Source organism: Apodemus sylvaticus, chromosome 8, assembly GCF_947179515.1.
Source record: "Apodemus sylvaticus chromosome 8, mApoSyl1.1, whole genome shotgun sequence".
In the NCBI taxonomy this organism is placed as follows: Eukaryota; Metazoa; Chordata; class Mammalia; order Rodentia; family Muridae; genus Apodemus; species Apodemus sylvaticus.
In genome coordinates this window covers 82305828-82450006 of record NC_067479.1, presented here as the reverse complement: position 1 = coordinate 82450006, position 144179 = coordinate 82305828, and the positions used below count along the sequence as shown (strand labels likewise).

The following is a 144179-nucleotide window of genomic DNA, read 5'->3' as shown; positions in this document are numbered from 1 at the left end:
TGTTTTGAGGCTGAAGATCTCCGTGCCGATGAGCCCCAGGTTTCCTGTCTAGACCTGCCCTTGGCGCTCTGGAATTATGGACCCGTGTCAAATGTTCCAGAGCACTGCACTCAGGGTGAGACTCTGGACTTCTTCACCAACGTCTGTATCATCCATATCATCAAGTGGTACCCTACACTCACTTGTGTAACTTAAAGCTGACGAGGCAAGCTTGGTCTTCTACTTTCATTTTCTGACCTCCTACAGTGACTCCTTTAACACTGAGTTCTGCTAGTCAGTGTCTGGAATAGATTCCCAGGTGAGCCTCCATATTCCATCCCCACCATCCTTTCATGGTTTAAGCTGTGGTCATATTATAGAGATTATGCACTCAGTGGCCTCCTGTGTGCTTTGGCCAATGTCCCTCCAGTTCACTTTCTTCCAGGTACCCAGAGCAATCCTCCCAGTCTGTAACTCTCACAGTGACCGCCGGCTGCCATGCGTCAAGTGAGAGCCATAGTTGAAAAGGCCTCACATGATCTGGCCTGAACTGACCTCCTGACCTCTGGCTCTCTGGGTCACATCACACAAGCTTCCTTGCCTTTCGGTCTTACCGCACCGTCCCTTTGCCTGCAGGCTTTCCCGGATCCTCTGTGGCTCCGTGTGAGTCAGCTCCGGAAGGCTCTACAGCAGCACACTCCCTAGAAGCCGCACGTCCTTCCTGTGTGCTCACCTTCTATTTCCCCACCTGCTTCTGTTGTCCTGGAAGATTCCACACTTATCATACCTTTGTTTGTCTGTCACTCGTCTCCACCACACTTCAGTCACCTCTCCTGGCTCCATCCCACAGGCAGCATTCTTCTTAGCCACGCCCCAACTGAGTCCAACTGAGTCCAGCGCCAGGCATATGGCTAATGCTCAATAAATATTTACTGCATGAATAAAAGATGGAAAGAGGGTAAGTAAAAGAACCCCAGCTGTATGCCTTGCCTTGGGTCTATGCTTCCAAGAAACTTAAACTCTCTTAGAGGGCCATTAGAACCAAGAACATAAACATCACAGATAAATATTGATGTGTTGCTCCAGCCACATGAATATTCAATAGTGTGCTGCTTCTGATGGTTGCACTGTAAACAAGTTGTGTACCCAGATACTGCCTTAATTTCCTCATCGGTACCATCCTGTAACCCCCCGCCACACACACACACACACACACACACACACACATTGACCTTCAGCAGTCAACCTTGGCCAGTCCACTTAGCCTAAATGCTTCTCCTCGAATGACTTCTGTGCCTTGCTGAGCGGAAGCCTTCAGGGAGTAGCCCTCTTGCCTTGCTCTGCCATTCCCCTTTCAAGCCCCTTAGCAGGATCACAATGCAAACGCATCCATATCTTTATTGGAAGCTAGTGTGCCTGCAGCTGTATCGCAGTCCCTCCTGGGCTCTATTCATAAACGCTGGGCTGTTTTTCAGGGACTTCAGAGTCCCTTCCGAACCTGGAGATTCCCTCACAGCGTTTACTACGCTCAGATCTTCCCTCTTGGGCTGGGCGGAGGACAGCTCAGAATGCCCCGCCCTTTCCCATTTCCTTGCAGCTGTTTTCTCCTTCCCAGTCAAACTTCCCAGAGACATTTCCGAGTCTGTCTATACCCTCACAGCTCCATCTCCTTACCACCATCTTAGCGCTATCAAATCAGCTTCTTCCATACCCCATAGACATAGTTAATGGGGAGTCATGAATTGCCCAAAAGCCACTACAATTGGCATTTTTAAAAAAGGAGTAAGGAAGGAAGGAAGGAAGGAAAGAAGGAAGGATGCCTTTTATCACAGGCACAGGGGGTATCGCAGAAAATAGCTTAGCACTAAAGCAAGTTGTAAAGTAGCATTACAGAGGCCAGACACAGGTACTTACTTCCCCTCTGAGGAAATAGGAAACTAGTCTGAGGTGGTGAAGCAATGTTTCTGGCACGCCCTTGTCTCACCTGACCAAACCAGAGTGGAGCTGCTGGAACTGGTGCCATGCAACCAACCTTGAAACTGACCAGCTTTCTGGAAATAGGATACTCACAGCAGTAACCACTGATTGACGTAAGCTGGCAGGAAAATTCCCCGTGAGTTAACTCCATAGAAGCAACTCTGAGACTGGGATGTTTCCCCTTGGCAGAACACCCTGGGTTCAACCCTCTGCGATGATGATGATGAGTTATTGAAGTATATGACATTAAAAGTTTTTGAAGGGGTTCTAGAAAAAAGGTTAAATTTTTGTGTGACTATTCTTGGTTGTCAACTTGGTTGCATGTAGAATGAACTACAATCCAGAAATGGAGGACACACCTGTGAGAATTCCCCCCCCCCTCAGTTTTAGGTGGGTGAATCCACCTTTAGTCCTCACCTTCTAGATAGGAAGACACATATCTTTGATCCAGATCTTGAATCAGGAAGATAAACCTTCAACCTGGGCCACTCCTTCTGCTAGAAACCCATGAGGACATAGAAGAAGGGGGCTTCTGCTCTCTGCTCGCTGCCCTCGCCTTGCTGCCTCGCCCACTCCTTCACTGGCATTCGACCCTACTTTTTTGGGGGGGATTCCAGTGTGTACTGAAGACCACTTGAGACATCCAGCCTTTTGGACTGAGGAGCTGCTGGATTCTTGGTCTTTTCATTCCTACCTACCCATTGTTTGAGTACTTGGACCACAGCCTATAAATGCTTCTAATAAATCCCCTTTCTATATGTATAGAAAAGGAGATTCATTCTATAAGTTCTGCTACTCTAGAAAGCACTGATTAATATAATCTTTAAGGAATTATTTTCTAATAGTGTTGCATTTCTTTAACAGGCTTCTAATGAGTAGGAGTCATGGAAGTAATCAGCTAAGAGAAGGAAAGGACTGTGTTACACATGTGCACCTTAATGCGCTCTTGTCTCCTTGGAAAGGGTGTGTAGCCTTCAGCAGGTAACGGAAACATAGAACATTCTCCCTGCATCTATTGACACTCAGTTGCCATTATTTCAAACAGTCCTGCTGACAACACAGCACACACGGGGGCTGCAAGTTCTGATCCTTCACAGTTTAGACACGTCATGAACAACCAACAATTTAAATGATGTAAGGTTGATGAATCCTGTGCTACACTCTCCCCCACTGCCCCTGAGTCCAACCTTGGCCAGGCTGACTTGGCCTCACTGCTCTCCCAGCATGCTTGCATGCACACAGTGAAAATTGCCAGTGTCAGTGCCAACCTCATGGTGGCTTTCCCCAGAGGGTGGCAAAGGGAACTTTCAACCCTCATTTTCCTGGATCTTTCTGGTACCTTTGGTACAGAGAGCCATTTTTCCCCCTCACAGCAGTCTGCTGGCTCCAGCATCACTGTGTGCTTTGGTACAGAGAGCCATTGTTTTTTTCCCCTCACAGCAGTCTGTTGGCTCCAGCATTACTGTGTGCCCGGCTTCTCTCCTTCCTTCTCAGACCCTTTTCCTCATTGTGATAGACTTGCTGGAGTCCTCAAGACACTGTCTGAAGATTTCCTTTGATTGTCACTCAAAGGTTGCTTTCTAGCTACCATCCCATGGTACCAAACCCGAGCTCTGTGTTAACCACCCTCCAAAGTAACCCAGCAGGTGACTGAACACTCAGTTCCCTACTGGAGTCTTGATGTCTCACATGAGTGTCAGACTCAACACACATACCACTCAGCCCTGGATCAGAGGCCCAGCCACACACACACACAAACACACACACACACACACACACACACACACACACGCGTGCACGCTCGCGAAGCTGTCCTTGATACAATCTTTACCTCTTGATACAATCTATATACCTCTTGATACAATCTATATACCTCTTGATACAATCTATACCTCTTGATACAATCTATACCTCTTGATACAATCTATATACCTCTTGATACAATCTATACCTCTTGATACAATCTATACCTCTTGATACAATCTATATACCTCTTGATACAATCTATACACCTCTTGATACAATCTATACCTCTTGATACAATCTATACCTCTTGATGCAATCTATACCTCTTGATACAATCTATATACCTCTTGATACAATCTATACCTCTTGATACAATCTATACCTCTTGATACAATCTATATAACTCTTGATACAATCTATACCTCTTGATACAATCTATACCTCTTGATACAATCTATATACCTCTTGATACAATCTATATACCTCTTGATACAATCTATACCTCTTGATACAATCTATACATCTTGATACAATCTATATACCTCTTGATGCAATCTATACCTCTTGATACAATCTATATACCTCTTGATACAATCTATACCTCTTGATACAATCTATACCTCTTGATACAAGCTATATACCTCTTGATACAATCTATATACCTCTTGATACAATCTATACCTCTTGATACAATCTATACCTCTTGATTCAATCTATATCTCTTGATGAAATCTATACCTCTTGATACAATCTATATACCTCTTGATACAATCTATACCTCTTGATACAATCTATATACCTCTTGATACAATCTATACCTCTTGCTACAATCTATACCTCTTGATACAATCTATATACCTCTTGATACAATCTATACCTCTTGATACAATCTATACCTCTTGCTACAATCTATACCTCTTGATACAATCTATATACCTCTTGATACAATCTATACCTCTTGATACAATCTATACCTCTTGATACAATCTATATACCTCTTGATACAATCTATATACCTCTTGATACAATCTATACCTCTTGATACAATCTATACCTCTTGATACAATCTATATACCTCTTGATACAATCTATACCTCTTGATACAATCTATATACCTCTTGATACAATCTATATACCTCTTGATACAATCTATATACCTCTTGATACAATCTATACCTCTTGATACAATCTATATACCTCTTGATACAATCTATGCCTCTTGATACAATCTGTACCTCTTGATATAATCTATATACCTCTTGATACAATCTATATACCTCTTGATACAATCTATACACCTCTTGATACAATCTATACCTCTGGATACAATCTATATAACTCTTGATACAATCTATATATCTCTTGATACAATCTATACCTCTTGATACAATCTATACCTCTTGATATAATCTATACCTCTTGATACAATCTATACCACTTGATACAATCTATATACCTCTTGATACAATCTATACCTCTTGATACAATCTATACCTCTTGATACAATCTATACCTCTTGATACAATCTATATAACTCTTGATACAATCTATATATCTCTTGATACAATCTATACCTCTTGATACAATCTATACCTCTTGATATAATCTATACCTCTTGATACAATCTATACCACTTGATACAATCTATATACCTCTTGATACAATCTATACCTCTTGATACAATCTATATACCTCTTGATGCAATCTATACCTCTTGATGCAATCTATACCTCTTGATAAAATCTATATACCTCTTGATACAATCTATATACCTCTTGATACAATCTATACCTCTTGATACAATCTATACCTCTTGATACAATCTATATACCCCTGGATACAATCTATATACCTCTTGATACAATCTATACCTCTTGATACAATCTATATAACTCTTGATACAATCTATACCTCTTGATACAATCTATACCTCTTGATACAATCTATATACCCCTTGATACAATCTATATACCTCTTGATACAATCTATACCTCTTGATACAATCTATATGCCTCTTGATACAATCTATATACCTCTTGATACAATCTATATACCTCTTAATACAATCTATATACCTCTTGATACAATCTATACACCTCTAGATACAATCTATATACCTCTTGATACAATCTATACACCTCTTGATACAATCTATATACCTCTTGATACAATCTATATACCTCTTGATACAATCTATACCACTTGATACAATCTATAGACGTCTTGATACAATCTATAGACCTCTTGATACAATCTATATACCTCTTGATATAATCTATATACCTCTTGATACAATCTATAGACCTCTTGATACAATCTATATACCTCTTGATACAATCTATATACCTCTTGATACATTCTACACCTCTTGATACAGTCTATATACCTCTTGATACAATCTATACCTCTTGATACAATCTATATACCTCTTGATACAATCTATATACCTCTTGATACAATCTATATACCTCTTGATACAATCTATATACCTCGTGATACAATCTATATACCTCTTGATACAATCTATATACCTCGTGATACAATCTATACCTCTTGATACAATCTATATACCTCGTGATACAATCTATACCTCTTGATACAATCTATACTTCTTGATAGAATCTATATATCTCTTGATACAATCTATATACCTCTTGATACAATCTACACCTCTTGATACAATCTATATACCTCTTGATACAATGTATACCTCTTGATACAATCTATATACCTCTTGATACAATCTATATACCTCGAGATACAATCTATACCTCTTGATACAATCTATATACCTCGTGATACAATCTATACCTCTTGATACAATCTATACCTCTTGATACAATCTATACCTCTTGAAACCATCTATATACCTCTTGATACAATCTATACCTCTTGAAACAATCTATATCCCTCTTGATACAATCTATACCTCTTGATACAATCTATATCTCTTGATACAATCTATATACCTCTTGATACAATCTATATACCTCTTGATACAATCTATACATCTTGATACAATCTATATACCTCTTGATACAATCTATATACCTCTTGATACAATCTATACCTCTTGATACAATCTATATACCTCTTGATACAATCTATATGCCTCTTGATACAATCTATATACCTCTTGATACAATCTATATACCTCTTTATACAATCTATATACCTCTTGATACAATCTATACACCTCTTGATACAATCTATATACCTCTTGATACAATCTATACACCTCTTGATACAATCTATATACCTCTTGATACAATCTATATACCTCTTGATACAATCTATATACCTCTTGATACAATCTATATACCTCTTGATACAATCTATATACCTCTTGATACAATCTATACCACTTGATACAATCTATACCTCTTGATACAATCTATAGACGTCTTGATACAATCTATAGACCTCTTGATACAATCTATATACCTCTTGATACAATCTATACCTCTTGATATAATCTATACCTCTTGGTACAATCTATACCTCTTGATATAATCTATACCTCTTGATACAATTTATACCACTTGATACAATCTATATACCTCTTGATACAATCTATATACCTCTTGATACAATCTATAGACCTCTTGATACAATCTATAGACCTCTTGATACAATCTATATACCTCTTGATACATTCTACACCTCTTGATACAGTCTATATACCTCTTGATACAATCTATACCTCTTGATACAATCTATATACCTCTTGATACAATCTATATACCTCGTGATACAATCTATATACCTCTTGATACAATCTATATACCTCGTGATACAATCTATACCTCTTGATACAATCTATATACCTCGTGATACAATCTATACCTCTTGATACAATCTATACCTCTTGATAGAATCTATATATCTCTTGATACAATCTATATACCTCTTGATACAATCTACACCTCTTGATACAGTCTATATACCTCTTGATACAATGTATACCTCTTGATACAATCTATTTACCTCTTGATACAATCTATACCTCTTGATACAATCTATACCTCTTGAAACAATCTATATACCTCTTGATACAATCTATACCTCTTGATACAATCTATACCTCTTGATACAATCTATATACCTCTTGATACAATCTATATACCTCTTGATACAATCTATACCTCTTGATACAATCTATACCTCTTGATACAATCTATATACCTCTTGAAACCATCTATATACCTCTTGATACAATCTATACCTCTTGATTCAATCTATACCTCTTGATACAATCTATATACCTCTTGATACAATCTATACCTCTTGATACAATCTATACCTCTTGATTCAATCTATACCTCTTGATGCAATCTATAAATCTTGATACAATCTATATACCTCTTGATACAATCTATACCTCTTGATACAATCTATATACCTCTTGATACAATCTATATACCTCTTGATACAATCTATATACCTCTTGATACAATCTATATACCACTTGATACAATCTATATACCTCTTGATACAATCTATATACCTCTTGATACAATCTATACCTCTTGATACAATCTATATACCTCTTGATACAATCTATATACCTCTTGATACAATCTATACCTCTTGATACAATCTATACCTCTTGATACAATCTATATATCTCTTGATACAATCTATACCTCTTGATACAATCTATACCTCTTGATGCAATCTATACATCTTGATACAATCTATAGACCTCTTGATACAATCTATACCTCTTGATTCAATCTATACCTCTTGATACAATCTATAGACCTCTTGATACAATCTATACCTCTTGATACAATCTATACCTCTTGATACAATCTATACCTCTTGATATAATCTATACCTCTTGATACAATCTATATACCTCTTGATACAATCTATACCTCTTGATACAATCTATATACCTCTCGATACAATCTATATACCTCTTGATACAATCTACACCTCTTGATACAGTCTATATACCTCTTGATACAATCTATACCTCTTGATACAATCTATATACCTCTTGATACAATCTATATACCTCGTGATACAATCTATACCTCTTGATACAATCTATACCTCTTGATACAATCTATACCTCTTGAAACCATCTATATACCTCTTGATACAATCTATACCTCTTGATACAATCTATACCTCTTGATACAATCTATATACCTCTTGATACAATCTATACCTCTTGATACAATCTATACCTCTTGATACAATCTATACCTCTTGATTCAATCTATACCTCTTGATACAATCTATATACCTCTTGATACAATCTATATACCTCTTGATACAATCTATACCTCTTGATACAATCTATACCTCTTGATTCAATCTATACCTCTTGATGCAATCTATAAATCTTGATACAATCTATATACCTCTTGATACAATCTATACCTCTTGATACAATCTATAAATCTTGATACAATCTATATACCTCCTGATACAATCTATACCTCTTGATACAATCTATACCTCTTGATACAATCTATACCTCTTGATATAATCTATACCTCTTGATACAATCTATATACCTCTTGATACAATCTATACACCTCTTGATACAATCTATATACCTCTTGATACAATCTATACACCTCTTGATACAATCTATATACCTCTTGATACAATCTATATACCTCTTGATACAATCTATATACCTCTTGATACAATCTATACCACTTGATACAATCTATACCTCTTGATACAATCTATACCTCTTGATACAATCTATATATCTCTTGATACAATCTATACCTCTTGATACAATCTATACCTCTTGATACAATCTATACCTCTTGATGCAATCTATACCTCTTGATACAATCTATAGACCTCTTGATACAATCTATATATCTCTTGATACAATCTATAGACCTTTTGATACAATCTATATACCTCTTGATACAATCTATACCTCTTGATATAATCTATACCTCTTGATACAATCTATACCTCTTGATTCAATCTATACCTCTTGATGCAATCTATAAATCTTGATACAATCTATATACCTCTTGATACAATCTATACCTCTTTGATACAATCTATATACCTCTTGATACAATCTATATACCTCTTGATACAATCTATACCTCTTGATATAATCTATACCTCTTGATACAATCTATATACCTCTTGATACAATCTATATACCTCTTGATACAATCTATACTTCTTGATACAATCTATATACCTCTTGATACAATCTATACCTCTTGATACAATCTATATACCTCTACATACAATCTATACCTCTTGATACAATCTATACACCTCTTGATACAATCTATACCTCTTGATACAATCTATACCTCTTGATACAATCTATATACCTCTTGATACAATCTATATACCTCTTGATACAATCTATACCTCTTGATATAATCTATACCTCTTGATACAATCTATACCTCTTGATACAATCTATATACCTCTTGATACAATCTATATACCTCTTGATACAATCTATACACCTCTTGATGCAATCTATACCTCTTGATACAATCTATACCTCTTGATACAATCTATATACCTCTTGATACAATCTATACCTCTTGATACACTCTATACCTCTTGATTCAATCTATACCTCTTGATGCAATCTATACCTCTTGATACAATCTATATACCTCTTGATACAATCTATACCTCTTGATACAATCTATACCTCTTGATTCAATCTATACCTCTTGATGCAATCTATAAATCTTGATGCAATCTATAAATCTTGATACAATCTATATACCTCTTGATACAATCTATACCTCTTGATACAATCTATATACCTCCTGATACAATCTATACCTCTTGATACAATCTATACCTCTTGATACAATCTATATACCTCTTGATACAATCTATATACCTCTTGATACAATCTATACCTCTTGATACAATCTATATACCTCTTGATACAATCTATACACCTCTTGATGCAATCTATACCTCTTGATACAATCTATACCTCTTGATACAATCTATATACCTCTTGATACAATCTATATACCTCTTGATACAATCTATACCTCTTGATACAATCTATACCTCTTGATTCAATCTATACCTCTTGATGCAATCTATAAATCTTGATGCAATCTATAAATCTTGATACAATCTATATACCTCTTGATACAATCTATACCTCTTGATACAATCTATATACCTCTTGATACAATCTATACCTCTTGATATAATCTATACCTCTTGATACAATCTATATACCTCTTCATACAATCTATACACCTCTTCATACAATCTATACCTCTTGATACAATCTATACCTCTTGATACAATCTATATACCTCTTGATACAATCTATACCTCTTGATACAATCTATATACCTCTTGATACAATCTATACCTCTTGATACAATCTATATTCCTCTTGATACAATCTATACCTCTTGATACAATCTAAACCTCTTGATACAATCTATATACCTCTTGATACAATCTATACCCCTTGATTCAATCTATACCTCTTGATGCAATCTATAAATCTTGATACAATCTATATACCTCTTGATACAATCTATACCTCTTGATACAATCTATACCTCTTGCCTCCTTTACTCCACTTCTAAAGACTACTCATTTCTTCTTTTTCTCCTACACTTTTGCCAACTCTGTCCCTCCATCTTCCTCTCTACCACCCATCTCATTTACCACGGCAGCCTGATGGAGTCCCCACACATGCCCTTGTGCTTCCTAATGCTCTCAACACTGTAGCCCAATAAACAGAGGAACAACGAACTCAGTCTCTTGGGAGAAAGATCAGAATTTTAGCATGACCCCTGGGCCCAGAGTGTCCCAAATCTACCAGCTACGTCTCAGCTTCCGCCCACCTTCAAACATTGTCTGGTTTCTCTAATCAGTTTCCTCCTGCAGGGTCCCTGAGGGTTTTCACTGTCTAACATCACTTTTCCTTCTGCTCCACTCTCTGTTTAACCATCCTCCTTCAGATTTATTCATTTTATTTTACATGTGAGTGCTCTGACTTTACCTATGGATGTGCACCATGTATGTTCCTGGTGCCTACGGGAGTCAGAAGAACTCTCCAGTGCCCTGGGAGTTACAGGTGGTTATGAGCTGCCATGTGGGTGCTGGGCACCACGTGGTCCCAGGTCCTCTGGAAGAGCAACATGTTGCGCTTTAACTGCTAAGCCATCTCCCCAACCCCATGGAATTATCTTTAACGGCATCTCCTCTCCAACCCAAACATTTGCCTTTTTAATCTAGCTACAGAAAAGTTTCAAATAAGGACTTAGGTTGAAGAAGCAGGAGAATTGCCACAAGTTCAAGGCCAGCCTGTCCACAGAGTGATTTCCAGGCTTACCAGGCCTACATAGAAAGGTCCTGCCTTTTAAAAACAAAGTCTCCTTTTTCTAAAATGTGTGTGTGTGTGTGTGTGTGTGTGTGTGTGTGTGTGTGTGAGAAAGAGAGAGAGAAAGAAAGTGTGTGTGTGTATGTGTGTGTGTATGTGTGTGTGTGTGTGTGTGTGTGAGAGAGAGAGAGAGAGAGTGTGTGTGTGTGTGTATGTGTATGTGTGTGTGTGTGTGTGTGTGTGTGCGCGCGCGCATGCGCGCGCGTTTCCCTGGATAAATGTGGGATCCAGAAGAGGAAGTTGAATTTCTTGAAACCAGAGTCATAGGTGGTTGTGAGGTACCATGAACACAGCCCAAAGCTCACTCAGTCCCTCATAACTGGGCTTTTCAGGAGCTCTGAATGGCAACTTTGGAGATCCTGCTGTGTGGGTTTTGCTTCTTGGCAAAAATCTTTACAATGAATAATAGAAAACCCGATAGGTCTCCAGTCTGTCTCCCCCAAACCAGAGCAGGATCATTTCCTACATTAGGCCCAGCTAATGTTTTATCTGATTTAATTTTTAATATTTTGGATGGTGACTCTCACGAGTTTGCCGAGGAGGCCATTTCATAATTCAATATTTCTCTCCCAGATAGGGAGTGTTTCCAGTAATCAATCCAAATGTTTAAATTTATTCTGTTCTCTTGGAGATGAAGTGCTTCCTCTCTGTGAAAGGTAAAAATTTCCAAATATGGAATTAGTATACAACAGCTCCCCAAGGAGCAGCCTGTTTCCTTAGTTTGCAAAAAGAAATTAATATCCTTAACCTATGGTTTTCCTTGCTTTTCTGCAAGCCTATACTTTTCTTCTAGTCTCTTATTATCTTCATAAAGTTGTTTCTTACGTAAAAAAAAAAAAAAAGATGGCTACGAACCATCTGTTTAGCAGGTAATGGTATTTGCCCCCCAATCTCTCCTCTAATAATGATGATGATGGCGAAGACAATGATGATGATGAAGACAACAACAACAACAACAATTATAATAGAAAATGAAAAAGGGAAAGTCACAGAACAAGTTGGGACAGGCAAATGTGAAAGAATCAAAGTAGCCTGAACATCTGGATGGTAAGAGGGAGGGGAAGGTGCACAGTGGCTGTGCTCATTCAAGAGCCCCATGAGGTTGCTGATGGAACAGGGCATTCATTGCCAGTGCCCACAGTTGACCTGGGGCAATAGACTGTCAGAAACCCAGGTGATGCCCGTGCAGGGGAGACAAGATGGTGTCAAGGGCAGAGAAGGTCTGTGATCCCTGTGTGGCTGAAGTGATAGAAATCAGCGGCAGATTAGAGGATCTGCACAAGGCAAGTATGTCATCTGGTGCCTGACTACTGTCTGTAACTCCAGCTCTGGGAGCTCTGGCGCCCTCTTCTGGCCTCCAAGGGCAATGGCACACATATAGCATACACTCAGAGATACACACACATACACATAAATAAAAAAAAATAAATCTTTAAAAAATGTGGAAATGGAACAAGACCCCCAGAGCTTTCAGCTAGGATAGCTGGGTAAGTGGGAAGACCCATTAGTGGTATCCGGACCTACATTAGGTTTTGAGAAAAAATTGACTTCGAGTCAGTTTTGTTATGCTGAGTCTGGGCTGGTGACTTAGAACACCCAGTTCTCCCTGGGTTAAGATGGCTTTGAGAAGATGGCTCACAAACCCCGAACGCTAAGCCAGCCTGATTTTCTGAGTTCTAACTCAAGGTGAAACATTTTCTTTCTGCCTTTTTAGCCCTTCTTTAGATACCGGTCCAAATCCTAGGCCTGCACACCCTGAGGTGTAAGCCTAAGACTTCCTCACTTCACCTCCTGCCCTATGCAGATGCTTGTCCACCCTCACTGCCAACCTGCCAGCGCTCTTGGATCCTTAACTGATGGGCGAGGGGTCTTAGTCTCTTTCTTCTTGGTATTCACTGCCCCCCTCTTAGCAGCGTGCCTGTACTGTTTTTAGTTTTCTCTCAATTCACCATAAAATGACCCTCAAGTGTCAGGACAAAAGGAGGCATTGTCTTTGTAGCTCTAAAGTTTGAGGACATAGCAGGGCATAGTATGACTTATGAGTCATACATACAGACAGACAAATGAACATACAATTACATGATATAGACATAATAACTTGATAATGTTAACATTACATACATAAATGAAAGACGAAGATATTTTGGGATCACCTGGGCAGAAAGAACAGCTACATGGAAAAGAGCCACGGGGCTCTTCAGCAAGGTAAGGTCGGATCAGAGGATCGGAGGAAGCAGGGACATGTCTGGCCTGGCCAGGAGCGAGGTTTCAGGAGCACGTGGGCCCGCAGGTGCCACAGACAGCTGGATGCAATCCCTCTTGCTTTTTAGTCTTTTTAAAAATCCAGTTCCCAGGGGTTGCTCTACGCTCTGCTTGCTTTCTGTGTTCATACATTCCGGGTGTGTCACCAAAGCTCCTCAGACTGAGTAATTTAGTACTTGCAGGAGTAGTTTGGGAAGCTGGGAGTCTGAGGTCACTGTGCCAGCAGAACTGATGTCTGATCAGGTCCCATTGTTCACATGTGGGACAGCAATTGGGCAAGACATGTGAAGGAAGCCCTTTGGGACGCAATTCACAAGGCACCAAAAGTCATCCACTAAGATGGACTTCTTTCTTTCTTTCTTTCTTTCTTTCTTTCTTTCTTTCTTTCTTTCTTCTTTTTTTTAGATTTTTTTTTATTATTTGTTTTTTGTAGGTACATTGTTGCTGTCTTCAGACACACCAGAAGAGGACATTGGATCCCATTATAGATGGTTGTGAGCCAACAAGTGGTTGCTGGGAATTGAACTCAGGACCTCTGGAAGAGCAATCCGTGCTCTTAACTGCTGAGCCATCTCTCCACCCCCAAGATAGACTTCTTATGACCTAATTACTTCCTAAAGGCGCTTTTGACATTATCATACCGTGAATTAAATTTCAACACACAGTTCAAAACCTTATCTGAAGTGTCTGGGACCAAAAGCGTTTGATATTTTGTTTCTCTGCCTCCCTTCCTTTTCTTCCTCCCCATCTCCTCCCCCTTCTCCCTTTCTGTCTTTCTCCACCTCTGCCTTTCTTCTCTCCTCCTCTCCTCTTCCTTTAGATTTTGAGGGGTGTTTTTTGCTTACAAGCTGACTATGCCTACACACCTCCCACACCAGAATAAGATCAAGAATACTTGGTTTTGAGATGAAATTTCAAGCTTCAAAGCGTTTTATTTATTTTATATTTTTAGATTGGGGATGTAAACCAGTACGAACGAATGCCTTACAGATATTCAGGCCACAGCATTTCCAGTGCTGGAAAATAGTTTGCATTATATTGCCCGTGTTCAGTGTTCACCAGTGCCAAATTTAGGTAAAAGTCCTGGTGCTTATTTAGCGCAACCTCCTACACTGTTGGAAAGTGTCCCAGTGAGCTTTTCTGTCGCTGCGATAAAACATTAGCCAAAGCAACAGGAGAAGGAAGGTTAATTTAGTTCCCAGGTTAGTCCATCAGGCAGGAATCTGAAAGCAGCGGCTGAGGCAGGGACCACGGAAGAAGGCTGCTGGCAAGAACCCTGAGGAACTGCTCTCCACAGCTTTCTCAGCTTCCTTTCTTCCACAGCCAAGGACCGCCTGTTCCGGGGTAGCACTGCCCAAGGGGGGCGGAGCTTCCCCCATCCCCCCCCCCCCCCAAAAGAAGCCCTACAGCCTCGCCTGCAGGCTAATCTGATGTAGACATTTTCCCAATTGATGTTCCTGCTTCATAGCTGACTTCGTTTGGGTCAGGCAGATGAAACTAAATAGCACAGTGAGCTGAGGCTCTCAGGCAGAGTGCCTCTTGGTAAATTATAGGCAACAAACAGTGAGCTACACCAACCTAACTGAACGGCAATGGTGAAGGAAAATGGCTTGTGAAAGTATTGTATTTTGCGTTTAGTAATTTGCATTGCCTGTGGTGTGATTCAGCCCTGTTGTAACTAACGCCCTTATTGGTATCAATAGTGTCTAGCTTGACCAGTCTCAGAGGGCGCTAGCTGGGGATAGGCCCGATGGAAGTTTATAGAGAGGACGGTGGGCAACATGGCAGACACCCACCCTTTCTTAGTATGTCTGGGTGACACGTGCCAGGAATAGGAATAAGAATCGGTCTAGCTCTGCTGTGTCTGTTTAGCTACATTCCGTTGTTGTTCAGATAAAGTCTCACCCACCCCAGGCTGGCCTCAGATTTGCTGTGCAGCTGAAGATTTACCTTGAATTTCTGATCTTTTTTTTTAATTAATTAATTAATTTTAATTTATTTACATTTCAAGTGTTATCCCCTTACCCGGTTTCCCTCTCTCCCAGAAACCCCCTATCCTGTACCCCACCCCCCTGCTTCTATGAGGGTGTTCCTCCACCCACCCACCCACCCACTCCCGCCTCCCGCCCTCGATTTCCCTACACTGGGGCATCTATTAAACCTTCACAGAACCAAGGACCTCCCCTCCCGTTGATGCCTGACAAGGCCGTCCTCTGCTACATATGCAGCCAGAGCCATGTGTACTCCTTGGTTGGTGGCTTAGTCCCTGGGAGCTCTGGGGGTCTGGTTGGTTGATATTGTTGTTCTTATGGGGCTGCAAACCCCTTTAGCTCCTCCAGTCCTCTCTCCAACTCCTCCATTCAGGACCCCTCACTCAGACCAAGGGTTGGCTGTGAGCATCCACCTCTGTATTTGTAAGGCTCTGGCAGGGCCTCTCAGGAGACAGCTCTATGAGGCTCCTTTCTGCAAGCCTTTCTTAGCATCCACAATAGTGTCAGCGTTTGGTGGCTGTATCTGGGTTGGATCCCCAGGTGGGACAGTTTCTGATCTTCTTACTTCCATCTCCTCAGTGCTAGGATTTCTGGTGTGCACCACACCACACACAGTGCTGGGGATGGACCTGGGGAATTTATGTGTGCTAGGCACACAGTCTACTAACTGAGCAACATTTCCCGCCTAGTTTTGTTACTTTTTAGCTTAAGGTAGTTTGTTTGTTATGTAGCCCAGGCTGGCTTAGAATTTGTGCTCCCCCTGCCTCTACCTCCTGAGTGCTGGGATTGCAGGGATTAAAAGTGCCATCCATCGACACTCTCATTGTATTTACTTTCAGCTATTAAAGTGGGAATTATAAAAACAAGGGGTTCAGTCTGCTGCAGAGGCCCAGGAAGTTGGATTCATTTTGTTCACAGTGCCTGGGCAGGCAGGTGCTCAGTGACAGTCGCCATCACTATTCTATAACCAAGGGGAGATGCGGTCCTCTGAAAAGGGCCGCTGAGGCTGCCCTCCCAATCAGGACATAAACGGGCAAGCAAACCAAGAGCCTGCAAATGCATGTTGGCTCCTCCCCCATCCTCTTTGCTGGACACACCCTTGATGCCATTGAGAAGGCAGGGCTCTCACAGAGAGCCCCTTCTGCACCTGCTGGCTTTGTGGTCATCCCCACAGACCGGAGGACCACCGAAGTGCTTGATTCCTGATTTGCTTCATCAAGACACCATGTAAGGAAGTTCCAGGCTGCCTCTGAAGAAGAGAACCTGGATAAAGATGGCTTCACATTTGCCTGAAAGAAGGCTGACCTTTCCCATTCTTTGGATTGCAGGAATGCCCTAAAGCTCAGTGCAATGACTCAGCAAGCACGGGACACGGCTGCACAATCAACACCTGGTGTCTGACTTTTCTATTCTCCAAACAGATGCAGAAGTCCTCACAAAGGAAAGGGAACAATAAATAAAACATTTCCTAAAAAAAAAAAAAAATCCTTCCCCAAACTTCCATTTTGTCTTGTACTACAGTTTTAAACAAGAGGAACATATTGCAGGCAGATAATATTGGAAGGATTAAATTCTAAGAGAAATCACTGCCAACCACACATTAAGTACTTCAAGGGGTCAAGCACAGCACCCTCATTAGGGAGCACCTTTATGGGGCTGGTTCCAGATACTAACAGTACAACCCAGGGCAAAACAACTAAAATCCGTAGACTAAGTATTTTCCATGAAGAGGGAGAGAGAAAGGGGGGGGGGGAAGGAGGGAGGAGGAGAAGTAGAAGGGAGAGGGAGAAAGAATGTAGATAAAAAGTATTAGAGTAATGCTAAGTATGGAAAAGAAAAAAGGCACCGGTGTCAAGACAACCATAAAACACGGGGTGAGGGTTGTGATTCAGAAAGAACGGTGTTAAGGAAGCTTTATGAGAAGGTGTCGAGACCTGCATAAGGTAAGAAGGAGAGGCATGCAGATATCTGGGAAAGAGCATGTCAGAAAGTAAGATGGTACCTGAAAACATCCTAAGGAAAGGACACATCTGCAGAGAGGCTGAAGCCGAGAGGACATGAGTTGAGGCCAGAGGTGTGATAAGGGCCTGATGGTGACAGTTTTCTGGTTGGGAGACTCACTGTGGGAGGCTCAGTACTGGCTAGCTCTTGGTATTTGGATGAGCACTCATACTTCACACACACACACACACACACACACACACACACGAAGGAAGGGGGAAAGAAGGAGGAGGCAGGGAGGGAGGGAAGCAGAGAGAGATCTACCTGCCGAGGTCTATATGTGTCTCAGATATATCAGATACACCTTTCTCCAGAAGAGGAATTCACTAGGGCTGCAAGCCAGACAAGCACCAGCAATAGCTTATTAAACTAACCGGTGTTCAACCATTGGTCCCTGGGAGTGGCTCGCCCACGCTGCATCCTTCCGCACGGAAATGAGCAGAGCCATACATCATTGTTTTTGCTCATGGCTGTGCCCCCACAGAAGTGGTACTGGGGTACTCTTGGAAGACACTCATGGGTCGCTTGGCACAGGAAGAACCACACACGAGAATGGCTATGCCATTCAAAAATTTGACCAAATTACCATCCTAAATGTTCATCCACTTTGGAGTTTCCAAACTAATGGCTGGTGGACTGGAAAACCACATTGAGTGAGTTGGGGAACCTTCTGTAAGTCAATCAAACACATACAATATATACCATTTCCAGAAACTCAGGTAGGGTTAGAAAGGCTGAGGATCAAAAGAGCTCTTTCCTCCTCTTCTTCCCTCCCCCTCCTCTGCCTCCTCCTTTCTCTTTTTCCTCCTCCCCCTCCCTCCTTCTTTCTTTCCCCTGTCTCTTCTCTCCTCAGACCTTCTACACTGAGCATGCTTGCCTGGGCCCACCTTCAAGAGCTTGAAGTCTAGTCCTTCTGATAGCAGAGCTTCTGTGTCTTCTGGGTTCTGTCTGAGTCTGGTCCCTGTCCAGGCTGCAGAACTTCATGAAGACCTGCCCAGCTATATTAGAGTGTGTTCTTACAAAGCCTTTAGTAAGTTCCAGCCTGTTAAACTGGCCCCTTCCAGCTGGTTGGTTGGTTGGACACTCTGTCCTTTGGCAAACATAGCACATGCCATGCCCGAGAGTTCTCCTCACAAGGTAGGCACCCTGCCAACCACGCTTCCTGGGAGGGGACAGCTGGGTGGAATTTCCCCTTGGGCCAGATGGAGCACCAGCCACCCCAACAGCAGACATGCACAAGATAAACTCAGAGGATCCCATGCACCATTTTCTTGGCTGGGAGGACCTTAGTTTTGTTTTATTTTGGGGAGGGGGTGTTTTGAAACACGGTCTCATGCAGGCCAGGCTGGCCTTGAAGTTCCTGTGTGGCCCAATGTGACCTTGAACTCTGTAGTCTCCGATTTCCACCTCCCAAGGGCTGAGGTGATTGTGGATGGTTTTTTCAGTTCCACCTTCAATGCGTCCCTCTCGGAACACCCTTGGAACCCTGGTGACAAGGAGGCTTGCTGAGCACATGAGCCTTTTGCAAACTGTGCTGCATTAGCATTTAGGTAAAAGTAAAATTATTCTGGATGCTCAGAAGGACAAGCATGATTGAGCGTCTTCGGGGGACTCCAGAATGCCTTGTCCAAACGACCTTGGCCAACCCTGCAGGACTTACACCTGTGCTGCCTGCTCACTTGAAATGAACTCATATTTTGCTATATCAGCCAATATTCTTGTGGATCCACGCCCAGAAATGAACTCATAAAGTTGAATAATTTTTTTAGGCCATTGATTTATGATCCAACATGAGTTTATCCTTTAGTAAATATCAATTTATTGGTTGACTTAGAGATGAAAAAATTTTTTAAATGAAGTATCAAATCTAGAGGTTAAAAGGATTATATGTGGCCAGGTGTCTTAGTTAGGGTTTCCATTGCTGTGAAGAGCAAGTAAGCTCTTATAAAGGACCACATTTAATTGGGGCTGACTTACAGTTCAGAGGTTCAGTCCATTATCATCAAGGCAGGAATATGGCAGCATCCAGGCAGGCATGGTACAGGAGGAGCTGAGAGTCCTACATCTTCAGCTGAAGGCTGCTAGGAGAAGACTGGCTTCCAGACAGCTAGGAGGAGGGTCTTAAAGCCCACGCCCACAGTGACACACCCACTCCAACAGGGCCACCCTTTTAAGAGTGCTGCTCCCTGGGCTGAGCATATACAAACCACTACAACAGGTGAACAAAAGAGTGAGAAAAACAACAAGAAAGAAAGTGAACAGGGGAGGAAAGAGGTCTAAAACATACTAATAAAAAAAGCAAAATTCAGAAAACTATTCCATCCTTTGATAAAGAAGGAAAGATGGGAGGTGCATATTTGCAATTTGTTCACACTTCCATTAACTCATTCTAGAAATAAGTATATTTAAAAAACAGAAAACAGCGGTTCCCTGTGGAAACTGGGAAACTGGAGACAGATTTGCTGTAGGTGTTGTCATGTATGTTTTAAAACATTTTGGCTTTAACCCAAGAGAATGCACTGCCTACTTAAAAAAAAATCTAAATTTAAAAAGGTTACCTGTATCTCAGAGCCAGGGCCAAATCAGGCCCTCAAGGCACCTTTGCACTCATAATTCCCTCTGTCATCCTTCTTTAATTAGACAGACTTACTGTTATCCCCCGTTAGGTGCAGCTCAGTAGGCGTGGCTCTCCTTGACTTTACATGGGAAGGATTACAATGAGTTGAGCAAACCGATCATGGTCAGTCGGCCTGGACAGTTCTTCCCCTGAGTTCTTCGAATGACCAACTCCATCCAATCATCTCAGTGCCAGTACTGACTTCTGTAGACACTGCCCTGGACCGTTTCCTGTGAGCCTCACAGGCCAACCGTTACATTTCTCATTAACTATTCTTTATAGACTCACGGTTACTCAAGAGAACCTAAAAGGTTTTAAATGAAAACTTTAATTATTAGTTACCAATTTAAAATAAAATATAATTACATCACACCCCGCCCTCTTTTCTTTCCTCCTTCCAGCCCCTCTGGGTCCTTGCAGTCAACTTCTACACGTCCCCACCTACTCTCAAAGTGATGGCTTCTTTCCTTTGATTATTGTTGTTACACGCACACACACACATACACACACACACACACACACACACACACACACACACAAATGCCATCTACCAGGTCCATTTTTGTTGTTTGTGTATATTTGATTTTAGGACTGACCACCTGGATAATCAGTCAGTTGGGAGGCTCAGTTGTGGGAGAGGCTAACATTCTCACACTGTGTACTGATGTCTTCACTGCTGCCCCTGTGGTTAATGCAGCTCTTTCTAGAGAGGAGGTCTTACAGCAGACTTCTTGGTGCTCTGTCTCTCACAGTCTTTCTGCCCCCTCTTCCTCTATGTTCCTTGAGCCATAGGTGCAGGAGCTCAAGTACTGGAAAAGCATCTGTAGCAAAGATGGGCCATCAAAGCAGAGGCCTGTGGGATGCAGACTTGGGCAAATAGGATAGGAGCTCAGAGAATCCGTATACAACTCGCCTCTGACAGCTTGGTCGTCAGAGAACAACTGTAAGCTCTTCAGCATTTACTAAATTTATAAGATATTTTAAATGACTCTGGTGGTTTGAATAAGAATGGCCCCTACAGGCTAATATATTTAAATGTTTAATCACCAGAGAGTGACACCGTTTGACAGGATTAGAAGGATTATGAGTGTAGCCTTTATTGGAGGAGGTGATTCACTGGGGGTGGGTCTTGAGCTGGGCTCAGTTTCTGTGTCTCTGCCTGTGGATTAGGATGTGGAACTCTCAGCTACATCTCCAGCACCATATCTGGAGGCATGTCTATGGGCGTGCTCCCTGCGGCCATGCCCCCTGCCTCGATGATAATGGACTAAAGCTCTGAAACTGTGAGCCAGCCCACAACTAACTGCTTTCTTTTACAAGAGTTGCCTTGGTCATGATGCTTCTTGCCAGCAATAGAACACTGGCCAAGACAACGACTAATCTGGAAGGTGTGACTAGCCTGACTAAATTGATAATTCTGGCCTTCAATGATAAGCATCTTGGATATGCAAATAAACATTGTTGAGAGCACACTAAATAAACAAGATTATATTCTAGTGCTGGTTATGGCAGGCCAAACACTGTTCTCAGTACTTTCTACATGCTGAGTAGATCCTCACACGGTCCAGGGAGGTATGTATTGCATCTCCCTGTTACAGATGGTAACTGAGGCACAGAGACCTGGGAGAAGCATCCAAGTCCTGCTGTGAATAGGGTGTGGAGCTGAATGGAACATTCATGAAAACATGAATTTCAGCCAACACTGAATGCTATACTACGAGACATGGATTCCACAGTTTTTTGTTTTTGTTTTTTTGTTTTTTGTTTGTTTGTTTTGAATTTGTTTTTTTCTTGACCGGGTTTCTCTGTATAGCCCTGGCTGTCCTGGAACTCACTCTGTAGACCAGGCTGGCCTCAAACTCAGAAATCCGCCTGCCTCTGCCTCCCAGAGTGCTGGGATTACAGGCCGGTACCACCACCGCCCGGCTGATTCCACAGGTTTTAAAGCAGCTTATTTTAGGACCCATCTAGTCAATGCTTCGCTGCCACCGCCGGGGCAGATGTCCCACTCTGGGGGGTGGGAAAGTACAGTCTGAGACGTGGGACAAAGCTGAAGCTGGTTCGGGGGTCCCCAGACCTGTGACAAGGCTGGGGGTCGTGGGCTTCTCTGACTCTTGGACATTCAGGCACAGTTGGGAGTCGAAGAAGAGCGGAAAAATGGAGTGGGTGTGGGAGCGTGGGCTGGGAACAGCATCTAGACTGGGCGGGGCCAGGGGGAGGAGAGCTCTGGCTAGTCTCAGCAGAGACTGTTCTTAGCTTGGTGGAGGCAGCCTGGGAACACAGAGAGGCCTCCTATGAGAGAATCAAGCTGAGGTTCTGGAGGAGAACGCCTTACCCATGGTGCCCCACTACGGATCTTGATGAAAGAGACAGTCCATGGTTCTAAACTGTTTATTGAGCATTCATGGGAGAAAATGGATGCATATCTAACTGTACCCACTTCTCAGGGTGGACCGGAGATGAAATACCTTTTTAAGGGAGGAATGTCTGGGAAGAGAATTTTATTGTCTAAGTCCTCAGGGCCTCTAGGTACCTCATTAGCAAGGAGAACTCTGTTCTGGGTCTACGTGAACCACAGGCCACGTTTTCTTACGTGGGGAGTGTGATACGTGTTCCAGGAATTCGTCAGGGAGTAGGGAGTCGCCTAAATCTCCGGTGTGCGCCCACTGAGTCTTCGGGTTTCAACCTCCTCTACCTTACCAAGCTTCCTGTAATGGTTTTACCGTCTCACATCAAATTTCACATCCACATTTTAAAGGAATAACTGAACATTTTTTTTGTAAAATATTATCTATTAGTTATAGAAATGTAGCTATGAGAACTTTATTAATAATAAAAGCAAGGTATAATAATTTTTAAAAATATTTTATGTGAAAAATCCAGGACCTACTAATGGGGAGTCCGTGGTGGGTTGTGCACATTAAGGGTGGAGTGCCAATTCTGTGGGGTCCTGGAAGAGAAGAAACAGTCTTCTTTTCCTACATCACAGTTGCTTGTTTTAAATACAACCAATGGTAATGTTATATACCTGGAAGACAATGCTCTACAACCTGTAGGCAGAAGGATCCCACAAATTATCCCAGGCTGGGCAGTGAGACTGTCTCTAAACAAGCGAGTAAAAGGAGATCTCAGGTGTCCAGCAAACTACAGTCCAGAAGTCAAGGGCAGGAGAACAGTGGGCTAGCAGAGTAGGCACAACATCCCTGTGGGTACAGAGATGGACAGCAGCATTGGAATGGGGAGTGTGGAGCCTAGGGGTGGTTAGGGTCCTAGCTGAGTGTAAGGATGGGCAAAGTTTTGAAAGGCTACCAAGACTTAGGTGAAAAGGAACATGGAAGGAGACTCCAGAGAGAGGACCACAGAGTCCCTCTGCCATGTGATGTAGATGAGGAGAGAGGATTGGCAGTGCTGTCGTGGGAGAGCAGACAGAGGACTTTGAACTCAGGGATGTGGAGCTGAGCTCACGGAAGCTTGAGGGATATAGTATTAGGTTTGGGTAGTGGAGAGAGGTGAAGTTGGAGCTGCTGAGAACTTCCGGGTACCATTAGCGAAAGAAGGCCTTGACCTTACAGCTTGTGAATGCTACTGATTGTTCTAAATGCTCAGCTACCCACTGAGGCTTGGAAATAACAGTATGTGCTGTTGGTGCTCTGAGCACGAAGATAAAACAATATTGTGTCCTGGAAAACAGGCTTTCAAAGGATTCCCGGAGTGTTCGCTTGAAAAAAACAGTACAAGGGCATGGCCTAGCACCCTGGCCAGGCATGCTATAGTAGTAACCTGGGGCTGGCAGCGGTAAACTGATGCCACACCCCAGTTGCCTTGGGCAATGGCAGAGGATGGAGAGCTGGGTACAGAGTAGAGGAGGCAAGTCAGGAGGAAGATGGTGAGCAAGCCAGGACAGAAAACCACCAGACAGTGTGGTGGCTCACACCTGCAATCCCAGCACTCAGGAAACTGAGGCAGAAGGAGCATGAGTATGAGGCCCCCTTCCCTCAGGCTACATAGCAAAGCCTTGTGTCAACCAACCAGCCAACCAACCAAAGGGAAAGGTCTCTGCCCCTCACTCTTCCCCTCCTCAAACCTCAGGCAGTCCCAGAGCTGAGAGGCCCCTGCCGGTAGGTCAGTCTTCAGAGTGCAGAGACCAGAGGGTGAGCCTGGGAGGGGAAACAAAGACGTCCTGCACAAATGTTATAGTTGCGCTTCCTTGATGAATCCTTTCTTGTGTATCCTCCTGAAAGTCACTCAGGAGAAAGAGTTTACTAGGAGCCAATGAGTTAGAAACATTAACCGCTGTAACCAATTGAGCCCACAATGAATAATACCGTATGCTTTATTTCTGATTCATGCAGCAGTCCTAGGAGAGCCCTCTGTGGAGCACAGGGTGTGGGGGAGGGGTGCCTCCCTCATGGAGTCACTTGGGCATCTGGGTTGATGGGGGCTCTGTTTTGGTGGCCTTCCAGGTTACACTGGGGGTCATCTCTCGCCCACATACCTGCAAAAAGCAACAAGAAGGATGGACGATGACATAGGAGGTGTCAGTGGGCCAGGCTTTAATAATAAAAACGAGAAGTGTTTTGTTTGCAGTACTCTTGAGCTCAAATGTCTGGAGACCCCTGGTCCTCCATGCAGATATTTAGAATATTCTTCAATCATGGAGACTTAGCTGTGCTGGCCATGAAGTGAGTTGGCAAGTGTATAACGCTATTTTCAACCTTAGAGAGCTTTTCTCTCTCTTTCCTTACAATGAAAATTCTGCTTCTGGTTGCACCCTCTCTTTAGACGGCTGTCATCTTCTGTAAAGATGTGGGATAAGTCCAGTCAAGCCTTTGAAAGTGGCTAAGAGCCCAACTGGAATAGATGCTGACAGTAGTTGAAAGAAAATGACAAGGTAGGCGGAGAGACTAGACTCTCAGAGTCCAGGAGCCCCGGACAGAGATCCAAAGCCAGGCATCAGGGTCCACTGTCAGGGTCAATCCTTGCTGTGGCTTTTCCTTCTTTGTGTCTCTGCTCCCCCCTCATCAGCTCCAGATGCACATACAGTTCCTTTCCTGTGGGCCCTGTGGGCTGTCCTTGTGCCCATCAGAGTGACTCACAGAGCACACTCCCACGCAATTCTGAACCCTTCATAATAGCAGCTTTCCTGCATTATGGGCTTTTTCCAGAACCTTTAACACAGGCAGGCAAGGATCTGAATGGAAGAAAGAATGGATGATTATGTATGTAGCTTTAGCTCGAGTCTCTCAAATACTTTCCTGGAGGGTATGATAATCATTATCTTTAAATTGGCATTCATACATAAGCCTGCTTCAGATATTACGTATAGGAAAAAAACCCAAACAAACCCTTTGTTAGTGGCTTTTGTGGTTGCTGAGGCAAAATTCGTGAAAGACAAACATTCGGGAAGAAGGGCTTGTTTCAGATTGGAGTTTGAGGGGTACAGTCCGTTATGGTGGGGGAAGGCTGCCCAACCAGTAGATTGTGGTGACAACAGGAGGGTGAGGCAGCTAGTGACACTGCAGGGGCAGTTTGGGGGACTGGCTATAACTGGAGCCCAGAGGTTCAGTCCCCTTGAGCCCTTCATCCGTCACGTTAGCTCCATGTCTAAAAGGTACCGCAGTGCCGCAGCTGGGGACCAGCTGTTTAAATGCAGTGTCTGAGAGAGATTTCCCACCGAAATCACTGCAATCCCCAGATCCTGTGTTCTGGGACCATTGTCTACCCCACTTCCCTTTTAAAAAGAATGTATTAGTACCATGAATTGTAATAGTGTGCCTTCTTAGTGCTGGGACTCACACCAAGCACCTGTGCATGCTGGTCAGGTACTGTCGCTGAGGGACACCCTTAGCCTGTCTGATTTTGTTATTGTTGTTGAGATAGAGTCTCATTACGACCTGGCTGGTCTAGAACTTACTTTGTATCAGGTCGGCCTTGAATTCACAGTGACCTGCCAGTCTCTGCCTCGTGAGCGCTGGGGTTAAGGGTCTACACCACCATGCTCAATACCTGTCTTCAGGTGTTCACCCATTAAAGAAGGGGAAAAAGCAGCCCCCACAGTCCAAAGTTATTTAACAAAAATTAAACATGTAGAGAACAAAGAATTGGCTTTGAACTCAAATTTCCATTAGTAGCAACCCAACAAAACATGAAAATCTCATAAGTGTTTATCAGACTTATCAACAAATCCACGTTTTGTTTTCATCTTGTGGTTGTTGATTAGAAGATCCTGTCTGCTACTGTGGAAGCCACATCGATGTCGGCAGAGCACTAGGAACGCTACCCACTGTTTCTTCCTTAACTGTAGTTTAGGAAGGAAAGGCACAGGCTAAAGTCTCACACAGGGCCGGGAGATGGCTTGTGGATGGAGGCATTTGTCACTGAGGCTGATGACCAGACCTCACCTTGGCACTCACATCATGTAAGGAGAGAGCTGATCTCTCTGTACGGCTTAGTCTGAACTCTATGTGCACACCATGACACCTCCCTTCCTAATAAATAAAAGAATAAATAAATAAGATTAAAAACAGTCACTGGGCAGTGGTGGCGCACGCCTTTAATCCCAGCACTTGGGGGGCAGAGGCAGGCAGATTTCTTAGTCTGAGGCCAGCCTGGTCTACAGAGTGAGTTCCAGGACAGCCAGGGCTACACAGAGAAACCCTGTCTCAGAAGAAAAAAAAAAGATTAAAACAGTCTCAGGGCAACTAATTTTTGAGACCCATCCCTCTCATAGCTAAGTTAAACTGTTTGCCAAGCCAACCCCAAAATAAAAACCCTGCAGAGCACAAAAAAGATATATTTGAAAAGGCTTTTTTCCTACCTTTGTTCCTTTTCTCTTTTCCTTCTCCCCAGAGACATCAAATGATATTTTCTTGTTTTGTTTTTTGTTTTTGTTTTTTTAAAGATTTATTTATTTATTTTATGAATATGAGTACACTGTAGCTGTACAGATGGTTGTGAGCCACCATGTGGTCGCTGGGATTTGAACTCAGGACCTGTGAGCCACCATGTGGTCGCTGGGATTTGAACTCAGGACCTTCGGGAGAGCAGTCAGTGCTCTTAACCGCTGAGCCATCTTTCCAGCCCCCCTGTTATTGTTTTTAACTGAGAGCTCTAAGCATGTGGAAATAGGTTGTTGAAAAAACAGGTCTACTCATTGCTGGGCGTGGCGGCTCACACCGTTAGTACCAGCCCTTGGGAGGCAGAGGCAGACAGATCTCTGAGCTCAAGGCCAACCTGGTCTACAGAACAAGTTCCAGGGCAGCCAGAGCTACACAGAGAAACCCTGTCTTGAAAAAAAAAATCTATCGTTTTTTTTAGCTAGTTATATGACCTTACGGGGTCATGAGGAAGACTGGAGTCACTTATCCTAGGAGACATCCTTGCACGGTTAGCACCAGGCTCACCCACTGAGCTAGTGTGAGAATTCATTCAAGCTAGGAGCAGCACAGAGCCTGTCTGTCTGTCTGTCTGTCTGTCTGCCTGTCCTGCTTCCAGAGGTCAGGAGTATAAAGTCACAGAGTTGTTGAGGACACATTCTCTGGGGAGGCTGTAGAGCAGACCTCTCTTCTGCCTCTTGTGACTTCTGGTGGCCCCGGTCCTCCTGCACTATCTATACTTTGTGTGACTGTGTTTCTCTGTTGTGATGAGACACCAGCCATTGGATTTAGGGCTTGTTGCCATCCCAGTGCCAGGAAACCAGGAAAAGCTGTTCCACCCATTGCCCCCGCCTCTCTCTCATGTCCCTGGTGCCCACTTTAAATGAACCCTCTATGCTTGGCCTGAAGTACAAATCCTTTCTACCTCTCGCTAGAAGAAGCAGAACAGTAAGGACCACTTGAGACTTTTAGGAACAACTAGCAGGTGAAAAGACGAGCACACACAAAGGAACCAGCGGAAACCGCGTTGTCTCTGGCCTTCTGTCTAGCAATAGTTTAAAACACTTTAGAGTCTTTACTCCCCCCAGACTGTCGTTTTTAACTTAGAGTAACACTTTGATTTCAGTTCTATCTAAAACATCCTAAACGGCTTTGGCAATTGTGGCAAGGTCTGGGAATCAACACTTCAGGTGTTGGCCTGATGCTCATTTGCCTCTTGGAGATTCCCTGCACCCCAATCCACCCCAGCTCCAATCAGTGACCACCATGCTAAATCACTCAGAGAGGCCCAGGGCACCAGCCATCAGGGAGTCCAGGCCTCCATCTGACAGTCTACAGTGGACTGATCCTGCTGGTACCACGTGAGGTGGAAGCGAGTCCTTCTAAGCCTCTGCTGCACACGCCCCAAGCCCCATCCCTTCCTGGCACATCAACAGTAGCGTTCATGAAAGGCCTTGAGGGTGCATAACTCTTGGATTCCCAACCCAGCTATGGGGTCAGAACTTCTGACAGCCAGTTAGAGAAAGCTGGATTTACACGCTGGATATACCATAATCTTCAACCAGAAAATGTTATGGAATATTTTCACACTTTTAAGGAAAATATTATCTAAATGTTAAACTTTCTAGATGACAGTGTTGTGGCCCAAAGCATGGTGCCAACAGGTTTAACTAAAGTATAAGCAAGGCCCCCTTGTCCTCCTGCCCTGTGAGATCTTGCCTTTCTTTCTCCTTTGCAGTGTGGGGAAGGAAGATTCTTGTAAGTCTCTGTCTGTCTTCAGATGGGCTCCTCTGAGGTGGTGAAGTCCACCATTCTACACGCCCTTCCTGGGAATCTCGCCATCTGGGGAGACTCACTCATTCACATGGGGGAAGGCCAAAGACGGACAAACAGGCAGCAGCCACAGGCTGTCACTGACTGAAACCCATTCTCTCCAACATCATTAGAGAAGGCAAGCTTATCATTTCTTAAGTTATTGGGCACCTTCTTTCCTTCCTTGTGCACCCCTCCCCCATACACGGAAACGTGGAAGGCTTTTCTCCTGCTTGTAACTACGTCATAGGACAACTTACCTAGGCTCTAGAGAGTGAAGAGAGAGTTTCCCTTGCTCCATGCTAAGAATGAAAAGAAACTCAACAGCATAAAACTTAAAAAGGCCTCTATACAAACAATGCAGAAAGTAGCATGTAAAGGTTAAAAAAACTGGAAAAAATTAACATAAACACATTAAACGGTTAAATTCTCTGCCTACCATGAGCGAACTATGAGGCAAGTCTATGTGGACTGACAGGGATTTTCAAAGATGGTTTTGTGTATTTGTGTGTGTGTGTGTGTGTTTTCAGAAGGCAACACGTGTAACATTTTGGTATTTGCACAAAAACCTTACACATTGTAGGCATATTTGTGTACTCAAATAACATTTCTGTAAAAACAGATGAGAAAGAAGCTGGGAGGTACCATGTTTGCTCCTAAATCAGGGAACTAGATTCTTGGTGTGAGTAGACACGAGGCGGGTACTTATTTCTTATTTTATGGTGTTTTGACTATTTTGGGTGAATGTTATGAATGAATCCTCTGTTCACAATTGTTAGTAAAAATGGGTAATGTTTTGCCACCCAAACTCTCTCTCTCTAGGACTTCAAAGGAGGGGTGTGCTTTTAGACAGACATAGCCAGTGAATGCCCCTCTGTCATTAGAAAAGCAGAGAACTGCCCTCTCCATTCTAAAAGTGCAGCTTAAAATAGCACATTGCAGAGGTCTGGGCTCAGCCCTGACGACTGCTGGTTAGAAGCCGGCCAGGGATCATTTTCCAAAAGCCAACGTGCAATTTGCAGTCCTCTGTAATCCAGAAGTTTGTGTTTCCTGTGCAGCTATTTAAGAGCCAGAGAATGGCAGGCTGGTGGGCCGACAGCCCCTTAGAAAGCTGGCGGGAAGTTCAGAGCCGTGGGTCCCCAGACAGCTGCTTCATTGTCCCGGCTTGGTCCCCGTCGCCATGCTCCTTTCTGGGTTCAGCCTGTGAGGGTTCTGCAGCTGTGTGTGCTGACGACCCCGCCCCTTCCCCGAAGTCTAGAACAGCCCTCGCTGGCACCTCTGCAGCTGTGACTTACTGCAAATGCTGCATTCCGGGATGTTCGGTCGCGTTTTGGGTCTCCCCTGTGGCTGGAAGCACCGAGCAAATGGAGAGGGAGGAGAAACAGGGCCCGAAGCTGCCGAAACAGTTCAGGGATGAGGGAGGAACTGTTAGGAAAGCTGCAGAGTTTGTCCCGGCAGAACCCCCAGCCGTCGGGCCTTGTCGCTCCTGGTCAGCTGGTAGCAGGAGCGTGGGAGGCGAGCTGGGGAGCCTGTCCCCACCCAGTGAAGTCCCAGTCACAGACCCAGAGCCCCACCCTCATCTGGAGAGCATTTCCCCGCAGAAGCTAGTCTGGGAGGCAGAAATGTGGGCCTCCCTTATGGTTAATAGATGTGCTGTTCGCCTCCCCCACCCTTCGGCCCTGAGGAGGAAACCTAGGCCCTGGGGCAGGCGAAGCACGTGCTCTGTGGTTGAGCTCACCTCTAGCCCTGGTCAGAGCCTCTCACATACCTTCTCTTTACCTCTTACTCCCTCGCATCTCTCGACTGTCAAACGTCAATTAGCTTTTTAAATAGGGAAGTCATGGGTGCTACGTGTGCCCCGATTCTTTTCATGTTTGGTGTCTTAGGTTTCTGTTACTATGATACAAACGATAACCAAAAACAGTCAGAAGAACAGCTGTATTTGTCCTACGGTTCATCACGGAGGAAGTCTGTGCGGGAAATGAAGCAGGGACCTGGAGGCAGGAGCTGAGGCAGAACCACAGAGTGTCCTCTAGCATCATGTTCAACTACCTTTCTTTGTTATTTTCTATGTATGGGAGTTTTGCACTTACACATTTGTACCACAGAGGTGCAGTTCCCTCGGGGACCAGAAGAGGGCATAAGATCTCTGAAGGTCTGGAGTTAGAGTTAGGAGCCGCCGCCCTGTGGGTGCTGGAGAGGCCACGGGAATTCTCTAAAGAGCAAGCATGCTCCTAACCTCTGTCAGCCACTTTTCTTACATCTCTCATTCTTCCTGAACTAAAACAGCAAACATGTACACTGTTTGTCAGCTTTCTCCTGCCTTTACACAGTTCCAGAATGTGACCACGTCACTGGGCTGGCATGGTCAGGTCTTATTACCCATTGAACCATTTTGCCTACTATTTACGTATGTATGTATGTATGTATGTATGTATGTATGTATGTATGTATGTACGTATGTATGCATGCATGCATGTATGTATGTATGTATGTATTTATTTAGAGACACTATGTAGCTTAGATTGTCCTTGAATTCATCATCTTCCTGCTTCTAATTCATGGTAAATGAGTATTTTTCAAAGATGGTCTTGCTATGTAGCTTGGGCTGGCCTGACTTGATGCTGCAGCACCTTGGCTGCTGCATATTTGTAGACACGGAGCCTCACGTCCCACAGGCAATGGATGTGTTCTTTATTTCTGCAGATTCTCCTGCCTGTTTCAGGGGTTAGACTGATCTATTTCCATTGCTGCAATAAGAAGAAACAAACAAAACACCTAAGAGTAGGTAACGGAATAAGAAAAATTTTATTTAATTCAGGGTTCTAGAAGTCCAAGAGCGTGATGGCGGCATTGATTCAGAGAAGAGACGGTGCTGGGGGACACGGGGGGGGGGGGGGGAGGGAGGGGAAGAGACGGTGCTGGGGACACAGGGGGGGAGGGGAAGAGGCTGCAAGGCAAGGCAGGGCGTTGGAGTGTGTGTGTGTGTCCCTCATTCTGTCTACGGCCTAAGCACCCCTGACGGCTGATCTTGGTCATCAACTTGATCACACCTGGAATCAACTAAAACCCAAGCTACACAGCGCACTTGTGAGGGACTTTCTTGCTTTCTTGTTTCAAATAATTTGGGGTGGAAAGAACCACCCTAAAACTCTAGGTCTGGGACACACCTTCAGGTTGCAACCCACATCAAAGGACAAGGAAGGTTTTACACTTTTTTTTAAAAAACGATTTATTTTGTGTGCATTGGAGTTTTGCCTGCATGTATCTGTACCTGTGTGAGGGTGTCAGATCCCCTGGTACTGGAGTTACAGAGGGTTGTAAGCTGCCATGTGGGTGCTGGGAATCGAACCTGTGTCCTCTGAAAGAGCAGCCAGTGCTTTTAACTGTTGAACCATCTCTCTCCAGCCCCAAGGATTTGTTCTTTGTCTGCTGGCCCTCACTCTCTGGCAAATTCATTTATCCTGTGACTGAGGTATGTCTGGCATTAACACTTCTTCAGGATTCATCATAGACAGAAGATCAGCGGCCCTCTAGGAACCCTCTGGACTCCAGCACCAGATTAGGACTACTGGAACATCCAGTCTCATCAACTGAGCTACAGGACTCTTGGCCATTCTGTCAGGAGACAACCACTGTTGGACTACCTGGGCCACAGCCTGTGTCACTGTGGGCGTGGGCAATGAGACCTCCTGCCTAACCATATTGGAGCCAGTCTTATCCTAATGGCCTTCAGATGAAGATGTGGAACTCCCAGCTCCTGTACCATGCTTGACTGGACACCGCCGTGTTCCTGCCTTGATGATAATGGACTGAACCTGTGAACCTGTAAGCCAGCCCCAATTAAATGTGGTCCTTATCAGAGTTGCCTTGGTCACAGTTTCTGTTAACAGTAATAAAACCCTAACTAAGTCTATAAGTCATTCTAACACACACACACACACACACACACACACACACTCACACACTCTCTCACCCTCTCACACACACACACACACTCACACACTCTCTCACCCTCTCACACACACACACACACTCTCACTTACACACATATACACACTCACACACACTCTCTCACACACACACTCACACTCACACACACACTCTCTCACTTACACACACACACTAGTTCTGTTCAATTCCATGACAGATGGCTGTGAGCCACCATGTGTGCTCTCTAGGTCCTTTTTTTTTTTTTTTTTTTTTGGTTTTTTGGTTTTTTTGTTTTTTGGATTTGGTTTTTTGGAGACAGGGTTTCTCTATATAGTCCTGGCTATCCTGGAACTCACTCTGTAGACCAGGCTGGCCTCAAACTCAGGAATCTGCCTGCCTCTGCCTCCCAGAGTGCTGGGATTACAGGTGTGCGCCACCACCGCCCGGCTTCCAGAAGCACTTCTTAAAGGTCACCTTCAACTCTGTAGACCAAACATCCCCGTAACAACTGCTAGGAGACGAATGCCTGGGAGGAGAATGTGTTCTCAGCCCTTCACATTCTTAGTTGGGGCAGACAGTTGAACAGAAGTCAGATGAACAAGGACAAAACAACCGAGATTCAAAACCTGTGTGCCTTATATATGGGACAGACTCAGAGGAATAACTCTGGGAACCAGGCTATGATTCCAGGCTTAAATAAAACCACCTACTTTAGCAGAGTGGAGTGTGGAGAGAGCCAGCTGTGGGTGGGGCGGCATAGCAAACAAGGGTGAGATTTGTCTCATAAATTTAGTTGGTGGTTTTTCTTTTTTCCTTTTTTTAATTTTATTTTTTTTCCCTTTTTAAAGGATTTATTTATTTATGTATATAAGTGCCCTATTTGCATATATGTTTCCATCACAGGTGTCAGACTCCATTTCAGATGGCTGTGAGCCACCATGTGGGTATTGAGAATCAAACTCAGGACCTCTGCAAGAGCAACCAAGGTTCTTAACCCCGAGCCATCTCTCCAGGCTCAGTTTTTTATTTTTGTTTGAGACAGGGTTTCTCTGTATAGCCCTGGCTGTCCTGGAACTCACTCTGTAGACCAGGCTGGCCTCGAACTCAGACATCAGCTTTCCAAGTGCTGAGATTAAAGGCATGGGCCACCACCCAGCTGATTTTTCTTTTTCAAAAGGACTTGTATTAGTTCGAGCATGTGTGTGTGTGTGTGTGTGTGCATGTGTTTGCAGTATGTACATGCGATTGCAGGCACCCAAGATCCCTAGAGCTGGAGTAACAGGTGTTTGTGAGTCTCCTCCTGACTTGGGTGCTTAGAATGGAACTCGGGTCCCCTGCAAGAGCAGAATGCACTTTTAGCCTCTGATCCCTCTCTCTATCCCCATCGGTGACTTTTCTATTCATTACGTTCTAGAGATTTTGATCCAATTTTATCTTTCTGCCACGCAGAGGGGACCTCTTAACAAATGGAGATGTCCTCTAGACTCAGACGGGACGCCCTGTGAGCGGGCAAGTGCCGCTGTTTTGGGACTTACTACTGGGTCTTCTCTTACTCCAAAAATCGCCAGCTCAAAAAACCTTGGCTCCCAAAAGGCAATTTTTGGGGTCTTATATTTTGGGGTGTTATACTTTGATGTGTTAATTTTGGGGTGTTATACTTTTGGCTTCTTCTCATACGTTAATCTCTTGGCTATTTTTTTTAAAATCAGCTTTAACTGGGGTTACTTTAAGATTCCACTCCACTAGTAATTAAAGTTTTCATCATTTCTACCCTGACCCTTCCTGCTTTTAATTACCTTTCCTATTAGTTTTGTAATTAGGTTGCTTTCTCTTCATCTTCTTTCAGTTGATCACACTGTTAATTTTCAAAAGGGTATAAGAGCCTTTCTGATTTGATTGGATTTGTAGTTTGAAAAGGTCTCTGTGTAGTGTTCCAAGAAAGAAATTTCTTCTTTCCAGGGCTCTTCTGGGGGAAGTATTTGTATGCTTATGTGTCTTTGAACCTCTCAAACAATATATTGCTTTTTAAACTTGCTTTGTAATGTGCTTTCCAATTGGCTGACATGGTAGTAGATTTTCTATTTTCTAACCATTTGACTCTGGATCCTTGTTCTTGCAGAAATGTTGTCTTGGACTGGTTTGTTCCAGTTGGTGCTGAAGATGAGATATTTAGAGTTCTCGTGTTTTCTCCACCTGAGGTGGTGGCAGGACAACAGATGTCAACATGGCAGCCATCCATCTCGCCAGCCGAGCTTCCAGTCCACAGGAAGGCAGCGGATCTCTCCTGTGTGGTCTGTGAACGTGTGTGTGTGTGTGTGTGTGTGTGTGTGTGTGTGTGTGTGTGTGAGGGGAGATTGAGGCCCAACCCAAGGTCCTATGCATTCAGGCTCTAAGCTCCCTTTCTGAACCTGGAGTCATTGTTTTGCTTGACGGCAGACATCAAGCCCCACCAGCCCTTCCATATCTGACCTACCCTGTGCTGGGGTCAGAGGCATGTGTGGCACCACACCCGGCTCTCCTATGGTGCTGGGATCTGAACTTTTAACCTTGAGCCATCTTTCCAGTCAGGTTATTTCAACAGACTCAAATACAAACCTTACAAGAGTGTAGGGCAAGTTCCCCTTATCTCCATTGGGGATATCTCAAACCAAACAAACAGATGGCCAGGCTACCTAGACCCACAACTAGAGAGCCACATTCAGGATCTGAAGGGCAAGCACAGAGCTTGCCCCAAAGTAAAATGGCTCACACTTAGCTCCTGCCCCTAGGGACATCCTAATGCCAGCCCTTGCTGAGTGCTTTATATAATCTTTCAAGGTTAACCTGCGAAGGCCCAAGATATAGAAAATGTGAAATATCTGTCTTGATGGTAAATCTCCTGATACAAGGAGGCAAATCCAAAATAGTGGCCAGCTTGGTGAGTCAGACTTCTGGCACTGTTATAGATATGTAATTCTTTGAAAACAAGAAGGAAGAGGAATGAAAATCAATAACCCTTGCATTGTACACTGAACATTTATAGACAGACACAAAAGCATGACCCAAGAGCAACTCAAATCCTGTCATTTGACACTGCTGTTGTCTACAGAGCCTTTTCTGTATCTGTATATCTGTATATCTGCAGATATAATACTCTAGGGCACCCCCCACCTGCCCCCAGACTCCAGCAGCCTCCCACCCCACCCTCCATGGTTCTTCTGTTTCTGTGGGACAATCTCTCATCAACTGAAGGGGGTCAGCTGACCTCAGCTCCCCTCAGAACCCACCCCTTGTTCATCAACTGAAGGATCTGAACAGGTGTAGTTACTCAGAAGGCCTATCTGTGATTCTCTGGGACCATCCCAGCATCCTCAACCCTTCTCTCTCCTCTCTCTCACCCCATTCTTGTTTCTGAGTCCTTACCCACGCATATCTTTCAGTATGAAAACTGTGGTGTGTCTGTCAGCATACCATGGCACGAGGAAGGCGTTTTTATTCCTCTTGGAGAACAAACCTGAAAACATGTTTCTTTGCCTGAATGAGACTCACCTTGATTTAAAACCTGCCCAAGATGATGCACCCTTAAAAGATGTCCCTCTTTGCCTCTTGGGTCTCACATGCCTATGAGGTTGGATTGACACTAAGTGCAGAGCTGTGCCCATCACGGGGAGGAACAAACCTTTCTCCATCAGCAGCTGGGTACCCTCTCATGAGACAGTTGGGGGGGGCATCACATGGACCGAATGTTCTCGCCTTTGTGTTCTCACCCTCCAGCACCAGAAGTAGGTTAGTAAGGAAAAAGGAGAAAACTGATTCAGAGGGAACTCAAAAATCTGTCAATTTGCATACGATCTGACAGCCATGTGATTCCTTGCCAGGCTACAGACCTTAATCCAGCCCTCACTCCTGCTGACACAGAGAACAGTAACTCCGGCAATTTTATCTTTTTATTATTATTTTTTCGAGACACGGTTTCTCTGTGTAGCCCTGGCTGTCCTGGAACTCACACTGTAGACCAGGCTGGCCTGGAATTCAGAAATCCACCTGCCTCTGCCTCCCAGAGTGCTGGGATTACAGGCGTGCGCCACCACTGCCCAGTTTTTTTTGTTTTTTTGTTTTTTGTTTTTTTTTTTGGGTCCCGCAATTTTATTTACTTATTGAGTCAGAGTTTCATGAAGCTTGCCTCAGACTCACTTGGTAACCAAGAAAGACCCTGAGCTCCTGCTCCCTCCACCTCCTGAGTGCTGGATCACAGGCATGCACTTCTATGCACTCTGTCTGTGCAGTGCTGGTGAGCAAAACCAGGTCTCCTGTATCTAGACAAGCACGCTAATGAGTGAGGTGCACTTCTAGCTCTTGGCTTTCTTTTTGATTCCACTGGATTCAGACTTACAATTTCGATTTGCATTCACATTTAAAGGGGACCAACAGTGTACTCAATGTACTTTGGAAGTATGACAAGTCTTTCAATACCTGCCAAGGTGTCTAATTCTCACTTAGACTCTCTGGGCTTGACTGAGGATCCCTCTAGCACAGTATGCAGATGACCTGGAACTTTGGGAAACTAGAAAGGCAGAATAGGCCATTGGAGGCCGGAGAATGTCTGAGAGGCCTTACAGTATGAGCGAGGTCTGTGAGTGGGTGGAGGAAAGGGCACATTAGCATCAGTGAAGAAATGCTGTAGCCCACCCCTACCTTTAATTGTGGATTCTGAGGGGTGAATTTCCAGAGGATGCTAACAGACACCTCCTTCACCTCACTAACTACCTGCCTATATTTCTTAATATAGAATGTGTTGACAGATTCTCACACAGGCTAGCATGGAGCTCATGAGGTAGCCCAGGACGGCTGTGAATTTATGGTAATCTAGTCTTAGTCTCTCCTTTTTTAAAAGATGTATTTATTTTATATACATGAGTACACTGTAGCTATATGGTTGTGAGCCATCATGTGGTTGCTGGGAATTGAACTCAGGACCTCTGCTCCCTCAAGCCCAAAGATTTATTTATTATATGCAAGTACATTGTAGCTGTCTTCAGACCCTCCAGAAGAGGGTGTCAGATCTCATTATGGATGGTTGTGAGCCACCATGTGGTTTCTGGGATTTGAACTCAGGACCTCCACAAGAGCAGTCAGTGCTCTTAACCACTGAGCCATCTCTCCAGCCCAAGTCTTAAGTCTCTTGAGTACCGGATTAAGATGCTATCTATCCTGTGAACAGGCTCAGGGGATCCTCACCAGAGTCGGGAGGATCTTGGTACCATGTTCTTGAACCTTCAAAATTAGGAATTAGATAAAGCTATTTTCTTTATGTATCCCAGCTCAGATTATTCTGCTACAGCAGTGGAGAGTGGGCGACTCATTACCGTTGGCTAACTGACGCCGGCCGCTGTAGTGGTGGAGAGGCTAGCCCAGGCTTCTCTTCTTCTTGACATTGATTGATGAACTCAGTCTGACCAAGGGACTCATTTTATGCCCGGCTTGCAAAAACTTTGAAGACACTCATTGAAATATCACACCTTACACTATCCATGGTCCTCAGAATAAGAAAGTGGGATATAAAAATCTAGACATAAAAAAGGGTTTCAGGGGAAGTAGTTGAAGGCCTGGGTTGTCCCCACAGCTTGAGTGTGAACTTGTGTGTAGGGTCCAAAGGACCACACAAGCCCAGATGGCCTGAACCGGTAGGAAAGTAGTCAGGGGTCTCTAAAGAACCAGAAATACACTCATAATGAGAGAGACAAGATGAATTATTTTCTAACTTTTGCCTTTATTTTTATGTATATTGGTGTGCTGTCTGCATGTATGTTTGTGTACCATGTGGGTGGCTAGTGCTTGAGGAAGAGGGGAGAAGGGGTCAGACCCCCTGGGACTAGAGTTACAGATGGTTATGAGCTACCATGTGGTTCCTTAAAACTGGACCTTGGTCTTCTGGAAGAGCAGCCAGTGTTTTTAACCCATGAGCCACCTCTCTAGCCTCCCTTAAGAATCTGTTGTTAGCAGACTTTAAAATAGTTCTAACAACCGAGTCACATCTGAGAGGCTGAGCGCCCCATAGCTACCTGGTCCTTGGGCCGGTGCCTCAGCAGTCATGGCAGTCCACAGAAGCTGTCTCTCCTTGGGGAGGCTGACAATCATGGGGCTGCTCAGTCTAGAAGGCTGTCCCAAACTGCTGCCCCAAACCTGGAAGGTTCCTGGGGAGTTGGTGGTCCTTGGTCCATGATAGAAACCCAGAAGCACTGGTTCTGATACCAGCAAAGGAACCAACTCCTCAGTACGAGAAAGGCCAGTGAACAATAGACCAGCGAGCCTGCTTTGGCCATGTCCTTTTATGTGATTAGAATACAAGAAATAGAAGAAAGAATCTCAGATGCTGAAGATTCCATAGAAACCATGGACTCAACAGTTAAAGAAAATGCAAAATGCAAAAAGCTTGTAACCCAAAATATCCAGGAAATCCAGGACACAATGAGAAGACCAAACCTAAGGATTATAGGCATAGATGAGAGTGAAGATTTACAACTTAAAGGGCCAGCAAATATCTTCAATAAAATTATGGAAGAAAACTTCCCTAACCTAAAGAGAGAGATGCCCATGAATATACAAGAAGCCTACAGAACTCCAAACAGACTGGACCAGAACAGAAATACTTCCCGTCACATAATAATCAAAACACCAAATGTTCTAAACAAAGAAAGAATATTAAAGGCAGTAAGAGAAAAAGGCCAAGTAACATATAAAGGAAGACCTATCAGAATCACAGCAGACTTTTCACCTGAGACTATGAAGGCTAGAAGGTCCTGGGCAGATCTCATGCAGACTCTAAGAGAACACAAATGCCAACCAAAACTACTATATCCAGCAAAACTCTCATTCACCATAGATGGAGAAACTAAGATATTTCACGACAAAACCAAGTTTACCCAATATCTATCCACAAACCCAGCCCTAAAAAGGATAATAGGAGGACAACACCAATACAAGGAGGGAAACTTCACCCTGGAAAAAGCAAGATAGTAACCTTTCATCAAACCCAAAAGAAGTTAAGCAATCAAAATTTGAAAATAACGTCAAAAATGATAGGAAGTAACAATCACTATTCCTTAATATCTCTTAACATCAATGGACTTAATGCCCCAATAAAAAGACACAGACTAACTTGACTGGATACGTAAACAGGACCCTACATTTTGCTGCTTACAGGAAACACACCTCAGGGTCAAAGACAAACACTACCTTAGAGTAAAAGGCTGGAAGAAGACAATTTTACAAGCAAATGGTCTCAGGAAACAAGCTGGAGTAGCCATTTTAATATCAGATAAAATTGACTTTCAACCCAAAGTCATCAAAAGAGACTCTGAGGGACACTTCTTGCTGGTCAAAGGAAAAATACAACAAGAAGAACTCTCAATCCTGAACATCTATGCTCCAAATGCAAGGGCACCCTCTTTCATAAAAGAAACTTTATTAAAACTCAAAGCACACATTGCACCTAACACAATAATTGTGGGTGACTTCAACACTGCACTTTCCTCAATGGACCGATCAGGAAAACAGAAACTAAACAAGGACACAATGAAACTAATTGAAGCTTTGGACCAATTAGATTTAACAGATATATATAGAACATTCTATCCTAAAACAAAAGAATATACCTTTTTTTCAGCACCTCATGGTACCTTCTCCAAAATCGACCATATAATTGGTCACAAGACAGACCTCAACAAATATAAGAAGATCGAACTAATCCCATGCCTCCTATCTGATCACTACGGAGTAAAAGTGGTCTTCAATAGCAACAGAAACAACAGAAAACCCACATACACGTGGAAATTGAACAATACTCTACTCAATGATACCTTGGTCAAGGAAGAAATAAAGAAAGAAATTAAAGACTTTTTAGAACACAATGAAAATGAAAACACAACATACCCAAATCTATGGGACACAATGAAAGCAGTGCTAAGAGGAAAACTCATAGCCCTGAGTGCCTCCAAAAAGAAAACGGAGAGAGCATACATTACCAGCTTAATGACACACCTGAAAGCCCTAGAACAAAAAGAAGCTATTTCACCCAGGAGGAGTAGAAGGCAGGAAATCATCAAACTCAGGGCTGAAATCAATCAAGTAGAAACAAAGAGAACCATACAAAAAATCAACAAAACCAGGAGCTGGTTCTTTGAGAAAATCAACAAGATAGATAAACCCTTAGCCAGACTGACCAAAGGGCACAGAGAAAGTATCCAAATTAACAAACTTAGAAATGAAAAGGGAGATATAACAACGGAAACTGAGGAAATCCAAAAAATCATCAGATCCTACTACAAGAGCCTGTACTCAACACAACTGGAGAATCTGGAGGAAATGGACAATTTCCTTGACAGATACCAAATACCAAAATTAAATCAGGACCAACTAGACCATCTAAACAGTCCTATAAAGCCTAAAGAAATAGAAGGAGTCATAGAAAGTCTTCCAACCAAAAAAAGCACAGGACCAGATGGTTTCAGTGCAGAATTCTACCAGACCTTCAAAGAAGAGTTAACACCAATACTCTTCAAACTATTCCACAAAATAGAAACAGAAGGAACACTACCCAATTCCTTCTACGAAGCCACAATTACGCTGATACCAAAGCCACACAAAGATCCAACAAAGAAAGAGAACTTCAGACCAATTTCCCTTATGAACATCGATGCAAAAATACTCAATAAAATTCTTGCCAACCGAATCCAAGAACACATCAAAACGATCATCCACCATGACCAAGTAGGCTTTATCCCGGGAATGCAGGGTTGGTTCAATATATGGAAATCCATCAATACAATCCACTACATAAACAAACTCAAAGAACAAAACCACATGGTCATTTCATTGGATGCTGAAAAAGCATTTGACAAAATTCAGCATCCTTTCATCCTTAAAGTCTTGGAGAGAACAGGAATTCAAGGCCCATACCTAAACATAGTAAAAGCAATATACAGCAAACCGGTAGCCAGCATCAAACTAAATGGAGAGAAACTTGAAGCAATCCCACTGAAATCAGGGACCAGACAAGGCTGCCCCCTTTCTCCTTACCTTTTCAATATTGTACTTGAGGTACTAGCTCGGGCAATTCGACAACATAAGGAGGTCAAAGGGATACAAATTGGAAAGGAGGAAGTCAAACTATCATTATTTGCAGACGACATGATAGTCTACCTAAGTGACCCAAAAAACTCCACTAGAGAGCTCCTACAGCTGATAAACAACTTCAGCAAAGTGGCAGGTTATAAAATCAACTCATGCAAATCAGTGGCCTTCCTATACTCAAAGGATAAGCAGGCCGAGAAAGAAATTAGGGAAATGACCCCCTTCACAATAGCCACAAACAATATAAAGTATCTTGGGGTGACTCTTACCAAACATGTGAAAGATCTGTATGACAAGAACTTCAAGACTCTGAAGAAGGAAATGGAAGAAGACCTCAAAAAATGGGAAAACCTCCCATGCTCATGGATCGGTAGAATCAATATAGTTAAAATGGCCATTTTGCCAAAAGCAATATACAGATTCAATGCAATACCCATCAAAATCCCAACTCAATTCTTCACAGAGTTAGAAAGAGCAATTATCAAATTCATCTGGAACAACAAAAAACCCAGGATAGCTAAAACTATTCTCAGCAACAAAAGAAAATCTGGGGGAATCAGTATCCCTGACCTCAAGCAATACTGCAGAGCAATAGTGTTAAAAACTGCATGGTATTGGTACAGTGACAGGCAGGAGGATCAATGGAACAGGACTGAAGATCCAGAAATGAACCCACACACCTATGGCCACTTGATCCTCGACAAAGAGGCTGAAAACATCCAATAGAAAAAAGATAGCCTTTTTAAGAAATGGTGCTGGTTCAACTGGAGGTCAGCATGCAGAAGAATGGGAATTGATCCACCCTTGTCCCCTTGTACTAAGCTCAACTCCAAATGGATCAAGGACCTCCACATAAAGCCAGACACTCTGAAGCTAATAGAAAAGAAACTGGGGAAGACCCTTGAGGACATCGGTACAGGGAGAAAGTTTCTGAACAGAATACCAATAGTGTATGCTCTAAGAGCAAGAATTGACAAATGGGACCTCATAAGGTTACAGAGTTTCTGTAAGGCAAAGGATACCATCAAGAGGACAGATCGGCAACCAACAAATTGGGAAAAGATCTTCACCAATCCTACATCAGATAGAGGGCTAATATCCAATATATATAAAGAACTCAAGAAGTTAGACTCCAGAAAACCAAACAACCCTATTAAAAAATGGGGTACAGAGTTAAACAAAGAATTCTCACCTGAAGAACTTCGGAGGGCGGAGAAGCATCTTAAAAAATGCTCAACTTCATTAGTCATTAGGGAAATGCAAATCAAAACAACCCTCAAGATTTCACCTTACACCAGTCAGAATGGCTAAGATTAAAAATTCAGGAGACAGCAGGTGTTGGAGAGGGTGTGGAGAAAGAGGAACACTCCTCCACTGCTGGTGGGGTTGCAAATTGGTACAACCACTCTGGAAATCAGTCTGGCGGTTCCTCCGAAAACTGGGCACCTCACTTCCAGAAGATCCTGCTATACCACTCCTGGGCATATACCCAGAGGATTCCCCACCATGTAATAAGGATACATGCTCTACTATGTTCATAGCAGCCCTATTTATAATTGCCAGATGCTGGAAAGAACCCAGGTATCCCTCAACAGAAGAGTGGATGCAAAATTGTGGTATATCTACACAATGGAGTACTATTCAGCCATTAGAAACAACGAATTCATGAAATTCTTAGGCAAATGGATGGAGCTAGAGAACATCATACTAAGTGAGGTAACCCAGACTCAAAAGGTGAATCATGGTATGCACTCACTAATAAGTGGTTATTAACCTAGAAAACTGGAATACCCAAAACATAATCCACACATCAAATGAGATACAAGAAGAAAGGAGGAGCGGTCCCTGGTTCTGGAAAGACTCAGTGAAACAGTATTTGGCAAAACCAGAACGGGGAACTGGGAAGGGGTGGGAGGGAGGACAGGGGAAGAGAAGGGGGCTTACGGGACTTTCGGGGAGTGGAGGAGGCTAGAAAAGGGGAAATCATTTGAAATGTAAATAAATTATATCGAATAAAAAAAATTAAAAAAAAAAAAAAAAGAAAATGCGGTTCACTCACAGGGTGGTCCTTCCTGGTCAGGTCTTTAGGTAAGGCTTCCTGCTTGGGTGATTCTAATTTGTAGCAAGCTGACATTAAAAGCTGATAGGGAGCATGATGTTCTAGAGCACATATCTCAGAGGAAGCAGATGAAATGGAAGGCCCCGAAGCTCAGTGAGGTGCATCTTTAAGCAGACAATTCACTTCTATCTGGAGACAAGAGATAACTGATTGGCCCTCTCAAGTGTGCATTGCTGGTTCTTCGATTTAACAGGAGGTTCCAGGAAAACACCAGTATGTGTAGTACCATCAAGAGGAGGATATGCTGGCTGCTACCGAGGAGAGTCTTCAAAATTAAATGATGTGTTGGTTCAGAGAGTAAAGGTTATAAACACACTTAAGTGTTAACTCATATTAGGCATGCATCGATCTTTCCTTGGGGTGTCCCACTGGCCCGAGAAGGTGGAGAGGGCGTAAGTGTCAAGCAGGGTTTGGACAGCCATATGTTAGAGACAGCTTCAGTGAGACAGCCCAGTTTAGTGGTCTGGGGGGTAGTGTATATAAGGGCTCTCGGGATCGGGTGGAAAGCGCTGATTGGTCATAACACAGCACCTAATTATCATATGGGTGGGGGTGGGGAGAGCGAATCACACAGGAAGCTCCTTCAGGGTTTTATCCTCCAAATAAGGTCAGGCAAGTGTACTCAGAGATACTCTCCAAACAAGGCCCTGCAGAGAAAGGGTGTCCTCCATTTTGCATTGAGTTCAGAGAACTCTCTGGACATGGTAGACTGCAACCGTAGCAGCAGGGTTCTCCAGCCTTATGGGCAATGTGGCATTAGGGAAAACATATGTCAAGAAAGTGGACTGGCTACACCACTCACCGAACACAGGGAAGTCAAGCTGGTACCTGCCTAGAGCCTTTGCCCCTACGACCTAGTGCCCATGGCACTAGAAAGGTAAGCACCAACCCAACTACAAACCTTTCGATCCACAAAGGTGACCTACCTGTAAGATACCATGGAACAATAGTGGCACACAATCTTATGGAAGCAACCAGCTCTCTAACTGGACTTAAGGCCTACTCCAAAATATGGAACCCTGGGCCTGACACTGCTTAAGTGGCCCAAACCCTTAGACTGGATAGGACATGGGTCTTGGGGGAAGAGCGAATGCAACTGCTCTGCTAAAGGAACATAGCTATAAAATGACTCGTGATGACAACCTTTATACGCAGGCATCAGAGCCTCTGCAGCAGATGGGAACAGAGCCAGACCCACAGCCAGACAATGTGCAGGCTGAGATACCTTGGAACTCTCCGTCCTAAATGGGGTATCTCCATCCCTTCAGGGATCAGAGAACCCTAAGGAAGAGGAGGCAGAAAGAGAGTAAGGAGGCAGAGTGGATGGAGGGCGTTGAGGAAATGAGGCCTTCTAAACACTGTATAACCAACACACATATGAACTCACAAGACCTGCACATGTCTGCACCTGATGGGATCCTAGTGGAGGAAGTAGACACAGGCCCATCCCTAACCCAGACACGCTCTCCGACTGATAGCCACCTGTGAATGAAAAATGAGCTCTCTTCATTGGAATCTTCACTGGGGATACAAACCACTCTTAAGGGCAGACCGCATGCCCAACAGTAGACAGCTAATCCAATAAACCCAATGGCATCTTTGGAGGTTGTCTTAAAGTTTTGTCAGGGCTTATTGGGGGGGGGGGGTTGTCTATAGAACAGTTTCTCCATATAGCTTTGGCTGTCCTAGAACCTGCTCTGTAGAGCAGGCTGGCCTCAAACTGAGATCTCCCTCCATTATACCCAGCCTTCTTTTTCTTTTCACCCTTACAGTCTTTTGTGTCTATATTCTGGCTGCTGGGTTTGCATTTTTTTAGGATTCTTTTATGTGTAAACGCATCTCTGTGTCTATTGTGCTTTTTCTTTGGCTCTTTTCCTTTTGTTTTGTCCGACTCCAGTTTGTTTTCATTTTTTTTTAAAGATTTATTTATTTATTATATGTAAGTACACTGTAGCTGTTTTCAGACACCAGAAGAGGGCCTCAGATCTCTTTTCGGGTGGTTGTGAGCCACCATGTGGTTGCTTGGATTTGAACTCATGACCTTAGGAAGAGCAGTCGGTGCTCTTACCCACTGAGCCATCTCTCCAGCCCTTGTTTTCATTTTTACCTGAGAGAGGGGGGTAGAGATTCCCATGGGAAGAGGAGTTGCGGAGGATCTGAGACAAGTTTGGGGTGGAAAAACCATAACCAGAACACAGTGTGTGAAAAAAAAAATCTATTTTCCAACAAAAAAAGTGAAATGAGTTGGGTCTTGTGGGCAATCCAGTTATGAAGGAGGACAAATGAGAGGAGGGGAGGGTGGAGGGTGGAGGGAATGAATGAATAAATGAATGAATGAATTACAGGTTCCAGCCTGGGTTAGTCAGACTGTCTCAAAATGAAATAGGGGGTAAATGGGGGCGTAGCTCCACAGGGAGTGCACTCACCTAGCGTGTGTGTGTGTGTGTGTGTGTGTGTGTGTGTGTGTGTGTAAGGTCCTGGATTCAGTCCCTGGTATGTCAAACTGAAATGGCCAGAAGCAGTCCCTCTGGCTAGTACAAAGTCCTGTTTTTGTTTTGTTTTGAATTTTATTTTGTTTTCACTTTCCCTTTTGTGGTGCTGAGGATTATAGCCAGGGCTACACATATGCTAGGAATGTGTTCTTCCCCCAGCAAAGATGATAGTGTGCCCTTTGGTCAGTGTGTGCATAAAGTATGTGGAATGTGACCATGGAAATGATAGGTATTTTGCATTTGTAAGAAATCAAACTTTAAGGTAGTTAAATCTTTTTGCTCCCAGGGTCCACCAGCATCAAGAACCGGGGGATATTGTAGGGAAAGGGATCTCTTACTTTTAATGCTCCTTGGCAATGCACTGAGGACCAAGGCACTCCTGGGAAATCCAGTCCAGGGCTTGAATCCTGGCAGGATTTAGACTCCAACAAGAGCACAATTCAAGCTAATGAGTGCTGGAACAAGCAGCACCACTGTAAGGATCTGATTACTGAGCACGCATATTAATCAGATTAACTTGTTTCTTGTTTTTGCTGTTGTGGCAAGTGAACTGGGTTAAGTCATTCTCCTTTGACACATATCTCTGCAGTCTGAGGCTAGAGGAGCTGTGGGCTGTGGGCTCTCAAGGCAAGGCTGGCAAGGACTACGGAAGGAAGCTTGGCTTTCCCCTCTCCAGCATCTAGGAGGGCAATGGAACTGATCCAACAAAGAATGGAATTGCTTTGTAACATCAGGACCACCTACAAACAAGGACTGCTATGTATTCAGACAAATTAATGCATTAAACAAATTTTTGGCAGAAAGATATGTATTTCCTTGATTTTCATATTATAGTTTGTACCACTATATAAAAATTAAGAATTGTCCTCTTGATGGTGTCCTTTGCCTTACAGAAACTTTGTAATTTTATGAGGTCCCATTTGTCAATTCTTGCTCTTAGAGCATACGCTATTGGTGTTCTGTTCAGAAACTTTCTCCCAGTACCGATGTCCTCAAGGGTCTTCCCGTTTCTTTTCTATTAGCTTCAGAGTATCTGGCTTTATGTGGAGGTCCTTGATCCATTTGGATTTGAGCTTAGTACAAGGAGACAAGGATGGATCAATTCGCATTCTTCTGCATGCTGACCTCCAGTTGAACCAGCACCATTTGTTGAAAAGGCTATCTTTTTTCCATTGGATGTTTTCAGCCTCTTTGTCGAGGATCAAGTGGGTTCATTTCTGGATCTTCAGTCCTGTTCCATTGATCCTCCTGCCTGTCACTGTACCAATACCATGCAGTTTTTAACACTATTGCTGTAGTATTGCTTGAGGTCAGGGATACTGATTCCCCCAGAATTTTTTGTTGCTGAGAATAGTTTTAGCTATCCTGGGTTTTTTGTTATTCCAGATGAATTTGATAATTGCTCTTTCTAACTCTGTGAAGAATTGAGTTGGGATTTTGATGGGTATTGCATTGAATCTGTAGATTGCTTTTGGCAAAATGGCCATTTTAACTATATTGATTCTACCGATCCATGAGCATGGGAGGTTTTCCCAGTTTTTGAGGTTTTCTTCCATTTCCTTCTTCAGAGTCTTGAAGTTCTTGTCATACAGATCTTTCACATGTTTGGTAAGAGTCACCCCAAGGTACTTTATACTGTTTGTGGCTATTGTGAAGGGGGTCATTTCCCTAATTTCTTTCTCAGCCTGCTTATCCTTTGAGTATAGGAAGGCCACTGATTTGCTTGAGTTGATTTTATAACCTGCCACTTTGCTGAAGTTGTTTATCAGCTGTAGGAGTTCTCTAGTGGAGTTTTTTGGGTCACTTAGGTAGACCATCATGTCATACAGAGGACAAATCGGCAACCAACAAATTGGGAAAAGATCTTCACCAATCCTACATCAGATAGAGGGCTAATATCCAATATATATAAAGAACTCAAGAAGTTAGACTACAGAAAACCAAACAACTCTATTAAAAAATGGGGTACAGAGTTAAACAAAGAATTCTCACCTGAAGAACTTCGGATGGCAGAGAAGCATCTTAAAAAATGCTCAACTTCATTAGTCATTAGGGAAATGCAAATCAAAACAACCCTCAAGATTTCACCTTACACCAGTCAGAATGGCTAAGATTAAAAATTCAGGAGACAGCAGGTGTTGGAGAGGGTGTGGAGAAAGAGGAACACTCCTCCACTGCTGGTGGGGTTGCAAATTGGTACAACCACTCTGGAAATCAGTCTGGCGGTTCCTCCGAAAACTGGGCACCTCACTTCCAGAAGATCCTGCTATACCACTCCTGGGCATATACCCAGAGGATTCCCCACCATGTAATAAGGATACATGCTCTACTATGTTCATAGCAGCCCTATTTATAATTGCCAGATGCTGGAAAGAACCCAGGTATCCCTCAACAGAAGAGTGGATGCAAAAAATGTGGTATATCTACACAATGGAGTACTATTCAGCCATTAGAAACAATGAATTCATGAAAGAACATCATACTAAGTGAGGTAACCCAGACTCAAAAGGTGAATCATGGTATGCACTCACTAATAAGTGGATATTTACCTAGAAAACTGGAATACCCAAAACATAATCTACATATCAAACGAGGTACAAGAAGAAAGGAAGAGTGGCCCCTTGTTCTGGAAAGACTCAGTGAAGCAGTATTCAGCAAAACCAGAACGGGGAACTGGGAAGGGGTGGGTGGGAGGACAGGGGGAGAGAAGGGGGCTTACGGGACTTTCCGGGAGTGGGGGGGCTAGAAAAGGGGAAATCATTTGAAATGTAAATAAAAAATATATAGAATAAAAAAATTTTAAACAAAAAAAAAGAAAAAAAGAAAAAAAATAAGAATTAAGTTCAGAATGCCAACAAAAAATGATTAAAAAAAAATTTGTTAGACTAGGTTTGCTGCTTAGGAAAGCCAGATTATCCTTTTTTCTTCTTTTTTTCCTTTTTCTTTTTGGTCTTTTTTGATTTGTTTTGTTTGAGACAAGGTTTCTCTGTGTTGCTCTAGCTGTCCTGAAATTTATTCTGCGGACCAGGCCAGCTTTGAACTCAGAGATCTGTCTGCCTCTGCCTCCTGAACGCTGGGAGTAAAGGTGTGCGCCATCATGATGGGACAATTAAGGAAACTATTTTAAGTCTGACAGCAATGGGAGGGGGGGGCCCTTGGTCCTGTGGCGGTTTGGTGCTCTAGAGTAGGGGGATGCTGGAGTGGTGGGGCAGGAGAGGGTGGGTGAGCCCCCTCAAAGAGGCACAGGGGAGGGAGGAGGGCGATGTGGAATAGGGGTTTGTGGATGGGTAACTGGGAAGTGGGATATCATTTGAGATGTAAACAGATGAAATGATTAATGAAACTTTTAAGTTACTATTAGTAGTGTGTATGTGTGTGTATGTGTGCGTGTGTGTGGGTTCTGGGGATGAATTCAGGTTGTTGGGCTTGCATGACAAGTGCTTTTTACCTAATGAATCATTTCCCTGGATCCATCTTTATCTTTGTAATGGAGTTAGCAAACAGTAAACAGAGGGCACGAAAGTGGATTAGTAACCACCACAGCCACAGGGAAGGAGGCCTACTTTCCTCCCACCCCTTCCTTTCTTGGCGAGCTCTCACTCTGCTGCCTAACCTGATGGTATTTGTTCTTCCAGCCAGTTTGACAGGCTTAGCTCGCAGGCATGCACTATGATGCCAGGCTGAAGGATTTCGAAAAGCTGGCTATGCCTAGCTTTGTGCAAAACCCCTTTACACTTAAGTTCATAAAACGGATTGTTTTCTAGTAAATAATAATTGGCAATATTCTTAGGAGACATCCGTTATGAAGGAAATGAAATTTGCACAACCCTAGCAAAGATAATTAATCAAACCCTGATCTTACTAGTAAATTCTACTAACTTTTAAGTGGCCATATCAAAAGTTCTTGTATTCAGAAAAGCCAACAGACCTTCACCATGAAACCAGCCTAGAATAAATACTAAAATTCAACAATGGGGAAAAAAAACCACTCTCTCTTAGGTTTAGGGGTAGAGTTGTAATGTGAACAAACAATTATCAATACATTAAGAAGAAAAAAGGCACACAAATTTTATCAATGGGGATATTTTTAACTACATTAATTGAAAACCTAAAGACCAGAGTTGCAGCCCAGACACTATTGTGGGCACATGTGCGTGTGTGGGTGCTTAAGGTTGATATTAGTGTCTTCCTTTCTTGTAACTGGGTTTTCATTCAACCATACGGTTTTATTCCACAGTTGCATGTGTATGTAGAACTGCTTTAATTGGTTAACATCTAAGTTGCCAGAGGTTGCCTGTGGTTGGGCAAAGGCTGAGTGTCTTCCTCCATCACTCTCCACTTTGAGAGGGGTGGGGGTGGGGTGGGGGGTGGAGCAATGTGGGAAGCTGCTAGGAACAAGGGGAACTAAGGGGATAAGACATTGCAGCAAGATCTGCTGATGTCTACTTCTTACCTTTCCTTTGACAAGGCTAGCTTCCCACTATGTTACCTCTACAGAGGAAACCACAACCCAGGCATGACTTTCTGTGACCCCAGACCCCACCAAGGCTGTTCAGTAAAAGCCATGGCTTGACCAGCAATAGAACGATCAACGACTTGAACATAGACCTCTAAGAGATGGGGGGCGGGTAATAAGCCAGTCCATAAATGAGCTAGGCGAAGGCAGTGGAAGCCGTTAGTAAAGGCTCACAATGTTCTCTGGGAAAACAATCTCGGAAGAGCTACAGCACACAGTGATGTCTGCAGTAACAAAGTGACAACAAAAGTCACATTTCCTGACTAACACTTGGAAACTGGGCTAACTGAAGCCTCTGGAAGTTCCCTTGTGTGGAATTCCAAACACTCCCACTGTTCTTCGGCAGGCTGATGCTCAATGGTAACACAGGGCAGCCTCGGCTTCATTTGAGCCCTGAGTGCAGGGAGGGGCAGCCCACGTGCCAGCTGGACGACCTTCTCCTCTGAAATGTCTTAGCTCCTCCTCAGGGAGGCCTGGCCGATCCAGCCATCAACCTAGAATTTGCAAAATTAACTTTCTGGGGCATTTTTTTTTTACCCCCTCCCTTCTCCCCAACACATGGCATATATTCTACAAACTATGCAATCTATACATGCTCTTCTATATTTGGATTTTTCATATAAGCATGTGGCTTGGTGATTGCTCTGCTGTGTGTGGAAAGGACTTCCCCTCCTTCCATCTTTAAGTGTCATATTATAATCTGATTTAATGAAATACCATCACTTATTTAACCCCAATTAACATATATTACATTGCTTTATATTGTGGGCACCAAACAGTCTGCAAAAATTTACTTTATAGACAGGTCATTTTGCATGGGGAGAATATATGAAGGATCAGAGTGTTTCTGGGTTAAAAGACAAAGATACTTTGGTTACTTATTCTGTATAGGTGTTTTGCCTGCATGTACGTCTGTGTACCCCCTGAGCTCCTGGTGACCTCAGAAGCCACTGGATCCTGAGACTATACTTACAGATGGTAGTGAGTCACTGCATGGGTGCTGGGAATCACAGCTCGGTCCTCGGGAGGAGCAGTCAGTGCTTTCAACTCCTGAGCTCTCTCTCTAGGCTCTGGTTTGCCTTTACAAAACTAAGATTGAATTCAAACCAATCTTAATATATTCTGATTGGGATAGCATCTCACTAATAACTTAGGGAGATAATTACTGCCTAAGACCTATCAATAAAAGTTTTCAATTCTTCTCTGGACCATTTGAGTGATGTCTTCTTTGTAAGTACAATGATGCCTTATTGATTCTTCACAGCATCTTTTAGGGACTAATAGACAGGGCTCATGCTTAAAAACACACAGGAAGGCGGGCGGTGGTGATGCACGCCTGTAATCCCAGCACTCTGGGAGGCAGAGGCAGAGGCAGAGGCAGAGGCAGGCGGATTTTTGAGTTCGAGGCCAGCCTGGTCTACAGAGTGAGTTCCAGGACAGCCAGGGCTACACAGAGAAACCCTGTCTCGAAAAAAACAAATCCAAAAAAAAAAAAAAAAAAAAAAAAAACCACACAGGAAAACTGAATCCAGTTTAATGCCTGTTTGGCAACATTTCAAGGTAGATTTTATACACATTTTAGAAGTCCATCAAGGGGTTAATGCTTTTGACTGAAAAGCTAGCCCTGCAAAAGCAGAATGTGCGTATTTCATACGTGACACTCTAGCCACCACTGCACATTGACGCTCTAGCCACCACTGCACATGTGACGCTCTAGCTACCACTGCATGGTGCATTCCAGCCATGGAGCCAGCACTGAGTTCTCAGGTCAGCTGGCTTGAATGTTGCACAAAAACACCCAAGGTTTGGCTCTCTTCCCAGATATTCATTTTGGTTTTGCAGCAAGTTTGGTCATGCCTGGAAATTTGCTGACCACAGTACGTGGGTCGGTAACTTCTTGAAAAGTGACACTGGTTTCACTGGTCTTTGTGTGCCCAACGATTTTAGGATTCCACTTTTCAGACATACTGCAGTTGTGAGTTCTCTAGTAGGCTGGTATTCAGGAAGCTTTGCAAGAGGGTCCAAGGAGGAAGAGGATCTTGTTAGTTGGTTATAGAACATGAACAGGGGAAAGTTGCACACCTGGGCACACTGGAGTTCCAGCGGGAGGATCCTTAGCTGAAAAGTTATCTTTTACATCTCTGGCAAATGGCCACTCCATAAAGGCCGGCCAAAACTTGATAAACTGGGTTCCTTCCCCCATCAGCTGGTCCCACGAGGAAGAACGGAGAGCCTGCCTTAGGTGTTGAACTGTTTAGGACTCAAATATGTTTTGACACAACTGGGGGTATTTTTGGATGACAATTCCAAAACTATTGTAGTCATCATCTTGTTCCAGAACACTTTCTCGGGGACATGAGCAACCCGACTCCAGAGCTTTAGACTCTAGTCCAAGAGCTAACTGGACCTTTAAAAATGTATAGCAGCGGGGCAGACATTCCATGGTAATGTGTCTTCTGCTCTCGCATGCTTAAGAACATTCTTTAACTCCCCCTCTTCTTTCTGCAACAAAAGACCCTGTGTTCTAAACTCGAAAGTACACAAGAATGTAGACAGTGTAGTTTAGTGAATGCTTCCCTTGTTTAGTACAACCAAGAAGTAGGACAAAGGCCAAGGCAAAGCCTTGGGAGCAAGTTCTAAGTAAATTAAAGGCATATGGACTATTTAATTGTCAAGGCAGATAAGGCCACAATTTGGCTAGAAAACAGATAAAAATGAGCTGTGCCAGAGATAGTGGCTTGACCTGATGATCTCACTGATCATCAACTGTTTGTTGCAGATTGAGCATGGTGCCAAACTCATGAAGCAGACTTCCCAAGTAGAGAAGAGAGATTTCTGATCACTCGCTTTCTATTCCCTGTGATGGAGATACCACAGGCTCTAAATGTTAGGAACCTGAGCAGGAGAAGTTAATCAGAGGTGAGGCAAGGCCATCAGCAAGAAGAAACCAGTACAGTAGTTTAGGCAGAAGGTACGTGGCATCCAGAGAGCATTTTCAAATCCAGGAAATTACATAATTTTCCTTAAAGAATCCATCTCAAACAAGCCATAAAGGCGCCTTAGGTTTTTATAGGCTATGATAAACATCCATTGTAAACAAAAGAATCCTGGGAAATAAAGGGTTTACTTCATCCTACAGATATAATCTATCATGAAGGGGATTCAGGGCAGGGACTCAGCAGGGTCTTAAGTAGAGGCCATGGAGGAACACTGCTTACTGGTTTGCTCTCATGCTCAAGTTCATCTACCTTTCAATAACTCCTGGGACCACCTTCCAAGGGGTGACACTGTCTAGGCTTTCCCTTCCAAATAATCAATCAATCAATCAATCAACCAACAAAACAAATTTACCTATAGGCCAATCAGATGGCAATTTCTCAATTGAGGTTCCCTTCCAAATAATCAATCAATCAATCAACAAAAATTTACCTATAGGCCAATCAGATGGCAATTTCTCAGTTGAGGTTCCCTTTTCCCAAAGACTTTAGCAGCTGTGTCAAGTCGACAAAAGCCAACCAGGCTTTGGGGTTTAGCTTTAGAACTATTATCTTTGAAGCTGTGACTGTTCTACACTGTAAGGTCCAAATGTGTCATATGTGGACTTCATCATCTGATGCCAAGGAACACAGTAGCCAGTTTCTTGTAGAACGAAGGAAGTGGTAGTCATAGTTTGTGAACAGACAAGACTCCACTACCCTTCAATTTTCATAAACATTAAATTCAGGTTGAGAAAAGTCAGAACTGGACAATGTTAACATTGTCCAGTTCTGACTTTTCTCAACCTGAATTTTCTCAACCTAAATAAATGTTTTAAGGTTTTTGCCATTCAAGCTGATCACTGCAGAGATAAAATAGGAATTGTGGATGCTTCAACAAAATCAAAGGATCTGAGAAAAGTCATTTGCCTGTCTGATAACACTGGGGAAACGGGAAAGGAGACCCTCCTCGGACTCTCACGGCAGAGCAGAGTGGGTTTACCATGGCAGGCTGAGGACCAGAAGAACATGGTTCGACTTTCATGAAATTCTGTGGGATCAGTTAACATTTTTAAAGGCCAAGATGAAAGGAGAGGGTGTGATCATCACCAAGGGAAGTCTGAGTGGTACTCCTAGATATTCCATGCCTTCCAGAAAACAGCACTGAGGTGATGTACCAATGCTTGGTCACCCACAGTGGCATGGATCCAAGCAAGTGAGGACAGAAATGGAAAGAACAATGCACCAGCACTGAACACTAACAGGCTTTCCCCATTATTTCCTTATACAGCCGTTAGCCAAGCATGTTCCTTATATCAAACATTCCAAGTAAACTAGACAGTTCAATGTGTACAGATGCCCAGGCACAGTGTAAACTCTACGTCATGCGATGGATGGTACCAGCAACCTGTAGCCATTTGTGCCTGCAGAGGGTCCTGAACCCAGTCCTCCCTGGGCTTAGCACACTTTTTTTTTTTTTTTTTTAAATCTTACTCTAACAGAATTCTGGTCAGGTATAATCATTCTATGGGATATTTCCCAACATGCCCTGAGAACATCAGTGTGGGGAGGAAGCTGCACACTGTCATATATAAATGGAAACCCACAAGGTAAGACAATCCTAAGCATGGAGCCACCCTGCTCAAAGGCGGAGGAAGAGTTCATACCATCCAATCTAGCCTGAAGAGTCAGCAAAGCTGCTTCTCCTGGTCTCGAAAATCCCCCAGTACTTAGGTTGCGTGAATTTACTTACATTGGAAGTCTCAGGAACGACCTTGCTGATCTCAAACAGGAGACGAGAAGTTCTGAGACACAAGCCAATCATATCACATTATAGCCATGTGTACATGGGTCATCAGAAAGGAAAACTTTTTTCCTGGGTTTTTGTGTCCCCTGCCCCTTGGTATCGTGAGTCTCAGATGTGTAAGGAAGTCTGTTCAGATCTGCTCAGACTTTTTATGAAGCCCGAAGGAGTAAGAGAAATAACTCTAGACACAAGTTATGGGCAGCTCCGCTGGTCACTTTTCGCCTTAAGAGGAGTGCGTGCGTATGTATCCTCCCACCCCAAAGTCACTTTCTACCCTTAGGAATTTCCTGTTAACCTTTGATACTGGCTGTGTGGTACAAAACAGGGCAGGAGGTAGGGTAGTGACTGAGCAGGGTGGAAGCACTGCCTTGTAAGATGAAGGGTCCAGATGAGGGGCGAAACTGCAGAAGGAATGAACTGTGCTCAAGAGTCCCTAATAGGAGCTTGCTTTGTTAGCTAAGTTTGCACCTGGCTGATGTGAAATGCGCTGAATACAGCAGATTCCCCACACACCCTGCAAGGGGTTTGTTTTTGGTTTTAGATGAGGTCTCAGTGTGCAGACTTAGCCAGGAACTCTCTATGTGGACCAGGTTGGCTTTAAACACAAAATTCTACCTGTCTCTGCCTCCCTAGTACTGGGGTTAAAGGTGTGTACCATTATGCTTAGCCTGAAGAAACTTCTAAATTTGTCTCTTATTTTCTGGCATGACATATTTGCAGACCATGCTTGGGAGAACTACTGCTCTGGCTTTAAGTCTTTCCTTAAAGACCCCACTGCCTCCCCCAGCCACTCTGTATTCAGTCTCCTGTTATCCCTGTGGCCTCTTATTTTCACGACCTTTACTGCTATGTGAAACTAAAACAGGGTTGGACCAGAGGACTCTAAAATTCATAGTTTCAGGGTTGGAGAGATGACAAAGCAGTTAAGAGCGTTGGGTACTCTTACATGGTGGCTCACAACCAGCTGTAACCCCAGTTCCAGGGAAACCAGCCCCCCTTTAAGATCTCTGTTGGCACTAGTCATACATGTGATTTTGGATATGCAGGTAGAAATACTTGTAAATATAAAATAAATCTAAAAAAATTACAAAATCTACACAAACTGAAATGAGGGTTCTTTGAAAAATATTCACTGAAGACCAGGGCAGAGCACACATCTCAGGTCCCCACTACTGCAGGACTAGGGTTCCCACAGGGCTTGTGATCATCTAGCAGGCGCCAGCACCACAGAGGGAAAGAGCGACTTGAGCTTCCTGGTTCAGAGTCAGCCTGAGTGCCCAGGTCTTGTCAGAAGCCTGGGGTCTGGGTAGCAGCAGGGCAGAGGTGCAACGGGAAAATAAACAGACCACAGCATTCCACACTCCGTCTGATAGTTTCTTTTCTTTGAGACACCATTGGTGCATTATCTTTTCAGCTCTCCCTGGGCCTTTAACACCTCATACATCTTGGCCTGTTTCCATAACTAGTGTAAGATTCAAAAACATTTTAAAGACTTTTGGTCGCTTTCTCAAAATCTTAGCTGCCTTATTCATTAGAATCCACAGAAATAGTAACCGATGAGGATGACCAACTACTTACCTTTGACAGGTCTGTCAATAAAACCTATTTGGTCTGACTTCACTTCAAGGGGTTCAGCTGCTGGAACGATAGTGTCACAGGTGCTGACACTGCACTCACTCTAAGTGTGTTATGTACGTGTGCGGGCGGGTGCACACTGGGACAGTGTAGGGACAGAGGGCAGCCCACAGAAGTCGGACCTCTCCTACCATGTGGGTTCTGGGGATTGAACTCAGGCCATTGGGTTTGGCTGTCTTTAACCACAGAGCCACCTCAGTGGCCCATGGTTTCTTTCCTAGCTGTCTACTGGTGTATGCGTAGCACATCACCATACTGGCTTGCTTCAAATTCACTGTGTAGCAGAGGACAACTGAATCTCTGATGCCTCTGACCTCCCAAGGGCTGGATTACAGGTGTGTTCCGGGCTCATGTGCTGATGGGGATTAAATCCAATACACTTCATGCATGTTTGGCAAATATGCTACCAGTTGAGTTCCAAATCTACCCTACCCCCACTTACCCAGCCTTAAGCCCAGGGCTAACCTCAAGCTCTTAGCAGCCCTTTTGCCTCGGCTTCCCGTGCTGGGATTCAGGTGCACAGCACCATGCCCCATTTGCTAATGGCGTTCAGTGCTTTACGGGTAAGGGAGGGTACAGCGCAGAGAAAGAGACTGATGAGAGTGTCTGGGTCTGAGATCTTTGAAGTGAGCACAAAAGCTAACTTTCTGGTATAAAGATGAAGATTCTCAAGACTTAGAAAGGCAGTATTATTTTGTAATTATGTCCTATAATACAGTTATATTGGATTATAAGAAAAGTGCACCAAAAAGTGCAATTATTGCTGAAAAAAGTTAGGAATAAAAAGCCCCAGAAAGGCCACTTTTAAAGGAATAATAACACTTAACTCCAAATAGTCTCTTTATCCAACCTAATTGAGTTAAGGTTTGTGTGATCAGTACTCAAGAGACTCAGCAGGAACAAGGAGAGAATAGAATTTTAATAGTATCAAAATCAGGACTTTTGGGGGTCAATTTAGTACTTGCTGGAATAAAATTGCCAACTGTTACTTGGTAACTGACTTAGCTTCTACAACATCAAAATTATGCATACTCTGTATATTACTTTAGTGTATACAAGAACATCCCGTGATTACATGCAGAGATGGGGAGACAAGAGCTCTAAGACCAAAACTGCCACCGGTATTGCTGAGATCATGAGCTGAAAGCAGCTGTGCAGAGGTGCAGAACATCTGCTTCTCACTGACAGAGTAGTTTGAATGCTGCTCTTCCCAAGAGCTGACACAAACTCATGCAGTGAAATCCTACTGTTTTGCGGTGTGAGGAAAAGTAAGTGGACACACTCTTTTGGTTATGGGGCAAACTTCCTTTCAGTTGATAGTCAACAATATATTCTCAACTCCCTTTATGACAGCCATATGACACAGGGTTAATTTTCCTGAGGGTTGAACGAGACCTGCTAATAAACAGGCTACGAAGCTGACCTGAGTTGACAGGAACGTCTAAACTCAGAGATGACACTTCAGCACTGCTAAGATTCAGCCTTTAGTGCAAAGGTTTTTTTTTTTTTTTTTTTTTTTTTTTTTTTTTTTTTTTTTTTTTTTGTGAGCCACACAGCTTTGGGATTCTTAAACACTAGAAAGAAGTGCTGTCTTTGAACAAATTCAATGACAGCTGGGGAGCAGGTACCAGTGAGGACAAGGAGTGACACCCACAAAAAGCCACAGGCTCTGCCACTGACAGAGAAGACTGCAGGGGACATGTGGCTGACCAGCTCTGCTCCAGCTGACAGTGACTGCCAAAAGCTACAAAGTTCCTCCCACACAAGAAAGGCAGCACCCTGAGTGGAACTAGGGCCAGTCACCAGAGGCGAGTGCGGCTACGAAAGGATTGGCTACTGCTCCCTTGATGTGAACTCCTCCTCTGAGTGTATCTGTCAGGTAACAATGGGCTTCGTGGCTATCTTCTAACCCCTAACACCTGCAGGCTTCTCAAGGGCACTCGTGAGTGACATCACTAGTTAGCACGGGAAGGAATATGGTTTGGCTTTAAGCCACACTCTCTCCATTTGCTGTGTAATCTAAAGCAAGGCACTTGAAACACTGGTGCCTCAGTATATGAACATGTGACATGGTTACGTGTTCACTTACCTCAGGAAGTGTATATGCAGACTGATGGATGACATCACGGATGACAGCATGGTGGGAACAGCTACAGCCCGGACCCCACTTCCTGCGCCCGAGTCGCCAGGCTCTCCTCAGTACTTTAATAGTAAATGTTAGTGGCATCCCACTCCCTCACTTGTCAGCTGTTTGGCACACAGTCGTGTATGTATTTCAGGTCATCAAATTCTCTTGCCCAAAGCTGTTTCTTAATTTTCTAATACAGCTAATGCAATACATACAAATGTGGAGTCCCTGTGCTGAAAACACTTAACTTTCTCTGAAATACATGTGACATAATAAAAAAATTAAAAAAATAACTGAACTAGTGCTCTGTGAAACCATGTTTTTAATGAAAAAAGAAAAAAACAAACAAAACAAACAAAACAAAAACAAAAAACCCCCCTGAAAGTATGCCACAGGATCATCTACTCATTTACAAAGATGGAGTTTTGAGAAAAAAGGGCCTCAACATGATACAAGTGTGGCTTAAAAGAAACATTAAAAATGTTTCATATGCTGAAATAAGTAGAGATTATAAATTATAAGTACAGCAGTTCAAATATTGCTTTTTAGCATTAGTTTTTCAAAACAAGTTAAATTTAGGACATTTAAAATTTGCTATACTCTTCTTTCAAAGGAACTGTGGACACAGAAGCCTTCAGACTCAAGAAACCAGGATGCCACCTTGTAGTCTGTGCAGAGTGTACTGGATTCTGGGTGCGTCAGCGCTGTAACGCCCGCCTTTTGGTTATTCCGTTACATTTGGCTCCTCTGGAGACCTGGATTGTGATGCCTGCCTTCACACAGTTCACCGGTGCCCACCCCACTTCTACTCTGGTGATTCTCTGCTAGACTCAGAATCAAAATGACAGAAACATAAATAACTCCTTTAGAACTGAAAATGTGTTTTTTTCTCTTTTAAAAATAAAATAAAGTGCTTTTAAATTAAAATATTTCTTGCCCTTAACAAAACTGGAACCTTGAAATCTCCATATCTTGACACATTTTTTAACAGAAAAGTTTTGGGCATTCATATCCTTCAAGAGTTCAGAGTGAATCTAGGCTGGGCTTTGCCTCGGTATCATGCTCGTGTTTGTACATGAATGTTAAAAGAAAAAGAGCCACATCCAAGGATGACCAATAGGCAGTGTGCGAGGTGACGGCCGACCAATACCGGCTCTCCACAAGGCCTTCTCTGAGTTCAAAGTCGATCCTGTGTTCCAGTTCCACTGCAAAGACAAGAGATAAGTGATGGTTACCATGTGTCTGATGCGGGCGGGACCCAGTGGGGTGAAGAATCTAGCCAAGGGAAATGACTTAAGCTGTCACATTATTCTTCACTCTAAATTTATGGGACAGTAGGAAAGCCAAGGCAGTCAGGGTTCTACTCTGCAGGCCTGTCCCTTAGCTCAAGTCAGCAAAGAATAATAAGGAAAGAAAATCAAAGAAATTTGCTTGCTATCTTGGCATATTTTTGGAATTTAAAAATATAAGTCTTAGATGACTATTTCTTATCTGCCTTCCCTGAAGAACTTCCTGCATTCCCAGGGAAATGGGTAGATGTCTCCTCAGTCAAGGGGCCTACAGAATATATGAGGCTATGTTCCATAACAACCACATTTTAGGTTTTTAATTATTATTATTATTATTATTATTATTATTACCACCACACAGCCCAACAGCCCACAGCCCCCCCATAAGGCTGAATCCTTTAAAGGCACCCCTCCCCAAGTCTATATTTATTAAGTGGGCACCAGCCTGTGTCCGGGACATTGAATTACTCAAAAGAATCCACTGTGTAGCTGGAGAAGATAAACTGGGGGAAGAAGCCTTTCCAAAACCTACAGAAAGTTCTTGCAATACTGGAGAGAAATGAACAACTCAAGGCTCTCATCAAATTTCAAGGGGTAAATGTAACAGATCCTCAGAGATAACACACTTGGAAAATGATGGTATGAGGTCTGGCCAGGTGGGATGGCAGAGGCCTGGCAACCTAAGTGTGACTCCTGGAACCCATATAAAGGTTGAATGAGAGCTACCGCCACGGACTTGTCCTCTGCCTCATAGATATGGAATTTACTTGCATACACACATAGAATACATAATTTTTTAAAAAATGGCATTATGCTACTCAGGGTCTCTTTGAAATCTGTCCATGAGCCATATGATACTCCACAAGACCTATCCCATGTCACCACTGCACACTGATTAGTATCTGTTTGTTCACTGTCAGAGATGCCCAGAGTAAAAAGTGGCAGTTATACATACTAGTACTACTCTTGAAAGTCATTTTAAATAAATGTGTTGTTAATGTTAATTTCACACGGGGCTCCCTTTGTGGTAGTAGCATCTGAGAGTCTGAAATATAAACACAGAGTAGTTACCTCTGAGCTCTGCCTTGCTGGCTTGTGAAGGTATCTGTGTGTTTGCTCAGGGAAGGCATACATAAGAGGCAGAATGCCAAGGCTATAAAACACTTGGATAGAACATGACCCAGCACCTTTTACAAAGTTCTTTTAACTCTAAAGTTTTCACTTAAATAAAATAATCCATAATATGCCAGAACTTGTGCATTTAGGTAGAATGCCCTGATCCTTTCTTTTTGTATGCCATGGTCCTGCACAGGAGATTTGTAGGCACAGTCACCCACAAAGAGCAGACTATGAAGATGAGAAAACTGAATTCTCAAACATGATGCAGTAGAGTCCAGATGAAGCAGGTTACAGAAAGAGAAGAGGTAGGCATGAGTCTGAGGATTCCCTTCCCAAGGCTGCGGCATGTACTGCTCTAGTCCAGACCTCTCCAGCTGAAACGGGTTTAAAGTCAAAGAGACACTTTCTTGTTACAAGAACTATCTGGCTCCACTTTGACTTTAAGGTCCTGAAATTTGTTCTTCACAAGTTATGACTGTCCGACATGACTGCTATCATCACGGAGCTCCTCTGGGGACACTGACTGTCAGCTAGACTGGCTCCACTTGTGTTTGGGTCAGACAGCCAGCTTTCCCAGCCAACTTGCTGAGTCCCCCACCTTCCTGTGCCCCCCCCCCCCACCACTCCAATGCAGCAGCCTCACATCTTGCTGGCTCTGAGGGAAGGAAAGTGAGTGAGCACTGAGTTGAGTGAACTAATGTCCCCTGTCCCCTCTCCATGTGGCTCCCAGGCTCTCCAAGGGGGACAGACGTTCTACACAGCAGCGCCACTGTGTACTGCTGCATGCTCCTGGTCACAGCAGGCTCTGATGCACTGTACCAGCTGTCCTGCTGTTACCACACCCACACTGGCTGGGACTGCAGAGGGGATGGATTCTCCTAGTTTCTCTAGCCTTCTGGGATCATGGGGGAAGGAGAAAAAAAGCCCACCTTTTTTCTTTTTCTATGCTTCAGATACCTAAATGTAAAATCTGTTAAAAAACAAAACCAAAAGCCCTTTGCTCCCAAGCAGGAGGAAAGGTGAGAGCGCAGCTATGCCTTCAAGGGACCCAGGCGCACTCAGGCGGCACCAGCTCTGGAAGCAGTCAAGGGCTGTCCCTTGCTTGGTTTCTAGACAGCATCTCTCACAGGCTAGGCCAGCTGGCCAGAGAGGCCTAGGGATTCAGTCCCTTCCCCACTCCAATGTCATTACAGGTGTGCACTGCAGGGCCCAGCTTTTTTAAAAAGTGGGCTTTGAGGTTTGAACTCAGGCTCTCTTATAAGCACTTTACTGACTGAGCTATTTCTCTAGCTTAATATGAGTTGTTATTTTAATGGAAATGTTTGTCTATATGACTACCAGTTGGAGAGATCCTTATATGAGATAATTTCTTGAGGAATTCACCGAGATAGGTCACTATAAACTCTTGCTCTGGAGGCAAAACAGGAGCCAGCTTGTTATTGTCAACCACTGTTTAGGAACTATATCAAGTAATGTTTTTTGATAACTATCAGGTAATGTTTTTCTGATAACTGAAAAAGATGCATAAAAATGTAAAGGTGGCTAAAATAGCAAAGAAAACCCTGCACATTAACATCAAAGATAAAATTCACTGTTAATAAGAAAAACATAAAAGGAAAAATATAGAAGAAATGAGAAGTTAGTAGGAAAAGTAATTTTAAATTGTTAAGATTAGTCCTTGGTGACAGAGTCAGGATATGCTGGAAAGGAAGACTGGGAATACCTTTGAACCAGTATCACTACATTTAAAAATACCCCCCCACCCCCACCCCGTGAAGGACACTACGTGTTGTGTGGGATGAGCTGTCAGCCAGGGCAGACCCCAGCCCAGGTGCTTAGGTCAGACATCACCGGTACAGGTGATGCAGTTCTCTGTGGCAGGGAACAAACTGTATGGCTAAGTACAGACATGGAAAGAACAGTGAGCCCTCAGCCTGAGGACAATACCAAAGACAGACACACAGGCCTGATGATGCCCTCTCCTCTCTCAAGTCCCTCTTCTGTAGAAGCACTGCAGTTTTTAGCATCTGAAGTGGGCATGAACTCTACCATTGAAGATGAGCACACACAGTCTGCAGTGGTAGCAGTGAACAGCTCCCAGAGGAGCCGACCCATTTCTCACTGAGCAGATCTCTAGGGGAGCATTTTCAGGGTGCTGAGTGCCACTCCTGACATATACCATACCGAGGCTATCATCTTTACTCTGCATTACATTTTCCGGAAAAAGAAGTTGTGGGAGATAAAAGAACGATTCTTGAAGTCTGAAATCTGTGAAGAAAAACAAACAAGACGCTGTAAAGGCAAGGCTGATAGTTACCAGTGGCCTTCAGTGCTGCAGTGGCCATTGTTAAGAGCCACACTCCACATAAGCTGATTACGCCTAGCACACAGAGAGGAGCGCACCTCTAGGCTTCTGTCAGGAGCTCCTTCACGGAACATGTGAGCACAGTTCAATTCTCAAGTGTAGTGTCAGAATCGTTAGTAGCTCAGATACTCCTCAAACTTAGTGCTAATTCATGTAACCTAGAGGGCAAAACCCAAACCAAACAAAAAACAAACCCCCTCATCCCCAACCCAAATTAAAAAATCTTGGTAGGAACACAAGAAATAAAACCATAGAAATGCTTCAAGATAAGCCTTGTCTTTTCAGAAGAAATTAAGGATAGCAATGAAGATGTGTCAAGATGATGAAAATAAAGGACACCTGACAGAACTTACTCTTCAAAGAGAAACAGGATTGATCATGGATTCAGTCTGTGTCCTCCTTACCCTCAGGTAATGAGACTCAAAAACAGTGGTGGCAGAATGAAGGCTATCCAGAAGAGCTGAGGCATCAGTGTGAGGAGGGAGGAGGAGGAGGAGGAGGAGGAGGAGGAGGAAGGAGGCCCAGGCACCTGATCACAACAGCCAGATTCCACAAAGATTTAAGGAAGAGAGAGTCACGATTGCAAGACAGCAATTATGGCATAAAAGTCAAGATTACACAGAAAGACACTCTACTGAGGCAAGTCCAAGAATCAGGAATCCAGACCCCAAGAGACTGAAGACAGACTGCTGTCGGATCTGACTCTAGCAGTCCTATCTGTTTAGAGCGGACTATATGAAACAGACTCAGTTGTCTCACATGTCGAGACTACAGGTGAAATTGAACAAGAAGACCGGCACAGCACTTCCATACAAGCCTGGCACAGCACGGCTGGGGTGAGACCCAGCAGGAGTGGAGGCTGCATGCATGGCACACACTAGGGTCTGGGCCTGAGGGGACCCGTGTGATGATTCCTGTCTAGCTGAGCCCCGCACTGCGTAGGAGGAGGAAGGGTTCTCTACATCTGCAGCAGTACGCACAACGGAATGGGGTTTTGTTTGCTTGGATTCTGTGTGTATTCACTCCTTTTTCTGGGGCTCTCAACTGTCCCTGGGAGCGTCTGGCCCAGTGTGCACTCTCCCGTTCACCAGCGTCGCTCACTGCCATGCACTGACGAGACCATGAAGAACTTCTTAGTGTCACCTTACAAAATTCCTCCAAAATAACTTTTCCAGAAGTTAACTATTTTGATTTCTGCATGACACTGAAGTTTATACATTACAATCACGTTTCTAACTAAAAATAAGTAAAAAACAGTGTAAGAACTCAGAAGAAAAATGAGCTTTATATAAATATTAACATCTAAAAAGAATTGTTTACACATGGCCTTAATGACTGGCAAACACATTCTTAGCACTGGAAAGGGCTGACAGATGCTGTTGGCCCACAGAAAGGTGTTCGCACAGCCCTGCTGCCTTGTCATCCCAGAGTAGACTGTGTGTGGAGGAGTGGGGCAGCCGACTGGGCACCACCCAGACCTGTTCTGGTTGCTGGTTATCTCAAAATTCAGGGTGGCAGACACAGTAAGAACACAGTGCTCCCAGGAACTGCAATGGAGTCTGTTAAAGGACTGGAGAAGTCCATCGCCCCTTGCTAGCTTCAGAAAGGGAGCAGCTACTCCAGAGTTTGTTTCTCCTCATCATCAATGCGAAGACATGGTGCTGGTGCTATTACCGGACATTTAAAAGTTCACTGAAGGACTAGTTACTTTGCAGTTACATCAGATTAAAGTGTCTTTAAGTCTACTGGAAAACAAAAGATCCACCTTAAAGTTTCATGTCCCTACTCACAGACCTCCCTATTATCCACCGGTAACCAGGGCAGGAACAGAAGACACACAGTGGGACCCAACAGAACACCTCAGCCTCTGAGGGCCCGTGAAGCTGCAGAGGAGTGTGGTTAGGTGCAGGATAGAGCAGTGTCAGACAGAGCACACAGCTATAGTGACATGAAATCTAAACTTGGTGACTCTATTAATAAAAATGCACCCTGTAAAAGCTAGGGGCACCTACCACAGAGACTTGTCTTGTGTTTGATAATTTAGACCCGGTGCCAGAGAGTCCTGGTTATAATCTAGCAACTTGTCAATGCAGACACTAAAACTACACTTGCCTAGGAAATATTCTTAAAATCCACATTACCTTTTCTTTAAAATACTTGAGACTTGAGTGGGACCACTAGCCCTCCTGCTCCCCAACCCCCGCCTGCGTCCATCATAAGCTACAGAGGTGAAGGCACAGAGGCTCAGGGAGAGAACTAGAGACTAACATGCGGAGTCGAGGAAGCCGGAGCTGCTGTGTGGCAGGGTCTGTGTTGCCACGGTGGTGGTGGAGGGTGAAGCCACAGGTTTCTTCTCATCTTCCAGTGAGTCTTTCGATGGCTCAGATGGCTGCGATGTTGAAGAACGTCCAAATCGTGAGAACAACATTCCTCCGAGCCCCTTTCCAATGCTAGCAGCCCCTGCATGTCACAAAACAGGGCGGTCACTCTGTGACTCATCTCAGCCCACTGGGGAGCAACGCCGTAATTACAGCCGACTGGCAGAGGGACTCAGCCCTACTCAGTTTTCCCAGGGTGGGGACCTAAAAAATATTCCAATGTCTACTGTAGGTTTCTAAATAAGAATGATGTTTAAAAGAAGAAAAGTACAAATTCTAGGAATACAGATATAGGAACATACAACCAACAACCACAGTGATATTTTATCCAGATGTTCATTGTTATAGAGGTATATGGCAAGATTAAAATTTCTAACAAAAGACCCATGATGTTGACATGGGGCATCTACCTACTATTAATAGGCATATATGTCTCACTACATTTATGCTATAAAACAACATTTGTAACCTTTGCGCATGATGTCAAATAGCAAGCAAGTTTGATAGCTACGGCCTACTTACAGTGCCATCTTGTGGCACTTACATAAAGGACAGTCAGAAGACAAAGGACAAATTCAAATGCTATGCAGTGGAAATGCGCAGTTTCTATGCTGGCACAGGAAGTTACTCATGGAGAGATGAAATATCCCTATTGCCTCAGGAAGCAAAAGGCCTACACGGCTTCACTTGAGAGACATCAGAGTCCTTGATGCTCCCAGAATGCACAAGTGCAATAACAACAACAGCACTTTTAGGCTCCCTCAGCAAGTCACAGAGCCAAGACCGTAACGAGCGGAAGGCCCTTTCCTTTCTTCAGTCTAATCAGAGACTGTCAGGGCATCTGCTCCGGTCAGCAGGGAAGCTAATGCAGGAGATGGACAGGTGGGAGATGTGTAACATCACACTTCCGACCAATTTAATACTTATACCTAAAGTGCTTACATTCATAGGTAAGAAATGAGAGAGTTACCCAATATGCTTGCTTTGCCAATGTTAGTTATAGATTCTCCATAGTGGCGCCGAGACAAGACTGGGGAGGTCACGGGGCTTGGGATAGCTGCAATGTTCTCACTCTCTGAAACTGAGGTAGGTTCCTTTGCTGGGTTGAGAAAGTTTGGCTTCATATGCTCATAAGGTAGAGGGTTTGAAGTGTTGTACCAGTGGATCTGGACTGGAGAAATGTTGCTGTAGTGTTTCAGAATCAATGGTTCTAACCTGTAGGCCTAGATTTTTAAAAATGCAAAGAAATATGACATTAATTCAAAATTTCAGGATTTTAGTAAAATGTTTATTCCTAAAGCTGTTGATTAAAAATCTTAGAGCAAGAATTTAAAATATGGCTACTAGAAAAAATTTTTTCACTGTTAACATATGAGGTTGCCCAATTATATGTGAGAGTATGAAAAAAACAAAAGAACAACAATAAGAGTTATCTTTGACTAACAATTTCTATTAATTCGTTTTGAGAGAAAAAGACTGTTTTACAGTATTCTGACATGATCGAACAAGAATAAGTCTTGTTATAAGGTCAGACTCACAAAGCTGAAATGGATCACAACCCAGACCATAATAAGGTCAATCTTGCATTATAACTGATTTCCAACATGTGACTCCAATAAGAGCCTAACCTGAAAGCCACCAACAAGTCGCTGTCCAGCACATCACTGTTAGCTCTGGTGTGGCGTGAGAATCCGCAGTGCAGATTCTCACCGCTGTCACCAATTCCCTGCTATTTGTTACGCCACAAAAATCTCAGAGCTGTCTTGCAGGAAGGAGAGCAGGTCTGTATAACCTGGCTAGTGCAGGTCTGAGCGAAGCATGAAGAAAGCACAAGGAAAAAGCAAAGCAGCTTGGCAGGACACACACTAGGACATGTGACTCTCTGGGTCCAAATCTTGGCGCCAAACACGTAAAAGCGAAATTTGAGATGTACAAAGAAGACAGGATTCACACATGAAGTAAAACATACAGACATGCTAGTCTGAGAAGTGACTGCCATGACTGCAGTCTGCATCTGATCCTCTAACACATTTAGGGCTATCATTCTGGCGGAATTTTGAAGGGCATCACACAGTTATAATAAAAGCTAACTTCAAATATTTAAAATCATTGTACTCTGCATGTGTGTGCTGTACTCACCATTATCCCTAACAAGACACAAGGAAGCGTCTTCACTGTGTGAGGTGGAATGAACCAGGCTCCTCCTGCACGCTAAGCAAGCTCTTTACAACTGAGCTGCACTCTAGCCTGTGTCTTGTCTATAAACCTCCTCTTGGCTCTTGTTATTTACACCTGAAGGTTAAGATCTTGAAGTATTTAAATTTTAAAACATTTAAACACAAATATAGTAGAAAATTGAAAAAAACTTGAGCATTTTACACTTTCACTCAACTAAACACATGACTTTATCTCCTTTCTTGTTTTTGGTTTAAGAGGATCTGCCAGACTCATCTCAATTTTACAGCCTATTTTAGAAAAACATTACTCAAAGCATGACGTTTTAAATATATTTACTTATAAATATTTTTACTTATTTAATTTTGTGTTTGTATACTGTAACATGCCAATGACAAACATCAACTTTTGGGAGCTGCCTTTCTTCTTTTGTCATGTGGAGTAATCTCAAGTTGACAGGTGTGGAGGCGAGCATCTTTGCCCAAGTTTACCAGCCTTTAAAGCAGGATTTACTTTTTTGTAAAAAAAAAAAAAAAAAAAAAAAAAAAAAAAAAAGATTTATTTATTATTGTAGGTGAGTACACTGTAGCTGCCTTCAGACACACCAGAAGAGGCCATGCGATCTCATCACAGATGGTTGTGAGCCACCATGTGGTTGCTGGGATTTGAACTCAGGACCTCTGGATGAGCAGTCAGTGCTCTTAGCCACTGAGCCATCTCTCCAGGCCCCTAAAGCAAGATTTTTAAAACTTATCTGTTCCTAGGTCACCAAAATTAAAATTGCTTAAAGTTTGTGAAGTACATGTTTGTCTCCTGTACAGTTGTCCAGGAATATTATTTTTATAATGTATTTTTTTAAAAGTGGTTAGTTTATGTATATGTGTACCATGTTCATGCAGTGCCTGTGAAGGCAGGAGAGGGACCCCACTGCAGCTGGATTTACAGAAGGTAGTGAGTCATCTGATATGGATGCTGGGAACCAAACCCAGGTCCTCTGCAAGAATAGCCAGTGCTCTTAACAACTGAGCCCTCTCTCCAGTCCCTGATAAGATGTTGCCAGTACAATAGAAGATACTCTCAACATTTATTTCATGACCTCTGAATGAACAAATATACAAGTATTAAAAATATAACCCTATTGAGGTTTGCCACAGAGCAGCAATGCTGATGCTGAAACTCACCACTGGGTCTGTAGGATGAAAAATATTTAGTAAGCGGTTACAGATTTCTCTAGGTAAAATGTGGTCTTGACTTCCAGTATTTCCTGGTCGGATGCCACGTAATGCCAAAAAAACTGCTAGTGGAGATCCCATACAGAAGAAATTTTCAACCTAAAATGAAAAAAGCCATTCTACATTTACAAAATGATAGAGTGCTATTTTCAAGGGAATCTGAGGATAACATGTTATATAATAAAATGTAAACAATAACATCACCTATAAGTATGTTTGTTTTAAGTAAGTTTTGTCTACATTACACTGACTACAGCCATTAGTGATTTTATAATAATTTACTTCCAGGAGGGTTTTTATTATTTTTAAAATAGAACAAGTTAAGACTGAGCAGAGAAGGTGGGTGAGGAGAAGAATTGTCACTGCGTCCCCATCCTGGTCAGGAACGCATGGAGCTAGTGTGTGTGTGATGGCTGAGATCACTGCTGTTCCTGAGAAGAGGGGAGCCCCCAGCGCTGCTCACTTTACAGGGGTGCAGCATGCCAAGGCCGGCCCAAGACAGCGAGGACGTCTATAGCCGAGGCTAGAGATCAGTGCTGGGGGACCGCGAGCCACGCTGAAGCACAGAGAGAGGGCGGGATGATGTTTGAGAAAATAGGTGAGACTGAAAAACTGAGTGTGGGAGAAAATCTACTTCAGATAACACTCAGATCTCTGACTGCTGAAGATAGTCTTAATTTATTATTTTGGGTAGTGAAGAACAGAACTTAACCCATATTCAGGGAGGTTTAACCTGGTAATAGTGTGTGGACATACCCAAAAATTGCGCTACTACTAATTTGGGGGGGGGAACCTCTCTTAAAATAAACGAGGCAAGAGACGATCTCATGTAGGGCAGTGCAGCAGTCATGATGGAAGCACTGGAGGATAGACGCGTTCCTGGATGGAGATGGCTGAGAACAACTCTTGCAGTTCCGCTGTCAGAGCAAACTGTAGCTAAAGCTCATTTCTATTCATAAGTTTGAGATCTCTGTGTCTGTGGCTGAATGGTCAGTCAGAGCAGGGGTACAGAACTGTGTCTTTCCCTACCCACAGCTACATCCCCGCCCCATCACTGTAGTGGCATGTGAAGCCAAGGCAGTGTGTGCCTGGGTGTGCTCAGAGCACGGGCAGTTCTGCATTTAGTCAGCAGGAGGAAGGGAGACCTCTAAAAGGGAGAATGAAAGAAAGAACCAGAATAAAAAGGCATCATGTATGTCAGATTCTCATCTTAATACCCCATCGTATCACCCTAACTATATTGTGCATCACACCCTGACGCTTGTCACTGCTCTCAACAGTCAACTGAGACAGGATGGACACTAACATTCTCAAGTCACTCTATCTAATGGCTATGCACATGGAGAATTTGCTGTTCTCTTCCGACCCTAAGTTCCCAATCCAACTCCCCGGGTTCTTAGATGCTCCTCTTTAATCTAGACTTCTGTTTTCCTCTGAATAACAATGAGGAGTCTTTAGTAAGCTATGTATGACTTGTATCAGAAGAAACTCGACTACAGTGCACAGGTTCTAGTCATGTGGTACCAGATCTACATCATGATATATTTAATGTGTTCTAATTCTCTAGTAAAAAATTTTATTTTACCTACCAGATACATGAATATTTTTAGCATTAATTATACATGATAGTGTTGGTAGAGCTGGAATTCAAATTGTAGATTAGGATAACACGGAGATTATATTCTTCAAACACATTTTTTTTGTTTTGTTTTGCTTTTTACATTTCTTCCCATTTTATTTACTTTTGAAAATTCACGTCCCTAATACGATGTAGATGTGCCATATGTGGTCATTTAACTTCAGGTAGTATTCACTTTAAGTACCTGTTCTGGCTCTCTACATGCTTGGCAGTGGACTGCAGGGATGGGAACTGTGTGTCACTGTCTGTTTCTGGTGGTCCTTGTGGCATTTTCCTTGTTGTGGTTAGCCTTGCCCCAGGAGGCCTATATACATCACTAGGCACTGCTGGCTCCAGGTTTCTGTAACTGTTACTGGAGCAGGAGGCGCTTGTCCTGGAACGGTTTTATTCCAGAGACCGGAAGATTTCTCTGCCCCACTGCCACCTCCACCTCCTTCCCAATTATCTCCTGGATCTTCTCTCTTTTCATTATCATAATCTTCCTTTTCACTTCTTTGCATTGCCTGTCCTCTTAATCCACTGTCATCAACCTCCTTTTGCTCAAATTCTTTCCATTCATTTTCATCCTTAAGAAAATGAAATCTGGTCCCAACGAAGCTCAAGCGGGACAACCAGGACTCAGGCACACGTCACCCCGGACTGGCCCAACCCCCGTGGCCCAGAGGGCATGGTGTGAGTGGAGCCTGCAGCCAGGGGCGACCAGACAAGCTCTCCCCCCTGCCCCCCAAGGGGCTGTGAGCCCGCCCTGAAACGCATGTTAAATTTACCATTTCATTTCCTGTGTAGTCCTAGGCGTTGGGCCTTGTGCATGCTGGCCAAGTACTCGCCACTCAACAATGTGCTTTTCAAATGTATAAGTTAAAAGAAAAACAGAGTGTGTGTGGGAGCCAGAGAGATGGTTTAGTGGTTAAGAGCACCTACTCTTTTACAGAGGACCCCAGTTCAGTTCCCAGAACCCTCAGACAGCTCAAAACTGCATGTGATTCCAGTTACAGGGATCTGGTACCAGCTATGGTCTCTGCAGGCACTAGGCACACGTGTGGCTTACACATAGACAGTCCCCTGTGCTCACAAAAATAAATAACAGTTAAAGAAGAACTGTAAGCCAGAGGGTCAATGCAGTTTTTCCTCTATCATCCATGTTTTAACTGCATTAAGGTCCCACAGAAGAGACACAGCACAAGCAGGCAAGGTGGCACACTGGGGCAGCAGAGATCAAGTGTCAAGGCTACCGCTATCTTGTACTTACCATGCAGGTAAGAGTGTTCCCTTCCTGCGTGTAGCCGGTGCTGACACCGTCCACTGACGCTTCGCTAGAGCACTGTCTAACCAGTCTAATAACCGCTTCACTGTCCCTGGCGAGCAGATGGACTTCCTCTCCTCCCAGCCTGTTGACAAGTCCTGAAAACTGCAGCCAAACTGAGCCTGTGACACTTTTCTCGGGAAATGCCCAACTGTCTACCCTGAGATGGCTCCTGTCCACTTCTCATTAGTGCTGCTGACCCAGACAGAGGTTTGTCACTTCTAACCAGCAATCATGCCACACACCTGCCTCAACTTTTCCCCTCCTTATTTTGATTTTCTCTTTTCTTTGACTTGGCCAAATGTAAACTGAGATGAGGAACACGTCATTCTTTTAAAGCCTTCCAGGAAAGGAAGGCCACCCCCGGTGCTCTGCTGCTCTGCAGCGGCTAAAGGGCACTGCACTGACACTGCTACATCCCGGTGTTGGAAAACCATCTTGTGTGTGCTGTTCTTGCAAAGTGTGCAAGCGCACATGCATGCTCAATAAACATTCTTGACCTCTCTCATTTGTTTTGTGACCCACATCACATGTTCAGGAAGTACTGGGACAAGGAGAAGCTCATCTCCCTTACCTTAAATTTTAAGGCAGGTGTTTGTGATATGGATGGTGCCTTCAATCCATGCAGCCGATCTTCTATTTCCCTCAGCCTAGGAGGCAGTATGAGATTACACACACATTTATAGTTTCACTGCAAATACTATAGCGCTGCATTAGAGGTTTACTACTTTATGAAGCAAATGATGGTCTTCACACTACTACAGATCTGTCTGTCTGTCTGTCTGTCTCTATCTATTTATCTATCTATCTATCTATCCTCTTCTGTTCAGTCTCTTTTAGAAAGTCTTTCCCTTTTCTAGATTTAGTAAGGAATTTTATAGGTCGTCTTATGGTTTTGCTCCCATCTACTTTAATTTCTAAGCCACCATTGTCTGTCCATTACCCGAGAAGCCACAGCTTAGCATTTCTCTGCCGAGGGCTACTTGAAACTTCTCACTGTCCAGTTTTGCTTACATGTAATATATTTGTTGAAAATTTCTTTCTCAAGAAAGCTACAGCTCACTTTCTGACCCGGACTTGCTCATTTATTTACTCGTGTATTTCCTTAATTATTTTCAGACAGCCTCTCATAGCTCAGGCTGACTGAGCTCTCTAACACGGCTGGGACGACAAGCAAGCTCCACCATGACTATGTTTAGTTTAAAGTGTGCTTTTTAGATCTTATTTTTAATTGTGTGTGTGTATGCGTGCATAAATGTAAAAGCACTGCCTGCACAAGCTGGCAAAGGATGTTGGATCTCCTGTGGCTGGAGTAACATGACTGAGTTGTCTGACATAGGTGCTGGGTCAAATTCGGGTCCAGGGCATATTTTACCAGATTTATACATCTAAAATGCTACTCTGAGCTCTGCCAAACTTAATTTCTTTTTCCTTCCTTCCTTTCTTTTTTTAATGCAGGTTTTTCTCTGTGTAGCCCTGAATGTCCAGGAACTCACTTTGCAGACGAGGCTGGCATCAGATTCAGAAATCTACCTGCCTCTGGTAAAATGCCATTTTCTTCTAAGACTAAAAATCATTTTTCTATCATAATATTTATGTCTATGGCATTTCACAGTTCAAATCCTGAGACAACTATCCTAAAAGTAAGACAAAGCCAACACTTGTTAGTAAAAGTTCGTCAGGTAAGTTTTTGTACAATCCTAAACTATCAAAATTGGTGGTTTTCATTGCAGACTTGTATCAGTAAGAGGATGAAAAAAGATGAGAATGCAAGTATAAATTAAGATAATGTGGCAAAGGGTTTTTTACTTCCGATTTTTACTCCATGTTTTTCTGTGTGCACGTGTGGGAACTGAAGAGGGCACTGGATCCCCTGGAGCTGGAGTGACGGAGTTGTGAGCAGGTGGATGTAGGTGCTGGGAACTGAACTCTGGTCCTCTGAAGGACTTAACCATGGAGTTGTCTGTCCAGCCCTAACTAAGGCTTTCTCTTAGGAACATTAACAATTCCATACAGATATCCCGACGCCTCTGTTACCGTCGCTTCGTTATGTAGAGCTCGTCCAGCAGGTGCCGTTCCTCATAGCTCATCCAGCGCTCGTCAGGCAGTTCTTCCTCCTTCTGCAGCAGCTGCTCATAAAGTGCAACTGGGTTCCAGCCCATCATGATGTCATACGTGATTACACACCCCAAGGAATGGGACACTATTGACACTTTACCCCCTTTTTCTTCAAAGTCTGGATTCCGGGAACAGAAAAGGGAATATAATCGATTCAGCTCTTGCTGAAGGCCTTTAACTAGCTGTTTGAAACAAGAAAATATAATATTAGACATTTCACTGAGTGCTAGTAACTTTTATTTCTAAATGCAAATTTATTAAGAAGAAAAACAAACATGACGCTTGAACTATAGCTAGGTTATAAATTTACTCAGGTACTTTAAAAAGATATAGGAATGGAGTGCATGTATATGGTGCAAACTGTATCACCACCGTAGAATACATCACAAGGACCCACAAAGATCCTTTGTAGGATTTAATTACACTAACCAGCAATCACGTACACGGTAAAAACTTTCCTCTTAGATTTCAAAGATAAAATCTCCAACAAGCCTTAGACATTTCTACTCCAGTTCATCTTACTATGTGTCACCCTAAGCTTTTATAGTGTACAGGCTTTGGCTATAGTAAATATCTAAAAGTTATATAAACTTGTGATGGACATACTTTGTGAAGCTGTTTCATTTGAAGTGACTGAGATAACACTGCCTTTCCCAAATCCACAACAATAACACTGTTCATCATTCCAGCCTGTCCTGGACCTGACCTGACATTCAGGGCAGTCCTCCTCCTCACTGCTTCTTCTACTTGATTACACGATTTCAGTTTTATCTGCTTTATCTCATTTCTTAACAAGCCAGCTGTTGCTCTGACAGAGGCTTTCTTTACTTTCCTTTTCCTTTCTTTCCTTTTTTTTTTGGGGGGCAGCTTCTAATTTCAATCATGTTATATCAAGAGACAACCAAACTCCATCATCTGTTACTGAACATTCTTCACCTGAATGTATGAACTGGCATTCACTCTTGTGCTTATGACGGGAAGGCTCAGGGATGCCATGTATGAAGGCCTGGCATCCTTTGCTGACATCTTAGAGTTCAATACAATGATGCTGAAGCTAAGCTGGGCTACTGAAGCTCTCTGGTGACAAGACAAGAGGGAGGACAAGAGTCCCACACTCGTGGAAACTGCCCTGCGATTCCCACATTCATGAGTCACTGGGACTGCCCAGGGCAGGCTGACTGGTGGGCTCTATCTCTGACTTCCTGACTCAGGCTCTGGAGGGCCTGGGAGCTTGCATTTGTACCAAGTTCCTGAAAGACATTGGTGCTGCTGGATTGAGAACTTTACTTTAGGAACAAATGGCCACTGAGGTCTTTTGATGGACTGCAGGTGGCTCGGGTAGGATTCCGGACTGTGCGTGAGGTGTCAGTCTGCATGGTCCTCACTAAGGGAGCTGTTGTGTGGTTCTTCGGAGTGAGCTCTTATGCCACCAGCCATCCATAACAAACCAAACCAAACCAAACCAAACCAAACCAAACCAAACCAAACCAAACCAAACCCAACAAAACGTCCTTACATACAGTCCATGCAACGGTTCCAGCAAAAGTGCACATACCATGTGTTTTGCCTGGGACTGAACCCAGGACTTTGTGCATGCTAGGGGAAGTGAGACATAAACCTAGTTCTGTGGTATTATTAAAGGTCTCGCTTAAGGTTTAAACCATGTAAACATGTAAATACTTTAGTACACTGGCAAAACGCCCACAATTTTCATGTTTTAAAAAAATGTAACCCTTACAAAAGCTTGAGCTGAGAAGGACTAGCTGAAAACAGCCCTGTCCTCTAACCTGGGTTCTCCTGTAGACATTAACAAAGTTACAGTTTTCCCTTGAGAATCTCAATCTCAGGGTCAAGAGATGAAGAGGTGACCTAAATTAACTGCTGTGGAGGTGAGAGCCCCTTCTGTAGCACCTCTGGTGGGTGGTAGCCTGCGTCTAGTCTTGTTTCCATATTGAAGGAGTGTCCATTCTTTTAAGACAGCTTTGCAACTAAAAATGTCTTCCTCACAGTCAACACATATTCCTCTGGTCACTGAGCATTATTTCACTTTCTATGTTAAAGAGTAATGCGAGAGATTGACGATGTATGTCTATATAGCGCATGTGCCTGGAGGACGTCAGAAGAGGGGCTGTGATACCTGGAACTGGAGTCAGGATGGCTCTGAGCCACCGTGTGGGTGCTCGGAACTGAACCGGGGTCCTCTGTAATCATAAGTGCTCTTACCTGCTGAGCCATTTCTCCAGCCTCTACATTGGGGATTTTAATTTACAGACTTTCCTTTTGTAAACAAACAAGCAAGAGCACTTTTGCCCACCTCTTAGTATGAACTCTGTTCTTCACAATGCTTTAAGAAGCACTACCCACAATTCCCTGATGGTCTCGCCTAGGAGAATTGTTAATTTAAAATATAAACACAGGCTCCGTTTCAGACTAAGTGACTCACAACCTTGAGGGGATGAAAAACTGTTTCCCCCACTTAACTTTGATATTTTGTTTCTTCACTTTTTATTAAAAAAAAAACCTTGAAAATATAAAACATTACAAAGTAAAATTAGTACTAACAATAAAATGTCTGGTCTGGAGCAGGCACACTGCTCTTACAGAGTGGCTTGCAGCAGCCTGCTAACTCTAGCTCCCTGGGAGCCGCTGCCCTTGTCTGGATGCCTCAGACCCGGGCTCACCTGCACATTCCCCTCCTCCTAATATGTAACTTAAAAAATCCACACCTTATGTTTGTTAGTCTTCTTTTGTTAACATTTATCACATTTGTGTTCTGCTTCTATAAATATGTAAACACATACCATCCCCAAATTTCTGGTAATTACTTGAGGAGTTTAGTACATACATTGTCTTCTTTTATCCCTTGATACTGCCTTGTATATTCCCTCGAATTACGAGTACTTCTAGTTTAACCATCCACACCACACCGCACTATTTGAATCTACTTTTTCTAATCTACCAGCCACGAGCCCAGGCTTGTGGTCTTCCTCTGCAGCATCCTCCTCTACCACAGACGGCAGAGAACAAGGTAAGAGTATTCATCAGATCTCTTCACCTCCTGTATTAGGGAACGGTTCCTGTAACTACTGTCTTCATGACAGTAGTTACGGCCTAGCCCTGGTCCTTGTTTTGTTTCTCAGGTATTTCCTCAATATTATGATGCTGCTACACAGGGGATGGCGCGTCCTCCACAGGGCATCCCATCCAAGGGACTCGAAGTGTCCACTGGTCCCTCGGGAAAACCCAATATAGAACCTGCCTGATTTCCCGTGTGTAACTCTGGCTCTCCTTTCTGGGCAGTGAGGGATGCAGTCTAAGACCAGGACTTAGTTTGCTCCTCAACAAAACACTGCCCCTGAGCCACACTGTTCACTGATGATTCGTGTCCAGTGTCTGCACACCCAATACTGCCATGACAGCTGTAAAAATGATTTTCCAACCCAGTCAGCTTTGCTGTTCTAAAAGCAAGGGACCTATTTGCTTCCCACGTGTTTCTCAAATTATAATCAATGTGAATGTTAGATTAAAAAATGGTTTGCCCTCCTTTACTGCACTGCCATTATTCTATCCCCACATTACAAGTAGTAACAATTACTGTGGTAACAGTGAACGACCTGGGCTTCAATGCCCAGACAGCTTCAGTCCAGGCACTGGCTCCTGTGCTTGTCACCTGCCATTGTTTGTCTGAACACTTCTTTAGCTTATGTAATAAACTACTTATGCTTTTATCTCTGAATCAGCTACATTCATAAGGCATTGTAATTTCTCTTTGTGAGAAAAACAGTACACAAACATCTGGATGTTAGGTGTGTTCATTGTGATATGAGGTATTTTGTTTCTTAGCTATTTTAGTGTACATGACTGGGAACTGTATGCATGTATGTAAACATAGTCACTGTTACATATACACACACAAATTCACATGCGTGTATATACACGCAGACACACACAGACACACACCTTTTTATTATTCTACCATTTTGTGAGAAAAGTTTCACTCTATAGTTCAGACTGGCCTTGAACTCAACTTTCTTCCTTAGTCTTGTCAGTGTTGGGAATACAGGTGTGTACCACGTTTGTCTTTCTTGCCTTGAGACAAGGTCCCATTGTGTAGCACTGCTCCCTGAGTGTGGGACTAAAGGTGTGTTCTGTCAGTTCTGGCCTTTCTCTAGTTTTAAGGAGTACCAAGTGGTAGGTCTTGTCAGGCCAGGCCTGTGTGGGGTGGCGGCACTGGCAGGACACTCACCTCGTCCCTGTAGAGCGGGCTGAGGTAGGTGTTGCCAGGCCAGGCCTGTGTGGGGTGGCGGCGCCGGCAGGACACAAACCTCGTCCCTGTAGAGCGGGCTGAGGTAGGTCTTGCCAGGCCAGGCCTGTGTGGGGTGGCGGCGCCGGCAGGACACTCACCTCGTCCCTGTAGAGCGGGCTGGTGTAGTACATGATGTCCATGGCGCTGCTGTTGAGCATGTCCCTCAGGCCTCGCACCTTGTCGGGAGTGATGGAATCGACAGTGTCTGTGAGAGCACAACCAAACCAGGCTTAACAAGGTTACAGGGACGTTTACATAGTTCAGTATTTAAATATTAAACATTAGTGGGGCTCTTTCCTTGCAAAATATCTAAGGCGAAACTAAACAAAACCAAAAACTAAACAAGTAAAAGATAACAAAAAGAGACACAAAAAAGAAAGGAACGTGAAAGGAAGAGGACCATTATTAAGACTTTTGGGTTCTATTTACCTTGAGCCTAACTATGCCCATCTGGCACTGCTAAAATCCCAGCAAGAAGGAAAAAAACCTCTCTATGGTCATATTTCTCTCTCTCTGGAGAGCCAGTGACTCTATGGGCATGCACTGTCAGATCCCAGATACAAACAAAGGCAACACAAACCTACTACGGGCTTTGGAAACGGGACAGAAGAATGGGAGGGCGGACGGAGTCTTGGGCCCTCAGTCGCTGCACTGCTCAGATTGTTTAGTGTGTAGTTAGTCTGTAGTTTAGCACAACAGAGTAAGAACCTGAAGGTACCAAGATAAAGACTAAGACTCTCCATGTGCTCTGAACTAGTCTCTCGAATGTTTTCTAAAGTGTTGAAAGTTGTGCTTTGGTCCAGCTGACACATAAAGCAGGCACTTTTCTTTCCAGCACTGGGCTGCCACACTGTTCTGCTGTGATGAGGCTCCAGCATTAGCACAGGAGCAGGTGAGGCACGTGCTGCTGCCCTGGTTGATCTGCCCAGCTTTGTCCTTACAGTAAAGTGTTTCAACTTCAAAAGTTAAATCGCTACAGCCTCCTAGGACTCCTAGGACTCCTTTCTCAGTTCTTAGCTATTCTGGGCCCTCTATTTTATAGTCATTTCACAGTCAGCTTACCAAGTTCTGTGAAAATCTACAGACCAACTTGAGAGTTAACATCTGTAGAATATTCGACCATTTAATGAGAAAATCAACTTTGTATTTAAATTTTTTAATATTTTAATAGTACTTATACTTTAATATTTAAATGTATAAAATTGTTATTTAAAGTTATACATTTTATATAAAAGTTGTATATTTAAGTTATTCCTTGGTGTATTACATTTTTTATGTTTTTTTTTTGTTGTTGTTGCTGGTCTACAGAAGAGCACTTATTTTTGCACATAAATCCACTAGGTCATGACCTTGCTAAGTTGATTGGTTCTAATGATTTTTCCGTATTTGTGTGTGCGTGTGTGTGTGTGTGTGTGTGTGTGTGTATTCTCAGCAGATAGCATGTGACCTGTAAGCCAGAACCGATGCTTTCAATTCTTGTTCCTGTCATCCCTTCTTCATATATTACTGTGTGCAGAGACAGAAAGCAGCATGAACATTTTTGTTTTTATCCCTTTACTACCAGTTAGTACACTGGGATTCGCCATAGCAGGCTTTTATTTTGAAATCCATGCAGGCAAAGCTGACTATGAATTTTAATACTTGTGCAATTTTATGTAAGCATGCTGTGACCAGGACTTCTGCGGCTTGCCTTCCTTCCTTAAGTTCTGGCAGTCCCTGGTCTGTTCTCTGCACCTGCTGTTTTGTCCTTCCACTCTTGTATGACTGGAAGCGGAAAGAACAGGATCTTTCTGGCTGGCTTCCTCCAGTTATCTTAGTGCCTTCAAATCTATCATCAGTAGGTGATGCCCAGAACCCAAGGGCTCAGGAGGCTAAGGCAGGAAGACCATGAGTTCAAGGCCATCTGGGCTACAAAGGTCAGACTGTTAAAAACAAAACAAGTAACTGGGAAATGAGTGGGCAGTGTGTGTGTATAGCGCTGGGAGGAAGGTGTGTGCTGGTATCAGAGAGACATAGATCTCCTCCCTCTACCACCAAATCACAAAGCTCACACAAGCACACACACACACATGCACACGTGTGATCTATGAGGTCTACATGGCAGTACAAAGACACAAGTCAATGTTGATAATTTTTAAAACATTTTTCCCCTCAAATATGTTCTTGAATAATCTGGAACAAAAAGTGAATATACCCTAATTCAAGTGTATATACCCTGAAAAGATTTGTTGATGGTGTGTGTGTCCAACTGGTCTGGAACTTGTTACATAAACCACACTGGCCTTGACCTCACAGAGGTTCTGCATTACCCCTCAAGTGTTGGGACTACAAGCATATACCCCACACCTGGTTAGGATTTTGTTCTCAATAAAAGTATTTTTTAAACTCTGTATATTTATTCTAGAAAAGGATTGTCGCTGGCTAAAATTATTTAATTTCAAACAAATATACCTCCATCGAGAGTAAGCTTTGATCGCCATTCAACAGGCAGAAACTCAACATGTGTTGCATGGTTGGAAAAATGCTTCTCTTCTATTTTCCTTGCAGCCTCTCTCATCCTAAAAAAATAAAACAAACAAACATAAGACACACTCTGAGGATAAACTTCACACACGTGTTAAAGTACCTCGCAGTGTAACACTTCCATCTCCTGGTAATTTGGTTCAACTGTCTCCCGCTGACTGCGACTGAGCCGAACTGCAACTCAGTACTGCTCTGCCTCAGTTACTTTCCTACCTGTCACTGAGGACTTGAACTTCTCCCGTGTACAGAACATTCTAGATGGCATGGCTCCGGGGCAGTAAGAGCACAGGGAGTGTGGTGTGTCCACGCCTGTGCTTACCTCCAGGCATCATCCAGTCATGGATTACCTCACTTAGCTCCTTTAACTATTTTATTTTTAGTTAATATATAATTAGATCAATTCCTTTCTCTCTTCCTCTCCTCCCTCCAGCATCTCTTATATCCCAATATTCACCTCTTCTGCTATCTCTCAAAGTATTGTACATGCACATGTGCGCGCATATGCGCGCGCGCACACACACACACACACGTTTAAATACAACCTGCTAGGTCTGCTTAGTGTTGCTTATGTGTATATAATTTCAGGTCTGACCATGTGGTGCTGGATAACCGATAAAGGGGCCTCTGACGATGACTAATTTCCCTTCCCTCTGAAGATGTTAATGGTTGGTAGCTCTTCCTCTAGTGATGGGCCTCATGAGTTTTCCGGCATCCATGTTGGCATGTCTAGTGGTGGCTGTGGTTCCTGTCTTGTTCAGGCAGTCATGCTGCGGAGGTTTCCCAGGTGTACCATCCCTATCACATCTATAAGACACTAGCTTGCAGAAGAATTCCTCTGGCTCTTGCACTCCCTCTGCCCCACAGCCCCTTATCGTTTCTTTATAATACAAATTGCAGGGTTTTTTTACTTTAAAAATTAAGGTATCATTGAACTTACTTTTTTTTGTCAGTTATGTGAATTTTACCACATGGATAGGATTGTGGTTGGCACGACATAATAAAGATGCTGAACGGTCACTGTGAAAACCTCTCCCGCTATCCCTTCAATACACCTTCCTCTCATAGCTTAAACCAAACTGCAGAGACCACATCATTTTATTTCTGCTTCTATTTTCTTCATGTAAACATGGAACCCAAGGTTTCAAACCCTTGAGGCGGCTGTGTTACCAGAGTCACACCTGCACACATGAGGTAATGCTCTACCACTGAGTTACATCCCAGATCTCTTACCTCTACAATGGTATCTACTCCAAACTATGATGTTGCAATTAAGTAATTTTTACTTTTAGCAAACATGTAGTTCAGTGGCCTCATTTCCCCAGCTGTTTCTATAAAAACTATTATAACATTTTATATGACATTAAATTTTTATAACATTAAAACATTTTATATTTATTTTATGTTTCAAATAGTACAGTCCACTCACTGCAGATGGTAGACAGGTTTCAACTGTCTGTTGTTAATTCGCCATCCCCCAACATTTCCCTTGTCTATTAGAGTTTTCTACGATCCGTTTGCTAATTATATCCCTGTGATATTATCAACGTGCTCTTTCTACTGTATCGCCTCTCTGAGATAATAGTAAGACATGGAAACCAAGCAGTTGTGAGTGAATTTGGAAAGATTCACAGGCTCCAATCTTTCTGTATTATGTTTTGCCTCATTTGTATTTCAAGAAGTCAAACTTCTCTTTTCCTAAGGATCTCAGGGAGGCTATGCCAGCAAACCTACTTCTCATGATCCTCAATGTTTAAGAAAAAAAAAATTAAGCAAAGGGCATAATTATTGTGCCAAGAAATATATGACTCATTATAAAACACAATTAGAGCTATGAGATGCCTATAACAGAAACCGAGAGACCAAAGAACTGAGGTGTACCAGTTCTTCACTGTTGAACACTGCTGTGCTCACGGCAACACAACTGAGTCGCACTGTACTTGTACTTTACTCTTCAGCAGGCACCATGCTTTCACAGGGCAGCAAGCTCAGTGTTTATGTACGCAGACTACTGAGATCTAATGCCTAGCACCACACAGCATTCACTTCAGGAATAAGGAATGCTGTTGGCAGCCCTCAAGTCTGATGAACTGACTGTGCTTTCAATGGTGACTCCTGGTTCTCAGGCACCAAGGATCTGTGCTCATCCGTTTGCTTTATTTTGTATAAGAGCCAAATGCATGATGGGACCTTTAACCCTAACAGCCCCTAACACAGCACTTAACTTCTGAAACACACAAATCCCCACACACATATCCTGAGAAGCTCCTAGAGATGCTGCAGGATAAAGCTGAGCATGTATCAACTGAGGAGGGAAACAACCTGCCTGTGATTCTGTGTGACAGTTCAGAGCTGTTTCCTCTGCAGCAATGAGTGGGCAGAGTATATTGAAAGTTGTCAGTTTAAACAAGTTTTAATCTTCTCAGAGTTGGACAACTTTGAATACTTTCAATTTCTGAAGCTCACTGAGAAAGGAACAAACTTAAAACCAGAACTTTTTCTGCTGATGACCTTAAATCAATAAAACACACTGACTAAGGCTTTCTCATCTCTCCCTCTCCTGCAATAGAGGGTGAAGTCAGACTTCATCTAGATACAGGCACTCTTGGTTTGGTCCCGAAACATCACTATGGTTAGAGAGCTGGTGCTGGGACCATGGAGCTGAGCCTCTGTGCATCTGACTCTGCCGGAGGTGGGAGCTGGGACTCTGGACTTGTGTGGAGTGTGCACAGTACTCACATGGACTCTGGACTTGTGTGGAGTGTGCACAGTACTCACATGGACTCTGGACTTGTGTGGAGTGTGCACAGTACTCACATGGACTCTGGACTTGTGTGGAGTGTGCACAGTACTCACATGGACTCTGGACTTGTGTGGAGTGTGCACAGTACTCACATGGACTCTGGACTTGTGTGGAGTGTACACAGTACTCACATGGACTCTGGACTTGTGTGGAGTGTGCACAGTACTCATATGGACTCTGGACTTGTGTGGAGTGTGCACGGTACTCACATGGACTCTGGACCTTGTGTGGAGTGTGCACAGTACTCACATGGACTCTGGACTTGTGTGGAGTGTGCACAGTACTCACATGGCTGTGTTTTTGATGATTCTTCCTTGGTCCATCTTCTGTCCAATGCCATGCACAACAAACACAATATGCGAAGTTTGCGACGGCTTGTCTTCCAGCGTGGCTTCCTCTACATAACCCCTATGAAGTCTGGTCCCACTGCTGGAGGCTATGGGGAAATTACAGCCCTACGTTTACTACTTGCACACTAGGTTAAAAGAAAGAAAAAGTAGTACTAATAAGGCTATAAAAAGGTATTTCACTGGTTATACAAAGAGGAAATAAAATTTGTAAGATAATACATATTGACTAACATAAACAAACTGAATACAATACAAAAGCCAGAAACCATTTAGGAAAACAAAACCTTCCACATCAAAAATACACCAGGCATGGAGGCACATGTCTTTAATCCTGGCACTCAGGAAATAGATCTTTGAGTTTGAGGCCAGCCTGGACTATACAGTGAGTTCTAGGACAGCCAGGGCTACACAGTTATACCTGTCTCAATAAATATACAAACAAACAAACAAACAAATAACTAACCAACCAAAAAAATCAAAAACAAAACAATGATAAAAGATGTATGAAAATTGGGAAAAACTAAGCAAAATATGATACTTACTATATGTTATAGCATATATACAAAGAGAGTTTACTAATCAAAAGTATACAATCCAATTGATGTTTGTGTTTAAGATGTAAAAAGGAACTGCACAAAATGAATACAACTAAGTATAAACATAAAAAAATATTCAGATACATTTATAGCACTTTCTTGGCCTTAAAAAATACATTTTCAAACTTCTTGAGGATGCTCTATTTTCCCTAAACACCTAAAACAGTGTATGGAAGAGCCGTGTGAGAAATGGGTTCAGGTGTCAGCCCTCTGCCCTCTGCCGCCATGCAGGGGAGCTGGCTCCTGGACTTCTGCTAGGACTGTAGATACACACTGTGCCTCCAGCTTATGTGACTCTGACAACTTGAACTCAGGTCATCACACTTAAGTGGCAGCCTTTTAATCTATGGAGCCATTTACCCAACCCTTCTTTTTTTCTTTTAATAAAACTAAATTGTAAAAGGGCAAGAAGCAATTCCATGAGCAAAACTTTAGAGAGTTGTGTTGTCTTTCTCATACCACCATTCCCTCCCTCTCTTCCTCCATTGAAACTGAATCCAGGACAAAAATGGCTCTCATCCCCACAACTCGAGTCAAAACCCACTGTCACTGAAGACGATGGGAACATTTCTAGCCTCCTCTCTTCCTTCACACTATGCATCACGACCATGTTCAATCAGACTGCGCTCACACAGAGACTGCCATTTCCTGTCTTTGCCAGAGTATTCTGAATTCTTGAGTTGATGAGTGAGTACATAGACCTCCATAAAAGTTTCACTTCAGGATTCTTGTCACTGAACTTCTGCTTAAAATATAAATTAAAAACAGAATCTGAATGACAAACCACAACATGTAACCATTACCTTTAGAAAACCCCAGTTTTTGGGTAACGGTTCTCGCAATTTTAGATGTTGTTGCGTCACTGTAGAGATAGACTTCATCCATGCTGTGCCAATCCACATGATTCCGACTCAGTTTGAAACTATGAACAGCTGTTGTACAAAGAAGAGGAATTTCAAGTTCTCAAAGACAGATGTTCCTTGTGTAAGACATTCTAACACCCAGGCTTCTGACTTAGTATTATTTAACTCAGATACCATGTACTTTAGTTCAGTAGAGTAAATGCCCCTAAAAATATTTATGTCACATAAGCAATGCACAGAACCTTATAAATGATCACCAATGGCTGGGCATTGGTGGCACACACCTTTAATCCCAGCACTTGGGAGGCAGAGTCAGGTGGATTTCTGAGTTCGAGGCCAGCCTGGTCTACAGAGTGAATTCTAGGACAGTCAGGGCTACACTGAGAAACCCTGTTTCGAAAAACCAAAAACCAAAACCCAAAAAAACAATAAATGATCAGCCAATGCTGCAAGGGCCAGCAGAGTGCCAGATGTAGCTGCATGTATCAAACCCTGGTGTGGAGCTCATACAGTTTTTGATTATTAAGGAGCTGTATCCCAGTGGTACATACGGCTCCTCTTCCTGAGGGATATACATCTATTTAAAAGTTTCAGCAGCCCTGACACAGAAACTTAGATATGTAAAAATTTTACTCAATGTGAGACAAAAAAGACAGTAAGAAGAGAATGATGTATTAGAACATAAGGTTCACTGGGAATGGATTTAAGACAATTATCACTTGACATTATTCATCACAGCAGAAATACAAAAATAATGAAGGTTTAAGATGAAATTATCATTTATGCGGCATGTCTAATGCATTTCTGTAACTGAGGGTATGCTTACTGTGCATGAGGTCTTAAATGCAAATGCCGATGAGGAATTCCCAAGCTCATGAGGTAGGCACTATAAACTGCTCACTTCTGCATCTCTAGTGCTAAATAGTGTTGTGAGTGTGGAGCACATATGTGAATCCAGTAGGAGTGCAGGGGCAATGAACCCAAGATTGATCTACTCTTATCAATTCATAATTTTAACATATTTTGAAGGTTTAAATTTTCCTCTATATATTGGGCACTTAGGTAAGAGTTTCATAGTTTTATCTTCTGAAAACTGGTATTTACCATCACTGTGTCCAATTATCAATTTGAATTCTCATTATGGCAAAAACTGTATCCCCATTTTAGCCATAAAAACTTGATGCAGCAAGAGACTAATTTGCTCAAAAGCTAGTAACTGGCAGGGTGCAACTATTTTACCTGAAGATAAGTCGTAAATTACCTCAAGTTAAGAATATAGATCTGGGAGGCTAGAGAGATGGCTCAGTGTAGAGCACCGATTGTTCTTCTAGAGGTCCTGAGTTCAATTCCCAGCAACCACATGGTGGCTCACAACCATCTGTAGTGACATTCAATGCCTTTTTCTGGTGGGTCTGAAGATAGCTACAGTGTGCTCATATAAATAAAACAATAAAACCATAAAATATGGCTTAGTACTTAAGCTCCTTTAGAGGACCAGAGTTCAATTCCTAGCAATTACATGGCAGCTCAGAACTGTCTATAACTCCAGTTCCTGGGGGCCTTGGCATGACATAGTACACACACACACACACACACACACACACACACATATATATGTATGCAGGGAAAATACACATAACACAAAATATTTTAAAAAGAATACAGCTCTCTGTGCGAGGGTTCAGTCTTGGTCAGGACTGTAAGGCATACTGAGGCAGCATGCTCCCCAGGAGGAGACACAGCACACTATAAGACAACACACTCCTTACATTACAAATAATTTAAGTTTTATGAAAATCAATTATATTACTTCTCAGGACATGTCACTGACCTGTACGTGTGTGTGTGTGTGTGTGTGTGTGTATGTGTGTGTGTGTATCTCACAGGATTAAGATTTAATTAATACAGTATACACTAACAGCTTTAGTTCACAGAGAGCAACCACAGGGTCAGACTTTTAAATAAAAAGCTTTTTATAAGCTAAAAGGATTAAAAATTTTTGCAAGGGCTTAATAACCATTAACAAAGCAAATTTTTGTTGAAATAGTTCTGAGCTACATATATTTAAAAGACTGAAACTGTTTGACAAAATATTTAGAGAAAAGTAACAAAAATAATCTAGCAAAACCATTCCTCTGCAAACCACTTATGTATTGTCTTAACATCTTAAGAACATCTTAATATTCAAACTTACTTATCTTAATGGCACATGCAGTTTACGAGTGTACACACATACGTGTAATAGTGTAAAACTAAGCCAAATAGCACAAGAGACACATGTTTAGAAAGCTAGTACTTCTATGCTTTAAGCAAACTGGTCTAAGGCTGGGCGTAAGCTACACAGAAGACAAGTGGGTTTACTGTACCTTGGGAACGCTTTCGCTTAAGACCTGTGGCATCTGTGCTCTCCTTATATCCTCTCCATTTGAACAGAGAAGGGAGGGAGAAGGGAGGGAGGTGGTAGACAACTAAGAAAGCAAAAACACTGAGCTTCAAGGTAAATTTAAGTGAGGTTTTCTATTCTGCCTCTTCCTTTTAGTCCTAACTTTTAAAACTTACATTTGACAAACATTATTCTAAATGCTTTCTAAAAGCAACTCCTAGTCAAAAACCAGTAAAGCAAAAATTAGTTTAATGTCTGTCAAACATATATGCTTTACTTTTATTGAAAGGAACAAGGCAAATATCTAAATTTACCAGTGACAGACAATTACATGATCATCATTTAATACCTCTGCAAGCTATAAGAAATGCAGGGCATTTTGAATGTTAAGAGATTTTCTCTATCTTTATGATACTGAAGATTATTTTTGTCACCAAATTTTGATGGCATAGACAAGAGGTGATACACACTCTGAGAATATAGCCATGTTTTAAGCAGCTGCTCTACCTGCTTTGAGATAGGACAGTATACATACAGTCCACTGACTGCTACCCACACAGAGGCATGATGGTTTCAAGACTGCTTCTGAAGAAAGGCTTCCTTTTATGACTGAGACAGCGGTTGACTGAAAATATTTTCAAGAAAATCAAAGTGAAGGCTCTACTTTCAACCATCTCTTTTGGGAAGATTAGTGATAATATAACAAAAATAATTTTATTAGGAGACATATGCTATGATACCTTGTAGGCATTAAGCAGATGACACAGAAAAGCCAGGCAGAGAATTGACATGTGACAAATCAGTCTTAAAGCCAACATGCTCCTTGTCGAATTTTGCTAGTTACTGATAACATTACTTATATTTAAGTAAGTAATTATTTTAGTACACTTGAAATGGAATCTTATAAATCAGTTTACTATTCAGTTAACAAATGACCAAACATTTATGATTCATAGGTTAAATACTGCTTAAATTTAAAAAAATCTTTCATTTCTGTTGTATATACAATTGAAGTTATATGCAAATATTTGTGCAATAAGGGTTTTTGTGAAGTTCTTACAAGGCATTAAAAACTACTCCTATACATTAATTACTACATCTGCAATGCAATTAGATGGCTGTAGGACTATCAACTAGGGCTAAAAGCTGGGTGACTATAAACTAGGGCTAAAAGCTGGGAGACAGGCGAACTACTAAATGCCTTCTGACTTAGAAGAAAAGGCTGTGGAAACAGGCTTCTTCCTGTCTCATTCTTTCAGGGGCCATCTGGTCAGCCATTCAGGAACAGAGGTACTTAGGCCAGCAAACAAACGAAATAAACTAGGAAAAAGCTGAGACATAGCTTGGGGGGTGGGGGTGTCAGACAGACTCAAACTCCGTAATTTACTACACAAAGAATCAAAGACTAAATTTTTAGGTAAAACAAACCTGAACCAAATCCCACATTTACCAAATCAAGCTCTTGGGACACACACACGAGCCACCTGATATAACCATGTGAGCACTTTCAGAAAGCTGGTCAAGACACAAAATGAAATCTCACCCTTCAAAAGCAACAGCATGACTCTAAGAAGATAAGCACCCACCATTACACAGCCTTTTACTCCCAGCAGAAACTTGTACTTATTTAAAACCTTTTCATAAAATTAAATGGTATGGTTATTTACCTTTATAACTTATTTCCACTTGAAAATCATTTGCTAGGAAGCTTAATTCTTTTAACCCCAAATACAGAATTACAGGTGTTATTGTTCTTTGCAGAAGAAAAGCCTTTGCAAACTATCAGCTGAAGATCATTCACTGGTAAAAAAGATCTAAGTTCTAGAAAGTTCTAGTTCCTTTGCCTTTTGTTAAATATAAAGTTTAGTAGTTCCTATGTACTATTGCAACATTATGCATGTATTCATACAACTGAAGATGCTAGTTTATAAGCTGATAACATTTAGTTAAATGTTTACATAGTAGAGTCTTGTTTAGTAATCAGAAAATACTGAAATGTTAAACATTTAAAAATGTTAAACATTAAATCTGCCCAGCGCCGGTCTGGAAACTCTCTCAGGGGAAAGAGGTGGCCTTATGCCTTTCACATCACAACTCCAGCTACATCAAACTAACTACATCAACACTCCAGCACTCTTTCTTGGACTTCAGGTAAATTAAACAAACTGATAATAAATAAATAAATCATAAAATCATAACTCCAAGCTAGAAGATGGGGATCCTCAGCAACCAGACAGTCTATCGCAGACCATGGCGGCCCTCAAACTCTGCCTTTGCCTTTGGAATGAATCCTGTCACCTCACCGTTCTTACCCGCTTCCCACAGCTGCGCATGCTCACAGCACCCAGGACACTGTAGCATCAGCACTTCTCCCTCTGTAACATTTGGCCCAGGACTTCTGTGTGGGTTCTTATTTGATGGTGGAGATTTAACCTGGGCCTTACCCAAATGAGGCAAGCGATTGGTGAGGCCTGAATCTGGATACAAGCAGGCTACACCCTTTTCAAGCCCGTCTGCCTCTGCCTCTGACCACAGTTGCTGACATGGGTGCATGCAGACCTATTACTTCTCAATTTTTCTTTTGGTTCCTGCCTGTTCCCATCTAGTTTTTCTTTTTCTGTTCCTATTTTCTTGGTTTGTTTTTTGTGTTAACTGAAGATTTTCAGTATTTCATCTTAGTTTCCATCAGCTTCCTATTGGGTTAGCACAGTGTCACTGCAGTACAGTCATTACGGGCAAGCGATTAACACTGGTACCCAGCTGTCAGCTATGGGATTCATTCAGAGGTCTCCATTTTCCCCATGAACAGTTATTCTGTTCCAGGATCCCATCCAGATTACATTTGCTGTCAGGCCTCTTCAGTCTGCTCCTGCTGTGACTAAGTCTGAAGAGAGCAGGCGCGTCTTATTTGTTATTTAGTAGAACAGCCCTCAGTTTCAGTTTTCTTATGGTTTTTTTTTTTTTTTTTTTTTTTTACTACAAAATCGAGGTTGTGCATTTTGTGGCCAGAGTGATACACAGTATTAATGCACTTAGGTCAACTTTTAAAAACTGCTGTATATACCTGGATAAACTGTAATCCAGTAATCCAGTATTAAATGGGTTTACAGAATTGTTTGTTTGAAGGCATAACTTTATTTAGATCAGTCATCTCAAGTGCATGGATGGACTCAGTTTAGTCACCATGTTAGATAAAATGTCTCTAGCCTTGGGGCTGGAGAGAAGGGTCAGAGGTAAAGAGTGCTGACTGCACTTGCGGAGGACCCAGGTCTGGATCCCAGCACCCACATGGCAGCACGCATCAGTGCCTCCGCTTCAAGGGCATCTGCTGCCGCTTCTGACCCCATTAGGCTCCTGCCCCTAGGTGGTGCATAGAATGCATAGAAGTATAGTCAGATGGGGACACAGACATGGACACACACACACACACACATGGACACACACACACACACACACACACACACACACACAATTTTTCTCCTAGCTACTGGGTGAGGGAGGGGAGTACTTTCATTATAGTTCTCAGAGAATTAAGTTTCAAGTATCTAAGTCATAACAATGATCATCTTTTTGTGGGCTTTCTTTGGATATTTATACCAGATTTACATCTAATTCAATGTTCATTTAGACACTGGGATGAAAATCTAAAGGAGGTAAAACGTAAACATATCTAATCCACTGTGGCACCAGCTACACTAAACAGACATGGTCAAAGGTCGTTTTTTTTATTCTATTAAAAGCAGTATTTTATTCTAATGTTCCCAGTACTTTTAAACATTTGTATGTACTGGATGACACTCCGGAGAGCCTGTTAGTAACTCCCATGACACTTACTCCAACTGCTCAGATCCACTGTGTACAGCGCTGTTATTGTTGTATCCCACTCACCATCCTGCACCTGTCCTGTGGTTCTCTCTTCTCTAAGACACCCTGAGAACTCCAGGGGAGATGCCTTTATAGTTCTCTCACAAACGTACCCAGCACGACTTGGAGGCATTAATAATCTCAACAAAGGAAGAGCCAATGCTCTATTATCAAACATGGAAAGATTTATGTGAAAAGGGTATTTTCACCCCCAAAATAATAGAAAACTTCAGAAGTGTAGAAAGTCAAAATAATCTAAAGGAGCATACTTTTTTTGTTAAATATTTTAAATTTGAGGTATTTTTCCTTAACAGGTGGCTTTCTGGAGGGTACATGATGTTTCTGTAACATCACCTGTAATTTTCAAATACACTACAAAATTCCCAAAGTTAAGGATCTCTAAAGTTAAGTGTTACATCTTAACCTCAGAGTATATATTTAGCATAATACCAAATAGTAGATAAAAGGGCTGAAATTATATTTACGATGAATTGAACAATATGATAAATATTTATTTCTGCCACAACACAGCTAAAATTTTTATCTTAAACTAAGAGTGGTGGTGTGTGCTTGTAATCTTGGCACTTGGGAGGTAGAGGTTAGAGGTCATCCTCAATTACATGGAGCGTTCAAGGCCACGTGGGACTACAGGAGACCCTGTCTCAACAGAAGAAGACAAAAAAGATCAAGAGCAAAAGTAAAAATGTCTTCCAACGATTTTCAGGGAAGCATTCTAAAAATGGCAGTGTAATAGTTTAATAGTTCTCTTCCTCTGTCTTTTCCTTCCTTCTTTCTTCCTTCCTTCCTTTTGAGAAGGGTCTTTCTATGTAGTCCTAATTGCCCAGGAATTGCTACGTAGACTACTAGGCTGGCTTTGAGGGCTGGCAACACCATGCCTACCTAAACATATTATTTCTAATTAGAATTTTAGTACTCTATGTGAATCCTTTAAAGACATCATACAATGTTGTTATAGTTACAGCAGCTGAGATTTAGATCTTTCTCTTCTCTGTCTGTAGACACACACACACACACACACACACACACACACACACACACACACATACACACACAGAGGGAGAGTGTGTGGGAGACAGAATAGAGACAGAGAGACAGAGAGACAGAGGCAGAGAGAAACCTATGAAACTTACTCATACAAATAAACTGTGTTCTTAGGCATAGTTAAGTTTGGACAGTTTGGAGAAGACTGAAGTATTTGTTACATTTAATATTTAGAGAGAAAGCAGAAGTACAGAGTTCACGTGAAAATGAATTAGTGGTGAGTATGACCACAGGTGGTGGAGACGCTGCCGCAGATCTGCTGAGGACCTGCACAGGCTGACTGCAAGGGGACGGCAGTGTGAGGAGGGGAACACCTCCCTTCCATGTGCCTGCTAGCTTTCCCGTGAGCTTTCATGCACTAACAGTACTGACTAGCGTTGACAAAATTACATTTGCTATATGAATTGTCACTCTTGAGGTACAAGACTCAAGGAGAAAAAAAAATCCCAACTCTGCTTTGCCTGGTAGCAATGAAATTGTTTTGTGACAAAAGTTCTGTCCTTGCAACACTGTGAAGCAGGTGTGCAGTGGCAGTAGCAGTGGTGAGAGACCATTCTTTACCTTCAAATCACATTTTTTTGTTGAACAAGAGTGAAATATTATTCTTCTAGTTATTAAAGTATTACCTGCTGCCATAGCTCTTATAGAGGAATGTTTGCTCTGCACTGGTGGGTAAAACCTTTAGCCTAAATCTGACAGCAAAATAAGGAAATGTTTGAATCTACAGATCAAGAAGTCGAGATAATGTATTTAAAACTCAGAGCATGGTATCTGCAAATTACAAAAGGGTCACAGAAGTGCCGGATTTTCACAAGCCTCTTCAGTCATCTTAACTGAGGAGACAAAAACCAAGGTAGAGCTACCCTTGTGTGACCGGCAGCTCTGTATTGTGACCTGTGGATGGATTTGTACGTATGTTCAGAGATGACAGAGAACAGAAGCAGAAGCAGAGAGGACGAATGAGCAGACGAGAGGAGACAGGGTCAAGGCCTGCGGACAGCGAGGAGCCACAGCCTAGGGAGGACTTGATCACTACTGGGCGAGCTTCTTGGCTTCAGAGAGGTCTTATGGGGTAAGGAAAAGGGTTTCTCAAGTTGTACTTTAATTCACTAGGTTCGGCAGGGCTCACAGAGAGCCTCTCACAAAGGCAAGCAGGGCTGAGGAGCACTGAGCGTCCAGTCTATGCTGCCTGTGCATCGTACTCACCAGAGTAGTTGATCCCACTGCCTGCAGCAAACGGAATAACAGAAGGATTTTTAACTTTACCACAGATTTTGAGGTTTATTCAAGACTCAGACACATATGGAAAACACTACAATCTTGGCTATTCTACAACATTCTTAAACAGTTGAAACATATTTACTTCTGAGTAAATAAACTAAGGAGCATACTTGCTTTAAATTAGAAACTTGTATTTATCCTCTAGAGATAATTAAAAGTTAACATAAAAGCTATTCTGGGTTTTGAAATTCAGGAAAAGATTATTAAGATATTAATAAGACTGCTTTTTTTATGACAGCAAGAACTATTTTATAAGTTCTACTTTCTGTGATAACTCAAATTGCCCCAAATGACTAACTCTGAGTATAATATAAACAATTTGTACCTATATGGTAAATTGTGCTAGTATTGTACAATAAAACATATATACTTAGTAAAATGATGCAGAAATTCATAGCAGTTTTAAATTCTAGAATAGTAAAGTATTTTTAAACAATAAATTTTAGAGCTGTGGGTATAGTTGGGGTAGAATATTTGCCTAGCATGCATAAGGCCTGATTGCTAGCACCTCAAAACATCATATTTAATAAGCTCTGACACCCCCCCCACCCCCTTACCCCCTACCCCCGTTACTATAATTAGAGTTACCAGCAGTATCACTTACGTTTATAGAACACTAAATAACTGTATCAAATACTTACTTCCTAAGCATACCAAAGGCATTAACTGGTCATCTTACCGTCTTTTCCATCTATGGATTTTGACACTTCAATATCAAAATTTTCTTGCATCTGCTGACCCCTAAAACAACTGAGATGTTCTTGCTCAATTAAATTACTTTCTTCTTCTTCTAGAGGTTGCCAAGTCCCATCAATAAACCACTGTCCACGCATTACTGGTATTTTGTCAGCTTCTGGAAAAAGAGAGATCACAAGATTAGCCTCTCACACAAGGCACACTAGCTATTCCCCAGGCAGGCTTTTGTGACAGAACAGAATCACTTAAGGTAGAGAAGAGCAGGCTTCAAGCTAGGTGGACCTTCGCTGCTTGTTTCAGTCAGTGGCTCACTCCAGTCGCTGCTCCCTGGCCTCTGCCTCGAGTGTGAGGACAGGTGTGACCCACCACACTTGCTAAAGGGTTTTTCAGTTATCAAGATTAAGTTATATTAGACATTACACTTAAGGTTGCTTTATCACTAGGAAGACAGATAAGCAACTGTTTCTGTCTTGTGAGGTCCCAGGTAAGCCAGGGGTGGAGGTTAAGGGCTTTAATGCAAGGTTTTGTTGGCAGTTCAAGCGTATCAATCAGTGTAGAGTTGCAGATGTAGTATCTAGAGACTGTGAACGCAGTGATGTGCTTTTTAAGGTCATGTTGTAACATGTGTTTTCAGGTGGAACACAGGGAAAAATAATAAAGCAATTATATAAAGCAAAGCAATTCCTCATCCATTTTAGAAAAAAAAAGTGTACTGAATAACATCTTCCTAATAAAACACCATTACTAGAAGCCTAAAACTTTTATTATAAACAAATCACACTAATCATCATCTTGAATCTGAAAACTTTCTGAAGAAAGGAAAACCAGGGTGGCATTTACCACAGTATCAGAGTGTTTGCAGAGCAACACCAGGTCCTAGGTTCAATTCTCAGTAACAGCAGGAAGTTGCAAGCAAGACAAACAATAACCCCCACAAAACCAAAGAGTCAGGACAAAAGTAACATTACCCTAAAAGTAGAAGCAAAATGAAACAAACAAATGAGAACACACTCATATGCGCACACACATGCACACACACAAATACACATAAACACACTCCTTAAGCTTTCTGCAATAGTCACATTGTTAGTCATCACAACACAGCTCATTTGACGCTGTAGGCTTGGATAATGCATTAATTCTGTGACTATCATTAGTGTATAAACTGAGTTCATGAACACTCCATGTCTTACTGTTCATAAAAGAAAGAAAACTGTCATGACAGAGAACAGTCAGAGGCACCTGGAAGCTAGCAAGGACTGTGATTGGCTGATAGGCACTACAAGTGTAGTTGCGGGGACTTTGATATGCCGATGAGCCTGACATGTGGACAGGGCCACAGGTGTGTATGTTAATCGGAGCGTCAACTGTCTCTTCTGCCAGAGGTATGGGAAAGGGCTCCTTCTGGCAGATGGGAATCAATTCCACAAACTCCTGAGAAATGCTTTTATCTAACCATGAGAAAGCCTTCCATAGTCTAGGTTGAGTTCATTTCTTATTTGGACTGTCTTTTGAAGTTTGAGGAATCGGGAGTTTCCTTTAGACTCAACAATTAGAATGTTAGCATTGAATCTCTTAGAGGTTCAAATATAAAAAGACAACTTCTGTAATTATAAATCTCAGTGAGGAATATCAATGTGAACTACTGATATCTCGGTGCATTTGAGCAAGCCTAACATTGAGCTGAAGCATCAGTTCTCCCAAAGGCCAGGAATGGCTGGTTCAGGTCCGGCAGGAGATGCACCAGATGATGATATGTGCCTCACTCTACCAGGCTTGTAGTATGAGGGTTAAAAGAGTTTCTGCTACTCGGTTTGTTTTTTGAGTTGAAATCTCACTGTGTAGCCCTGGCTAGCCCAGGCCTTGAACCTGGAGGATCCCTTTGCCTTTGCCTCTGAGTGCTGGGATCCCACCACCCTGGCTCCTATTCTCTGCTTCTCGGATGCTCTTGCATTTTCTGTTCTCCCTACAGTGATGCTGGGCCCTGAATCTCGCTGCATTAGGTGTGCGTGGTGAACAGAGCCTCACTGAGCTATGACTTTTTGTGAGTACACACTCTTATGCTTATTGGGGAGTGAGTGTGGGGCTTGAATTTTACTTTTGCTCTTGGGGCCGATACCCGATTTTTTCTTCTCTCCATCTGGCTGTGGTATTTGCACATCCCTTTCACATCACTGAGCTCTCTATGTGTGTCAAACAGCACAGAATTGAGCTTTGCAGATAAAGCCATATGAAACTTTCTTTTGAATTGTTTATTGATATAACTAATATGTCTGAACCCAACTCCTTGTTCTTTTATAGTTTCATCTTTATTATTCAAACTTTCCCTGTGGAGCATTTCTGTGCCCCACTCCCTACCAATTAGGAAAACTAGGTAGGTGTGCATATCATTTTTTGTTTATTTAAAATTTGTCATTTGGCCAGTCTGTTTTAAATGGTATCTATGACCTCACACTTATAATATATGCAATAGATTAATTATTTTATTCTAATTTAATTTTCTCTTTGTCTGGACATAATAACAATTACACTTATTTTCCCTGTACTGTTTTATTTTTGGATCTATATTAAAATATAACTGTCTGTGGCAATGTTGTTGTATGTTCAATCTGCTCACCCAATACCGGAAGGGCAGGTTAGCCAGCTTAAGTTCTTAAAAGTCCCTTCTCCATCTTCCTAGAACATGGTTCTAACTTTATTAGTAATGGGATTTTTTTCTCCCTTTACAGTTGATCTTTGAAATCTAATGCCATAGGGCTGAATGAGAGCTGTCCTGACATCTCCTGGTGGGTGTGTTCCCGCCTGTACTCCACTGGCTACCTTCCAAGACCCTCCCTTGCTTCTGCATCCTACTGTCACACTCTTGGTTATTTTCCTTTTTATCAATAGCCCTTATTAAATTGTTTGAATTTACTCTCCCTTGGAAGGCATGTATTACCTTTCCTTCAACTTTGTCTTAGGTTTCTGTTATGATAAACATGAACAAAAGCAACTTAGGAAGAAAGGGCTTATTTCATCTTACAACTTAGAGCTCAAGGGAACTCAGGGCAGGAACTCAAGGCAGGAACTGAAACAAAGGGCTGGAAACGGCAACACGGCCTACTGTCTGGGTGCCGTGGCTTGCTCGGCTTGCGTTCCTATACAACCCAGGGTAACAGTGGCATTGCCCACTGTGACCTGGGCCCTCCCAAATCAATTATTAATCAAGAAAATGCCTTAGAGTCTTGTGTACAGCCTAAACTGATGGAGGCGTTTTCTCTATTAAGATCCCTCTTCTCAGATCCACGCAGGCTTGCTCACGTAGACAAGACCATCCCGCACACGCTTCATTACTAAATTCAGTAACATCTTGTGACATTTCTTCCTGGTTTTGTTTCATCTTAGCTTTTGAATGTTTGCCTTTAAGTCACTCTCTGTCCTTTTCCTTTCCCACTAGTCTAGCCCCACCCCCATCTCACTCCTAGTTTCTTCCTCCTTCTCTTCCTTCATTGCCTGCACTGGTGTTGGGACATTTTCTCTACATGGATAATTTTCTTTGATTCTTTACAAGTGGGCATACTTATTTATATTTACATTACTGCCTGACATTTTTATAAATGAATACTATATCTTCATTTAAACTATCTTCTCCTTGTTCAAATTAATGACTCCTTTTCTCTCTCTCTCTGTCTCTCTCTCTCTCTCTCTCTCTCTCTCTCTCTCTCTCACACACACACACACACACACACACACACACACACTTTTTTGAGTTCGTTTACCATTGCCCATACGTACATATGTTTAGGGCTGACCCGTTGGGCTTGAATACCTTATGTCTGGTTGAAGACACCCTCTCAGTAGTCAGTGATTGCCTGTAGCTCTCCATTTCAGAGATGGGGCTTTTAGAGGTTCCCCCAAACACACACACTGGATCTGTGGATAATTCTGTCTGTGCTTTGTATTAACCTCTCTTCTCACTCCTCTCTTCTTCAGTCTCTTAGGCCGCGTGTGCCTACTCTGTGCACTCACAGGTCTGCAGCAGTGATAGCAACTGCTGTGATTTGCTGTGTGTGTGTGTGTGTGTGTGTTTGTGTGTGAGAGTGTGAGTGATTAAAGTCATACCACTGTCTATCTTGGTGAAGGTGTGAGCTGGGGGTTTGTGGCCCATGCTGGACTTTGTGTCTGTGTGAGGACATGTAGGGCAATTTAGGTTTAGAGAGCTGTTACTACCTTCTAAATCAAGTAGCTTATCTTTTTAAATCTTAACTTAATGATTTTTCTAGCTTCTCAAGTGCACACCCGAGTCTTAGAGAGCTATTTCTAACCATACAATGTAGCTTTCCAGATAGGAAAGGCACTTGCTTAGCCTTCTCTCACCAAAATCACAGACTCTTGAGCTGTGTTGAGTCATGAAATAGTCACCCAACACACTGACCTCCGGGGAAGAGCCACAGAGCACACCACCACACAAGTCTGTTCCTTCTCTCTGGGTTGCTCAAGGCAGAAACCTTGCAGCTATCCAAGACGCCTCTTCCTATTTGCTTTTTACAACTAGGGCTCAACACTGTGTACTGTTTACTGTACCTCAAAAACCATGCTCACACTGGGTTCTGTGAATGAGGTGCTGGCTGTGGCAAGCATGAAGAGCTGAGCTGCAAGTACAGCACCCACATAAAAGCCAGGTGTGGTGGAAGGTCCAGAGACCCCAGCACTGGGATGGAGCCAGGCAGATTCCCAGAGCTTGCTGGTCAGTTATCCAAAAGCTGAGTAAAATCTTTCCATACAAAGTAAAGGTTTCTTTATGACATTTCATATATACTTTGCTTCTGTTCTGATCTTTTTTTTTTTTTTTTTTAACGTAAGACTAGGGTTGATTCACCCATTCACCCACCACCATCAGTGACCATGACAACAAAAAGTTCAGACAACTTTCCAAATCATCCTTACTCATCGGGATGTCTTGGTTCTCACTTGTTTAGTTTCCAAAGCTGCCACAGAAGCCTGGAATTCCTAGAGTCAAATCTGCCAACAGTCCCACCACCCCTGCCAACACTTAGTCGTCAGTACATCTGTGTACATACACATGAGCATCTCTTCAGAAAGCTACTCCACCTTTTATGGTTGCCATGATAATTGTTTCCTTTCAATACTCAAATTCTATGGCTCTGTACTGTTCCTCAGATAAGTTCCTAATCACTTTCCCTTAGACTGCTGCTTAATTTGTTTCACATCTATTCACACAGCTTTTGAGTATGTACCATAAACCAGGCACCAAGGTAGGCTTTGGGATGCAGAAGAGAGCGCTAATGGTCCTGGTACTTTTCACACCAATAGGGCGCTTCCGTGTGTGTGTGTGTGTGTGTGTGTGTGTGTGTGTGTGAGAGAGAGAGAGAGAGAGAGAGAGAGGAGGGGGGCACGTGTTAGGTGAGAGAGAGAGGCACGCGCTAGGTGGGTATTTGGCGGTATTCTACATATGCTGCTCCTGGGATGCCTTACATATGTTCAGAGACGGTTCTTACCTGCTTTCATCTAGCTAACTACTAGCTTTACCTCTTCACGAGCCCTTCCCTTAGCTATGATTCTACTGGATTAATGCTATACTGATCTGTCAGTGTTTATCTTCAACATATTATTTTAAATTAATACTTAAGAGATTTTAAAAAAGCTGAGTAAAATCTTTCCATACAAAGTAAAGGTTCCTTTATGACATTTCATATATACTTTGCTTCTGTTCTGATCATTTTTTTTAACATAAGACCAGGGTTGATTTATTATTATAGTGTTGAGGACTGATCATTTTTATTTAAATGGTTTCTTTTTTAAGACAGGGACTTACAGGACCCCAGGCTGCTCTCAAACTCGTCGTGTAGGTGAGAATGCCCTTGCACCTCCGATGGTCCTGCCTCCTCCTTGTAAGTGCTGCTATTATGGGCCTGTGTTTATTTTGTGTAGTTACTGCTGCGCCTTCCTTGTTTCTCTAGAATCTTGGGATGCAAGGGCTATGTCCACCTCCACCTCATATGCTTGAAAGAGGAACTAACATGGAGAGCTACTTCAATACCACATGTGAGTGCTGGAGAGATGGCTCAGCAGATAAGAACACTGACTGCTCTTCTGAAGGTCCTGAGTTCAAATCCCAGCAACCACATGGTGGCTCATAACCATCTGTAATGAGGTCTGATGTCCTCTTCTGGTGTGTCTGAAGACAGCTACAGTGTACTTATGTATAACAATAAATATTTAAAAAAAATAGCACATGTGAAATGTTGCTGAGGGAGGCATTAGCACTGCCCTAGTGGCTGGCAGAGAAAAACTACACTGGGTTTCCCCAGTTCTGAGTGTGCCTGTCTGTCTAAATAGCTGGATATGCTGTAGTACCATTAACACATTCATTTTTAATACTTAATTCTTTGAGGAAGCAAACAAACACTGGACACGATAGAGGGGAGAGACTCTTGCCATTGGTGGGAGTGTAAACTGGTTTTAGCCACTATGGAAATCAGTGTGGAGGTTTTTCAAAAGCTAAAAATAGAGCTGCTATATGACCTGGCTCTATCCCTCCTGGCATATATCAAAAGGATGTATGTGCTATAGCAGAGACTCTTGTATGACCACATTTGTTACTGTTCTAATTAATAATAGGAGGAAAATTTAATCACCCTAGATGTCCATCAAGATAAATGGATAGTAAAAATGTGTCCAGACATACAGTGCAATTGTATTCAACTGTAAAGCAAAACAAAATTATGAAACTGGCAGGAACATGGGTCTTGAAAATATTCAAGTAAGGTAAGCCAGGCTCACAAAGGCAGATATTACATGTTCTCTCCCACAGCGATCCTAACAGTTATGTGGGAGTGAACATGGTTAGAGACCAGAACCTAGAAAGGGCCCATGAACACAGGGAAGACGGTTTGAGGGAGGGTGGTGGGAAGGCAATAAAACACATGCCATATCAAGATGGAAAGCAAAACACTAGGGAGCTAAGCACATACATGACGTATGTGACACACATGATGAGGGGACGTACATGGGGAGATGGAGAGGAATGAGGGGAAGGATCAGTCCACACTGGGTGTATATGAGAATGCTACAGCAAAGTCCAATACTCAGTATTAATTAAAAATAAAAAGCAAATGAATGAAAAACCATGGCCTATCAACAAAAAACTGGATAAATATAGGTTAGGGAGATGACTCCGAGGGCAGAGGTGCTTGCTGCTGCGTCTGAGAACCTGAGGTCCATCCCCAGGACCTACACTGTAGGAAAGACCTGATTCCCACAAGTATCCTGACTTCCACATGCTCACTACGGCACATGTGTGTTGTGGTGCTTGCTTGTAGTTCCTCTGTACAAGAAACCTCCTGGTCACAAAACAGACGCCTATCACTGACTTCAGAGAGCCACACACCAATGTGTTTAAACCAATACTACAGTGGCTTTCAAAACTAGGTGCTGAAGCCTCCTTCAGTCATTACATGCACATTAGTTAATATACCATTTCTATAAAACCGTATTTTATAATGTTTTATTAAAGAAAAATGCAAAGCCGGCTGGTAGTGGCGGTGCACGCCTGTAATCCCAGCACTCTGAGAGGCAGAGGCAGGTAGATTTCTGAGTTCGAGGCCAGCCTGGTCTACAGAGTGAGTTCCAGGACAGCCAGGGCTATACAGAGAAACCCTGTCTCCAAAAAACCAAATCAACCCCCCCCCCCCAAAAAAAAAAAAAACGCATCTTGGGCTGGCATGGTGGCTCAGTTGGGTAAAGGTACTTACTGCTAATTCTGAGGACTAAATCTGATCCCTAGCAAGTTGTCCCCTACTTCCACATATGTGCTATGACTGACAGACAAAAGACAGACAGACAGACACACACACACACACACACACACACAAAGTAACAAAGAGAAAAGGGAATCCTATGCTTTGATTTAGGTCTCCAGTATCCAGGACTGGGCAATAGTGATAACTTTTCTTTGTGGCTACAGCATGCATAGGCCTTGGACTCTAAAATGCTGAGATTCTTTTGGAACCTGTACAATGACTTTGCTGTGCAGGTCATTGTAAGCTGTTAAGCATTAGTAAGACAAGATAGGCAAGTTAGCATACACTAAATAAACTTAATTACCAAACAACCTGGACACAGTCAAACAAAGAATTTGTCACTTCAATGCTTGCCACGAAACATGCACTTAATTCAAATTCACTTTACAGAAAATTAAGTTCTAGCTCTTCAGATATAATTACATTGGTTGGCATCTCCAATTAAAATTACTAAACTAAAACAATGTGTTAGCATTCTGGCTAATTACAATGCCATATAAGACATGTGATCCTAAGGCTTGGGAAATTTTCTGTTATTCAGCCCTTTCTTTCTAGCCAGTACTTGCACTGATTATGAACAGAAGCCAGTTGTGGTCTGCTCCGATATTGTGAGGAGGTGGGACTGCTGTATTAGCTGTTGTCTAAGTCTCCACATTCAGCACTGCTTACCAGAAATCTGCATCTCTATGGGACAAGCATTAGAAGTTACTAATACAGATATTTTGTCTTGACCTGAGCTGTGTAGAATTTATTGCTCTATTAAGATTCCTGAAAATAATGCTTCCTTCAAGTGACCTCCTTCCTCCAAATGCAGCCATCGTCCACGGTGATTATGCTTTTCACATGTCCCATGGTAGCCAGGGCAGTTCAGCTGCTCTTCTACTAATATATTTAGCTGCCAACCTGCTTATCAAAATCTAGCAGCTCCTGAGTTCTAATTTTACTTATGTAGAAATTGGAAGAGTTGCCAGGCAGTGGTGGCGCACGACTTTCATCCCAGCACTCAGGAGGCAGACAGATCTGGTGAGTTCAAGCCTGGTCTACAGAGGGAGTTCTAAGACAGCCAAGGCTACACAGAGAAACCCTGTCTCAAAAACAAAAACAAAAACAAAAACAAAAAACCCCAACAGAAGAAAACAAACAACACAGTCTCAACAGCATCTACCATCTCTACTCAGATGAGGAGAGCCTACGTACTCCTTTGCTACCGTCGGACAATGGCAGGCTCCTTGACACTGATTGCTAAGCATGCTAGACTTGCACAGCACAACTATCTGTGTGCTGGATGTTGCCCCAGGAATGCTGGAGGGAGGTATTTGAATATAAAACAGTTTAGCTCCAGGAGGAAGGTAGGAAGGTACTTTGAACTTACCTGACCAATCTGGGTTTTGTTTTTTTTTTTAACAGAGTATATTCTATAAATAGAAAATATATGTAAGTCAATTAAGAATACAGGCAAAAAAAAAAAAAAAAAAAAAAAGAGAGAGAGAGAGCTGGTGAGTGGCTCAAAGGGTCGAATAGTTGTTGTGCAGTCTGACAGCCTGAGTTTCATCCTCAGACCCCACAGTGGGAAATAACTGACTCCTGAAAGCTGTCCTGATTTCCATGTGCACAGTGACACACGTCCCACACTCACACACCCCTCCTCCCCCCTCTGTCACACATACACATTCACACCCTTCTCCTTCCTCCCTCCCTCCCTTCCTGTCTCTCTCTGTGACACACACACATACACACACACACACACACACACACACACACACACACACACACACACACACACACCTTCCCAAGAATGGTTATTTCTATTTTGATCCCACGTGGCTGCTCCCTGTATTTTCTATATCATACAGTTTCTTTGTTGTACTAATTTCTCTGTTAATAATTCTCCCCCCCTCCCACCCCAAGACAGGGTTTCTCTGTGTAGCCTGCTGTCCTGTAACTTACTATGTAGACCAGGCTGGCCTCAAACTCATGAACACTGCCTACCTTTGCCTCCTGAGTGCTGGGATTAAAGATGTGCACCACAAACGTCTGGCCATAAATCTATGTTATACTTTTTGTTAAAACTAGAGAAGAAGCCGGGCAGTGGTGGCGCACGCCTGTAATCCCAGTACTCTGGGAGGCAGAGGCAGGCAAATTTCTGAGTTCGAGGCCAGCCTGGTCTACAGAGTGAGCTCCAGGACAGCCAGGGCTATACAGAGAAACCCTGTCTCCAAAAAACCAAATAAAAATAAAAAAACAAAAACAAACAAACAAAAAAAACCTAGAAGAATTTCTGGCCTTTACTGGACAGCTGTAGTAAGATTTGGGTCTAGATGGAAGAACAGTGATTGGAGAGGCCATGGAGATGTTTGTCTGTGATGTTTAATCTAAGTAAAAAGGATATTCTTGTTATGCTGTTTGTTAGTTTTTTATGTTTGAAATATGTAATTATAAAATTAAAAACATTAAATTGACACTACTTAGGTAAATGATAGAATAGGAATAAAATTGACAAAAATTCAGCTAATAAATGGAATTAAAGATAGCAAATTAGGGACCATCAGAATTCCTTGAAAGTGGTCATCACTAGAGAGAAACTGATTTGGAGGAATGTCAGATAAGGACAATCAAATGACTGTCCTAACAAGAGAAGGCTGGGCTCACTGCTGTGTTACATCTGATCTTACAAAACAGACAGACTTCCACAGACACCTTGGGCCCGGAAAGCAACGATCACATTACGACCACAGAGCCATGCTTACATTAATACCAACACTACCTACAACAGCCACCCTTAGGCCACTTTATACATTTCTCAGAGGCAGGACATGTTGGACATAGTTATACATTGAATGCCAACAGCTCCGGTTCCTTTAAGGATTTGGAAAACCCTCAGTCTCTTCTTCAGCAGTGCAGCTTCAAAGCGAACTGCCTCACTACCAATCAGTTTGCCAGAGCTGCCTAACAAAGCACAACAGGCTGAGAGAGGTCATTCAGTAGAAACATGTTTCTGTCATATCTGGAGTACACGTGTCCAGGTGCCCTCAGTGTAGGTGTTAGCATCTGGAGATCCCAGAGCCTGCACCACTTGGGCCTCTGCTTGGCAGTGAGGAGGACACAGTGCTCACTGTCCTCACACAGGCTCCCCTTTTCATGTGCCTAAACTTCTTGACCCAGCTCCAGCTGACGGGGCAGATGAGGGCTCCTATCAGCCTGACTAATCTCTCCATTTAGTCTCACTTCCACTCACTTGCCGAGGGTTGGAGGCTGGGACTGGGTGAGGACCTGATTCACTCACAATCTCCACGAGTTCCTACTGCATGGACTCCAGGCTCATATCCTACTCATAATCCGTCACATTATAGATAGGGGATGGTGGCCTTCAGATGTTCTTAGCATCCCTTCCACTTGAATCTGGAGAACAGACTTTATATTATAAGTTATTATGTATTAAGTCTCTCAAGTTTAGGGTTTTGGTAGAAGTTTGATATTAATGTACATTGATGTGAAAAATGGAGTAAACAACATGGAAACAGTCGCTGAGCCCAGTCAAACTGGAGATGGGCTCTGAGATGGAAGGAGGTGAGATTATGCGCTAAGTTTCTTAACTGGTGAGCAGTCTTTCCAAATCCCAAAGCCAGGGGATGGCAACAAATGTCCTCATAGGCACTACCTCTGTATAGAAGGGACAAATTATTCTTATACTACTAACTGCTCTGACCCTAGAAGAGTGTGATGGTTTGTATATGTTTGGTCCAGGGAGTGGCACTATTAGAAGGTGTGGCCTTGTTGGAGGAAATGTGTCACTGTGGGTGTGGACTTTAAGAATATCGTAAATCAGTATTCTGCTAGCAGCTTTCAGGTGAAGATGTAGAATTCTCAGCTCCTCCTGTACCATGCCTGCCTGGATGCTGCCATGTTCCTGCCTTGATGATAATGGACTGAACCTCTGAACCTGTAAGCCAGCCCCAATTAAATGTTCTTAGAAGAGCTGTCTTGGTCATATCTATTCACAGCAGTAAAACCCTAACTAAGACAAAGAGGTTAAAGGAAAGTCCTAGAAGGTTAATCTAATCGTGCAGTAACTTCTCTGTGTGTTAGAGCAAAGCTGAGAGGCACCACAGAGGGTAGAGTCTCACACAGAGTCCCACAGACACACTATAGGACCACAGGGTCCTATAGTGTCCTAGAGTCTCTCAGAGTCCTACAGAGTTCCAGAGAGTTCCACAGAGTCCTAAAGAATCCTAAGAACACCTAGTGGGTGTTCTAAGCTCAAAACCTCACCTGAGAGCACATGTGTGCGTGTAAGGTCAGAAGAATAGATGTTAAAACAACCATTAGGAGTCCTTGATGCAAGAAGATAGAGGAAAATGTGAACACAATGAAGGAGGAAACAAGGCACAGGGAATACCTAAATGACTTGTAGAAGAGAGAAATGCATCACACATGAAAAACAGAAAATGAAATCAGTAGCTGAAATTGAAATAGTTGAATACATATTGCTGAAAGAGGTTACAGAAGACCAGTGAAATTTCTTCATGCTCAAAATATAACCTTGACAGACAGTAATCATAGGAACTGTCTAGAATGAAACCTAAGAAACCCACTGAAAGGAAGACCCAGAGCTGGTGAGGAAAATCAATGCAGAGCTGTGGCGTCCCATCAAACAGTAGATTCCAAGTCAAGCTGTGAAGAGATAATTACAATCATAATTTGGAAAAAAACCCAAATGTTCTACTAATTTGATTAAAACCATAAGCCCAGTCACCAAAATCTCAACAAATCCTATGTAAATATAATATATAACATGTAAAATGAATGTAATATAAAGAAAACCAAGGTACAATACAATCGAGTCGTTGAAAGCCATCACTGGGAGGGGGAGGAGCAGGAGAATGAAAGATGACTTACTGATGACCAACGCTAAGCTAATAATGCAAGTTTCATATCAGAAACCATACAAATCAACACTGCATGACACAGTGATGTAGAATGGTGTGCCCCAGGCACTGCGGCCATCAGCAACTAGGACTGTCTATAGAAGCCTCTCAAGATGAGGCCTGTTGACCTCCCCTCACAGACACAGCCATTCCCACAGCACTTTCCTGCCAATGCTAACAATTCTGCCTAAGTTGCATAGAGTCTTATGGTCATAGGTCTTGACACTTGGAAGGATGGAGCTGGAGAGTAAAAGGTTAACTGAAGGGCAGATAGAGTCTATGCAACTGTGGGGAAATTATCATTCATGCCTTGCCTGGATCCTTCCTCTTCTTACCTAAGAAGTAACAGAAAGTCAAGAAGAAGCCAAGGTATAGGCTTGAACCTTTGCAAATGCAACCCGTGACTAATTGAAGGGGCAGTTCTCTGAGTATATGTGAAGATGCAGAAGGTGAGGCATCTGTGTAGCACAGCCGCCCACGTGATGAAAACACTCTTGTGGGTATCAGTTCGGGAGTCTTGCTGAAGAGTAAGCCTCTTAGGTCCTCCCTCGGATTTCTTTAATCAAAGCCCCAGGGATAAGATTTGAATCTGTATCTTCACCAGTCTTCCCAATTGCTAGGATCCATGAGCTTTGCAAGATTCTGTCTAACACAAGATTCTGGAGACACAGCGTGCAGACTCAAGTCTTCATTTCTCCTGGCTATAGAAGAACTCTTGGGACTGACGCTTCAGTGCGACTCCTTGAACTTCCTGGTGATGATGAATTCAAGATAGGTGCGTGTAGATATATTCATAGTGTGTGTCTACAAATGTGTGAGTGTCGTCAAGTGTAAGCCAAAGGAGTATTTGTGGAGTTAAAGGTTCCCACAACTCTTTTCCACAAAGAAATAGGCCTATCCCATCACAATTTCCAGGAAACAAGGCTTTCAGGTTAAAAAAAAAATCACACTAGTTTGCCTTAGCTGGAAAAATCATCACTCACCATGCAAGAACTCTACTTATGTTTCAACTGAATCTTTGACACAGGAATGATCCCCATTTACAAAAAAGAAACTAGGCCACGGGTCTTAACTTGTTCAAAGCCATGTAACTTCAGTAAATCAAGGATTTAACTAAAGAAATCTGACAACAAAGATCTGTTCTCTGGGCCTGCCCAATGTTTACTGCAAATGCTGGAAAGAGGTGGCCGTCTCAAATCCTGATTAAGGGTAAAGTCAAGGTTATTTCAAGTTAGTCTACAAGATGTCAGAACCCCATGTTAGTTACTGCTGTCAGTACCTGTCATCTTAGCTAGAGGTCAACTAAAGGAACCCTGGGAAGTTTCCAGGCTGAGGTAGCCACTGTAAAAGGGATGGTTATGAGCCATATATTTTGCTAACATGGCAGAAAAATAGGGGCACTTCTGGCTCCACCTCAATTGAAAACTGAGTAGTCTTTTAAAGTTTTCTACTGTATCCAAATCCCAGAAGGTGGTGGAGAGAACCTGAATGAGCTTTGGGGGGTAGAGTCAGTTTCTCAGAAGCAGATGCTCAGGGTTTGAGTGCTTTTATGGGAATGACCTCACCCAACTCTAACACACACACACACACACACACACACACACGGCAGACTGCAGGAGACAGGCTGAGGCACTTCTCTGAGGTCCAAGCCGGGAAGACTCAAGACAGCTCACCCTTTTCAGGGGTCTGAGAGATTACTCGGAAGCCAGGGATCAAGCTAGGGGCTCTGTCTACTTGAGTGATTATCAAAACAGGCCAAGAAAATGTCACACCAGGAAAGAGACTCTAAATCAAGGGAGCCAAACTCAGACAGAGAATCGCAGGAAGACAGGGAATTTTTACACATCCACTGCATTGCTAAGAGGCAGATGGCACTGTCCACACTCATGGGAGAAACAGAGACATGGATAATCCAAATTACTTACAGTCACACAGACAAGCGCATGACACAGCTGGCTTCAGTGGCCCTTCAGACTTAATTTTAAGGGCTAGACAATGCAGCTTTTCTCTAAAAAAGGCAGTGGGAACTGAGGTGGAGGCGGCAAGAACGAAACTGTGGGGCTGCCGTGCGATGAAAGGAGATGTGAAAACCAAAGCTTTAAACTAGCCCACTACTGTGTGCAAGCAGTCATCTTCCTGGACAGACCAGAGGACTTTCTTTCAGACAGAATCCAATCAGGTATCAGAATTCCAAGCAAGCCCAGCCTGTATTACAGTGCTAGGCACTCACCGCACACCAGGCAGGGTCACACAACAAGTGTGCTAGATGATGCAGCTCACTACATTGTCATGTATCTTGGTGTGGAGTCAGGTAGCTTCCCTGGGGCCCACTTAGTCACCCAGCTCTGCTCCATGTCCCAGCAAGAGTTCCTGTCTCAAAAACCAAGGTGGATGGTGCTTGAAGAAGAAAGCCAGACTAGACTTCCTCTAGTTTCCACATGTATGAACACATATGTGCATACACAGGCATGAATAGATGATAGAACACACACACCTGCAAACATATTCAAAAAGATATCTAAAGCTCTGTAACAGGTAGCTTACCTAGCACAAATGGCCCTGGGTTCAATTCCCAGTATTATCAAGCAACAATAGCAGTATATCTCAATTTTTTTCCCAATGAAAGGCAAAGACAAAAGCACAAGTAACTTGTGTTAATCTTAAATAAGAAATGTATCGGTGATTGGCTGTGAAATGAGGATGTTGAAGAAAGGCAAGGATCTGTTCACAGATTTATTAAGGCTTATTATTTTCTGCCTATGAGTGTTTTGTCTGTATGTCTGTATATGTACCACGGACCTGGTGCTCTCAGAAACCAGAAGCGGACAAGAGATTCCCTGGAAATGGACTTACAGTTGGTTATGAGCTGACGTGTGTGGTAGGAATTTAACCTGGCCCTTTGCAAAAGCAGTTAATGCTTTTAACTGCTGAGCCATCTCCGGCCCCTGCTCAGTAATTAAGGAACATTACATTTGTCTCACTTAGGGATAAGTATACAACAAAGGCTCATTTCAGTAGTGACAGTCAAGATGCCCAGGTGTCCACTAGGTACTCCTAAACATGCTGAGCAGCCACACTTAGGATCCTTGGTCCGAGTGGTACCCACATTGGTTTACTCTGAAGTAGACTCTTTCCAAGGATTGTCTTTTGTGAAGTAAAGGCTCTGTTTTCTAAATCATAAGAAAAGGTTAAATATACTTGGTATTAAAATGATGGTTTTGGGAGTGCAGAAGATGGCTTGCCTGAGTGCAATCACAAGGACCTACTTCAGACACCTGAACCCACGTGGAAAGTGGGAGACAGGGGCTTCTGCCTGTAATTGCAGCTCTGGGGAGGCAGGGAAAGGAGGGTGCCCGGGGATCACTGTCCAGCCGATCTAGACAGCAAATTCAGGATAAGCGAGAAACTGTCTCAGAAAGCAAGGAGGAAACAGATGGCTGCCAGGGAAGGGGGTGAGTGCACCCGCAGAGGGGCTAACCCATGCGCTTCTGGGCAGCACTAACTGGATTTAATAGATCATAAAGGTAAGAAGGATGTGAAGTTGAAAGAACATATCTGGAAGGCAATGGAGGCAGAGTAAATGATATGATCAAAATACATTGTATTCATGCATAAAATTCTCACAGACTAAATAAAATATGTAAAAAATTAGGTGTTGAGCAACTCGGGAAGATAACATGAGTAACTGCCCTATACACATACATGCACACACAAGTGAAGGTTTTCCTGAAGGAGGAGGAAGCAATTCTATGGGAATAATGGATTCTGTCAGTAAAATACTTGAAGTGAAAGTTGGCCACCTGTAACAGTAAAAAACAAGAGTGGGCCTCATCTAATTACTTCCATCCTGAGGCTGAGACCCGGTCCAATTCTGTTGTCACTGCACCAGTGGAAGTCAGTAAGCAGTTCACCCATGGCACAGGTTCACCTGGTCCTCAGTCCTGTACCACGAGTCACGGGTGAGTCTATACCAATGTTAAAACAATGGTCCATGATAAAGCCAAAGGGAGAAATAGTAATGTATATCTCCACTCACATACTAGTAAAAATTACATCCAAGCACATAAAAGCTTAGCTTACAAGTAGGCAGGAATGTTGTCCAGCCCGGCCACAGTGGCACAGGCCGTTAATCCCAGCATTTGAGGCAGAGCTGAGCCTGGTCTGTAGAGCCCGTTCCAGGGTACCTCGGCCTACACAAAGAAACTCTATCTGAAAAACAGCAACAAAAATCAAACCAAACCAAACAAGCGAAAACCCCAGAAATGCCATCGACCATTCAGATAAAGTTTATATTTGTATCTCCCCAGAATTCTCAGGTATTTCAGGTTATGGGATAAAAGAAGTACCAATAGCAATGTAATTTCCAAAGGCTGGCCTGGACCCTGTGGTCTCTTACAGAGTTAATCTCAAAATATAAGAATAAAAATTATAAAGCTATTTCAACGTGGCTTATCAGGACTTAGGATCAACATTAATGAACTTGAGAAGTAGAAAGTAGTGGTAATAGAGATGTTCTGCTACATTACATCAATTGGGTTTGTGCACAGTTCTCTGACACAGTCAATACTGGCCTTTTACTCTCTTACATTTCACTTGTCTCCTAAAGTTGGCATATTGGAAATATCTATGTATGTCCTCAGTCTTAACAGACCATGCATCTGTCTATCCACAGATTTAACGCTCTGTGTGTGTTGGAGGTGGGGGTACAACTGACCTTTAAAGATGCAGAACTAGGAATGGAGTGCAGGAGTGATGGCCCCGAGGTTAAGAACACTGGCTGTTCTTCCAGAGGATCTGGGTCTGAATCCCAGCATCCATCCAGTCGTTCACAACTGTCTGTTAACTCCAGTTCTATGGGGATCTGATACTACTCTTCTGACTTCTATGGGCACCATGCACAGATGTGGTTCATATGCATACATGCAGGCAAAACACACATAAAATGATTAAATCTAATACAAATATTTTTCTATCTTTTTTTAGTTTTTTTTTAATTTACTTTCATTTCATAAGCATTGGTGTTTTGCCTACACGTATGTATGTATGTATGTATGTATGTATGTATGTATGTATGTCCCGGTGAGAGTGTCAGATCCTCTAAAACTGGAGTTATAAGCAACTGAGAGCTGCCATTCAGGTCCTGGAAATTGAACCTGGATCCTCTGGAAAATCAGCCAGTGCTCCTAACCACTGAGCCATCTCTCCAGCCTCAAAATTTTCTATCTTTACCAGAAATTTTAGGAATATACCACAGCAAAACATAAACAAACAAACCAGGGCGGTCTGACTGTGCCTTTAATCAGTGTCACTGGTTTTCCTGATGACGTATTTAAATTCTATCCTGCTCATGGGAAGATGGAGGTCTTAGGTCTGAATCCCCAATTACCCAGGCTGTTTGCACTACTTTCAATGCCTCTGGCCAGCAGTATCCACCTTAGGATTCTTGTGAAGTCTCTGCTTCCCTCCCTCAGGCCCTTCTCTTAGTGTCTATCATTTTCTGAGGATACCTTGGCCAGCACATCCAGTCTTTTCTTGTTCTCTACAAAAGCTGTAGGGTTCCAGACATAAAAGGCCTCAACCAAACACAAAACACAGGCATTGATGGAGAAATAAAAGATCCAGGAAATAAATTCTAGAAGAGGAAAGAGCACAAAGTGTCTTTTATAATAAAACAGTACATGAAGAAAGAGGAGGGACTTGGCAGAGAGAGAGAGAGAGTGAACATTTACATAAAGCACTTGCATAACAAGCATAAACATTCATGCCACACAGAAACAAGGCAAATCCAATAAACGCTATGACAAGACTTGTTTTTTAACTAACAGTGAAGATTAACAGAAGTCTTGAATGGGCCGTGGTCAGAGCGGCACGACCTGCCCTCTGTAGGCGGCAGCATCCAGCAACACCGATGCTGCCTCTGTGGGTCACTGACAAAGCATCCCAAAGTAGACCTGGAATGGGTCTGTAAGTCACAAGACAAACCAGGATCTGCAAATGTGTGCCCACGGATTATTCTAATCTGGATTACTGGAGAAATTCTTCAGCAACCCCTCAGGGTTAGACATATTAGTATGAATATAACAATCATTAATATTGATAATTGATACTAATATTGTAAGGGGTATCTAAACCCCTTACAATCCTGTCTTGGAGTCAGAAACTGATCAGGAAAAGAGCGCGCGCCTAGGACCCGCTTGGACTTTGTCACAGTCTCTCAGGACACCCCCTACGCCACATAGAAGACCACTCTTCACTCTTCAATCAGTTACCAATCGGTTACATTTATGCTAAATCAGTAAGCATATATTTGAGATAAAACCAAGAGTTTTAAAATCCTGTTTTGTCAGGAATATAATGAGCCTTTCATTTAGCATCCATGAAGATAAGACTAATCTTTGAAGTACTTGACAGTAGAAATGAAAGCCCTAACAATGTTACTAGAACCAGACATAGAAGAGAAACCTGCTTCTGGAAACTACACATTCATGGGAAAAAAATACAGCCAATTAAATCATTTGTTCCCTGAACATAAATTATACACTCTCCAGTGCACACTGTACACAGCAATGCCACGACACAGCAGAGACACTGTTTTAAGCTCAGGAAACATCTCTAGTTCCAGATGTCTTCCAATCAGTGTATGACTAAATTCTTTGGCCACTTTCTTGCCAATATTCTTTACAGATTATTCTGTCACCTCTGATGAGGACAAGGCCAGCAATGCACTCGGAGCACACGGTTTTAATCTTTGTTAGGTACATAGCTTTTTGAGATTCACATACAGCCAGTAGATACCTACCTTGTCCTGTGTGTGCAAGTACCACTCTAACACAGCACAGATGATAATTCTCAAAACAAGCAGCTTAGAAGGGCCAGGGGAAGGAGGGCGGTCACCTAGCCTGTGCTCAGCGAGGATCAGCATTTATCTACAATGCCCACATGCAGCCGAAAAGGCAGCTGAGTCGATGATATTAGAGCCCTGCAGCTCCTTCTCTCATCTGTGTCAACTTCCTATCTGTACAAGACCAATGCCATTCCCCGGCTGACAGACAGGTGCCCCAGTGGTTAGAATCCTGTCTGGGTAAAGTTCAGAACAAATGGTAAATTAACACCTTTCCTTTGCACTAGACAGAACTGGCTCATTCTCCATAATGCCAAGAAACAGTGGGTTAGATCAGGCCACAAAACCTAAATGGGCAACAGATAGACATCTAGTACTGCACTAAAGAGATCCTTATTGATTTTTCCTTTTTCTTTATGAAAACCTTTCATTACCCACCATTCAGAGTTTCCCAAAGGGTAAAACAACATGGGAAAGGTAAAGCTACTCAGTACTGCTGGGCTCCATCATGGAGGAAGAATGAGAACACCAGACTGGGAATGCTCTTCCCCTCAAACGGTGTCAAAGTGTATGAAACACACAGAAACCAATTCAAGTAAAGCTACACAGGACACAGAAACTTAATAGGACCCCTGAAAAACTGCTATTGTATTTGCACACTAGATCAGCGGTTCTTAACCTATGGGTCGTGACCCATATTGGTGATCAAAGTACCCTAAGACTAACAGAAATGTCAGATATTTACATTATGATTCATAACAGTAGCAAAATTACAGTTATGAGGTAGCAATGACAACCTCATATGACTTTATGACTGGGGGTCACCACAACATGAATTAAAGTGGCATTAAGAAGATTGAGAACCACTAGATTATAAGGCACCCATGAACACCAACAGGGTTGTATATTGTGAAGAGTTGGTCAGAAAATACTAAAATAGAAAGAACAATGATATCAACCAACCAGACCCCCCAGAGCTCCCAGGGACTAAGCCACCAACCAAGGAGTGCGCATGGCTCTGGCTGCATTTGTAGCAGAGGACGGCCTTGTCAGGCATCAATGGAAGGAGAGGTCCTTGGTCCTATGAAGGTTTGATAGATGCTCCAGTCAGTATAGGGGAATCAAGGGTGGCGAGGTGGGAGTGGGGTGGGTGGAGGAACACCCTCATAGAAGCAGAGGGAGGGGGGAACCGGGTAAGGGGATAACATTTGAAATGTAAATAAATTAAAATAAAGAAAACAGAAAAACAAACGGTTGTTACCTGTGAATTAACAACAAGTAATTTATAAGTTATAACTGGCCTCATAACAATTGCTTTCAGAAAGAACACTGGCGAGGCCTAGGTCCACAGGACCTTCAGGCTCACGTTGTCGCCATCACTGATTTGTAACATATGATGTTGTTTTCTTATCTCCAACCCAACGGTGCATAGGCACCAATCACACCTAATACAGAACCTCTGGCTGGCTGCGACTGGAAGGCTAAAGTCCAAACATAGGGCTACATGTCCACCAGGGCAGAGTTCTCGGCAGGTACCACTCGCCAGCCCTCATACAGCCATACTGTCAGGCTGGTTGGATCCAAACTCACACTGGATGCCTGAGCCCCAGAGGTGCGGCCTTCATTCCTTCAACTGCTCTGCAGTTTCACGCGTCCATGTCCTTGCCTATGCTGGCCCCAACCGCGAAGAACCCTTTTCTCTACCCCCTTGCTTCCTCTGACTCCTCCAGGCTCAGTCTCTCAGTCAGGAGGTATCCTTGGTAACCTATGCTTCCCTCTGTGTTCCCTCACTGAACTGCTGCTTACTGCATCCCTTTCTAGCTTAGTGACCTTGGTCAAGTTCATTAATAACACTGAGGCTACTTCCTCATACGCTGAAAGTCAACAGACAATTTGCTGCCGCAGTGAAAATCACTTTGTGAACAGTAAATCGTTAGTTAAACTTGCAAGTACAGTGCAAGCACTCTAGGCCTAAGCTAAGGGCGAGACAGCTCTACTCTGCGGCTCCCGGGGAATGAGTGCTCTGTGTTCTCACTCCCCCGCCCCCTTTTACATTTATTGTTTTCCCTTTATGTGCATTGGTGTTTTGCCCGCATGAGCGTCTGCATGCGTGAGGGCATCAGATCGTGGTGATACAGATATGAGCTGCCATGTGGGGTGTGGGGGCTGGGATTTGAACCTGGGTCCTCTGGAAGAGCCCTCTAACCCGCTTAGCCATGTCTCCAGCCCCTCTCACCTTTCTTTCTGGGTCCACTAAGTTCTCTGTTCCTATCTGCAGGAAAGACCCATGGTGATGTATGGATCATTTAAAAAGAAATGAGATGGGAAGCCTCTGAAAGACATGGGTTTCCTAACAATGTGCACAGAAGTACCGCGCTAGCACATACTTCACATACTAAGTAAATTACGCAAATGACAACGGATGTAAGGAGGCCTTGTCCTCAGTGAGCTTATAATCAAGAGGTGACCTACTAGAGCCCACGAGTCTCAATTTTAAAGAGTAACAAACACCTTTATTGTCATTGAGAGTAGCGAGAAATTTCCTGCTATGCCACCTATACCTGATTTGGCATGTGTTGAATTTGCCATCTTAGTTACTTACTTAATGTATGCATGCTTTAGTGTTATCAGAATCACTGATGCAATTCAATACCAAGTCATTGAATACGTTGTGAATGTCATTGTGTGAGTACAAAGATAAAGGTGGTGGACTCTGCCCAGAAGCCACTAAATAAACCGAAAGAAAGCTAAGCTATCAATTCACATAATTAATATAGATCAGGATAATATAAGATGTACAGAGGGCCTAAAGATCAGGAAAGACATTTGATTAAGGGCACTGAAGCCCATAAAGTTAATACTGTATGGAACAAATTATTGATGGCCAACAGCTTCTGTTACTGCTTCATATCATATATATTAATAAATGCTGCATTATTTATGCAGATTATTTATGCATTACCTTTCTCCTTATTCTGATTTTAAACCTACCCGTGTTGCCTAAAGCATCATTCAGACCTTTACGATAGTCCCATTTAACAGATGAGTACACCGAAGTCGTGCAATTTTTTTAGGTTAAGAAGCAAAAGTAAAAATATGTTAACCACGACTCAAGAGATACACGAGCATTCTACACAGAGTGCACAGACCCACTTGCCAGAGCCATTTCCTGCAGTTCCTTCCTCTTCTGCCCAACACATCCACAGGGAATAACAAACTGTAGCTCTCCTTTCCCGCCAGGGCTTTTCTCTCTTCCTGGGTCTCTAACTAAGCTGTTGATTGGCATGAAGACACTCTCAAGCATTTCCACTCACCCCAGGACATGTTATTTAAATCACGGGAGCTTCAGGAGACATGAGACCGAATCAGATATCCAGGTGGACAAAGCCCCTGGTAGGGTCAAGAAACTAAAGCTACCGGAATGGGGTTCCTGGATACCCTCCAGGGGGTGGCAGAAGCACTCTACTCACCCAGGAGGCGCAATTCCCGGCGGAATCAATCCTCCCCTCCTGACCACCGCTAGCCGCTTGGGCACTGCCATCTGCTCTTTTACCCTTCACCTGCCGAGGCACCCCGCGTAACCTGCATCCTAACCCGAGCTAGGCATCGCGGGGCAACCAAGCCCCAAACCCGGTCCAGCGCGCGTCGAGCCCGGCCCGCCCCTGGCCAGTCACTTACGGTTCCAGTACACCGGGTAGCACTCTCCTTGAGTGACATCCACCTCGTAGAGGCCGCCGCGCACGCACACCGGCTCAATGGTCACCAGCTCCTCCATCTCCGGCTCAGGCCCCGCCGCGCGCGGGCAGAAGCCGCAGGCGCGGTCCTCGTCGTCCTCCTCCCCGAAGCTGGAGGTTGGGCCGCACACCCGGTCTCCATCGCGGCCCGCCGCCCGGGCCTGGGCGCCCGTGGTCTGCAGCAGGGTCCGGAAGGCGAGCTCGATGCGCAGAGAGTCGTAGCCGATGAAGGGCTTCCAGGTCTTCTTGTCTTCCTTGTAGAACCAGCGCACCTCCTCGGGGCCCAGCTCCGTCACTACCTCGTAGCGGTGCCGGGCGGCTGCGCCGCCAGGCCGGGCGCGCTTCCTGTCCCCGGGCCCCCCTCCCGCCGCCCCGCCGCCCCCCGAGTTCGGAGCGACCAGCGGCGGCGGAGGCGAAGAAGAGCTGCCGCCGCCCGCGCTCTCGCCCTCGCTGTAGTAGCGCAGCGACGAACCCGATTCGGCCGAGCTGAAGTCGTAGGTCTCGTCGCTGAGGCACGGGTCCAGGGCCAGGTGGCTCAGGTCGTCGGTGCCCGGTGCCAGGTGCAGCGGCTCCGCGCGCAGCAGCGACAGCGGCACGCCGTCACCCGGCTGGTGCTCGAAGCAGCAGCCTCCGCCGCCGAACACGCCCGCCGCGTCCGAGCCCAGCTCCCAGGCACCTCCGCCGCGGCCGTTACGCTCGGGGCTCCGTGGGGCGCCGCGGCCCGGGTAGTTCATGCCGCCGGCGCTTCCGCCACACGCGCATCCGACGCCGCCACCCTCCCGGTCCGGACTTTATAATCTTTCAAATCCCGAGCAGGGCAGCAGCTGCGGCCGAGGCGACTCCGCCTCCCCGCCGGCCCCCGGCCGCCGCAGCGCCGTTCCGGGGCCCGCCCCATTGTTACGCACCCTTGCGTGGGCGGGGCCCGAGCGAGGCCCCGCCCTCAGGCCGCTCGCGCCTCCCCGGAAGGCCGGAAGCCGCTGGTGTAGCTTTACTTTGGTGCTTGGTGGTGCGTAGTTGTCGGCGCCTGGAAGCAAGAGGGGATGGGGGGGAGTCAGACGGGGAGCAGTGGTCTCGGTCACAGTGGAACTCTTGCCTCACGGCTCTCGACGCAGTGGCTCCGCCCCCTCGCTTCTACGCCCCTGGATGCCGGCTGCGATGAGGCTCTCGCCCACTCATCTTTACACTTTCAGGCCATGAGCCCAGTGGCTGATTCAGCTGTATGCCCAGAGGGGCCCTGGAAGTTGCTAGCTCACGTTCCTGGCTTCAGGCCTCTTGCAGCATCCGAAAGACCGGCTTGGTCACCTGGTCTGGCCCTTTCCCAACCTTCAGCCCATTCATAAAGAAGGCACGCCACCTCTATGCCTATTGCTCACCTGGGCAATACTACTCCCACTTTAAAACAGGAGTCCTAGTGTCACTGTGCCAGCTCTTAGGATTGCTTACCCTCTCTTGTCCTTATGCTTCCTGTTCTTTCTGTACTGCAGTAAGGCCTTGGATAGAAACCAAGTCCCTGTGTCTTAGTCTTTTCCCACAGTCTGTGCACATTCGATGTACCTTGGTTATAACTAATTGGTCTTGCCAGCCTGGTGTGATGGATTATTAGACTGAAAGAAAAACAACGACAAAAAGAAACCTAGGTTCTAGACTCAGCTTTGCCACCTCCAGGCAAGTCACTTAATCTCCTTGATCTATTTGTCTTTTTCCTTGCTATAATTAGATCATTGTTCCAGATGGTCTCTAGTAATGCCCAGCAGTGATTCTATGGCCTTTAAGCCTTCCCAGGATTGGTTCGATTTTTGTTTTTAGTGTACATCTGATTCTGTAACTCACTTCCTGGTTTCAAGAAAACACTGAGGCTCCTTTAGTTAGACATTAGACTTTCAAGACAGCGTAAAGAGACAGAAGACAGAGACCAGAGTCTGACCTCAACAGATGGAACAGTGTATTTCAAACAGAGAAGGAAAGACACTCTCCTGAGGGAAATGGGTGTCTTGGAAGGGCATAAGCATGCTGGGACCCTTTTTAGAGGCAAGTGGGAGGCTTGGAAATGAAATTTGTACAGCCATAGGGCTATGTGTCAGTCTGTGATGTATCTTTCCTGAAATTAATTGTTCTAAGAAAAGACAGTTCATCTTGGTGGGGATAGGCTGCCCCAGCAGAGATTATTTGGATTGTGGCTGACTGAAAAGTTTGGTCAAGGTCAACTGTAACCTCATAGTAATCCTGTTTTATAGCTGAGGCACTCTGTCACCTCAGAAAATTCTTTTAATTGAAAAGTTTTTATTTTATAAGCCCATCCTATCTTGAGAATCACTGGAAAACAATCTCCAACCCTGCTCTTAGTTCAAGAATAGATAGTCTTCACTGTTAATGTTTACTTTTGGAATCGGGTCAGTAGGGCAAGTTGTCTTGCTCTTAGGATGTAACCTGTCAGAGACCCTTCAAAGTCATTCAGGATCATCTCTGTTGTGCCCCATGCTTTTATAGGGATCGGTTAAAAGACCCTGCTTTCTGTGGGCAGATGATACTGTTGCAATTTGGTGAGTAGAGGAATATAGACTATTACCTACCATAATGACTACATTGACTGGATAATGCTGTCCAGTGAGCAGTCTGCCCATTTATACATCATTGCAACCCCAATAACAAAGCCACCCATACTACCATCTGAGTTTCTGTACCCCAAATTCTTTCCCAATGTTTCTATTAATAGTATGCAGAGTAAGAAATTGAGTATGAACTTTGAACTGTTTTCTATTCATGAAGGCATTGAGCTGCACTATTCTGATAATTATCCATGTACAGACACTTCTGTACAGCTTCTGATGCCAAAGAGAACTAGGAACCGATAGCTTAGGAGGGGATCTTGGTAAGTAAACACAGATGCTATATTAAAGTGTAATTAAAAGTCGTAGATATGAGTGTTAAGTCTCAAACCCTGGGACAAGCAGCTGAGGTGCCAATTTAATATCAAACTGGACCTGACCTCCAGGTTCTCCCAGCATCCCTTAGTCCTGTTACAGGATATGGCTGGCATACCCCAGAACTCTCCAGCCAAGGGGCCAGGCTGCCCTTACCCAGGTACCTCTTCCCTATATAATCCAGCCATTTTGGTTCCCTGCCCCTCCTTTTGTACTTTTGACCTCTTGGCTATAGCACCCAGTTCTTCTCTCTTCCCACACAGCTCAGCTGAGCCTGGTCACATGTACTCTAGAGTCTCCCAGATGTCTCTGTCTTACAGATATGTGGGAGAGCATAGCCATAGACACGCTCTCCCACATATCTATAATAAACTTCCTCCTCCACCATACCTAAGAGCAGCCATGTCCTTTCCTTTCCCTTCCTCCCTTCTTGGTTTCCTCCCACCCTCCCTCCTTCCCTCCCTCCCTTCCTTTCTTTTTTAATCAAGACATTTAAAATGTCTTCCTATTTCTTGGCAGGATGTAGCTCAAATATTTCCATGCTAATAATCAGTTGTGGGTTTTTTTTGTTGTTGTTTATTGTTTGTTTGGTTTTTTTTTTTTTTTTTTTTTTTTAGCAGTTTTAACTCCTAAGGATGACATTTTTATCAAAGAACATCACTGTTCTTTTCTTTTGAGTTGTCTTGTTTTGTTGCTTGGTTTTCAAGATGGGAGTTTCTCTGTGCAGCTCTGGTTGTCCTAGAACTCAATTTGTAGACCAGGCTGGCCTCAAACTCAGAGATCTGCCTGCCTCTGACCCCAAATGCTAGACTGAAAGGCCATCTCACCTGTCATTTTTTTGTTTTACAGATGACATGTTACCTTGCACTGAGTGAATGTTTTTGTTATTTGTTCCCTAATGCAGGCCACCCAGGTAGTTAGCATAATTTCTCTTGAAATAGATGTTGGTTTCTTAGTATGATCCAAGTGGTAAGAAAAAGGTGTTTGGTGCTCTCTCCTGACCCAAGAGTGCAGCAGTGAGAGAAGATGTCACTGGATATTTGTGGGAATTAAGCCTGCCACTTCCCCTTAGACCTAGCACAGCTTGCACAGGGTGATAGGCTGACTGACAGTGAGCAGAAGACATTTGAAGATAGCAGATTGCATGTGACTGCATGTGTTTATTTTCTTTTTATTCTCTAACCACAACAAGGCAAAGGTTTTTGAAGCTGCTCTTCTCAACTCTCTTTTCTGCTTTAAAAGGCTGTCCTTTATCTAAGGCTTCCTGCTGGAATCTTCTTGTTTCCTATTGAATTTCTTTCAGGCAGGTTCCTCTCAGGTGGATAATGGGGCTGGCATGCCTTCCACTCCTCACCAACAAGAGCAGGAGTCAAGCAGTCCTGCACATCATTAGTACGCTAATAGATGCGGCTTTTTCTGCTGTGGCGTTATGCAACACATCCTATTGCATTTTAATAATTACCCAACCGGGCCTCTTTCACATAAGGAAATCGGGCATGATTGATTCAAATGTCTGGCATTTGTGAGTCTGTAAGAGTCAGGGAGCCTCAGTAGGGGAGAGAACAACTGGCCTTTTTCTACCACAAAAGAAAAACAGCCAATAGTTTGTCCTACCACCTCCCCTCCCATGATGCTCCTGGCAGAGCTTATTTGGCAGAAAGCCCACCTTCCTTTTGCTGCGTCTTGGAAGTTACATGGCTCCATTTCTTGTCGTCTTGTTTCTCCTTTTCACTTTAATCTGCTTTCACTTGTAGAAAATACGAGAATAGCCTGAAGTCATATCACTTATTTTGACCTAATACCCTACACTCACACTTGAAATGGCTGCATCCAGATGCACGATGTGACATGTGTTTAATTAGAACGAAGCCTGCAATCTGCTGTATCTTTGCTTAATAAGCTGGCTACATTTGAGCTTTACCATTTAATTTTTGTTCCGGTAGTTTTCCATTTTTTTTAAAGCGGAGGTGCATTTTAGGACACTAACCAGATACAGCCACATTCTAGATTTAAGCAGAGAAGTTATAGACACAGTAGGCATTCCTCTGAGTTCAAAGCCTTCTGCTAGGCTCTACAGCAGTGGTTCTCAAGCTGTGGGGCACAACTCCTTTGGAAGTCACATATCAGAAGTTCATTAAAATGCATAAGAGCAGCAAAATTACAGTTAGAAAGTGGCAACGAAAATAATGTTATAGTTGGGGGTCACCACAATGTGAACTGTATTACAGGGTCGCGGCTATAGGAAGGCTGAGAACCATTGCTTCACAGGGAAGCACTTGAAATCCAGGTATCTTCCCCCCCCCCCTCAAAAAAAAACCATAATGATAACGGGAGAGATGGCTCAGCCTTTAAGACCACTTGCTGCTCTTTCAGAAGCCTGGAGTTTGAGTCCCAGCACCCACATGATGGGTCACACCCACCTGTAGCTCCAATTCCAGGGAATCCAATGCCCTCCTCAGCCATCTGTGTGCATGTTCTCACCGAAACACACACAAATACAAATACGATTATCTTTGAAAATGCTCAAACTGAAAATGAGCAAACATTGTGGCACCTTTTTAATTCTGAAGAGGAATGTGGCGGTGAGGTGAGGATGTGTGGTACTGCCCAGAGCCGTGTGGCACTGCCCAGAGCCGTGTGGCACTGCCCAGAACTATGTGGCACTGCCAAGAGGCATTCTCTACAAACGCACAGATTGACAGAGAAGACCACACCACAGGTGAAGTGACGTGGGAATACATCCTTCTGTCTAGTCATTCAACAGATGTCTGTGTAGTATTGTAAACACACTGCTTCTCATATATATGTATAACTGAAATAAATGTGAAATTCTGAAATGCATTTACTCACAAAATTTGTTAACGGGCTATCCACAGAACTATACACCTCCCAAAAAATACTTCAAACACCATAAAACAAAACAAACCAGTTGTATTAGATAAATATATAATCACAGAAATACAAATTAATACAAGATTTGATGTATTTATAGCATGAAGCATCCACAAAATACTCATTGGCTTTCCTTTTTAATACAGAAAAGGAAGATTTGGTACAGCCTTGTCCTTTCAATACTAAACATGAGTTAGGCCTTAGCTGTGAGTCTGGGCTTGATAGCTTCTGTTGTGCTGTGGGGTTTTATTTTTCTTTCCTATCTCATCCCAGAGGTAAATGATTTTAAAAAGTATGTAATATGTGACTCATGAGTCTTTTGATAAAAAAAAATTGACATACTATTGTGCTGAGAAAGATTAAACCTGTGTATTTTATTCTTATTTTCAATAAATACTGAATGGATCCTACGTTCTGATGGGATGTCTAGCGGGGACATCCCTAGTCATTTGCTGAGATTTTCCATTACAGAACACAGTTGCTGTTTTTACTGCTATTGCTTGAGGAAGTAAGTTTATCTGCATGTCAACATTTAAAATCTTAAGGTTGCCACCTGAACAAAATAGACTTACAAACCTATAACGCCTTATCTTTCCTACTGGTTTCTGAACAGTACTGTCTAGACATGAGCACATGAATTAAAGAAGGTATATGATGGGGGAGTGGGCAAGAACACAGAGTCTCTAAAAGTTTAAAGGTCTGACAACCTGTAGTTTAAATCTAGGAAATGGGAGATAGTGGCCCTACCTTTGAAATACACCAGGTCATCATCTTTTAAGGTTAAGACTTATAATCGAAACTAACTCTTAATCATCTGGTGCTTATAGTTTTCCAGAGGATCAGGAGGAATGTTACTCTCCCCAGTTAAGAATTATACACTCAGATCATTTATACCTCTACTTAATCATCTTCATCATTTTCTGTTTGTAGAACAGAGTGTCCAAGACCAAATAATTTCCAAAGAAAGGTGTTTATATTCTAAAAGAAGGGGAAGTCTAGCAGCATGGTACCAGGATTTGCTCAGCTTCTGGTGCTGGCCTCAGGTCATGGAAAGGGAAGCTGTGCCTCTGGAAAGACCTTATGTCTAGGAGAGGCCTAGAGGAGGTGGCATGCTCACTCCATTGCTCTGGGTTAATGGTAAGCTGGAATTTAAGACAGTTGCTTCATGGGAGTGAAGGCATTATACTAAAGAAGGCATTTTACTATTAAGCTTCAAGGTGAGTTTTAGCAAGAAAGAAAGATACATTGAAAGGTTGGAAGCAATAAACCACTAATCTTCTTGACACAGTTTGAAGGATGGAGTAGAAGACAGCTTATCCATTTGGTGGTTGTGAGGCTGCTATCAGAAATTCCTGAAAACTGCATGGCTTGAAACATCAAACATTTCCTCACAGTTCTAGGGCCTAGAAATCCCAAATGAAGGCTCCATTAGGGTTGGTTCCTCAGAGACTGTTCCGCATCTTGTCTAGCTTCTGGTGGTTGAAATACTGCAAGTGCAGTCTGCATTGCTTGGTCTACAGCTGCATTCTTCCAGGCTGTGCCTCTGCTCTCTCATGATCTGTTGTGTTCATTACAAATTTTAAATTAGCCGGGCAGTGGTGGCGCACGCCTGTAATCCTAGCACTCTGGGAGGCAGAGGCAGTTGAATTTTTGAGTTTGAGGCCAGCCTGGTCTACAAGAGTGAGTTCCAGGACAGCTGGGGCTATACAGAGAAACCCTGTCTCAAAAAAAAACCAAATCCAAAAAAAAAAAAAAACCCAAAAAATTTTAAATTATATTTTTATTTTCTGTGTACGTGGGAGTGGAGCATGGATGTGCTATAGCACGTGTGGACGTCACATGGCAACTTGTGGGAGTTAGTTTTCCTCCCACCATGGGTCCTGGGGATAGAAGTCAGGTCAAAGGTTGCCAGCAAGTACCATTAGCTGCTGAGCCATCTCACTGTGTCTCACAAGGACCTCAGTCATTGGGTTCAGGACTACTTCTAATATGACATCATCTTAGGTGATTACATCTACAAGATTGTTTTCAAATAAAGTACCATGCTGAGTTTCCAGGTGGGAGAGGGAAGGGACACATTACTAATTACAAGCAGTAGATGTACATTTGCTAGGAGGAGTGTTTAAACTGCCTTGTCGAACACAATAGTTGCTGGGGGGATTTTTGCTTTGGGAACTTTTATGTAAGTAAATGAGAATGGTACAATATAAATATCACGAGCACATATAGAATCCTCATTCTAACCACAGAGCAGAATGAAGTAGGAAGGAGATTTTGCACGGCTTCACTACGTGACAGGTAGCAAACCATCCAAAAACAGAGGTACCATTTTCCAGGACAGTTCAGAAAAGGTGCCTCCCATTACCCATCTCATCCAGTGGTTTGTTCATCTCACTTATCCAGATGATAGTGTGATTTATAAACATATGCTTAAAGCAAAATTTAGAGAAAAATTAAGGTTAGAAAAATAAGTAAACACACATATTGAATGAAGTCCTATATATTCAGAAATAGAAATCGGCAAGAGTTTGAGTTTTCAAGCATATTAATCATAATTCATAATTATGATTCATAGCTCCATAAAATGAAATAATTGTTTTCTGATGGTAGTTTTTAATGTGTTAACAAGGAAATGCAGCATTATCCATTGCAAAGGAAAATGCTACTTTTTTTTCTTTGAAATTTTAGATACTTTGTTTTGTATAGTCTTATCTGTAATTTCTCACAGTAATCACGATTTTTTTTGGTCCAACACTGGGGAGGGGAGAGGGATGGGAGAAAGACCTTCCTAAGCCATAGTAATGCAGACATAGGTTACTAGACAACATTATTCGACATGGCTTGTGTCTGTTTCAAAAGCATAACAAAAAGAAATTAAAGAATATATACTATAGTAGAATGTAGTAAGGAGGGGCAGGAGAGATGGACCAACGGTTAAGAGCACTGATTGCTCTTCCAGAGGTCCTGAGTTCAGTTCCCAGCAACCACATGGTGGTTCACAACCATCTGTAGTGGGATCCAGTTCCCTTTTCTGGTGTGTCTGAAGACAACTACAGTATACTCATATACATAAGATAAATAAATAATTATTTAAAAAAAGAATGTAGTAAGATACAATGTATCAAAGCAAATATTTTGACATAAGAATGAAAAAAGAACAGGTAAATAACTCATTGTACCACTATCCAAAAATTAACAGTTAAAAAGGGTAGACTGACTTACTGTCCCAGAAACCTGAGAATGGCAAGCTATAAAACAATCTAAGATTTTATTTTTACAATAAAACAAATGCACAGTATATATGTAAATTTATATACATTCATATATAACATACATACATATATACATACTCAAGAGTATTTCTAGCCCTTTCTTTTTGTAGATGTAGCTCGTCATAAAATTCTGAAAGAACCATTTCCAAAAGTACCCAGATTCTTATTCTGGATATTGGGGAGTAAGTAAAGGTTGCCTTTAGGTTTTATATTATTTGAATATTTATATGACAAACATATACTATATGGCATTTTTATTATTAAAATAGCTTTCAAAATAAGTAAAGTCAAATGAAAAATAATGTTTTAAAATGATTTAAGCCTGAATGTTTTAAAGATCTCTTTTCTCAAAGAAGTCTTGTGATGCTACCAGGAGAATAACCATATTTGAATAAAATTATTATCAACAGATGTCATAAAAATCCCACGTACATTGCAAACAGACCCAAGGTCTGTAACTTGTGAACTTGGATTCGTCATCCAGCACAGGAATAATACTACTTGCCTTTCTTTGTAGAGGTGGGTATTATTTAATGCAAAGTGAGATAACATGCATAGACCCTTCCATGGTGACTCCTGTGACTGTCATCTGTCCTAGTTGGTAGCAGGCACGTCATGCAAAGGGACACTTTCCTATATTGCAACATTTTGCTGCTTTAGCCCTTGATTTTCCTTTGTCTGAAATCCTACAGAACAGAGCCAATGGCCCTCAGCAGTTAAAGGGCCTTGTTTGTTTTCATTTCACTCCAGCCTTGTGATTTCTTAGTTGCAAAACTATCTTCTCAGAACTCTTGGCCAATCCCCACGGAGGTCAGGGGAAGGAACTCAACTTCTCCGTCCTGGAAGGGCCTGAAAAAGCCCACACCTTTTTTTTTTTTTTTTTTTAATTCTAGAGATGTTCACACGTTCTTTTTTGTTCCTGCTTTTTGGAGAGGCCATGGACATGTGTTTTAGCTCACAAGGAGTCCTTGTTGTAAGGCTGCACTCTGCAATTCAATACTATGGAGTGTCCTAGTGTCTGTGTCCTTATCCATGGGGTTCTGGGAACTAAACTTGAGCACAATTTTCAGTGAGCTTAGGGTTATTCCTTAGAGAACCTATATATTCTTTTATTAAATACTACAAAAAGCCCATTAGATCAAACTCAATGTTAATCAGGTAAGTCCTTACTTTCTGGGAGTTTTCTGAGTTGTCTTGGTAACTCTAGCCAGAAAGGCAAACTCTGAAATTCATTATAATTTTTACAAAGGATAAACATGCAATTGGAATGTCCTTGTTAGGGTCACTGTTGTTGTGATGAAACACCAGGGCCAAAAGTAACTTGGGAAGGAAAGCTAGCTTACACTAGCTTGTGTGAAGTTGACATAAAACCAGCCAGCACAACTGACTTCTTGTCCACTTGGCACACAAACACATCACTGCTAAGCTACAACCTTTCCTTTGTTGTTTATCCCAGAGATTGAACATTAATATAAACATCCCAATATAAAACATTTTACAAACTTAAGACATCTTTACAAATTCAAACATTTTAAAATTCAATCTTAAAAAAAAAAACAAAAACTAAAGTCTTTTAAAATCCAAAATCTCTTCAAAAGTTCAAAGTTGTTCAATTGTGGACTCCTGTAAAATAAAAATTAAGTTGACTTCTTCCTTCATGAGAGAAGAACCAGGGCATAGTCACAGTCTGAACAAAGCAACCCCACACGCTAAAATTGTAAATAACTCAGTGTCCAGTATCTGGGATTCACCCATGATGATCTGGGCTTCTTCAAGGGGCCTGGGCCACTCCTCCAGCTCCCCCCTCTGCAGCACACACAGCTTGTCTTCTAGGTTCCAGGTGGCTCTGCTCCACAGCTGCTGCTGTTCTTGGAGGCCATGCCATGGTACTGACATTTCCAAAATCCTGGGTCTCTTGATGTAACTGGGCTGCATTTTCACCAATAGCTTTTAATGGGTTCTCTTCATTAAAGCAGCCCAGGGAGCACAGATCAAAATGAGATCAGATCACATCAAACAACTAACCCCTCTGGTCAAGCTATTACCCTCTGTGCCTGATAATCTTTGTTCAGTCCTCAGAACCCACATGGTAGGAGAGTATGGACTCCCTAAAGTTGTCCTCTGCTCTCCTAATGTATCAGATATCTTAGTGTTTTCCTCCAAGAACAGTTTTTTGACACTTTCCATCTTCATTGCTAGACACAGCAGAACTTGTAACTCTGGAATGAAAACTTCCTCATTTGTAGCTAATCAGGGCTTCAAAAACCTTAAGGTCAAGCAAGGGTCTGCAAAGGCTCTTTTGCACACAAGGAAGATCTCCTATGTAGAAGAGGGAAGAAAAGTCTCTCTCTTATCAACCCTATTAACTTCCAAAGACTTGTCAGATGGCCAAAGGTATGAAAGGCCTGAGCACTAGACCATCAGTGTCAAAATAACACACTCATCTCCCTGGATCTGTGAGGTTTGCATCCAACCAACCATTGGCAGAAAATGGGAAAGCAATTACTTGGTACCGAATAAAGACTATTTTCCTTGTCCTTATTCCCTAAACAACATGGTACAGCAACAATTTACATACATTTATGTTGTACTAAACATGGTGAGTCCCATGAGTACAAAATGCCATATTGATAGTTACCTTCAGATAATGAGGGGAAGAGACTGTACATGGTCAGCATTGACATGGTTTTGTTTTTCTAATTATTTGGATCCAAGGTTGGTTGAATGGATAGAAACATCAGGTCAGGTCATCTACACTTTGCCATTTCATATAAAGGACTTGAGCATTCAAGGACTTGGGTGCTCTTGAGGAAGTATGTTCTAGAACATACTTCCCGTGGATACAGAGGGGTGGGTGACTGTCCCTGAAACAAAAAGTGTTGGTTGGATTCATGTGAATCAGGTAGAAAATATAAAGGACAGAAAGTGAGAAATTTTGAAGATGTAAGAATTTTTTTTACTTGCTTTTTCTCCCTTTTTTCTTTATTAGATATTTGCTTTATTTACGTTTCAAATGGTATCTCCTTTCCTCATTACCCCTCTGAAAACCCCCGATCCCATTCCCACCTGCTCACCTCCCCGCCTACTTTCCTGACTGGCATTCCCCTACTCTGGGGAATCAAGCCTTCACAGGATCAATGGCCTCTCCTCTCATTGATGTCTGAAATGGCCATCTTCTGCTACATATGTAGCTGGAGCCATGGGTCCCTCCATGTGTACTCTTTGGTTGGTGATTTAGTCCCTGGGAGCTCTGGGTGTACTGGTTGGTACATATTATTGTTCCTCCTGCAGGACTGCAAACCTCTTCAGCTCCTTGGGTCCTTTAACTGTTCCATTGGGGACCCTGTGCTCAGTCTATTGGTTGGCTGTGAGCCATGGGAATTTTGATCCACCTTCCAATAAGGATCAAAGTATCCACACTTTGATCTTCCTTCTTCTTGAACTTTATGTGGTCTGTGAGTTGTATCTTGAGTATTCTGAGCTTTGGGAATAATATCCACTTATCAGCAAGCACATACCATGTGTGTTCTTTTGTGATTGGGTTATCTCAGTCAGGATATTTTCTAGCTCCATCCATTTGCCTAGGAATTTCATGAATTCATTGTGTTTCATAGCTGAGTAGTACTCCATTGTGTAAATGTACCACATTTTCTGTATCCATTCCTCTGTTGAGGGACATCTGGGTTCTTTCCAGGTTCTGGCTATTATAAATAAGACTGCTATGAACATAGTGGAGCATGTGTCCTTATTACATGTTGGAACATCTTCTGGGTATATGCCCAGGAGTGGTATAGCTGGAAAGGACATAGAAAGTGAGAAGTTTTGAAGTTTTAAAATTTTTATATTTAACGGAGAGATGGGATGTGGATAACATGCAGGTGGTTTTGTGTGAAGTTCAGAAGACAACTTTCAGGGATTGGTTTCTCCTACTGCTTTTCTATGGGTTTGGGTGATCAAAATCAGATTGTCAGGATTTTGTAGCAAGTGACTTGCTCAAGGGTCTTCTATCCTGCGGATTCTTTAAAGCTGATTTTACCTGCATTTGTTTGTCCGCTTAGTGTGTGTGTGTGTACGTGTGTGTGCATATGTACTATAGCACATATTTGGAGAGCACAGGACAAAGAAAGGAAGTCTGTTTTCTCCTTCTACCACGTGGGTTCTGAGGACTGAACGAAGGTCGTCAGGCTCGGAGGCCAGCGTCTGTTCCCACTCAGCTGTTGCCCCGGTTCCTCAAGAGAGTGTTGATAGGAATTGTGTAGAAGACAAACTTTTCAACTAATTAATCATTCACTTTACATCCCAATATCAGTCCCCCTCCTCCTGTGTAAGTCCTTCCTCCATTCCATTTACTGCTTCTTTTTTGAGAAGGGAAAGTGCCCCTCTGGTGTCACCCTCCTCCCACCCCCAGTAACCCCAGAAGACAAAAACTCTTGCTGTGTACTTTTATTTCCTAAAATCATTTATAAGATAGTATTACTAACAAACTCTTAAAATGACTGTTGTATGGTTATAAACCTCAACAAATGATAATTACAGTTCCATTAGAAAACTAGACAAAAGCTAGGAACAGAAAATTAGCAAAAGAGGAAATAAAAAATTAAACATTATTGAAAGAGTGGATTCGAAAAGTTCATCTGACACTTTGGCTGATGACCAAACAAATGAAGCAAAATTACTGGTTCATGATCACAAAGAACTGGGAATGCTATGATCAGCTCAGTCCCAGAGAACTTGGAACGCCATACTCAAGAGACGATAGTTTACTCTTGTAGACTATGAAGACATGGAAAGGGGTTTAGTAGAGCGGTAACATTAACTCAGCAATTGCCCATTTTCTTTTTCCATTATGCATGAGTGAGCGTGCTTGTGTATTTGTGTGTATGCATGTAGGTGGATGCCAGCGCTTGACGGCTGGAATCCTTGTCTATTGCTCCTCCTCCTGATTCAGTGAGGTAGAATCTCTCAGTTAAACCCAGGACTCCAAGATATACTTATCAGCCTGCTGCAGGAACTCATTGTCATTTCCCAGCAACCACAAGGTGGCTCACAACCATCTATAGGGGGATCGGATGCCCTCTTCTGGCATGTGGCCTTCTCCTTCTTTATTGTTCAAAAATGTAAGGGGAAAAAAATTACTAGCCTCTTTAGAATAGCCATGCCATTAAAAAGAACTTTTCCCCCTTGTTGCCTGGAAAAATGAGGCTTTCTTAAGTTTGGAGTTTGGACAAAAAGTTATCTGATGTAGCTGTAAGGGTCCATGATTGGAAACTGTTGCTGGGGGAGTCTGGAAACTATTTCTGGGGGAGTCTGGAAACTGCTGCTGATCCATTGTCCTTGCCTCAGGCCCGGTAGCTGTGCCAGCTTCTGATGGCAGGGCAGTTTCTGACTAGCTGCCTGAAGCCTGGGTTTTTTCCTAGTAACTGACTTGCCTAGCCTTGCCCAGTTCTCAGGCCTAGTTCCCTAAACTGCCAATTTGAAGCCTGTCATGGAGTCACCCTCGCCTTCTCACAGCCTCTTTTTTTTTTTTTTTTTTGGATTTGTTTTTTTTTGAGACAGGGTTTCTCTGTGTAGTCCTGGCTGTTCTGGAACTCACTCTGTAGACCAGACTGGCCTCGAACTCATAAAGCTGCCTGCCTCTGCCTCCCAAGTGCTAGGATTAAATGTGTGCATCACTACTGCCCGGCTTCACAGTCTCTTAAAAATACTGCATCATTCTCAGAAGACATTTTTGCCTAAGTGCATAATAATATTTACTTCTTTCAAAGAAATAACTAGACAGTAATTCTGTCTGATTGCCAAGGACTTAAGCAAAATGTCATTTTCCCTGCACATTTCTTTTGTTTACTTCCAATTCTTCAGCCTTGCTCCCCAGATATTACTCAGGACACAGTGAATGCAATGTTTTCCCTTTCCCCAACTAAGGTTCACCGTCAGACCATGCTAACAGCAATGCTCAAGGGATGAACGGATGAATGAATAAAAATAGCAAATGTGTATTTATTGCAAAATATAAATATATTTGTTATAAAAATAAATATTAATTAAAACAGTGATTAAATGCACTCTTGTGGCCATTGCATGAGAATATTCTTTAGAGCTCTACCAGGCAGAGCACTAGGTAGAGACAACAAATATTTGAATGGCTGTAATTTCATCTTTCTAACTATAGAGAGGTTCTTTGAGCCTTACTGACTATAGCTTTCCTTAGTAGTGGCCTTCATTTTTACCTATATGGAAGGAAGAACGTTGGTATTATTGAAATGTTTGGCGATCAGGGAACGCGCATATTTCCAAATGAGTAGCTAACAGCAATACACAATTGGAGCAGAATATGCAGGAGTCAGTAAATTAGGAGGCCCCCAGCCGCAGCATGGTCAACAGATAGCAACATGGCTTCAGGAAGCAGCACAGACGATGGACATCTGTGTGGCCTTGGTGGCAACATGGGCCATGGACATCAGCACAAAACTTGGCTGCAGCAGGACCTCTGACCCAGACATGGCGTAAGGAGGTAGCCCTGACCTGCACATCATCATGGCCACAGGTAGAAGCAAAGGAGACTGACTCACTTTAGCTTGGTTCTCACCCCTGTTGTGTCTCCAGTTCTGCCTCTCTCCACAGGACATGAGCTGCCCAGTCCTCCGTCTTCTTCTTCTTTCCATCATGTACTTGTTCTTCGTAGTGGTGCCTGCTAACTCCCACCCCCACCCCCATCCTAGATGTGGGGAGGCCTGGCTGTGCTTGCCAAGGAATTTTTCAGGATTTGATTCTGAAAGAAATGTAATGCTTGCTAGCTGGTATACAATCCCAGTTAATTTGCATATGTTGGGCCAAGCCTCTGGGCGTAGGGGGGGGGGTGAGGTGCGGTGGTGGAGTGGAGGGTCGGGTGGTGGGGGTGGGGGTGGGGGTGGGGGAAGGATGGCTCTGCTCAGGTGGTTGAATCCTAGGGACAGGATCCTTACTCAAGCACAAGCCCCACAAGGCTGACGTGAGTCACCCTCACTTTGCTGCTATGTGTTCCATGTGCCCTAACTTCTTGTTTCTTAAAAATGTGTTCCTACGTGGTGAACTTGCAGCTTGTTTTGTTAGTTAATGTAATGGGTATACATTTCAAGTGCCATATTCAATTGCATAAGAGACGTGTGTTGGAGATTGGTTCTAATGCTTTGATTTGATTGGGAATCTGTGTGTCCAAATACTAAAGGTCCTTATCCCCAAGTTGATTTTGATTGATCAATAAAGATGCCAGAGGCTAATGTCAGGGCAAAGAGAGCCGGGGCGGGACTCTTAGAGCTGCACAGGCTAGGATGCAGGGGAGTAGAGAAAGGATTGCCATGAAGCGGTGGGAGGTGGATGGATATAGGAGCTGCAGGAGAGAAAGCCAACCAGCCATCATGTGAGAATTCATGTGGGTGACCCCCGGCCACTTCCTTGATTTGGTCCTGGGGTAGCAGGAGAAGGTTTAGGAGTGCCCAGCCTTTGAGGTAGCCAAAGCATTTAAAAAACAAGCTAGTGTGTGTGTGTGTGTGTGTGTGTGTGTGTGTGTGTGTGTGTGTCTTTTATTGGAGGATCCAAAGATTCCCTGGGCAGATGGCCGGAAGTACAACCTGCCGGAAGCATTAAGCAGTGTAGCTCAAACTCAGACTACAGACTGCCTCCTCCTCCTCTTTCTTTAGTTCTTCTAATGACCCTGGCCATTGGTTAAAAATTCATCTAAGGGTCCTGTGAGGAGGGGTCAGGATGGAGGTGGGATTTGGGGGCATCTATTTACTTCATCCTCATCTCTCTATTCTGGAACACCTGCCGCGATGGTCAGTACCCTGACCTGATCTGCCCTGGGTGATCAGTGAGTCTCACTACTACATCTTGCTGTCCGATCTCAGGGTCTTTCTAAGCCTGCTCCAACTCAGGCAGATTGAGAGCCTTCTCTGGGTGTCACAATGTCAAAGAGAAAACTCTGCGAGGTAAACTTGGGTTTTCTAAGCCATGGGAAGCATCATGTAGCTATTTCTGCTTTTCTTACACCTGGCTCAGTTGGTGGGGGGGACAAGACATGGTACAGGGAGAGGGGGACTGAAGCACCTGGCCGGTTCCTGAGACTATCCTTAGACAGTGAACAGAGTGCTCTGCTGAGAGGTTCAGAGCACATGGTACGAGGAACATGAGGAACATCGGGATTAGAAGTATGGGAGGGAAGGGTGAGAGGAAGGGGAGGAATTGTTGTGTCTGTTTCATGAACCCCAAAAGACCACCATGGAGCCCATTCTGATGCAATCATGCTGGAGTCTTTATAACAGGCTTGATCTTGGCGCACACCACCCACTGTCTCTGACGCAGTAGAACAGGAAGGTGAAGCCCCAAGCTCTCAGAGGAACAAGGTCTTATAGGAAATGGCAAGCAAGCAAGGGGCTTTCTAGCCTGGCACACATCTGATTGGGAGACTATTATGCATTTTGTTGTCCTCTGACATAATTGGCTGGTGCTGGGAGCCAAACCATAAACTTAACCTCCTGATTGGCGGTTGTTAGGGAGTGGAGTTCCAGGGCCAGGCATGTAACGGGAAAACTAGTGCTAGATACCTGCTTGTTGGGGAGTGAGATGGAAACTGGTGCTAGGTGCTGGCTTGTTAACTGGAGTTTAACCTTAGGTTAGGTTCTCTAAGATCGAGTCTGACCCAAGATCTAGTCTCTCAGACCCATGGAGTAATGTCTCAAAAGAAGATTCCTTAACACAAATCTTAGTGGTTTAGGAATAAGACAATAAGCAGCTAACAAACATTGGCTTTGTCATTGTAAAGATGTAACTATGGTAGAACATTGTTTTTAAAAGTTCAGTGCTATGTACATTAATTTCTAAATTAGGAAATGGTACTGTCTTTGTTTCTATAATCCCCCTTCTGTCTGTTTTTTTTCTTTCTTTCTTGTTTCTTCAGCAATACTTTATTATCGTCATTTCTTTTTCCATGGAGAACAAATTCAGATAAACTCAATCTTAATAAATTTCACTATCTTCTAAAGTATCTCTTTAAAAACATGATTGATAAATCTGCATTTAAAATAAAGGAATGGGTCACTGTGGATGGGAATTATGATAACTGGAGCAGAAAGATTTTTATCTACTCTCTGTTGGAGCAGAAAGATTTTTATCTACTCTCTGTTGGAGCAGAAAGATTTTTATCGTCTCTCTGTTGGAGCAACCATCCGTAGGTACACTTTTTTTTTTTCTTGAAATGCTGGAACAAATCATTTAAGGGAAGGATGATTCCAAGAGAAAGCACCCCGAGGTCAGATGTCAAGTTAAGATGTAAGGAGGTATCAACAAGGCCACCAGGGCTAAGTGGTAGGACAACAATGAGAAACACACCTCTGCTGGAGGACCTGAGTGTTCAGACAGAACTAAGAGGGAACTGAGGGTTTCCTTGAGGCTAGGATTAAAACAGGGGAATGGAAAGGATACTTTCTGTTTGTGTGTTCCTGGAATACACCATGGCTTAAGAGATGCTGCAGAGATGGCTCACTGGTAAAATGCATCTCTTGTCAGCATCAGGACCTGATTTGGAATTTCTGAACCCACAAGAAAAAACAACAACAATAATAACAAAACACAAAACAAAACAAACAACTCACCAGCCCAGTGTTGATTCATACTTGTAAACCCAGTGTAGGGGAGGCAGAGACAGGTAGATCCTGGAGGCTCATTGGCTGGCCAGGCAACCTAACTTACTTGGTGAGTTTTAGGTACACAGCAAACCTCAGACAGACAAAAGACATAAAGACACACACACACACACACACACACACACACACACACACAAGCCACACACACAAGCCACACACACAAACAGGAAACAGGGATGACAATGACACCAAAGCCAGAATAACTTGAAGTTCCTGAAGACGTGAAGAAGAAAGTTTCTTTATTGTTCTTGCAAAATCCCTATAATACAAGTATACAGATTCTTTTTTTTTTTACTTTCAAAGACTTATTTACTACTTATATTTGTATGTATGTGTGTGAGACTGCATGAATTTATGTGCACCACACGAGTGCATGTGCCCAAGGAGGCTAGACTGAATCAGGTTTCTGGGCAATAGAGTTACAAGCAGTAGTGACCTGCCTAATATGGTTGTGATAGGAACCAAACCAGTCCTGTGCAAGAACAGTTGTCTTGGCTCCCACTGTCCTGCCTGCCCTAAACAACATATCTCATTCAGCGTTTCCAAACTACTTAGTATCATTACAGTTGTCTCTCAGGTTGGAGGACTTGGTATCCCTGGACTTTGACGGCAATTTTACAGATTCTTGGCTGTTTTTGATCTCAGCTAGATGTTTAGATTCAATCACCAGGCTTTAGGATTCCTCTTGAATTACCCAGTCATAGATGGGTAATGGCAGTCAGGAGACTCCAAAGAAAATATTAAATCTATACTTTAATTTTCTGTACTTATCTTTATTCATTGATAAAAGATACCAACACTGTTGTTTTGATCATTAACTGTAACTGTACAGAAACTTCATTTTACCTTGGCAGAAGCCCTTCTGATGTTACTGACTGCCTAAATGAAAGAACGTGCACCTGTGCCTCCAGATTTCTTGGTGGTAAACCCATGGAACACTCCTTCAGGATCAGATACTTGTTCACCAGAGTGATTGCTGACTGATTGCCACCAAAGCTTGCTTGAGGGACTTTTCTGAGGTGAAAAGAAGGTTGAGATGGCCTAGGTTCAGAGAAGAAGAAATGGATGTCTTTAAATGCAGGCGCACAAAGCTGGGGCCTTGGGTCTGGGAAGAGTGATAGAAACTGACACACCGGCAAATGGACTAAAAGGTCTGGTGGGGTGGGCTTTCCTGGGTAATGCCCCAGAATTAAGTTTTATTAGAAAGACTTGCCTCGCAAACACACCTCTGTCTTGCAGAGAGATGCAGGAAGGAACAGACTGGCACATCGACAACCAGCTGCCAGTGCCTACGCTGGAAAGTCAGCCAGACATGACTGCTGTGTAGATATATAATAGGCTGTGTGATCTTGTGCAAACCACCAAGCCCTTTTCAGTCTTGGGTCCTTTAGCTGTATAATGGAGATCACCAAAGATAGCTATTATAATAACTTAAGATAATAGATTTGTATGTTGGGGAAACAGCTCAGTTTGTAAAGTGATTGCTGCGTGAGTATGTGGGTCTGAATTTGATTACCAGTGCTCTGTTTTGCTTTGTTTTTTTAAGATAAAAAGCAGATGTGGTGGCACATGTCTGGATCATCAAGGGACTGGTCAGGAGGCCTATCCTAAATAGCAAGCCCCAGATCACAATGAAACTCTTTCTTTAAAAGAAAAATAAATAAATAAAATAAAACAATGTAGGAGGTTGAGAGGTGGCTCAGTGATTAAGACCTCTTGCTGCTCTTCCAAGGATCCAGGGTTGATTCCTGTGCCATCACTCACAACAGTCTGTAATTATGGATCCAGGGGTATTTGATACCTTCTTCTGGTCTCTATGAACATGTGGTGCCCAACATACATGTAAGCAAAACACACACACACACCCCAAAGATCTTCTGAGCACCAGGTGATTGTTTTTTAGTGGGGGAGGTCAAATTCTAGTGACCTACAGCTGGTCGCTGCTTTTCTGGTGATAAGAAGTAACATAAGCTACTGCCTGCCTTGATTTGGAAGGACAACTCAGGATGGTTTGTGATTGTCAACTTCTCCCACAGAGCCTGCTTTGAGATTGCATCATTTTCTCCAAGTCGAGGTAAATGCTGATTGAAACTATCACTCACTTTCCCAGCAGCCGGCATCTCCTCCTCTCTGTTGTCGAGAGGAGATCAAGAGTCAGACAAGGGACTGCAACCTTGGCATCATTCCTCTGCTCACTGAAAGGAATGGGACACTCAGCGCTGGCTTGGAGGAGCAAACCGGATGAGCTCAGTTAGTTAAAAGATATGAAACGTCCTTCATGGATCTGTCAGACACAAGAGGCTTTATGTTTGCACCGTAAGCATCACCTACTGCGTCAGTGGGGTCTGGCTCAGAAGTAACCCCAGTTTTCACGTGCACTTTGGCAGCATATGTGGGATGGGGTTTTTGAGAGAGCTTTCTGGGAGCTTCAAGGTCATCCTCATGAGATTTGTGGAACTTCTTGGTGTTATTGCTGAGGTGAATTCTCACTTTCTTAATCCCTGGATTCTCATTTCCATAAAGTCCAAATCACTTCAGAATAATTGTTTTCATATCATTAGTGACCGGAACAATGTTTGGTTCCATTTGTATCTTCCACTGTCTTTTAGTTAGCCATGTATGAATAGCTTGTTCAGTTAGGGTCTTGGCTGATGGTCAAGTGACAAAGAACATTAGAGCCACCACCACCTAGGCCTTATCCCCATCAAATAAGCTTTATTATAAGTTTGCCAGTGTATGATACCAAATACAAGAAAATAGAATAATTAATTGTCCATTGACAAAGATTAGACCTATGGGTGATTCTGCAGAGATTTTCAGACTCCTAGTCAAATCCCTTCATGAGACATTGTTGGAATGTTGGCAGTGAAGGCACATTATATAGACAAATAATCTTGAGAGTTGTTGAAATTCTAAAATTATTTAATTGCCAATTATTTATGTCATCTCTTATAGTACATGGGAGAGCACACTCATTTCTAGCTATTTGTATTTATGAGCTGGTTAAGTTAGAAAACTAAAGCTTGAGAGACTGATATTAGGTGGTCATGTTTAAGTCCATAAAGTAAACCAGTTTAAAAATATATCTGTTGAACCACTGAGATGGTTCAAAGGGTAAAGGTGCCTCCTGCCAAAGGCGCCTCCATGGAGAACCCACATGGTGAAAGGGAAAACTAAGTAATAAGGTGGATTAAATTCCGGAATAAAGAGCAGTCTTCAAATTGAATGATAGTCACTAATACTTACAGAACTCACTATAATCAAGGAACAGTTCTAAATTAAGTTGTCTGAGTGTACGATATTACAACCTTGTGAGGTAGATATTATTATTGTTCTTGTTTTATTGATAAGGACATCAAGGTATAAGAGATAATATGTTTGAAGTTAAAAAGAAATGTAAGAATTTGGATATATTTCTTCAGTGTTCACGGTTTTAAAAATGACACAATAATTTTCAATGGTGATGCATATACATAAATATACATACACATATACACATGTGTATATATGCATATATATATATATATATATACATATAAATGCACACACAAACAAAACAACAAAACAAGCACCACGTAGTTACTGGTTTAGTCTGCTCAGGCTGCTATAACAAGTAGGCTGAGTGGCTTTTAAACAGGAAGTTGCTTCTCTCAGATCTGGACCATTTCCTGCTCCATAGTCATCTGTCTTCTTGTTGTGTTCTCACTTAGTAGAAATGGAGAGCACTCTTTCTCAAGCCTCTTTGAAAGGCACTAAGGCCATTCACGAGGGCTCTGTCCTAACAGCATAATTACACCCCAAAGCACCACATGCAAAGGTGTGCAAGCATTCAGACCAAAGAACTTCCGTGCATCAGGAGCTCTCCTGGCAAAGAGGAAGGTGGTTAGCCCCGGAGAGCAGAGTAGGTTTGGCAGTCAGTTTCAGAAGGGGACTCAGATTTATTTGTTCTCTGTCATCACCACACTCTGTTCTGTGTCTAGACACCATCTGGTTTAAAAGACAAAGTAAGACTTTCACCAAACTTCTTATAAACCACTATCAGACATGCCACCCAAAGTATACCCTGAAGCAATGTTTTTCAATGAAAAGAATTGCAATTATCTTGGAGTGATACCATCTTACTGACATTAATACTGGATTGTGAGGAAGTCAGTGTGTATTTCCCTCTGTTCATCTTTCTAGAGGAATGGGCCACTCCCCCCCAGCCCCTTAATAAGAAGAGGCATGCCAAGATTCCTGTTCCTGCTTCAGGAAGATGTAGTAACTTTCTGATCAGCAGAGTAGCTTGGCTAGGCGCTTTCTGGATTTGTGTTTCAGGCTCTGCCCACCCTCAGGGTGCTTCCTTATTTCCCACTGCAGAAGCCCTACCTATAGTAAATAGAGGCAAAGTCAGTGTGGGGAAAGGCAGCAGTGAATCCAGCTGCGTTCATATTGAAAGCCACATTATCCTATTAGTTTGGCTGGTTATAAAGTTCATATTTTGGTATTTGCTTTTCTGTCTCCTATCTCTTTTGCTCCCCACTCCAATTTGTTGCAAATTTTGGCACGTAGGAAGTGAGATTTTGTTTAATTTATAAATTCCAAAGCTGTATGCCTTTATGCATTTGTGAGCTGGAGGAACCTTAAAAAGCTATATGGAACCTCGTCTACAATTCAAACCTCTTTGTGATAATCACCCTTAAGAGTTTCCTGAGCTCTTTTTTTTTTGATTGACATGGAAATTCAACCCTTTTGCATAAATTCTCTTATGTTATTATTTATTTATTTAGACCTAGGGTCTCTCTACATTGGCCTGGCTATCTTGGAACTCACTATGTTGACCAGGCTGGCCTTGAACTGATAGAGATCCAGCTGCCTCCTGCTTCGTAAGTGCTGAGATTAGAGGTGTGTGCCGCCATACCTGGTCTTCATTTCATTCTTAATAGCAGTCCTACAAGAGAGGTCCTAGTTTATTTTATTTTTATTTTTGTTTTTTGAGACAGAGTCTCATTATGTAGCCTTAGCTGACATGGACTTTGATGTATCCCCGGTTGGCCTTGAACTCACAGCGATCTGGTGCTTCTGATCCCCAAGTGTGCAAGCTAAAGGTGTGTGTCACTGTGCCTTGGAAATGAGTTCTCTTTGTATCATTTCTCGTTTAGAAACTTGCAGCTTGGAGAGAGTTAGCAATGTGCCTGAAGATGAATATTGTCCTGGTGGTTCCATTGGCAGAGGTGATGCTGAGCGAGACAGATCCAATCCCATTCCTGAATGGAGAGAAAAGATAGTAATCAACCAAATAAATAATGGATGGCGGCTGTGAGGAGCGCTCTGATCAGTGCAAAGGAGATACACAATAGCTAGTTTTTAAACATATTCAAATAATAATATTAATAACAACAATAATAAAAAATAATAATGATAATTATTTTACT

At 42.9% G+C, this 144179-nt stretch overlaps 1 protein-coding gene and 1 pseudogene across 6 annotated transcripts; both read right to left on the bottom strand.

The window, feature by feature from the left end:
* Window positions 1-60661: 60661 nt before the first annotated feature.
* On the bottom strand, window positions 60662-120862 carry Ddhd1 (DDHD domain containing 1). 6 transcript variants are annotated; one of them, XM_052191710.1, is made up of 15 exons: window positions 119948-120861; window positions 96685-96858; window positions 95931-95951; window positions 89782-89883; window positions 87356-87484; window positions 85895-86042; window positions 82735-82841; window positions 80382-80488; window positions 75897-76159; window positions 74434-74509; window positions 70867-71016; window positions 68481-68733; window positions 67401-67592; window positions 64952-65035; window positions 60662-61564 (listed from the first exon to the last, which is right to left on the bottom strand). In XM_052191710.1, the coding sequence occupies exons 1-15, from the start codon at window positions 120735-120737 to the stop codon at window positions 61383-61385; spliced, it is 2778 nt and encodes a 925-aa protein (XP_052047670.1). In that variant the 5' UTR covers window positions 120738-120861; the 3' UTR covers window positions 60662-61382. The 6 variants fall into 6 exon arrangements, with proteins under 6 accessions (XP_052047670.1, XP_052047672.1, XP_052047671.1 ...); XM_052191712.1 differs by lacking the exon at window positions 64952-65035 and having other exon boundaries at window positions 119948-120862; XM_052191711.1 differs by lacking the exon at window positions 95931-95951.
* Window positions 72601-73399, bottom strand: LOC127691692 (protein CDV3 homolog; annotated as a pseudogene).
* Window positions 120863-144179: the final 23317 nt, after the last annotated feature.

Excerpts from the sequence above, each read along its gene's own strand:
- Ddhd1 (XM_052191710.1), bottom strand. The coding sequence starts at position 120,737 with ATGAACTACCCGGGCCGCGGCGCCCCACGGAGCCCCGAGCGTAACGGC. Across the intron at positions 96,859-119,947 it reads CTACCCGGTGTACTGGAACC|AAGCTGACAAAATACCAGTA; the intron begins GTAAGTGACTGG and ends CTCTTTTTCCAG. Across the intron at positions 67,593-68,480 it reads TGGCAAAGCAAGCATATTGG|GGGCTGCTAGCATTGGAAAG; the intron begins GTAACTCTCTCA and ends TGTGACATGCAG.